Source organism: Tamandua tetradactyla, chromosome 10 (assembly GCF_023851605.1).
Source record: "Tamandua tetradactyla isolate mTamTet1 chromosome 10, mTamTet1.pri, whole genome shotgun sequence".
NCBI lineage: Eukaryota > Metazoa > Chordata > Mammalia > Pilosa > Myrmecophagidae > Tamandua > Tamandua tetradactyla.
This window is the reverse complement of record NC_135336.1, coordinates 23,471,999-23,593,292: the sequence shown is the minus strand read 5'-3', so window position 1 is coordinate 23,593,292 and position 121,294 is coordinate 23,471,999. Positions and strand designations below refer to the sequence as shown.

General features: G+C 39.9%; 1 protein-coding gene and 1 pseudogene across 6 annotated transcripts; one reads left to right on the top strand and one right to left on the bottom strand.

The window, feature by feature from the left end:
* The first annotated feature begins 13,758 nt into the window (after positions 1 to 13,758).
* On the top strand, positions 13,759 to 85,374 carry CD86 (CD86 molecule). Of its 6 annotated transcripts, XM_077118164.1 has the most exons (8): positions 13,775 to 13,881; positions 28,290 to 28,503; positions 51,651 to 51,700; positions 64,431 to 64,769; positions 67,041 to 67,349; positions 69,991 to 70,164; positions 77,740 to 77,785; positions 79,151 to 79,266. In XM_077118164.1, the coding sequence occupies exons 3-8, from the start codon at positions 51,655 to 51,657 to the stop codon at positions 79,200 to 79,202; spliced, it is 966 nt and encodes a 321-aa protein (XP_076974279.1). In that variant the 5' UTR covers positions 13,775 to 13,881; positions 28,290 to 28,503; positions 51,651 to 51,654; the 3' UTR covers positions 79,203 to 79,266. The 6 variants fall into 6 exon arrangements, with proteins under 6 accessions (XP_076974280.1, XP_076974281.1, XP_076974278.1 ...); XM_077118165.1 differs by lacking the exons at positions 28,290 to 28,503; positions 79,151 to 79,266 and adding an exon at positions 85,030 to 85,374 and having other exon boundaries at positions 13,759 to 13,881; XM_077118166.1 differs by lacking the exon at positions 28,290 to 28,503 and having other exon boundaries at positions 13,759 to 13,881; positions 79,156 to 79,266.
* Positions 85,375 to 113,137: 27,763 nt separating this feature from the next.
* LOC143647606 (elongation factor 1-alpha 1 pseudogene) overlaps positions 113,138 to 121,294 on the bottom strand; it is a 9,226-nt pseudogene continuing 1,069 nt past the window's right edge.

Below are 121,294 nucleotides of genomic sequence, written 5' to 3'. Positions count from 1 at the left end.
TATATTCCCACAATAATTGTATGACCTAGGTACTACTGTTATCGATCCCATTTTACAGATATGGTGGCTGAGGTACAAAAAGACAACTTGCCCAAGGTCACAAAGCTAGTAAGTGGTGGTGCTATGAGACCAATCGAGGCAGTCTGATTTCAGAACTTGTGCTTTTAGCTATTACACCATAGACCTTCATTTAGTTGTGTGTCAATCTGTATTTACATTGAGCTGACTCTATCAGTGTGTGCTAATGCAGTTTCTTTCCATATATGTCATTTAGCTCTACATAAAGGAAAGCTCCATTTCACAGCCATAAGCTCTCTCAGGCTATGACAGCATGTATCATTGGGTGAATAAAGATTAAATAAAAGGGTGTATATTAGGCCCAGAATAACAAACAGTTCTTTTCACTAGTAGATATTGAATTCGAAAAAATATCTTCATATGTAAAGTAACAATAATCACTACCATTTATTAAACATTTATATTGTGCCAGGCACTGTTCTAACTTTTTGATTAACTTCAATAATATTCTCAACAGCACTATGAGGCAAGGACTATTACTGTCTCCATTTTTTACAGATGAGGAACTTTGAGACACAAGTTCAGTAACTTATCCAAGGTCACCAAGGTTGTAAGTAGCAGGGCCAAGATGCAAACCTGGACAATCTGCAGTGAAAGCACATGCCCTTAATCACCACCATAGTCATGTTGTCCAGGCTCTGACCACAAAGTACTGAGCTCGTGATCTTATCATTTATAATCACACTTCCTAGTTGAAGCCAGGTCCATGAATGTACTTGAATACTGTGCCTGTATATATATGTGCATCTGTATTTGAAATCATGTAATATTTCTACATCCATTTGGGTATTTCTCAGGAATGGAGAGTTTTTGGAGCCACAGGAAAGAAAATGCAGAAACTTACACATAAAAATCATGCGCCAGGTAGTTAGAGCTAAAGGGAGTTAAGAAGTAAAAGTAGTAACTGATACTAGAAGATTTGGGTTGTATCTTGTTCATCTTTGTATACCCAGCATCTAGCATAACTCCTAGCACATAAAGCGTTCTCGATATTTGTTGAGCTCTTTTTTAATAATTCCTGGAGTAAATTACATTTGAGTGGGGTTTGAAAAATGATTAAGACTTTGCCAGAGCAATCCAAGCATAAAGACCAGCATGTCTAAAAAGCATGGCACCAGGAAATGGTATAGTTTATCCATGAGCACTTCAGTTTTGCTAGAATGTATAGGGCAAGTGTGGGGAGTGGTAGGAAAGAATGCTAGAGAGCTGGCCAGGGTTAACAAAGGGCCTTGTGTGACCAGTTGGAGAACTAAGACTTCACACAATGGACAGTGGGGCACAGTGAAGGGTGATAAGTGGAGAAGAGCCATGATCAGACTTGCATTTTAGAAAGATAAACTTGGCAACAGTGAGAGGAATGGTCGGTGGGAATTAAGATGAAAGACAGGAAGAGCAGTTAGGAAATGTTACAGTAGTCAAGGTGAGAGATACTGAAGGCCCAAGTCAATCAATGGTGTGGGAAATGAATAGGAGAAAATGCTTTGACAGATTTTTAGAACATAGAATTGACAAGATTAATGACTAATTATATGTGGGGACTAAGAGAAGAATATAGTTTCATACTATGGAGTCTGGGTAGACAATGATACCTTTAAAGAACACAGATATATAGAAAGGGTAACAGGTTTGAATCATTTCAGACACATTGCATATGAGGTAATAGTGGAACATTCAAATGAAACGCCCATGGATGGTTGTATGCCTTAATAAGTGGTTGAATGAGACTAGTTTGAATGAGACTGATAGGAGCTACTTACCTGTACTGGGAAGTGTGGGTCAGGACGGGCCAGGAGACCTCTTGGTTAGTGGAAGTAACCAATTGTACTTGGTTAGAAGTACAATTCATCTTGGAGTAGGGCTAAAAGCAGTAGGTGGAAGAACCTAAAGAAAAGAGTTGTGGAACAAGGATGTTCATTATCACTCCTATTCAATACTGTACTGGATATTCTAACCAGCACACTAAGAAAATAAAAATAAAAGGCTGAGAAGGAAGAACAAAGATGTATTATTCACAATGTTATGGTTATCTGCACATAATATGAAAGAGAATCTATACACTAAGTATAAGGATTAACAAAAAAGTTCACTGGAAACAAGATCAATATATAAATGTAACTGGCCTTTGTATATACCCAGTTAAATCTGGATGGCGTAAGATAGGTGTTATATTATTTTATGTACCTTCCTTTAGTTTTGGAATGGTTTATTATGTATATTACAATTATAAGTATTATAATTATAATATTAGAATTTATATTTAGTTAAATTAATTAATACAATTATGTTTGAGCTCAATTAACATTATAATTAATTTTTTGGTTAAAAATACTTTTAAAACCAAAAAGAGTATACACTGGATATAGAATCAAATTAAGTGTGTTTGTACTCTGGCATTTCCACTGGCATCCTGTGTGACTTCGTATAAGTCATTTTTGCTAAGAGTGTTTTTAATCTATAAAATGAGGAACTGGATTAGACAACCTCTTTGGATTATATTTCTGACATTCTACAGTTCAAAGGTGAGAAGGAACCAGGTTAGGGAGACGCAAGCCTCCCTTGGCAGAACAGAGGAATGCAGAACTAAACCATCTCTAAGGGTGACCTGCTTTAGAGAAGGGACTTACTGGACTCCACCCTTTCTTAGCAGAGGTGTAAACTCCATGCTCTGCCAAAGGCCATGTGTGAATTCAAGAAGTTAATTGTACTTACCATGTGGCACTGCAGAATCTGGTTCTCTCAACATTTTATTACAAGGAGAGAAACCAGAGATAAATGGAGGGCTGCATTCATGAGGCTGAAGCCACAGAGAAGAGGTGCAAGTACTCAGATCATTGCAACAAAGATGGAGAACCTGGAGCTTGTCACCATGAAGCTTTGATAGCATGAAGTTCATTGGGGAAAAACAAAAGAGGAAATCAATAATAGAGTGGAAAATGGAAACACTATTTACTCAAATATTTCTTTCACTCCTTGTTTTTGCTGATTGCTGTGATCTCTTCACATCCTCTTCTTGACCAAAATGCAAGAGGTTGTTTGGTGGGAATGAATTCCTTTTGCTGAATGTCACTACTTTCTGAAGTCAACCATAGATGGGTTGGGTTCAGTGGCTTTTCCTTCCATTATCTCTGTGAGTTCAGCCTCAGAACAAGGAAGTAAGGGGGATTTTTTTTTTCTAGTGTTTCTGCCACTCGGGCAAAATCCAGTTTGCTTTTAAGACTGGGAGCCCCTCTGAGATGAAATCATTTCATGAATATCTTAGTTGGACTCCGTAAGAGACAGAATATCCTGTTCTTTCCATCCAACCCCACATTCAATTATTCAATTATTCAATTATTCCTGGAAGGCCCGGGAAGCAGTAATTTTTTTTTAAAGTTCCCAGGTGGTTCTAATATGCAGAACTACTAGTTCAGAACTACTAGTTGAAGGGCAAGCTGAATGCGAGAATGCCATGCAGTGACCATACCGGGAATTCCCCAGGGCAGTCCCTAAATAGAACACTTTTCAACATATTTTTTCTTCTCAGCTTCTCTTGGGTAATTTTGCTTTGCTCTCACCTCGAATGACAGAATGGGAGAGTTTCTGCGCCGAGGAACGTGGCCCTAAGATCATATTTGCTAACTCTGCTCTAAAGCAGATATTTCAAATTCACAACTTATAGGCCAAATCCAACACACAGACCTGTTTCGTTTTTTCTGCAGAAGGTTTTTTTCTTTCTTTGATTTGTTTTAGAGTTGTTTTAAACTTAAAAATTGTAAAACAATTCCTAAATATGCACAAATCAAAGATATATGGCCCAATGAACTATCACAATGTAAATATACCTGAGTAACCACCACTCGGGGAAAGATATAAAACAAGTGTCTGTATTCCAGAAGCTCCTCCTCATGACCCCATTCAATCATTTCCTCCTTTCTCCTCCCCAAAGGTAACTATTATCTTGCTTTCTTACATTAGAGTTTGATTTTTGCCTCCTTAAAAAATTTATATACAGGAAATAATGTAGTAAATAATTGGGGGAGTTTGTCTCTTTTGCTCAATATTATGTTAGTAAGATTCAGTTATACTTTCATGTATTGTTATGTTTATTAATTTTCATTTGCTTAATAGTATTCCACTGTATGAATCTCCCTAAATATACCCCAATTTGTTTATCCAGTCTTTTTTTGACAGACATTTTATCTGCTTCTCCTATTTGGCTATTATTAATGATAATGCTATAAACATTCTTTTATATGTTGTGAGGTTTTTCTCTATAAAACCAACCCATCATTGCTTCTATAATCCTGGGGTGAAATTTTTTAGTTATAAAGTATGTGTGGTGGTTTTAAAATATGTTCACAAATTCTTTGACCCTCTTCCCTTCAAAAGGAAGAGCCTAAATCCATGACTCTCATGTGTGGACTGGACTTAGTGTCTTACTTCTAATGAGTAGAATGGCAGAAGTGAAGGTATGTTACCTTCAAGACTAGGTCGTAGAAGGCATTACAGCTTCTTCCTTCCCTACTCTGGGGGAAGCCAGCCACCATGTCATAGAACACTTAAGCAGTCCTATGGAGAGGTCCACACAGTAAGGAACTAAAGTCTTCTGCCAATCATCATGTGAGCAAGCCATCTTGGAAGAAAATTTTCCAGCTGCAGTCAAACTTTAGAAGTATTGATAACTTGAATCCAAACTCTGGAGAGACCTGAGATAAGTTGCTGCCAGACTCCTGGCCAGAGAAAACAGTGAGAGCATTATGTATTTATTGTTTTAAGCCACTAAGTTTTGGGGTAAAACATTATGCATCAAGAGATAACCAACACAGTATGCATATATTCAGCTTTAGTAGAAAATGCCTACGATTTTTCCACATTTACCTATACACCAGAGAGTTTTAGCATTCTGAATCATTGGAAACACAGTGTTTCAATTACATGTTTGCTGGTAAGTGGGTAATGGTATTGCATTGTGGTTTAATTTGCATTCTCCCAAAGACTAATGAAGTTAAGCACTTTTTCCATATGTTTATTGGCCTTTTAGATTTATGGATTTTTTTTTGGCCTCTGGTGTAGTCTTTTGCTTATTTTTCCATTCAGCTTTCTGTCTTTTCCTTATTGATTTGTAGAAGCTTCTTATATATCCTTGGTATAGCTCTTTTTGTAGTAAAATGGATTAAATATATATTCTCCCAATTTGTGACTTGCCTTTTTGTTCTCTTAATGATATAGTTTGATGAACAGAAATTTTTAAAATATTTATTTGAATGAAGTTCAATTTATCTGTCTTTTCCTATAAGTCCTTAAAGCTTTTGTGTCTTACTTCAGAAATGTTTGCCTTCTCCAAGATCATGAAGATATTATCCTTCCTTATCTTTTAGGGACATTATATTTTGCCTTTTACATTTAGACGTATAGCTCACCCAGAACTGAAGTGTGAGGTAGGGGGTTAAGTTTAATATTTCTCACATCAATACCCAAAGACTAAGCACATTTTTTTAAATTAAATTCTTTCCCAGCTGTGTAACAGTGTTACCTTTATCAAAAGTCATGTGTCAGGTGGGCCACGGTGGCTCAGCAGGCAAGAATGCTTGCTTGCCATGCCAGAGGACCCAGGTTTGGTTCCCGGTGCCTGCTCATTCAAAAAAAAAAAGGTCATGTGTCCATATATGTGTGAATTGAATTCTGGATTCTCTATTTCCTTCCTTTGGTCTATTTACTAATCCTTGTGCCAGTACCACAGTCTTAGTTATTATGGCTTTAAAATAAGCCTTGCTATCTTCTAGAACAAGTCCCTCCATCTCATTTTCTTCTTTGGGAATAGTTTGACTATTCTTGCCTCTTTGCGTTTCCACATACATTTTAGAGTCAGCTTATACATTTCCACAAAAACCTGCTAGGATTTTAATTGAGATCACATTAAATCAATTTAGAGAGAATGGTCATTTGTATATTATTAAGACCTCTAATTTATAAATTTAGCATATACTTTCATTTATTTTTATCTTCTTTAATTTCTCTGCATTTTGGGGGGGAGGGGTTACTGTGTAGAAATCCAACAGATCTTCATGAGGTTTATTTTTAGGAGCTGATGTAGTTTGATGGTAATGCTATAATTTTTAATTTTTATTTTTTATGATTTGTTGCTGACATATTATAGAAATGCAATTGACTTGTGTATATTGACCTTGTAGCCAGCAACCTCGTGTGCTTTGTTATTTTTTAAATTCTGGAAACTATATATGAAAAACTGTGGATATGAATTTTGGTCTCACCTGAGAGATGTACAGAGCTAAAAAAAAAAAAGAGATTTTTCTACCCATACAACAAGAAAATGTTGGACAATTGAAGATTAAAGTTTCTTGAACCTCTATCAGAACTGAAGTCATAGGGCAAAAGTTTAACCTCAAACCTGGGGAGACACAGGAACCTGCATGGAATAACAGGACCAAAGCATTTGACTAACTGGGAAAGATGCCATCATATACCATATAAGTCACTATCAAGAATCAGCTGGAAAATGTTAATACATTGCTAAAGGCTGAGTGTGGGTTAGTGTAAGACAGGGAAGCCCTTGGGGGTTCACAAATACCAGAAGTTCACAAGGAGGACTGGAGAAAATCCTGAGAAATCTTTCCTAGCTGGCTAGATGAGGGGAATAGCAGTCATTGCCAAAACTCTGCCCAGATCCATCTATTCTATCTCCCCTAGGCAACAAAAGCTTAATCTGCAGGAATAATGGAAACAAATACTACATCCTTGGGCACTGGTAGATTCCCGGTGTGGTTGGGGAGGAAAACAGGAAGAAAAAAAAAAGATCTACCCCTGGGAGAGAGGTAGGGAGAGGTTCTAGATACAACACTAGATCTAGAGAAAGGCAGGGACACTAATGAAAGCTACACCCCCCCATAAACCAAGTTCACAATGACTGATAAAAATTTAAACTTAATCAAAGAACATCAAAGAACTCCTCCCTACCCCCATAGCCACTATAATAAGAATTGACTAAAAATAAGAGTGGTACACAGCTAGGATGACTGCAAAAGACAGATTTTCTCTGGAAATCAGTGCAAAGGGAAAACCAAAAACCAAGCAGGGGAACCAAGTGGGGAGCAGTTGCTCAGAAGAACACTCTGTTTTACCCCCTTACCCTCAAGAAATTTGAAACCTGTGGTACACTGAAGTTGACTACGGCAACTACAAAATGAAAACCCAACTCAACTCCCAACTAAATTAACAAACCCCCACACTAAGGACCTAGTAGAAGGAAAGGTATACTTATATCTAAGCATAAAATATATTTACCTCAGTACCTGCTATCTTACATAACACATCTGACTTACAACAAAAAATTACAAGGTATACAAATGGCAAGAAAATTGAAAATATGAAGAAACAAAGCAATAATTAGAATCAGACACAGATATGACACAGATGTTGGAATCAACATCTTACTTGAAATTTCAAATAATTATGATTAATTTGTTGAAGAGTCTAAGGGAAAATATAGAAAAATTCTAAGATCGTATAGGTAATTTCAGCAAAGAAATGAAAACTAAAAGAAAGAATCAAATGGAAATGCTAGATATTTAAAATATAGTAAAAGAGATGAAGAATGCCTTGGACAGGCCTTTCAGTAAGATTTGATACAGAAAAGGAAGAATCAGTGAATTTGGAAATAGGTCAATAGAAATTATACAGAGACACAAAGAGAAAAAGAGTGAGAAGACAAACAAACAGAGAAATAAAGAGCTGTAGGAAAATACCAAATGCCATAACATATATGTAATTGGAGTCCCAGAGGGAGCAGAGAAAGAGAGAGAATATGGGATAGAATAAATATTTGAAGAAACAGTGACCAAAAATTTCCTAAAACTAATAGTATATGCCAAACTACAGATGTAAGAAGCACAGAGGATATCACTAGGATAAGTTAAAAACAAACAATAAAAGCAGAAAAACACTCTAAGGCATATCAAATTCAAAGCCCTGCAAACCAAAGACAAAGAGAAAATCTTGAAACTAGCCAGAAGGAAAAAAAAAAATCAAGGATAAGAATTACAGCAGACTTTTCCCAGAAGCCATGTAAGTAAGAGGATAATGGAGTGGTATATTTAAAATTTAAAGTGCTAAAAGAAAAAAGAAAAAAAAGGTCAACCCAAAATTCTTTACCCAAAGAAAATATTCTTCATAAATGATGGGAAAGTAGAAAGTTTTGGGGGGTTTTTTTTTGGAAAAATACTGGTGAAATTCATCACAGTTGACATATTCTACAAGAAATGTGACAAAAAGACCTTCCAGCCGGAATGATCATGATGTAGGTTAGAAACTTGGATCTATAGTTAAAAATGAGAGTGTTGGAAATGGAATAGTAGAGGTAGAAGAAAATATATTTTTCCTTAGATTTAAAAACCCTAAAAGAAAACTGATTAAGCAAAATAGAAGCAATGTGTTGTGTGTCTATAATATATGTAAAAGTATGACAACATATAAAAAATATGACAACAATGACACAATTATAAAATTTACTGATAGGTTTATAAAAGACACAACTAGATATTGACTCCATTTTAAAACACAACAAAATTATTCCAGAGTGTAAATATAAGGAATAATAACTGTGATTTTGAAGGAAATTTTGAAAGAAATAATGAAGAGATAACCTTAATAATACTAAAAGTACTTTAAAGTTATGTTAATTAAAGAGTATGGGACATAACTCCCAAACTGTACCTTACTTCACACACATAAAATTTTACTATATTATTAAGGAAACATCACAAATCAGTGGAGGAGTGAAGCAGAGTTAAACAAATGACATTGTAAAAATTGGTTCAAAATCTGGAAAGAGGCTTATTTGTATTCTCACCCAATATCAATTAAAAAGTCAGTTCTCTGGGGGAAAATTCAATCTCCCCAAGTTGAATTCTTGATATTCTCACAAGAAGTGGGGACAACAAAAGCAATAGGCTGAGCCCCCAAGAGAACCTCTTTTGTTACTCAGATGTGGCCTCTCTCTCGCCAGCCAGGACAACAAGCAAACTCACCACCCTCCCCCTGTCTACGTGGGACATGACTCCCAGGGGTGTGGACTTTCCTGGCAACGTGGGACAGAAATCCTAGAATGAGCTGGGACTCAACGTCAAGAGATTGAGAAAAACCCTAGAATGAGCTGAAAGCCAGCATCAAGGGATTGAGAAAACCCTGTCGACCAAAAGGGGGAAGAGTGAAATGAGACAAAGTGTCAATGGCTGAGAGATTCCAAACAGAGTTGAGAGGTTATCCTGGAGGTTATTCTTACACATTAAGTAGATATCACCTTGTTATCCAAGAGGAAATGGAGAGACTGAGGGAACTGCCTGAAAATGTAGAGCTGTGTTCCAGTAGCCATGTTTCTTGATGATGATTGTATAATGATATAGCTTTCACATACTGTGTGTGACTGTGTGATTGTGAAAGCCTTGTGTCTGATGCTCCTTTTATCTACCTTGTCAACAGATGAGTAGTACATATGGAATAAAAATAAATAATAGGGGGAACAAATGTTAAAATAAATTTAGTTTGAAATGCTAGTGATCAATGAAAGGGAGGAGTAAGGGGTATTGTATGTATAGTTTTTTTTTTCTGTTTTCGTTTTATTTTTCTGTTGTCTTTTTATTTCTTTTTCTGAATTGATGCAAATGTTCTAAGAAATGATCATGATGATGAATATGCAACTATGTGATGATATTGTGAATTATTGATTATATATGTAAAATGGAATGATCACATATTAAGAATGTTTGTGTCTCTTTCCTGTAATTTTTTTAATTAATTTAAAAAATTAAAAAAATAAAATGAAAAGTGAGTTCTCCGTGAATGGAGTTACGTGTAAAACTGCAATCTCATAAGCTAGAAAAAGAGAATAGAAAAGTTATATATCTAGTGGGAAATAGACTTTCTCAAATTAAGAAGGGTGGAGGAAATCACATAAAGAAATTTCCATCGTTTTTACTACAAAATTTGTCAAACATATGTTTTAGAAAAACTGTCTCTCATGCAAACATATGAGAAAAGAAAACACAAAAATTGATATTTAAATACGTAAAGACCATATAAAAATTAATAAGAAACACCAAGAGATGAAAAGTCCAGAACAGGCAATTCATGAAAGAGAAAATTTCACTGATTGCATTAAATTACTTCTTTTGCTTGGGAAAGCATACTTGATATAATGTTTTTGAATATTAGTTGTGAAAAATGTATGAAGCAGCTTAAATAAATTCATACCTATATTTCTTAGTAATTCTACTTTGAGAAATCTATCTTCTCTTGTGGTGGTATAAAATATATTCACACTGCATCAAAAGACATTATCAAGTAAAAGAAAAGACAGCCTACAGAATGGGAGACAATATTTGGAAAACATATATCAGATAAAGGTTTAATAGCTACAATATATAAATAATTCCTAAGAGTCAACATTAAAAACAAAAACAACCCAATTTAAAAATGGACCAAGAACTTGGAATGAAATTTCTCCTAAGAAGATATACAATTTGGACATGGGTAGTACAGATGGGGGGCACAATATTGTGAATATATTTAACACCACTGAATTGTATATTTGAAAGTGGTTAAAGTGGAAATTCCATTTTGTATGTTACCACAATAATTTTTTTTTTAAAAAAAAGGTATATAAATGGTCAATAGGAACATGAAAAGATGCTTAGCTTCATTCGCAATTAGGAAAATGCAAATCAAAACTGTAATGAGATACCACTTCACACCCAGTAGAATGGCTAACAGTAGTTTTATTAAAAAAAGGAAAATAAAAAGTGTTGGCAAGGATGAAGAGAAATAGAAATCCTCATGCATTTTTGGCAGAAATGTAAAATGGTCTAGCCACTGTGGGAAACAGTTTGGCAATTCCTCAGAAAGTTAAGTATAGAATTAGCATATGGCCCACTAATCCTACTTCTAGGTATATTCCCCAAAGAATTGAAAGCAGGGACTCAGACATCTGTATACTGTTCATAGCAGCATTATACACAATTGCCAAAAGGTGGAAGAAACCCAAGTGTCATCAACAGATGAATGGATAAGCAAAATATGGTCTATATATAACGGAATATTATTAAGCATAAAAAGAAATGTGGTTCTGATACATGCTATGTGTATATATATATAAATCCTTCTCCCTTAAAAAGATGAGCCTATTTCCCCTCACCTTGAGAATGTTCTGGACTTAATGACTTGATTCCTATTTGTAGGGTATGGTAGAATATGGAATGACCAGTATGTGACTTTTGAGAATAGATAATAAAAGGCATTGTAGCTTCCTCTTTACTCTCTTTCTTGGATTATTTTTAGGGGGAGAAGCGAGCTGCCATGTTGTGAGGAGAGGTGTACAGGTTGGGAAACTGAGGCTTCCTGAAAATTTTCAGAAAGAAACTATGGACTCCGGTCAACAGCCACACGAGTGGGCCATCTTGGAAGCAGGTCCTTCAGCCCCGGTCAAGCCTTGAGATGACTGCAGCTCCTGCTGCCATCCTAATTGCACCCTCATGACAGGCTGTGACCCAGAACCACCAGCTAATCCTCCCAGAATTCCTGATCCACAGAAAATATGAAATAATAAGTGTTTGTTGTTAAGTCACTGAGTTTTGGGATAATTTATTATGCAGCAGTGGCTAACTAATGAATATTAAAAATTCATGTTACAAAATATTAATTGCAAAGCTGTTTATAAAAGGAAATATTAAAACCTTCACCTAATACAACACCAGGAAAAAAATCTCTATATCTTCCTGATATACTGTTAGTGTACTATTTCATGACTATTAAAGTTTATAATGTGGGAAAATGCTTATGCTATCTCAACTACAAATTAGAGTTTACATCCATAGCAAGAAACTGAATAATGGCTTTATGCATCTTTGAAATTGACAACAAGTGAAGTTTACATTGATTTATTTTATTTTTTTAATTTTTATATGTTGTATGGCGGGGTCACATTTCATTATTTTTCTATGTGAGTATCCTGTTATTGTATCCCGTTATTCAACTATTTGTTGAATTTTTGTTTGTTTGTTTTGGGGTGGGGGGAGTCCATAGACCAGGATTCAAACCCGGGTCTCCCACATGACAGACGAGAATTCTACCACTGAACTACACTTGCACCCCACTACATGGATTTATTTTTGTTCTTGTTAACCACATTTTATTTCTGGTGTGTTGTTTAGTTATTAATTCTGTTTTATTTACTTTTGTATTTTTTATTTCTCTTTTATAATAATTCAGAAGGTAAAGAGTCTATTTTAAATTTTATTCTTGCTCATCTTTATGTTTTTCAGAAAACTATCTCATCTAGATGAAATTATCAAAGTTGAGAAAATAGTCATTCCTCCATCCTTTTATTGAAGATTAACAATTTTTTGCTTTTGCTTCCTTGTTCCAGTTAGCAGCGAGATCACCTGTTATTTTTAAACATCATTAAAAATAATACAAATATTTTACTCTTAATATTTTTTTCTTATTTAGCTCAGATATTTTAAATGAATTTACAACAGTTGTTTAGTCTTGTCCTTAAAATGCTTAACTGGTTTTAAATCAGCCCTGGTTCTTTCCAGCCATGGCTTTTCCATTCTTAGGCTTTTGATTTGAATTCATTTAGTACTATTCTGGAACATATCTTTAAGTAATTTATTTAGGAGAGGCATCTTTTTGGTAGTGTTTTTGGTGTGTTTTTTTCCACTTATCTGCTTGATAATATCTTTCTGTTAACTTCACACAACTGCCATCTTATTTGGGTAAAAAATGCTAGCTCTAAATTCTATACATATGATTGTGTTGTTTTCTGCCATTTAGGGTTAAATAAGAGTCCAAACTGGATTTGGGGGATTTTTTGGGGGGGGGGCATGTATCCCACTTTTTCATTTTATTTGTTTTTAGCTTCCTCTATTTTTGAAATTTCAAATGTTCATAATGATTGGTCCGGATGAGGATCCATTTTCATAAATTTTGCTTTGGCGTCCTGGACCCTTTTCTTTCTAAACTGGGCCTTTTTTTTTTTTTTTTCCAGTTAAGACAAGGAAATTTCTTTTCCTCAGTTATATGTTCTGCTCAGTGAATTCTATGTTTTTTCCTCAGCTGTATCAGTTAATTTCAGGATGCTGCTCTTTACCCAGGCCTCTCTTTCAGGAATATTCTCTTTCACCAGGTGAAACTGCCAGGTTAATCTTTGGCAGTGATAGGTGAAAAAATAGAAGCAGCAGATGGGGTTTGCCCCCCGTGTTGTGCAGCCCTCGCAGAGCATCCCGGCCGCCGCCCCCCAGCTCAGTGACCTCCTATGTCACCTCGGTGGTGGAAATCACAAAGGGGAGGCTTCTTACTCCCAGTCCACCCCCATGGCAAACCACACTTTTTATTGTCTTACCAAAATCTACAAAATATCCTTTCATTCTATTTTGTAGATTCAGAGATTTTTTTTTCAATCATTCATTTTTTAGGTTTTTGAGGGAATTTCAAGAAGGGGAGTTTTTAGACCACCTCTTCTTAATGTCATGTCTGGAACTAAAAACACTGGATTATTTTTTTTCTTTTTAATTTAGACTATGGTCCATGAATTACAAAGCATAAAAAGGGTTAAGCATCTTCCACAAGTGTGACAAAATCTGTAGACTGAAAGAGGAACAGCCTCTTTTCTGTTACAAGATATATAGTCAGTGGAAGACTTTCAGATACGTGGAAGGGTTACTTCTCCTTCCCTCTCTAACACGGGTGGACTAGCATAGCGTTCCCAGACATCAGGCCTCAGCGGGAGGCAGCCAAGATGGATCTCCAACAGTAAGTGGCCATTCTCATCATTCTTTGAAAGGCAGTTTTGAGATAATAGACCTCAGGAGTAGGCTGAGGTTGAGGATGATGCTGTGGTTTCTTTCCTTCCTGTCTAAAAACACATGTCTGGGCAAAGGCCCAAAGAGTGGCACCTGGGAGGGAGAAGGACCCATACTGAGAAAGATTAGCTGAGCTAACCTACACGAAGCCGTTCTCCTCTTCTTAGAGCAGCCACTCGAGGTTGATCCTACAGCTCCAAGTTGGGGAAGCTGGGGAATTTGTTTTACTTTCAAAAGATTCTTGCCTACCATGTGAAGGTAAGGTTTATCTGATGTGTCCCAAATAGTTTATTGGTTATTTTTTTTCAAGTACATAATTTTGGTTTGATAAGTTTGCTTTTGAAATATTAAATGTTGCAGTCATTGATTTTCAAATTAAGAATCAGGACATTTTAAAATGTCTGGAAAGTCTGACAAATGAGAGAGAATATAGAATGGCCAGTTTGGCCTGAGAGTGAGGGCCAGCAGAAACTGGGGAGATGAAATAGAGATGGTAGAGGGACAGACGCTTAGGAAGAGGAGGTATAAGGAGAGAATATAGAACCCCAACAATGATTCACCAACTGGTCATGGGTGATTCCGGGCAGGGTGTTACTTCATTTTAATTTTCACAATCACTATTAGGCACTGATATCATCATCATCCCGTTTTATAAGTGGTAAAAACTGTCACTTAAAGAGGATAAATAACTTGCCCAAGGACACACTGTCCTAAGGGGTAAAGCTAAAAGATAAAGCTCTGTCTTGTCCTTGCCTGCTTTCTTTGCACAAGGTTTCATGATTACGTGGCAGGTACCCGCGGCAGGGACTTATTGGAAGGAGTCACACTGTCCTTCTCTTGATGGTGGCTGCCGGACTCAGTCATCATGTGTTATTGTGGCTCTTTGCAAAGCTAAGTAAGCTTCTACCCAGCACTTTTGGGAAACAGCTTTGTAGCTTTTGTTTCAGAAGAGTCGAATTTAATTTCCAAATAATGGTTCCTTTTCCCTCCAGTGACATTTTGAAAGGTTACATATTGTGAAAAAAGAATTTCAGAATTAAAATTTACGTGGCTCTGTGGAGGTGCTGCTATTTAATTATGCTAGCACTGTCGGGAAAGGCCAATAGAACAACGTGCCGTCGTCTGTATCGTCTTGATTAAGATTCCCTTTGTTGCTCAGTGCTTGAAAATTGGTCATGAACAGGAAGTTTTAAAATATAAATGGTCAATAAATAATGCTTACTCTCCCCAGAAACAAAAGCAATGCAATTTAAAGCAGTGAAATATCATATTTCCTCTATCAAAGTGGCGAGTGTTAATTTTTTTTTTAAAGAAAGAAGGAATTCTCCACGTTGCTAAGGAAGGAGGACTGTTTATACACGTAACTGCTCATAGTAGCTCAGTCTTTCTGGAATAAACTGGTGGTACATATCAAAAGCCCTTAAAATATATATATATATATGCCCTTAAATCCAGCAGTTCAACTTTTAGGAATTTATTCCAAGGATATAATCAGACATATTTGTAAAGTTTTAAGTGACTTGGACATTTTTCTTGCTATTGTTTTCTAATAGAGAAAATCTGAGAAACAACTATCTAAAAATAGGCGATGGGTTGATTATGGTACCCCTATAATGGAACACCACGAATCATTAAAAATTCGGTTGTAGATCAATTTGCAGTGTTTAATTTCAGAAGAAAAGAAAAGCAGAATGCACAGTGCCACAACTTTTTATAAATGGTACATGTACACACACAATGTCAGTCAGAAATATAGGTGATTTTTATTTTCTTTGTGCTTTTGAACTTAAAATGTATCTGCAGGCAAAAAAAAATGAATAAATAAATAAACTAGATATTTGAGAGAAAGAAATCAATAACTTGCCTTTCTCAGAAAGGCTTGTTGTCATAGAATGTTAGGTTTGAAAGGGTGCTGGGTGTCCGTTTCCTTATTTTACAGATGGAAGTGACCAGCATATACGGCAAAAGGACAGTGCAGTGACTCAGAGGCTAGGCTTTGGAATCAGCCTGCTGCGCTTTGAACCCCAGTTTCCTTATTTTCTAGCTGCATAACCTTGGGCAAGTTGCTTAACTGTTTTAATCCTCAGTTTCTATCTGTAAAATGGGGACAATAGTGATACATCTTGAGGTGGCTGTGAGACTTTAATGAGATAATCCATGTAAAATGCTGAGAACCTTGCTCTAGTAAGCACTCAGTAGTTATTATTATTCGTTGGTTTTATAGCTATTACTATCAGGATTAAGAAACAGAGGGGAAACATTTTGCCCAAGATTACATAATTACTGAATGGCATTGCTGGGACTAGAATGCAGAAAGGTTGTTTCTGGCAGTGTCCAGTACTGTGAGCCTCATAGGACAACTCCAGAGTGGGATTCCAGGGGAGCTGACCTGAAACAAGCAGAGCCCAAGGGCAAGGCCAGCCACTTCCAGGGAGTGACTGATCACAAAGGGAAAGCACACTGGGAAGCAGGAGAAAGCTGAGAGCCAAGTTAGAGGCAGGGATGGAGAGAAAAGGTGGCTCAGAGACCCTGCTTATAGGCCACCTGCTATGTGCTTCAAGGGGAATTAACTGGTTTAAAGACCCAAGGCCTGGGCAGTTAAATAAACAAAAGGAGGTCTAGGTATATATGCAGGAATTGTAGGTATGGCTGTAAGAAGGTGCATGACAGGTAGTAATAATAGAAGATGAGGTGGAGCTGGTGCCCCAAGGAGTCCAGGCATCCAGCTGTGATTCTCCTAAAGGCACAGCCTAAGTCTAAGGAACTGTAAACAAGCACAGGCAATACTTTGAAATAAATACTGAGAGAGAATACTTGTGACAAGCAGATCATTTAGGAAACTATTGGAATAATCCAAGGAGAGGTGATGAGAACATGAAACCAAAGCAGTTACAGTGGGAACAGAGAGGAGAGTTGCCTTTTGGAGATGTTTCAGCAGTAGAATTAACAGGATTATTTTTGACAAATGTGGATTGTTGGGGAAAAGGAGAGCTACAAGTGCACAGTGACCATCCTTCACAAAATGGGGAATTTAAGAAGTGTATGAGTTTGGTGAAGGGGAAAAAGAGGACAGATGATGAATTTGTTTCCTAATATGTGGAATTCGAGGTGCTTGTGGAGCAACAGGATGGAGATGCCCAAGTAGACAGTTGGATATACAGGTACAAAGCCCAAGAAAGAGGTCAGGACTAGAGAGAGACATTTACAAGTTTTCAGCATCAGGACAGCTGATAATTGGGATTCTCAATGGGGTGAGACTGCTGGGGAGATGGGATGGTGGATTGAGAAGAAGCCACAGAAGGAAGCTGAAGAAACTTGACATGTAAGGAGGGGGGTGCGGACGAAGGGTCTACAATAGACACTGAGAAGGGGCTAGAGAGATTGGATCAAACCAGGTGGAAAGTAGCATCATAGAAACCAAGGGAGGAATGAGATGCAAGAATGAGACCATGTCCACAGAAAACCAATGCACATTTACCGAACTCCTGCATTCTGCAGAAAGATCATGTGAAATGTAATAGAAAAGAATTCTGTAATGACTAAGAGATCATTGATGACTTCAGTGAGATTGAACACCACCAGAGAAGGAAACTGTGAGTGACTGTATTTCAGGGAGATGAGAGGAAAACCAAAAAAGGATTAGGTCACTCAAGCCAAGAGGAAAAAAAATATTTCACGAAGCAGAGGATAGTCATGATGTCACATTCTGCAGAAAGGCGAAGTAGGAGAATGACTGAAAAGGTCAATCCAGAAGCCATCAGTGGGCTTTGCAGAGCACTCCTAGTTGAGCAGAGAGAGTGCATCTTAGGGAGCTGAGTGCATACAGACAGCTCATAATGCCCATTCTTGCAAAAAAGTTTGGTGATGAAAGGAAACCTCGCCACTGGATCAAACTCACTTCCTCTGTTCTTAAAGAGCCACATGGAAATAATCTTGAGTAAGTCAGACAGTCCTGGCCTCTTCCCTCCCTATTTTAATAGTGAAACAAAGAAGAGAAAAGCCAATATTTCTTTTTCTACACAAAACTGTTTTCGGAGGGAGTTTAGAAAGAAAAAGGATTTTTGCAAATGTAATTTTACATGTTGGGTTTTTTGTTACTGAAACAGATTCTGTCCTGTATTGCTATAATAGAAAAGGTGATATTTGAGGCTTCTCAGTAATGAAACCTCTGATGACTCTAGTGATGTAAACAAGAAAACAAACCCAAGTGGAATTTCAGGGATCACTTAGAATTTACAGCGGTGAGCAGAAAGACCATGGTGGAATTGGAATACGGAAGTATTAAAGCATTTTCTTAGAAAGCCTTAAAAGTCAAAATAAGTCTAAAATTGTCTTTCTGTAGTGACAGGGATATTATAAGTCAAAACAACCCAAACATCACAGTTCTAAATTATCAGTGATCAAATTAAACGAATTTAACTGTACTAACAAATCTAAAAGAAATAAAAAGGAACGGACATTCAGTTAAAGAAAAAAAACATTTACTCAATACCAGCTGAAGCTAGCCACTAGCTAAAGCCTGAAATTAACAGCTTCACTGAAGACAAACCTAAGTCGTCAACCTATCTTACAAATACTTTCAGCCCAACCAAAGAATAATCTTTATGAAGAGCCTGACTGTTTTAAGGTACTTCAGAGAATTCAGAAGAAACAGCTGACATGTTATTTTTATAATCTGACTGGGAATAAACACTAACAATTATGAATTGATAGAAAGCAATCAAATGCAGTTAACAATTAAGTGATTTTAAAAGAAGAAATATAAATTAAAAACTACAAACATCCATTCTTACTAAATAGTAAAGAAATGCCAATTCAAGCACTAATAAGATATTTTCATTTGTCGAATTAAACAGCAAAAATTCAAATAATCCAATTAGAGAATGGATAAAAGACAGTTCACCAACCAGGGTATATAGATGGCAAATGAGCACACAAGATGGTCAATATCATTAGCCATTATGGAAATGAATAGTAAACATCACAGTCAGATCTCACTACATATCTCTCAGGATAGACTAAAATAAAAAATAGCGATAGCATGAAATGCTAGCAGAAAGCAGAAAAACAGGACTGCTTACGCTGTTGGGAACGTAAAATGGTATAGCCACTCTGGAAAACAGTTTGGTAGTTTCTTATAAAACTAAACATGCACTTACCATTTAACTCAGCAATTGCATTCTTGGACATTTATCCCAAAGAAATGAAAACCTATGTTCACACAAAACCAGTATGTGAACGTTCAAGCAGTTTTATTTATAATTACCCCAAACTGGAAGAATCCTAAATGTTCTTCAGTGGGTAAATGGTTACGGTAATCGCATTTTCCACACATGAAATCTGAATCTTAGAGACAGATGTTAAGTAGCCTGCCCAGGTCACACAGCTAGTGACAAAGCCAGGATTCAAACCCCAATCTCATGCCAGACCCAAGCTTTGACAGCCATGCTACATATTAGGGGAGATGAAGGGCAGGGGAGAGATGAATTCCAGCAGTAAGAAAGATTTGTGAAAATAAGGATGTGAGCTTGGAGAGAATCGTGGGGCGGTCAGAGTCCAAAATAAGTTCTGATAACCAAATGATAAAGGTAAGAGCCAGAGAGCCAGTGACTGGGGGCAGAGGTTGAAAACTGAAGGCTGGTGGACCAAAAATGGTCCACGGATACCAATCTTTAAAAAAAAGGGAGAAACTAAATGATAATTTAGCTGCCAATATTTTAAAAATCTGGAGAATTCACCTAAGTTTGGATTTTTAGCTCTTCTGGAAAATCAGAATACCTGGTAACACTGGGGGCACATTCCCACATGACAACAACTGGTAGATCTAGCAGAGGTTGCCCAACTTCCGATGGAGTATAAACTCTCCTCTTCCCGTATCATCTCATGTGGCTGTTTGTTTGTCTTTTTTCTTTTCTTTCTTTCTTTTTTTTTTTTTTTTTTTTGCATGGGCAGGCACCGGGAAATGAACCTGGGTCTCTAGCACGGCAGGTGAGAACTCTGCCTACTTAGCCACTGTGGCTCGCTCTGTTTGTTTGTCTTTCAGTTAGAGATGTTGTAGGTTTACAGAAAAATCATGCAGAAAATACAGTTTCCATACACCCCTTCCCCGCCCCTCCCCATACATGCAGTTTTCCCTATGTTAGCACTCTGCATTAGTGTGGCACCTTTGTTACAATTGTTACAATACAACCTTCCTTACACCTTTGGTCTAGGAAATGAGGCCTCAGCAGGTGGGAAGAAACAACTCCAATGAAACAAGGCCTATGAGAGCTAGGAGCCTGGAAACTAAGGTTGTTTGAAAGGCTAGATGCTGCAATCCCTGGGGAAGCCAGATTCAAGGCAAAGACCCTCTGCCTTCTCCCATCCTGACTGGATTGGAAATGACCCCAAGATCTCTGCTTGGGAATTGGAAGGAAGTGTATTGAGAAGAAAAGGGGGATGGCTTGATTGAGAGCTCAGAAGAGAAGGTGGAAATTTAAAGGACGCAGAGAATTTACATAGGAGGGGGGTAGAGATCTGATGTGCAGTGGCAGCCCAAGGTTCTATTTTCAAGAGAATTCTGTAAGTGGCTTGTAAGTTTTCTTGGTTGCTAGAAACGAAGGAAAAGCAACCCAAAATGCAACCTGTTGAATGCCTGTAGTTGCGTGCTCTCACATGTACGGGCAGACTAGTCCCTTTAGACACCACTCAGGTTGTGATGTGAGGGACCTGTTCAGTTCTGAAAGACCTGAATAAAGGAAGCTTGGGCAGGTTATTAACTTCTCTGCGCCTCAGTTTCTTCAACTGTTAGACTTAATAGTTCTAACCTTTCAGATGGTAAAGACTAACTGAGCAAATGAAGGCATGTGAAGTGCAAGGCAGAGCAGGAAGGAATAAATGGTTATTGTTTTGGCCAGGCCAGGAACTTGACATGGATGTTTCTTGAATCCTCACAATAACCATGTGGGTTAGGTATCATTTTCCCCTTGAAGAAAATGAGGAAATTGAGGTTCAGAGAAGTTTACAAACTTACTCAAGTCACATAATTAGTAAGGGGTAGGGTAGGGAGACTTACAAAGTGTCAAACCACACCACACCTTCAGACTAGAAAAAGTACGCTGACATCTGACATGCTGATGTACGCATAATGTTAGCAGCTGGAAATTGAAATACTCAATTCTATCCCCTGCTAAAATCTTGAAGTCACTAACTGTGTGCCTAACCTCTCTGAAACTCAGCTTTCTCATCTGTTAAATCCTGTATGTTTATTGTGAAGGTCAAATGAAGTAATGCATTTAAAGTGCTTAGCAGAATGCCTAGCTTGTAGGGATCGGTTAACAGATATTAACTTTAATTAACAGACATTTACTGGGCTCCCACTCTGGACCTGTTAGCCATGTGAAGCACCAGAAATGCCAAGGGGGGGTGAAACATGATCCCTGCTCTTGTGGAGCTGAGGTCAGAAAAGCCGTAGGAGCAGTGAAGTTTTAACACAATAAGGAAACTATTGTAATGGAAGAATGCATTATGTGATTTGGGAGTGAGAAAGATACAGACACAGTGAAGAGAGGAGAGAATGGATCAGGGAAGGCTTTGAGTGCAGTTTTACAGTCAAAGAAGGCAGGAAAGGCATCACAGGCAGAGGCAACAGCTTACGCAAAGGTAAAGAAGGCAAAGGTCTTAAAAGTGCCTGTTGGGTTCAGGAAATAATAAAAGGTTCAAATGTGGCTAGAGGGTGAGTTGTACGGGTGAGTGATAAAAGCAGGAGTTAAAAGCTGGCTTCAAGCCATGAAAGGCACTATGGGTCTTGCTAAGAAATGTGACCACCAGCCTGAGTGAAACAAGGAGGAAGAGTACAGGCAAGGAATTTTCATAATCAGATGGTGTTCAGTGAAAGGATAAGGTGAAGGATCCTGAGAGGGAACCAGCTGGGAGCCTGTTGCAACAGTCTAGATGAGAGTCGACAAAGACCCCCAAAGAAGCTAGTTAATTGGAAGTGGATGGTGAGAAAGAGAGGGACTGGAGGGCAACATAAACACAATGTATGAAATTCAAGGTATGAAAATGGCTTGGTCCTTTCTTCCTTACCACCGTGGTCCCAAGGGACCACAACAAAAACACAGAAAACCCTTTTTAAAAATAATCTCTTTTGTTTGTATGCAAATAGGCCGTGCTCAGTGAAAGTACCATTCAAGTGTGATGACAAATGCAATATTTTGTTTCCAATCAATGACACAAAACATCAAATTGATTTATCAATGCTCTCCTTCTTTAAAATCCCAACTCCTTACACTAGAACAGTAGCCAAGCAGTGTAAGGCTTATTTAAGATTGTTTTTAATCTTAAACCATATTTGAGTAAAGCCATTTAAGGCACTTTTCAAAGAAGTCATTCCTTACTCACATTGCTAAATAGCAGGAAAAGCAACATAGCTTTTTCTGGAAATTTTCTCTCTCAATTAGCAATACCTCTGTGTCATGGTGGACCTTTAGAATCTTCCAGATAAAGATGTGTGAAGGGAGCAGAAGGGAGCCGCAAAAGCTATACCTCTATGGCTCTGCCTCACTAGCTTGAAGATTTCAAATCCAAGTTGATAAATGCACATTTTAAGCAACCGCAGAAATCTTATGTGCATTGCTTTAATAAAGATAGCCACAGGGAAGTGAGCCTTTGAGTATGTAATGCTCCCCTACCCTGTTGTGAAACAGAAGCTTTAAAAAAATCCAATTTTTTTTCTATAAGCTTAGTCATATTGGCTGTGTTCGACAACCTATTTTATCTTACTTTGTAGTGCACATTTTATTTATATTCTTATATAAATATTTTGCATTAAAAGGTACTTTCACAGATTCATGCTTCTCTGACTTATTTATTAAAAGGTGTTAGTTTTGTTTTGTATTACATCCCCACCTCTGCACACATAGGGGGAAAAAACATATCAATTTAACTCTGCAGGCAACTTTTACATTTAGAATATAATGTTTTAATATTTTATTAGGAAAAAAATATTTATTCTAACTGAGACTGTGAAAGAAATAACAAATACCAGATGCTTTTGGAAAGAAATGAGTTTCTCAGAATGCTTACCCATAAGCAAATGGGGTCCTTTAAATGCACAATCTTCTAAATTTTGGTTTAGTATTCCCAGGTAACACTAAAGAATGAAAGGATAGTAAGTTTGGTATCAGATATTTCTTTGTTGAATTTTGCAGCACAGTGCCTCAGATGTTGATAACCTATTGATATCAATTTTGCAAACTTGCATCTCTATGTATTTCATTCATCTTGTAAGGATTTTATTTCATTTTGTTACATGTTGAATAATAGGTCATCTTTTGTGCAGGCTATCAGAGGAAATCTGAGATTGAAGATTGTAAGTCCTACTGAATAGCTAGAATCATAGAATTATTCACTTGGAAGGGAAGTTAAGAGACTCTTAGTCCACGCATCCCCTGAATGGGTTCTCCCTACCACGCCACCGTGACCGATGGCCACATGGTCACCACGGCCACTGAACACGTGAAGTGAAGGAGAAATAATATCTCCTGAAGCAGAGGGCCTGGACACCTTTGTCTCAGTCAGGACCTGCACAACATGGGCTCTTAAGAGAGTATTTAAGCGTAAAGACGTCATACATAAGTGAGGTTGTGAAGGAAAATCACTTGATGCCAAGACCTCAAGATTGTTCGGTCAGTGTGGGTTTCCTCCACCCAGGCTCCCTGGGGGCAGGGACGGCACAACTGCCTTTGCTCACCTGGGGATCCCAGGGCTAGTCTGGGGACTGCGCTTAGCTGGAGCTAGGATAAACATTTGTTGAATGAATGAAGGCACATTAAAAAGCAGAAATTCCAGAGGGTGGAAGTATATCTGTGCATTTTCAAATATTACTGGGAAATGGAAATATTACGGAGGTACCAAGATGGGTAGGACCAAAGGTAACGTAAAAATGTATGTATTTGTTTGTTACTGGGACCTATAGTTAACTCCCAGTACCCGTGGATGCCCAGGCATTGCCCCAAGCTCTGCCCAGACTGAAGCATTTGTATATGCTGCTTGGCAGCAAGCCAGGAGAGGAGCTCTGAGCACGGTTTTGTAGCTATAACTGTGCTTTCTGGTGTTCACGGGTGAGTCACGAGCTCCAACAGCTCCCTGAACCACAGTCCTTCTATGGCTTGATCTTGTTTTCCTGACCTGTGTCCGTCCTCATGATGATGGACTGAGACCCATTGTTCGAAAAGCATAGATGATTCAAATATCTGCCCCCACCACACATAGCATGCTTTGCAGAAACCTCTGTTTCTGTGTGTGTCCTTGTACATCCCCGCCCCAACTCTGCAAAGTTTCTACCAGACCTGGCTCCCCAGACGCTGCGGTTGACGTCTCTCACCTCCGCTTCACCTTGCTTTATCTTCCCCACCTGGCCATATCACTCAGGTAACAGCACATCTCAAGCCTGTACCCATCCCCAGTACAGTGGTACTTTTTGTAAAAAATGCATGCACCCTGATGCTTGCCCTTTTGACATTTCTTTCCTTAACCTGTTTTTTATTATATGGAAACATAATTTTCATTCCCAATAAATTTATTTTTCTACTGAAGTTTGGGTTTTATTAAGCCACCATATGCTTTGGAGAGAAAATGCGGACAGATCTTCTGCATTTGTCCATTCTATCCATTTGATGGAATCCTGAAAATGCGTGTGTCCCTCGCCTTTCTGACTTCCCCCTTTGAATAGACAAATGCAACACTTATTGCGAAGGGGCATCATGCAGTTCTAGTTTTTGCATTCAGAAATCGATCAAATATGTTAATGAACACTATGCTTTGCCTCTTTCTTAGCATGCATGAATGATGGGTGTGAATTTGCATCATGAGAAAGCGAATAAAAGAAGATACACCAACCAGGGCAGCTAGGGAGACAGAAAAAGCTAACTTAGGACAAAGAGTGGCGCCTATACTAGAGGTTTTGCCAGGGTGAGGCTGCTCCCCGCACCATCACTCACTTCTGTGATATAAATACTGAGGCTGCAGACTTCTGGCTCAGACAAAGAAAAGACTCTACCTCGAATGCTTAACAATATGAAATTTTCTCTTAAGTGTAAGTCAAAAATGTGTCCCTCCCTCAAAGATAAAAGAACTCTCCATTTCTAAGAATGTTCCTCTTGAAACATGGAACTGAAAACTTTCTTTAAATTGATCTGGCCCTTAGAAAATGGTGGGACTTTTTCTTTACTTTACCTAAGGAATTGTCATAAAAATCTATTATTCCGCACCAGAAAGATGAAGAGAACGTCAAAACGGAGGGCAAAAATGCAAATTGGAAATTTTTCACAGTAATGTTGTAGATATGGCATTTGATTACAAGTGTGAAACATGAGGAAGTGAACTTTCGGACTGTGAAATAGATGCTAATTTTCTTTCCCACTAGTCTAGAAGTTCTCTAATGTCACCTCATGAATTTATATGCTTTACCGGTAATCAGTGCACATGATTAGTGGGTATGTGGTGTGGTTTTAATTAATAGACTTCATTTTTTAGAACAGTTTTAGATTTACAGAAAAATTGAGCAGATAGTAGCGTTCCCAAATACCCTCTCTCCTGCACACAATCTCTCTTATTAACATCTTGTGTTAGGGTGACACATTTGTTGCAACTAATGAACCAATATTGATATATTGTCTTAGTTTGCTAGGCTGCTACGACAAGTTCCACACCAAAGGTGGTTTAAACAGCAAGCACTCATCGGCTCACAATTTCAGAGGCCAGAAGTCCAACATCAAGATATTGGCAAGGCTTGCTTTCTCCCCGAAAGCTGTAGTGTTCCAGTACTGGCGAGACATAGCAATGTCCTCTCCTTTCTTTTCCTCCTCCAGTTTTCTGCTGACTTCTGGCTTTTTTGGCTCTTAAAGCCTCTGGTAATCTGGATTAAGACCCGCTCTCATTTGGTTGGGCCACACCTTGACTAAAAATAACATCTTCAAGAGGTCCTATTTACACTGGGTTCAAAACCACAGGCATGTCTAAATTGAGGTACATTACTTAATCCATCACAATGTAAATAACTAAAGTCCATAGTTTACATTAAGAGTCACTCTTTGTGTTGTACATACAGTTCTATGGATTTGGACAAATGCATGTCAAATATCTACCATTATAGTATACAAAATAGTTTTACCACCTTAAAAATCCCCTGTGCTTCAACTGTATAGTCCTTCCCTCTCCTCCTTTGATCTTTTACTATTCCAAAATGTCATATAGTTGGAATCATGCAGTGTACAACCTTTTCAGACTGACTTCTTTAATCTAGCAATATGCATTTAAGGTTCTCCCATGTCTTTTCTTGGCTTGATAGCGCATTGCTTTTTATTGCTGAATGATGTTTCATTGCACGAATGTACCATGGTTTCTCTATCCATTCACCTATTGAAGAACACCTTAGCAGCTTCCATTTTTGGGCAATTATGATACAGTTGCTTATAAATATTAGTGTGCACGTAAGTTTTCAATTCAGTTGGGTAAATACCTAGGAGTGCAATTGCCAGATCATATGGTAAGACTATATTTAGCTTTGTAGGAAATTGCCAAGTGTCTCTACCAATTTGCCTTCCTACTGGCAATGAATGAAAGTGACTGTTGTTCTTGTCAGCATTTGGTATTGTCATTTTCTTGAATTTTAGGCATTGTAATAACTGTGTAGTTGGTATCTTATTGTAGTTTTAATTCGCAATTCCCTCATGATACATGGCATTGCACATCATTTCATATGTCTATTTGCCATCTGTATATCTCCTTTGGTGAGGTCTCTGTTCAGATCTTTTGCTCATTTTTTTTTTTTAACTGGGTTGCTTTTTTGCTTATTGTTGAGTTTTAAGAGTCCTTTGCATATCTTAGATATAAGTCCTTCATCAGATATGTGTTCTGAAAATATTTTCTCCCAATCTGTGGCTTGTCTTTTCAATTTTGTAATAGCTATTGCGGTTTTATGCTTTAAGGAAGGAGGGTTCTATAAATACACTTATCATAGCAACACCAAAAAAAAAAAAAATTTGCAGCAGATGTCTTATGCTCTCTCCTAGGAGGTGTCAGGGAATTGTCTTTGGACCCAGCATGGTTTCATTTAAAGGGGTGTGTCACTGCCCAGGGCCACAAGGGTGCTCTACAAGGCACTGTTGGAGGCTGCGTGGGCCTGGGGGCGGGGGGGAGGTTCTGGGAATAAAAGCAAGACCCAGCCCTGAGGAACGGCACTTCTGCAGAGGGGAGACATGGTCTCTTCTTCCATGGTCACCGGTCCATGAGGTCTACCTAGGCCGGCCTCCTTCACTTCCACTGTCAAACATTTTCCCAGGAAAGGTTTCAACTAAATTAATACCAATTCAGGAATTGTGTTTCCAGTCAAATTCTGGGCACTCTTGCATTAATTATGTTATGCATAAGATATGAATTTCTTTCCATGTATCCAGATACGTAACAGAGTCACTTTCTGTATTTCCTTTACCTCAACCTAATCCCACCTCTGAACCATCATTCTGCCAACTGGACGAGAGCCTGTGTCCTAGTCAGATAGGGATCCTTTTCCCTACTGCTGTGCAGTCAGAACTCGGGAATCTGACCTAGTGCCTGGAAAGTCTCTCAAGCCCCAAGTCTTTCCTGGTTGCCATTGGCAAGTCACTGATTCACCCCACAGTGGTCTCCTGAAGCCCAATAGCTCTGTGCTCCCACGCCACAGTGGGAAAGGAGAATATTTGCTGAGGTTGGGCCCTGGAGCCAGCCGCACACCCTCTAGGCATGAGCCATCACCCCTGAGGATGCCATGCCCTTGGGAGCACTAAAGGAGGGGTGCTTGGGTTCCCATAGCTCACACAACCCTAGATGTCTCCCCTTCCCTCTCTCCTTGCATCTCAAGAGCACTCTCTCTCTCCTCTCACCCTTTAGGACACATGTATCATCTCTTCCATGGGCTCTTACAAAAAACACAGAAGGGCCTCTGACTTTAGATCACTTCTGCTTTCTCAAGAAAGTAACCCTGATTAACATTGCAATAAACAAGGCTGCTACAATCATTCATGGAAACTATTTTATCCTGTATCAAAACTGCCATCACCACCTGGAACACTTTTAGACTCCCTCTTGACCATAGTCACAAGAAGCCACTTATATAGAGCAACAAACATACGGTGGAAAATTGGAAAATTCAGCTAAATATTTGGATGTTTCCAAATACCCACAGGCTTCTGGCTTTGCCACTGTAGAGTAGACCCTATATGATCCCCAGGGGAATACTTCTTAAGCAGGCTGGGTGAGGGCATTAGGAAAGTATCTGTTTCCCCACCCCATGGGTTCCCTCCATAGCCACTCCCTTCCTGCTGCTTCATCTTTCAGCCTTGGCTTCCTCAGACCTGAGGACATCCGGGAGTGGGGCAGCGAAGGAAGCAGCCCTACACAGAAAGCAGCTTTCTGAAGTCACCAGCAACTTCCTCCTGACCAAACACAAGGGACTGCTCTTCCTCATTCTGCTCAACTTCTTCTCAGCATTTGACACTGTTGGTCTCCATCACTCTTGAGCCCTCCCCTCCTTGGGCTCTGATGACCTTGGGTAAGGCCTCTTGATCAGATGTGGGAGGGGTACAAGATGTGGGAGGATGGCATATGTGGGATTCAAAGCGATTTTGATTGGCTGCATGTGAACTCCAAACTCAGACCCAGAAAACAGGATAGGAGCAGGAGACCGTGATCTGACTTAACATGTGAAAAAAAAAATCATGGTCAGCCAACCTCTCAGTGCAGTCTCCTGAAGGCTGATTTGATCTTTGGCTCATTAACAAAAGCGATCTTGCCACTGCTAGATCAGCGATCTTGCCACTGCTAGATCAGCGATCTTGCCACTTGCCCTCAAGCTATTCTGCAAGCCCTTTCTTCTAAGAGGGCTGGCACCTCACTCAGTTGGGAGAGCCACCAATTTGTCTCAGGTCCTAGAACCATGTCATGTGAGGAACGGTTGAGGGTGCTGACAATGTTCAGCTGAGAGAAGACATTATTAAAGAAATTAATAATAGGCTGTTTATAAAAGGATAAATTTTACATACTGTATTTAGAATATCTGTGTGCTGGTAGTTCTAAAAAAAAGAACAGGAACAACTAGATAATGCTTATGAGACTGGGGAGTAAGGCATGGGAAATTTGAGATTATTGTAAAGAAAACTCTCTTTCTTCTAACTGCCTTAACATGAGAAGTAAGAAAGCAGAGGCTGTAAACATGCATCCACCAGAGATGTTATCAAGAGGGTTCGTACTTGAGTGAGAGACTGAATGATGACTTCTGAGGTTCCTTACAACCTTGAGATTCGAAATATATCATAGAGTAAGAGGATTCCAGGACACTCTATTGTTCCTTATTTCTGCTGCCTGCCGCGCCACTCAGCTTCCTCTACTTCCATTTTATAGCTTTGGAGGAGGCAGCTCTAAGCAAGGGCTGAAATGAAAGAAAGAATCCAGCAAGGTGAAAACAGTAACACTGTGAAGGGTTAATTCTTTACTATCTGAGAGGGGCACGGCCAAGCTGGACGTGTCAAAAGAAGGACCACCAGAATGGTGTGGGTGACAAATATCTAGAAAGCATCGATTTTGCAATATTTAAGCCAGAGCTCAATAGAGCACAGTACAGGGTGAGGGTGCTCCAGGAACCTGGGCAGAAAGGTTTCTCCAAGAACTGAACAGACTGGGTTGTGCTTAAAAAACCAGGCATCTGTGTTAAGCTGGAAACTGTGCTATGTTGACCCCTTTGCCATCCAGACACAATCTAGCTGGTTTTTATTCCAGGTGGATGACAGAGATTGTAACTGGCTGGGAGCTGAATGTGGGGCATGTGAGGTGGAGAGAGCAAGGTGAAATCAGATGAAGGGCTACACAGTTTTCTTCTGCCTGGATCTAGTGGTGCATTGGCTTGTACTTTATAAATCATTATTATTATATGGCATCTTTGAAAGCCCAGGACAGTGACATTTTCCAGCCTCCTAAAGATTGATTTTACGAGAGACTACAGTATTCAATTGGCATTAGAGAATCCACTTTCTTGATTTTACTTGACCCTGTGCTTACTGGTTTTCCTTCCACTTTTAAGTTAGAAGCTTTCATATTGGCCTAAAAAAAAGACAGGGTAACCTGGTAAGAGTCCTCAGAAAGGGATATATTTGGAGCTATATCCTCTGCAGATTCAGGACCAAAAAAATAGTCTTGTAGCCTTGTAGGTCTTGTCTCGGTTCTGTCTAGCTCCCTCCTGACACATCCTTGGAGGGGTTGCATTTGCGGCTGTGTGGGAGAGGCCTCATGATCTGTGAACTGCAGTAGACACACGGACACCCTTTACCCCTGCCCTCAGTTGCTCTCATGGCTCCCAGACAGGAAAAGACACAAATATACTTCCTGGCTTCAAAGGCTTCAAATGATTCATGAAATTCAGAGTGGTTGATCAGTTGTGCTTTCTGACACTTACCCTCACATGGAATGGATGGTATATTAGCTTTCAGGGTTTCACTGACCTTGCTTTTTCAAATCATGTGCTTACATAGACCTTCATTTTCTCCTTTAAGGATATCAGGGGAAACATGATCAAATTTAGCAGACATCCTGGGTTCTATGCCTGTCCCAAGAGGAGAGTGGGTCTGTGGCCCAGTGCTTCTGTGATACATCTTGGTCTGTTCTGTCCCATGTGGATCAGATATCACAATCACATGGGTCTACCTTTTCTAAAGCTACCAGAATATTAACAGTTGTTTCAGGCAAGGTCCACATCATTATCTATGCTTAGAGGGGTCTCTACTTCAGACTTCATGAACATAACACACAAAAGTTAAACCCTACAGTTTGTTGTGCATAGCAACACAACCATCTACCATAAAGGAGAAAAAAACCCAGAATTCTGATTTACCTGGTCCAGTCTGGCTTTCTCTTGGTACTTTTTATAGGTTTTCAGTGGTTGTTATTGGCGTTGTGATTTTTGGTCATAGACTAGCTTAAAGTTTCCTTTAAACACCGTATCGTTATTACAAAATTGTTAAGAGGGTTTTACTGGTTGCCTATCTGACTAAATGCCTCAAGGAAAACTTCTCTGATTAAGGCTGCAACCCTGTATTTGTGGGGACTGGGAAAGGGTGTTTATGCAACTCCCTGCGGCAGGAAGAGTAATTTTCTGATTTTGTTCTGAGCAGATAATGAATCACCCCATGAACCAGAGACATGGGGACAATAACCTTCTTGTTTTACCCCTTTTATACCGTCGAGATCTGGCTCTTGCGGTAGCCACTATGGAGGACGTTCCAGGTATGGGCCTCAGAACTTGGCTGATTGTGCCTTAATTTATACCTGTCCTCTAGGGTCAGGGTGACTGGAACACAGTGATGGCCATTGACAGAATTTATTGAGCATGTTTTACACGTCAGGCACTGGTCTATATGCCTCATGCGTGTTAGCTCATTTCACCTTCACAGCGGCACCGATGCTGAGCTAGCTGTCATTTCACAAGTTTTATCAAAGAGAAGACTAAGGCACAGAGGGCCTAAAGTTGTTCCCAGGTCCCTACAGCTAGTACCTGACACAGCAATGAATTGAACTAGAGTCCCTGCTCTTAGCCACTCAGGGCAAAATCTCCTCCTCGGACAATCATTCCCTGGGGCAGACAATCCCGTCTGTCTTCCGATAAGAGAGTAATGCAACACTGCCAAGCAAGTTGGGAGCCATTTCAGTCTTCAGCTTTTATGTTCTGAAGAGGAAATAGATATCAAGTCCCCATTTAAAAAAAAAAGTTCCCGCCACCCAGTAGGGGCCCAGCTGGTGTCATCTATTACTCCAGGTGAAGAAGATTGCAAGAAAGGGACCAGGAAAAACAAGCAGAAAGAAAAACAGGGGGACATGCCCATCCCCCATAAATGAGATGATACTTTGTTCGAATCAGATGAAAACTTCAGCTGAATTTCTGACGGTTTAGGAATTACTCATGTTTCCATGGCAACAGGGTGTAGCCGAGCAAACTAAACGGTCATTTCACAAGGTTTTCTCACACGCTGCCCTTATTTTTACTTTCTGTCCTGCCATTAATAATAATTCAAGTTTTCTCTAGTGACTTGTCATGTTGCCATGAAAAGTCGATTTCTTTCAAATTTATGACCTTTAAATTGTCATTGCCCCCCTTGAGCATAATATTTTTTACATTAAAGGTAGATGCAAATTTTTAGCACTCCTTTCATTTTTCAGTATTCATTAAGAGAAAATTAGCTGCACAGAAAGCTCTCCTGGAGCTCACGTACTAGGCGAAGCAAGGGGCAGCTACACTGTAGCTGGGAATTGATATTGTATATTATGCAATGTACATCCAATCTGAAAGAGGAAGCATTTGAAGGGCTCAATCATCACTGCATGTAAACTTGTAGGAAAACCTGATTACCGGGAAGAGAAGTGAAAGGCAAACACTTGACTTTGTAAAGTAATATGATTCATAGAATATTTTGATAAAAGTGGTTTTATATTTGAATATACATGTAAACCATGTACCTGGATAAGTTATCACAAAAGTCTCCCTCTGTAGGTGTTAGCTGTCCTTGTTATGTGACTAGTGAGTGTCCTAGTCTTTAAGAATTCATGATTAAATAGTGGGGAAGGAGTCTTCGTGGACGATGCAGAGACAGAGAAAAAGGAAAACATGCTTTTAATTCTCCCTCGGGTTTTTTTGGATACCCAAGACCCGCTTTTTGGGCAGGCATAGGAGCACAGCCTGGACTGGAAGCGGTGGAGGGTTACAGGAGATCAGACAGCCTTGTGGAAAAGGGAAGGGGAAAGGTGCATAGAGTAGTAAGGAGAATAAAGCAGATGGAGGCAGGTAAATACGACCTCACCTCATCACCTCAGGGTCTGCCCCAGCATGGTACCTGGCACAGAGATCGATGCTCACTCAGTCTGTTTAGTTGAATAAATGAGTGAATGGGGAACTTGGATAAATTGCCAAGGCTTTCCTCATCCTAAAATGGAGATACAATAATATTTATTTTACGGTATTATTGTGAAGATCAAAAATGGATGAGATATGCAAAAGTATTTTTAATTAATCTGGTTTCATGGAAGCATAGACAGGCTGGACTTGGGCGTGTAGGGAGAGAGGCCCTGTCTGAGCAGTCCCCAGGGGATATCACCTCCAAAGTCATGCTGAAGCCTAATCTGTGCCCTATGACCCACAGCTCACAACCTTTCTCTTTGGCTAAGATTCTTCCTTTCATTCTCAGCAATTATTCATGAAATGAGACGATTTCATAAAAAAAATGATTTCTAAAAGCCTTTTAAGTTCTAGTGACATATTATTTTCCTTGCCATGCAATTCTTTCTGTATTCACCCATAATCACATTTCTATTGCTAAGCTATTCATATGATTTTATTGAGGCGTGTGTAACATGTCAGATAACTGACCCATTTCAAACATGCAATTCAGTGATTTTTTTAAGTAAATTTAATGAGTTGTGCAACCATCACCACAAATCAATTTGGGGGCATTTTCATCACCCCGATAAGATCCATAGTTGCCCATTTACTGTAAATCCCTGTTCCCACCTTCTGCCCCAGGCAATCACTATTCCACTCTCTGCCTCTATGGATTTGTGTTTTCTGGATATTTCATATCATGGGGACATACAATATGTGGTCTCTTGTATCTGGCATCTTTCACTTAGCGTAATGTGTCAGGTTTTTTTTGTTTGTTTTTTTTTTTTTTTAGTTTCACCCATGTCATAGTATATATCTAAAGTATTTACTTTTGTTTACTTCTTTTTAGTGAAAAAAAATGAAGCACCATATTTTCTTCTTACTGAAATTCAAGAGGTTTCTTACTGAACTTGTGGGACCATTGGCTGGAGATTCAAAAATCGTATTGTTAATATTTATTTGTTCATTGATCGATCCACTCACATAGTCCTTCAAGGAGCATTTATCATGACCCAGGCAGTAGCACACACTTTGAAAATGTAAAAAATGAATAAGATGCATTCTACTTGACAGAAGCCTTTGTCTTAAGGGGGTGCCAGATAGAGATAGAGATAATAATGAGTCAGTGTGAGACGTGCCATCCCTGAGGCTGATACAGAATCTTCTGGAAGCACCAAGGATGGACTGACAAGCTGCCTGCAGGAGGGTAGAAAGAGGAAAGGCACTGGAATTGGGTCTTGGAGAATGAATTAGATCTCTCCAGGTTGGCCAAGTTCTACCAGTGGTGCTGGAAATAGTTTCAGGGGAGTCTGTGAAGATTTGGCATGAGACACAGGTAAGGTATGCATTAACACTGAGTCACATAGTGAGAAAGCGATTCCGATTTTAATTTTTTATTCAATTTTTTTTATTTTATTAAGTAGTTTAGCACCAATATCTGTATCATCTGGCATTTACTAATCTCTCTTTTTCACAAAGAGGAAACAGATACCTGTCTTCAGTCACTGTCTGGCTCAAATTTAATAAGACTGTATATATTTTTACTCATCTCTTATTTGTGGCAAATGTTGCTACTTTATACAAATTTTAGTAGTGGCATAAAGATTTGTTTAAAAATAAATTTACTTAAAATGAGTTAAGAGAAAAATACCACTTAAAAAATTGCAGTATTATTACAGTATACATTTTACATGGATGTGAGGTAGTACTAGACTGAAGTTTGGAAAATACTGCTCCAAACATTTTGAAAGCAGGACTTTTCCATTTAGGCTATCTCATATTTCAAGTGCTGAGTATGAGGGAAAAAGAAAATTAAGTGGAATCTGAATTTTCCTGCTGTGCTCTGATAGGTGGGTAATTTTATGTGTTGCAATAAAGAAACCAGGCGGACCCTTTCAAACAACAACAGAAAACTATGTGATTGTAAAATCCAGAGGAAAACCCCATGTGGCCTGTCTTTATAAAAGATGAAGTTTCTAAGCTATGCACAGAGAGTTGGCTGAGGGGAAGTAATGACCCCGTGAGTCAGGACCCAGGACCCCGCCAGGAACCTTGTGGGTTTAAGAGACCCTGGATGGAAGGTGAAGAGGTTTACAGATCAGTTTGAGGAAGAATGATCATCACCTCACCAGTAACAGAAGGAAGGGTCTTTGTGGAAAGGTCAAAGTAAGAAGTGGGGAAAGTCTGCAGGGAAGATAGGAAAGTAATAATGAAAAGAAGACTGTGTGGCATACTCTGAACCAGGTGGTTTACAAGCAAGCTTTTAGTTGATTTTTTTTTCCTTGCTACAATATGGCAAGGAAGCTATTATTAGTCACATTTCACAGATGAGAAGACGGAGGCCCAAAGATGTTCAGTAACTTGTCCAGGATCCAGCGGTCAAGCCAGGAGTTGACTTCAGACCCCCGGTTCCAAACCCACGCTCCTCCCCCTGCACCGTGTATCCTTGCTTAGGGAACCTCCTCGATTGGGTCAACAATAAACAGCTTTCACTTTGTTGCTTTCACATTTCTCCAGTCCTGCTGGGCACAGCTAACCTTGAAGAGGGCAAGAGAGGCATGCTCAAATGGGGGCTGCCTTTGTCTTTCTGAGCTCAAATGCTCCAGGACTCAAAGGCATAAATATTCCCCACATTGGTGCAAGGGTTTCCACAGGGCCTGACTGGGTCAGAAGAAGGAGCCAGGCATCTGCAGCAGGATTATATAAACATAACCTGTCCCCACCAAAACACGAGCTTTGGAGAAATCCACTCGGAGTTCACAGACCTTTCACACTTCTGCTTGCAACTTGTTCCCAGACTTGAGTATCACCCAGTTCCAGGAATAGTCGACCAAGATGATGGAAACATTCTAGATTAGGAAAATCTGAAAATGGAGGCTGTGTGTGCTGATTGCCTTTGGGTAGAAGCCATAGAAGGGTCTTGAATGAATGATTTAGGGGGAAGGTGAGAGGTGATGCATCCAGACTCTCTGCTCTTTGAGGTTAAGCACTGACACCAGTCACAGTGTCTGGCATATGGTCCCCCAGTTAAGTATTTACTGAGCTGAGCTGAGTCTCTAGCTAGGGACCTCAAAGGCTGCACCCCTGGATCTCTGTGAATCTGTGAGGAAAAAGGCTGTATCCCTAGATCTCTGTGAATCTGTGAGGGAAAAGGCTGCATCCTGGATCTCTGTGAATCTGTGAGGGAGAGGGCTGTACCCCTGGATCTCTGTGAATCTGTGAGGGAAAGGGCTGTACCCCTGGATCTCTGTGAATCTGTGAGGGAAAAGGCTGCATCCTGGATCTCTGTGAATCTGTGAGGGAGAGGGCTGTACCCCTGGATCTCTGTGAATCTGTGAGGGAAAGGGCTGCATCCCTGGATCTCTGTGAGGGAAAGGGCTGCACCCCTGGATCTCTGTGAATCTGTGAGGGAAAGGGCTGTACCCCTGGATCTCTGTGAATCTGTGAGGGAAAGGGCTGCACCCCTGGATCTCTGTGAATCTGTGAGGGAAAGGGCTGTACCCCTGGATCTCTGTGAATCTGTGAGGGAAAAGGCTGTATCCCTAGATCTCTGTGAATCTGTGAGGGAAAGGGCTGCATCCTGGATCTCTGTGAATCTGTGAGGGAAAAGGCTGCATCCTGGATCTCTGTGAATCTGTGAGGGAGAGGGCTGTACCCCTGGATCTCTGTGAATCTGTGAGGGAAAGGGCTGCACCCCTGGATCTCTGTTAATCTGTGAGGGAAAGGGCTGTACCCCTGGATCTCTGTGAATCTGTGAGGGAAAAGGCTGCATCCTGGATCTCTGAATCTGTGAGGGAGAGGGCTGCACCCCTGGATCTCTGTGAATCTGTGAGGGAAAGGGCCGCACCCCTGGATCTCTGTGAATCTGTGAGGGAAAAAGCTGCACCCCTGGATCTCTGTGAATCTGTGAGGGAAAAGGCTGCATCCTGGATCTCTGTGAATCTGTGAGGGAGAGGGCTGTACCCCTGGATCTCTGTGAATCTGTGAGGGAAAGGGCTGCATCCCTGGATCTCTGTGAGGGAAAGGGCTGCACCCCTGGATCTCTGTGAATCTGTGAGGGAAAGGGCTGTACCCCTGGATCTCTGTGAATCTGTGAGGGAAAGGGCTGCACCCCTGGATCTCTGTGAATCTGTGAGGGAAAGGGCTGTACCCCTGGATCTCTGTGAATCTGTGAGGGAAAAGGCTGTATCCCTAGATCTCTGTGAATCTGTGAGGGAAAGGGCTGCATCCTGGATCTCTGTGAATCTGTGAGGGAAAGGGCTGCATCCCTGGATCTCTGTGAATCTGTGAGGGAAAGGGCTGCATCCTGGATCTCTGTGAATCTGTGAGGGAAAAGGCTGCATCCTGGATCTCTGTGAATCTGTGAGGGAGAGGGCTGTACCCCTGGATCTCTGTGAATCTGTGAGGGAAAGGGCTGCACCCCTGGATCTCTGTGAATCTGTGAGGGAAAGGGCTGTACCCCTGGATCTCTGTGAATCTGTGAGGGAAAAGGCTGCATCCTGGATCTCTGAATCTGTGAGGGAGAGGGCTGCACCCCTGGATCTCTGTGAATCTGTGAGGGAAAGGGCCGCACCCCTGGATCTCTGTGAATCTGTGAGGGAAAAAGCTGCACCCCTGGATCTCTGTGAATCTGTGAGGGAAAAAGCTGCACCCCTGGATCTCTGTGAATCTGTGAGGGAAAAGGCTGCATCCTGGATCTCTGTGAATCTGTGAGGGAAAAGGCTGTATCCTGGATCTCTGAATCTGTGAGGGAAAGGGCTGCATCCCTGGATCTCTGTGAATCTGTGAGGGAAAAGGCTGCATCCTGGATCTCTGAATCTGTGAGGGAGAGGGCTGCATCCCTGGATCTCTGTGAATCTGTGAGGGAAAGGGCTGCATCCCTGGATCTCTGTTAATCTGTGAGGGAAAAGGCTGTACCCCTGGATCTCTGTGAATCTGTGAGGGAAAGGGCTGCATCCTGGATCTCTGTGAATCTGTGAGGGAAAAGGCTGCACCCCTGGATCTCTGTGAATCTGTGAGGGAAAGGGCTGTACCCCTGGATCTCTGTGAATCTGTGAGGGAAAGGGCTGCACCCCTGGATCTCTGTGAATCTGTGAGGGAAAAGGCTGCATCCTGGATCTCTGTGAATCTGTGAGGGAAAGGGCTGCATCCCTGGATCTCTGTGAGGGAAAGGGCTGCACACCTGGATCTCTGTGAATCTGTGAGGGAAAGGGCTGCATCCTGGATCTCTGAATCTGTGAGGGAGAGGGCTGCACACCTGGATCTCTGTGAATCTGTGAGGGAAAGGGCTGTATCCCTAGATCTCTGTGAATCTGTGAGGGAAAGGGCTGCATCCTGGATCTCTGTGAATCTGTGAGGGAAAGGGCTGTACCCCTGGATCTCTGTGAATCTGTGAGGGAAAGGGCTGCACACCTGGATCTCTGTGAATCTGTGAGGGAAAAGGCTGCATCCTGTATCTCTGTGAATCTGTGAGGGAAAGGGCTGCATCCCTGGATCTCTGTGAGGGAAAAGGCTGCATCCTGTATCTCTGTGAATCTGTGAGGGAAAGGGCTGCATCCCTGGATCTCTGTGAGGGAAAAGGCTGCATCCTGGATCTCTGTGAATCTGTGAGGGAAAAGGCTGCATCCTGTATCTCTGTGAATCTGTGAGGGAAAGGGCTGCATCCCTGGATCTCTGTGAGGGAAAAGGCTGCATCCTGGATCTCTGTGAATCTGTGAGGGAAAAGGCTGTACCCCTGGATCACTGTGAATCTGTGAGGGAAAGGGCTGCATCCTGGATCTCTGTGAATCTGTGAGGGAAAGGGCTGCATCCTGGATCTCTGAATCTGTGAGGGAAAAGGCTGCATCCTGTATCTCTGTGAATCTGTGAGGGAAAAGGCTGCATCCTGGATCTCTGTGAATCTGTGAGGGAAAGGGCTGTACCCCTGGATCTCTGTGAATCTGTGAGGGAAAAGGCTGCATCCTGGATCTCTGTGAATCTGTGAGGGAAAGGGCTGCACCCCTGGATCTCTGTGAATCTGTGAGGGAAAGGGCTGCATCCTGGATCTCTGAATCTGTGAGGGAGAGGGCTGTACCCCTGGATCTCTGTGAATCTGTGAGGGAAAGGGCTGTACCCCTGGATCTCTGTGAATCTGTGAGGGAAAGGGCTTTTATAATTAATGTTTGTGATGGGGGTTTCCTCAGGGCTTTACACTCCCTCTCTGAGGTGCATTTGTAGTCATTCTCATCAGTGGAAATGCCCACCTGTCAGAAGTTATCTGGAGCTAAGCAAAAACTCAACCCTAGTCTGCGGTGCTGCTTCTCTCTAGTCAGTTCCCCTTTCTCTGAGTCCTTGTCTCAGTCCTGAGATAAACTCTCTCTCTACAAGGAGCCTGAGGCGGTATGGGGAGCTCTCAACGGCTGCTCCTGGTTTATTCTTAGCACCTTGCTGTTGTGTGCCTTGGGAATGCCACTGGGCTTAGGTGCCTGGTCTCTGGGAGCTGCGGTGGATGGGCATTTGTGACAGGTATGTCCTTATGAAGCTCGTAAGCCTGGGGAGTGTGTCCTGGGGGGGTGTTCAGAACGGGGCCTGATGACCAGCAAAGGTAAGGGGGTATGGAGTGCATGTTTAAAACCCTTGAACATCAGGCTTGATTCTCAGACTGGCTAAGTTGCAGGTGGGACATTACAAAAATGGGTCTCTTCCAGCCAGATCTCTTCATCTGCTGGGATAAGCTAAGGGACAGGGCAGTCAAGAAATAGGAGGTGCTACTTACCAACCACAGGCGGTTGCTTTGGCCTGGGTGCTGGGGACTCTGAGCAACTCTGCTCCAGGAGAAGCTGTCCAAGGATTCCACCCTGCCTGAGCCCCTTGTGCCAGGGGGAGGTCCAGAGGATGGGGGCACGACACGAAGGCTCCCTGCAATGTCCTCTGCTGTGCTGTTTGCCTTTCCCCATCCCTTCTTCCCACCTAAATGCCCCTGCCCAAAAGGCTTAGTCGCTTTTAGCACCCGAGATCAATAGCTCATTTGGAAAGTAGTCTTAGATTCAAAAAGAGCCTAACGGTGATTTCGTGTGTTCTACATGTGGTGAGCACATTTGCATTTTGCAAATAAACTTAAAATAGTGCCTCCATTAATAGTAATTTAAGGTCTGGAGAGACAGGTGAAAATATTTTGTGGCTAAGGGACCTTCCCACTCCTCTCAAATTGTAGTAACTAAGGACATGGCCTGATCCTCTTACATGCAGTGTCAATCTTGGGACTAGGCTCTGGACTAAAATGAATCAAATTATGTTCTCAAGACCACACACACACACATATATGAAAGTGAATTTTATGTCTGCTGTTTACTGATGAAGATGCCATTAATGCTATTTGTGTGAATTATCTTGTGTATGATGGAAGGTTTTATGTATCCTGAATATACTTATTGAGTGCTTACTATATCCAGGTCCTGGATTCTTAATGGAGAACATAAAAGACATGGCCCCTGTACTCTTGAAGCTTCTGGTCTCATGGGGAAACAATATTATTTGAATAATCACACTAAACAATGGTCATATAGCAAGAGTGCTCTGAAGGAAGGAAAATGGTTTTATGTGGCTGTGCTAACCCGTTTAATAACTGTGCCTTTAAGTTTTACATTTTGGTTTCTCCGTTGTCCCTGGTTGTCTGGTGTCCCTTCCTGCATGGAGCTGGGCACGTGGAGGATTGGATTTTATGGGGGCTGGGAGGGGGACGGGTAAGAGGGAAAAGATAACGAAAGCTGAAAAGGTGGGTCAAGTGCCAGATTCTTTAGGAGAAAATCAAGGTTCAAATAAGTGCCAGATTCTTCAGGAGAAAATCAAGGTTCAAATACCACATTTCCAATACTGGACAGAGGTGGGGGTTATGGTTAAAGGAATTAAAGCTATGAGGAGCCAGAACTAGAGCAATGTCAGGTCTGAAACAATGGAGAAGTTCCCGGGCAGTTTAACAGAACCCAGGCAAGTGTTAACCCCCCGCCTTTCACAGCCAGGCAGGCCTGGAGAGGAAGAGTATGTGCGTAGAGCAGAAGGGCCAGAGGCTGGGAATGCTACCCTTTTCTGAACCCATATCTTCTTCCCTAACCTGACATAGAGACCTGTTTCCGGACTGTATGTTGTTGGACTCTCTGGCTGAGATTCAGGGGATAGATGCCATCTTGGATATGTGTAGAGGAAGAGATGTGTGACCTCCATACTTTTCATATCTATCAAGGCCCTGAGACCTTCCCACTGGGAAGGATCTCATTCCCTATCTTTTTCCCTCCTTTCGTAGGCATGATTCCTTCCTGCTTTCCATTTCCTATTTAGATAAATAAACTTGAAGTTAACTCTTGATGGCTCAAAACAAAATATATATATTCTCCCTTCCTACTAGCATTTGCATTTCAACAGGGGTTTTCAAAAAAAAAAAAAATGTCTTGACCCATGCAGTGAGTAATGTGGGAATCCCAAGCACCAGGGCAGGGCCAGTGTGCGGGACTGGGGGAGGGGAACGTCCCTCCAAGGGTGCCCTTGCAACACTGGCTTTGTTCTCTTTGATCATGACTCTGGTTCTGAGAGGACAGGGAAGAGGTTCCGTGGGGGGGCCGGTATGGGCATGACTGCCTATTAATGAGTTCTACGGGCCTCACTTCTTGTGGACAGAGTTCTTGCACAGGCTCAGAGAGACACCTACTTCTAAGCCCTGTAAAACAGTATGTTGCACACCCTGAAGTATTTTTTTGGCCAAAAAAAAAGGGAAAATTAGTTTCCAAACCCATTGATATGTTGTAAAGAGGTGTTCCTTGACTCAGGAAGATCTAATCTTAGACATAACTAAGAGAACTAGCTGTTTGTCTTGTACACAATCTTACTTTTAAAGGACTGAAAAGGCTGAATGCTGTCCCTAGGCTAAGCTCTGTCTTCCTAGCCATTGAAAAAAAAGGACTCTTCATTTTTGTACTTTAGCTACCTACAATGTTAGAGGGTGAATAAAAACATCCTTTTGTTCCCCATGAATCCACATAGACATTTCTTCTTTGTATGTATGCATCTTTGATGCTGCTCTTCTCGTATCTGCGCAGAAATCCCATGCTTCCAATTGGGTGAGAGATAGGACAGCTAATGAAAGGAAGCCAAGGTTTGGGTAAGAAAATTCTCTACAACCTGGGGCTAAGGGGTATTTATTTCATGGAGGGACTGGAAACCAATTAGACGTGTGGTCCAGCCTGGACTAAAAAAAGACATGGCTGGTAAAGGAACCTCAAAGATAACAGAGCTTGGAATGGGTGACTCATATCCAAAGCCAATTCTCTCCTTTGTCAACTCAGTCACCAGGGAGTGCTAATCTTTTTTGTCAAGACATCACTCATGTTCGCTTCTTCCTTGTCTTTTCCCCTGCCTTCCGCCCGCACTGGTCCAGCCTCCTTACCTCAGGTCTGTGACCCTTCAGCATTGGCTTTCGTGGCCACCCATAAACCAGCCCTCACCTTCACTGACAGGCTTATTTTCTCTAAACTTTCATTACGTCATTTTTCTGCTCCTAAACTATTAATCCAAATTTCCCTATTTTCTATCAAATCAAACACAAACTCCTTATCTGACTTCCTAGGCCCCATTAAGCTATTTCACTCCACAGAAATTAATTTGCCATTATTTGTCCAAAGTCAGACTCTCCTCCAGTCCAGTCAGGTTCTCTTGTTCTATAAAGAAGCCATGGTCATTCCATTTTTCCCACAAATCTTTTTATGCTTGATTGTGGCCCAGAAAGTTGTCAAAGGATATTATACCAATAAGAAACATTGAAGGAAGGAAATCCAGGATGACGCCTGTGTTCTCGTGGATCTGATTGTACATGAGTGTGTATCAAGATGATGGCTAAAATATTTATCCAATTAAATTCATTTAAATACTATTCATTAGGACGCAATAGTTCTTTGAGACACATTAAATGGATGCCAAGGATGCAGGGTTGTACCTTATCTCTTTGTATCTATGTGTGGCACCATCATGGGAAGGATTGTTCGAGCAGGCACAGCTGTTCAAGGACAAAGGCAGTTGGCCACCACATCAAGTTCTAGGAAACCAGTGATTGCTAATGTGAAAGGAAGACAGTGGTTCTCTGAGGAAGAATCCGTTAATCAATACAGTGGTCCAGGCTGACAGCTCTCATGTGTGGGAGTATCAAAATTAGTGTACTTACTTAGGGCCCACACTGGGTAGAGCCTCGTCCTCTCTAACAGAAATTGGCTTTCTCGTGCAAGCCCGGGGAGCTGCTCTTGTCATCAGGGTATGGCTCTGAGACCATCCAAGTTTGACCCACCTTTTCTAGATCTAGTTCAAGCCTTACAGCCTCCACACAGACCTTCGGGACTATAACATTGTTTGCTGTTCTCTATCTCTTCTGAAACCCTGGATCACTTGCTGTCAGCACAGAAAACCCTCCGCAAACAAGGAAACCCCTAAATGCACAAACAGAAACATATTGCAACTACCATACCGTATATCCTGCTGAAAATAAGGTGAATCTACTGGAGGAGCAGGGGAAGGTAGTTGTCCAGGTTTCCTCCTTTATTTTGTTCCCTTCCTGGGAATGTAATAAGAATCTGAGAGGAGAACTTAAAACTTACATTTGTCAACATTCTTTCCAGTTCAGTTACCCCTCCTAAAATGTCTCCTCTGCATTATTACCCCACTTTTGTTTGAACTGTTCTGATGATGGGGAGTTCATTTCCTCACAAGAAAGTTCAGTCCATGTTTCAAGTGCTCTGTTAAAAGTTCTTCATCATCTGCAGCTGAAATCTGGCTTCTTCTAAGTTCCAATTATTGGAATTACTTGCCCTTCAGCAACAGTGCAAGTGTCCTTGCATGGGGAGGGCCTTTACATATTTGCAGATGACATGGTATACTCACAGCCTTCTCTTCTCCAGGTTCCTTACCCCAGTCCTTTTAACTGCTCCTCATTTGACGTAATGTCATTATTACCTAGTGAATTTTGCTGCTTCTTTTCTTGATAAAATCTAATTTGTCAGTGTCATTCAAGTATAACTGACCTCAGTGAACGTGATACTAACTACGAGATTGGTCTGATGAGCAGAGTGGCCAAATTCTTCATTTGTACCTAAGACTGCATTCATTTTTTTGATTAACCACATCACACTAAGTGATCATTGATTTCTACATATAGTGTGGATGAAGCTATTTCTCTACTCTCTACTTACTCCACCTACAGAGTTGTTATTTTAAAATTTGAATACAGACTTTCACACTTAACCTCATGAGATTTACTGTGTTGGTTTTATTCCCTTTTTTCAGGCTTTATGAATAACAATTCAGCTGACCAGCTTATAACTGGCTGATTTTTATGTGATTTATACATTTGTAAACAGAAATATGCTTTCTATCTTGTGTCTGATGCTCCTTTTATCTAGGGTTTGGACAGATGAATAAAAGAATAAATAAATAATGAGGACAAAGGGTCAAAAAAATTGGGTAGATGGAAATACTAGTGGTCAATGAGAGGGAGGAGTTAAGGTACATGGTATGTATGTGCTTTTTCTTTTTTCTTTTTATTTCTTTTTCTAGAGTGATGCAAATGTTCTAAAATGATCATGGTGATGAATATACAACTATATGATGATACCGTGAGCCACTGATTGTGCATCATGTGTGAAATGTATGTGTGTGAAGATTTCTCAATAAAAATATAAAAAAAGAAATATGTTTTCTGAGCTTTCAATAATAATTTCACTAAATATGTGAACTAGAAAAAAAGTTAAAAACAAAACAGCCCTGTCGTACTTTCTGTGGCATCAATCTGTTAAGCAAGAATGATCCCCAGCACTCAGTTGTTAAATGAATGAATGAATGAATACTTTATCTTCAGTCCTCACATTTAATCCATCACCATGACCTTTTGATTTTAATCCCAGATTTCTGGAATCTATCTACTTCTCTCTACTTCTGCTGCTACTACCCTAGACATAATAGCCATCTCTCATTTAGAACTACTGCAGCAGTCAACTGATTGGCAGCCATTCTGTCTTCCACACTACCCACTGCTACACAGTAGTCGTAGTCACCTTTTCAAAGTATAAAGCTGATTATATCACTCTTCTGCTTTCACTCCTTCGGGGGCTCACACTGCTATCAGAATAAAGGCCAAAAACCTTAAGTGGCTTATACAGCAAGCATGGCCTGGAGCCTCTGACCTCTCCAGCTGTGTCTCCCCCCTCTCTCTGCGCTCCACCGACATTGACCATCTTGCACTCTCTTTCATGCACGCTCCTGCCTCAGTGCCTTTGCACATACTCTTCCCTTTGCCTGAAATCTTTCCTAGCCACCCTCAACCCTGTACTCAGTTAACTCCTCCTCAATCAGGTCTGTGTATCTATTGGTGCATAACAAACTGCCCCCAAATTTAGCAGCTTAAAACAACAAGTATTTCATTCTACCTTACAATGTGGTGGGCCAGAAATTTGGGTAGTGATCTGGATGTCCTTGTGTTCCTCATGAGGACATCAGCTAAGGTCACCTGGTGGCATTAAGCTGGTGCATAAGCTCATCTAGAGCTGTGGTGTCCATCCAGCTCAGTAGCCACTAGCCACATGTGAGCCCTTGAAATATAGCTAATCTGAATTGAGACATGCTATAATTGTAAAATACCCATCAGATTTTTAAGGATTTAATACAAAAAAAAATGTAAAATATCTCCATAATTTTTATTTTGATCATACATTGAGATGACGTTTTATATATAGTGGGCCAAATAAAATATATTATTAAAATTGATTTCACCTGTTTTTTAGCATTTTTATTTGGTATTAGAAATTTTCAAATTACATATGTGGCTTGCATTGATTGTATTTCTGTTGGACAGTGCTGATCTACAGTAGGAGTTGGCATCTCTTTCTATACAGGGCCAGGTAGAAAATATTTTTGTCCTTATGAGCTGTGTGGGATCTTTCACATGCACTCAACTCTGCCTTGTGTGAGTCATAGACAATGATTACACAAATGGGTGTGGCTGAGCGCCAATAAAACTTCATTTAGAAGAACAGGCAGTGGGCCAGATTTGGTCAGCAGGCTGTAGTTTGCTAACCCCTGACCTAGAAGATCCAGGATTTCATTCATACGCCTGGTGTCTTGGCACAGATGACTGGAAGGCTGAACTCCATTGAGACTGTTGACTCAAACACCTACACATGGCATCTCTGGCAAGATGGTCTTAGAGCCCCAGAAGCTGCAAAGCTGCTTATGACTTAGGCTCAATGTCCTAGAGTATCACTTCTACTACGTTCTATTGGTCAAACAAGTCACTAGGGTCAGCCCAAATTTAAGGAGAGGAGAATTAGACTCAACCTTTATATGAAAGGAGCAGCAAAGAATCAGTGGCTATCATTAACCTACATCATTCTTCAAATTTCAGTTTAGGCTACATCTGTTACAGGCTTTCAAAGTACCACAAACCTCTCCTTTTAGCATTAATCATAGTTATAATTTCACATTTATTTGATCATTACCTTCCTCTTTCACTAAATTTTAAGCAGCCGCATAAAGAGGAATTAATTCTGGTTTTGCCCATTATTACATCCCCAGCACCTAGCACAACTGATATTTGTAAAACGAATGAACAAACACCATTAAGGTACAGTTTTTCAGTCAAGTTAACTGAACTAATAATGACCCCATATTTTTCCATATGACAGGAGACACTCTGTCAGAAGAAACCTTGTGAAAATTCAGATACATAATCAACCTTCATATTTTGCAATTCAGAAGCCTTTGAAAAAGGAAATGAGCATACCCCATTTTAACCAGTACCTCAAGGGTAATAATAGCTGCTCTAAAGATAAAGCTGCAGGTTCTAGTGCTCAGAGAAGTAATTTAGTGCACGATGTCGCTCCCAGGCAGGCAGCTTAGGCTCCTCCTAGACCTCAAGTGTTGCCTCACCCAGCTGAGAACAACCACCGTGCAAGCATGGACACAAGTGTGAGCTGGCAGAAGGCATTGGGCTGAGACCGAGTGCTGGGCTGAGGCAGCCCCAGCCCTTCCTTCACGGACATTGTGGTTTCTCCTGCTTTGCTTGGAGCCTTTTTTTTTTTTTCACTGCCTTTCACAATGGTCCTGGAACTTACAGTTATTTGTAGACCCTCACACTTTAGCACTGGGTAAGGGACCAAGACCTACCATCTTTATATCCCTGACCACTTCTAGAACAAGCCTGACACTTTGTAAATTCAGTAAATGTTTGCCTGAAAAAACTTTTAATAAATCACCTTCCCTCATTTCCAGTCTGCACTCAGATCTGTACTCCCCTCTCCTTCCCCATCTCTGGCCTCCTGCACACCCCTTTATACTACCTTTTACCTGCAGTACATCCCAAATGCTCTTCAGATCTGCCACTCAAATAATGCCCTTTATTTCCCACCCACCCCCTTCTTTTTTCCACAATACTCCTATTTTTTTGCATGGGTAGGCACTGGGAATTGAACCTGGGTCTCCAGCATGACAGGTGAGAAATCTGCCACTGAGCCACTGTGGCCTGCCCAATACTCCTATTTTCCAGAGCTCGCCTAAGTGTGGTTGAGATGAATTCCTCCTGTGTGCCTGAGGCTAAGCCCACTCTGAAAACGGATACTGCCCTGCATTAGGCAGAGAAGCACTCTCTCTGCCTGACACATAGGAAGTGCTCATTGTAGAATGAAATACATTCTCAGGAATGATATTCTTCCCAGAGACAGGGCCATGTGTGGGCCTCTCCCACACCCATCCCACCCTATCTCCCTGAATCCCACTCTGATTCTAGGAGCTCCCATCACACCTGGCCCAGAGGATGTGCTGCTCTCCTCTTAATTTTGAGAGAAGGTAGAATTAGAATCATTTTCTTCTTGTTCCTGCATGAACCAGGCTGGAATTTTTTAAGGAGCTATACTAAAACGTTAAAGAGAACACAGTGAGAATGCATGGATTTAAATCTCAACTCTATCATTTGCTGGCTAGGTGGCCTGGGGGCAAGTTCCTTAAACCCTGAGACTCCATTTCTTGATCTGTAACATGGGGGAGACCATCCCACCATGGTGTGAGGAGCCACATTCTGCTGGTTCTTACTCATGTCCTATGATTTTCCAGGCAGAGAAGGTAAGAGTGGAGAATAAAGCCCCATCCATGACTGTAATTCTTCTTGGGTTTCCAACCCACTGAGAGGTCTCCAGTTCACCCACCTCACAGCTCCCAGATGACGGAAATCTCCTCTCAGAGAATCCCCCCCAAAATTTTTAGGTTCTTTCCTCTCCCATTCCCCTTTTTGTTCTCTCCCTGCAAGCACAAAGAGTTTCCACTTGATGGACTTTCTAGAGAGAGCAATGTCCTGCTTTCATGGCTGGAGGTTCATTCCTGAGGGAGCAGTGCCATTCCTGCTTCTCTTCAGAGCCAGCGACATTGAAGAAGCCTCCTCACCATCTCCACCCCTACTACACACTCATGGCATGAGAGGAATTCCTCACATGGGGTATTTATATTTTAGAGAAAAGGATCTTGTCATTCTTGGGTATTTTGTACACCATATTTTAAGAGGAGCATTGACAAGCTAGAAGTATCCAAAGTAATGTCCAGGATGGTGTGCTGTGAAGTTTACTAAAAGGACTGGAGCTGCTCGGTCAGAATGTTCAGGAGAGATGTGACTGCTATCCTTAAATCCTCAGGGGCATTTCCAGAAAGAGGTAACACTTACTTGGTAGTTCCAGAGAAAAAAAACAGTACCAATGACAAGAAATTAAGGTGAGGTGGCTTCTAACACAAGGATAGAGGTGGTTGATCATCTATCAGGGATGTTAACAATACCACATGCCAGGAATCAGGCTATGTTGACCTCACAAGAATCCAAAGTAGGTAAGTTTTGTTATCCCCATTTTACAGATGAGGAGAGTGAGGCACAGGGAAGTTAGGTAATTTGACCAAGGTTTCGCAGCTACTAAGTGCAGAGCTGGGATTTGAACCAGCATTCTCAAACACTGCATGAAATTAAAGGGTTCAAGGGCCATATTAATTTCATATGGTTATTGAATCAAAGGTGATTTGTTAACTCTATAGCAAAATACAATTTGATTATGTGTCTCTCTTTGACACATTGCCCAAAAATGCAAGGCAGAAAAAAGTATTATCTTTGGTTGGGTCAAGCACACTGATTTCTGGTTTGTAAACAATAGGAGATTTCTACATTAGTGGGAGTTTGCACTCAAGAAGCTCCCAGTCCTCAGATTGCACGACAAATAGGATATTTCTGGTGATTTACAATGAGAATGCACACAGCAATCCAGTGGAAAGCTCTGTTCCTAGGCTCTGTACTTTAATGTGATTAGTTTTGGCTCAACTGATGATACTTAAGCTCTGAATCCTATTTAAATTTTCTACTGAAATATGTTACTGGATATATTTGCAACTCATCACAAAGTGCTAATTTCTTCTCTCTTTCTCTCCTACAAATCAATAAAAAAATAAGAAAAGATCAACATTCCAAATTAAAAATGAACAAATGAAATGTATAGAATGTATATAGAACAAGAAATATTATGTCTTATATACGTGTATATATTTTTTTTCTTTTTTTTTTTTTTTTTGCGTGGGCAGGCATCGACAATCGAACCCAGGTCTCCAGCATGGCAGGCGAGAACTCTGCCTGCTGAGCCACTGTGGCCCACCCTATCTTTTATATTTTAAAAGATTCTTATGCTCATTCATAATAAGAGAAATTTATTTTTTAATTTTATTGAGATGCCATTTTCATATTTCCTGGTGGCAAAGATCACAAATTTGGTAACAAACCATGTTGGCAAAAGGTGGCAAAATAAGCATTCTCATGTTTTATTGGTGGAGTGTAAACTGATATGATCTTAGGGGGAGCAATTTGTCGATACCTGTGAAGGTAAAAATTGCAAATACCCTTTGACTCATTAGTCAAGCAGTTTTACTTCTAGGAATACTGCCTACTCAAACACATGCTATGGCATATATTCAGGATTATTCATGTCAGCAAAAGACTGGAAACAACCTAAATGTCCATCAACCTGTGGTAAAATAAATTATTGCTGTCCATACAATAGAATAATATGCAGCTTTTAGAATGCGTATACTCAGTATGTGCTGATACTGAGCTATCACCAAGATGGTGGTAAGTATGCAAAACAGTGTCTACAGTATGCTCCATCTGAGTTTAAAAATAAAAAGAATATGGGTGCATTTTAAATTTTATTTGTCTTTTTTTGTTTTTGCTTTACCTAGAATAACTGCAAGTAGAGGCAAGAAACTGGTGACAGATAACAAGGCTCATGTCTAGTTATGTCTGTGAAGGAGAATTAGATGACTAGGGAAGAGCTGGGAGACTTGCTTTCCAGTATTCATCACTTTCACCTTTTAAATTTAGTGCCATGAGCGCGTAGATCTATTAAAAATGTAATTTAGAAGGGGAGAAACATGACAGGCGTATTTGGCCCGACACCCTGTGCTGAGTCTTATAGAGCGTAGAAGAAGGATGTCTAAGTACATCCCAAAGGGCTGAGACATGGCTACTAGAGAAACCATTCCCCCAAACCCCAAATGAAGAATTTCCTTTCTGCTCTCAGAAATAGTTGTGCACCTTCTCCTGAGCATTGCTTTGTCTGTATCATATGGACAGATCTATAAATTAATTCACCGATCAGATTCCCTTTTCATATTTGGCTGCTGGCCAAACTGGTGACCAGCCTTGGGCCAGATGAGCAGATTTCTATGTTAAGCCTTAAGTATTGGTGTTGGACTCGGCTTCATTTTTTTTGCATGCCTTTGACTGGCTTTTTCACCCATTGCCAACATTGATCATCTTTCTTTAATTAATGCTTTCCCTGTAAGTAGCTCTACATCATTTTGTTCCAAGTTAGAGTGAGTGGGTAGAGAAGGAGGGAGGGAGGGCGAGAGAGGAGGAGAGAGAGGATAGAGATTATGACGCTATGCATGTCATTTTTCTTGGCTTCATCATGTAGATTAAGGGAATACTCGAGTGCAGCGGTTCTTGATGAATGGTCCTTGAACTAGCGACAGGAGCAGCAGCAACTGTCAGCTTTTTAGAAAGGAAAATTCCATCCCAACCTTCTAAATCAGGATGTCTGGGGATGGGGACTGGGGAACATTTACCATGCCACCCAGGTGACTCTTAGGCCCATTAAAGTTTGAGAACCAAAACTATAAGAGGCAAATCAAAGGATGGTTGGTTTCTAAGCATACACACTCCATTAGCCCTCTCATACGTAGTGTGTGGGTCAAGATAAGTAATGGCAACACCCAAAAAAGGCAATCCTCCAAATCGCAATAGGTGAACACAACAAAAGTGTACTTTTTCCTCAGGTTGCAATCCTATATGGATCAGTAGGGGGGTAGAGGAGTCTGTTTTATCAATTTATTCAGCGAACCAGCTGCCATCTCCTAGGCTCTTAGACAGCTCTGGATCCTCTGCATCCAAGAAAGCAAGGGAGGAAGGAGAGGGAGGAATTTTTCTGGGCCTGGTCAGGAAGTAACCTCCTTCTCTCCACTCCCATCCCATTGGTGGGAACCCTGTTACATGGCCTGCCTAAATACAGAGAAGACTAGAAAATAAAGTCCATCTGTGGGGCTGGGAGGAAAAGGAAATGGGTTTGATGACGATGGAGTACTGTCTGCCACATCCATAACCTAAGTGAATCCCAAATTCCTCACATCACGCTGGTGAAGACTGTTTTCCAGTTTCATCTTCTAATCAAGTTTTATCTTTTCTTTCTTACCTCTAGCACAATGGGACTGTATAGCACTCTCCTTGTGATGGCCCTCCTTCTCTCTGGTAAGAACCGTTTGGCTTTGCAAAGCCCCAGAATCCTTCCACTGACTCCTGGGTGAGTCCGAACACTACACATCCAGGCCTGAGACTTGGTGGATTTTAGTCACTTTCTACCAGGGTGGCACAATACCGCATGTAAGAAGACTTTCTTGGAGAAGAAGGAAGCATTGTGACTGAGCCCAGGAGTCTCAGCGGACAGCAGGCAGGGCCAGCCCGAAACAGAGACCTACCCTTTGTGTACCTTCTCCTCCTCAGCCTTCTCACCCCTGTGGGTGCTAGATGTGCACAGAGCAGGCTAGGGAGGGGTCTGTCCGGCAGTGTCCAGAGAGCCAGGGGAAACTTCTTGGGCTGGCACCGCTGAGGCTTAACCCTTTTGCTCCTGGTATATACTCCCTTCTGGTCTTCTCTGTCCTCATTTCTTTGGAAACAGTGGCCGGGCTTCCAAAGATCTCTTTCCATTAGGAGCGTCGTCTGCATGTCCCCTGTCTTTCCTCTCTGTCTCTGCTCCCTTCTCTACCAACTCATGCTCACAAACTGTAATTGCCACAGCTAACTGGGAGGAGCAAGAAATCCAGCCCTTCCACTACCTACTTCAGCTAGTTATGCCATCAGGTTGACTGAGAAGCTGAAACTTCAGGGCCCCTCATTTGCACAAGCCCCTTTAAAATCCCCTTCCATGACCCCTTGAGCAGTCCTAGCAGTGCACATCATCTGTTTTGGTAAAATTTGCATAATTAAAACATTTTAACCGCAATAAGTTAAGCCTACTGACCTCTCTCCACGGGGACTTCCCCCACCATCACACTCCTGGCAGCGGCTTTGTTGTAGCCTTACCATTTTGTATTTGTAGCTTTGTATCCTTTTTCTTAAAGTTTCCCCCAAATTTTATAAGCTTCGGGCCTTACAGAACTTGGATCTTCCCTGTTTGCTGCTCTTCTCTGAGTTTCAGTTTCATCCGTCTGTAAAATGGCAATGACCGATGTCCCAGCCATACATCCCGTGACTCTGCGCCTTTCAGTTTCCCTGCCCGTCCCTTCCTGATGTCCCGCCTTTGCTCACTCCCAGCATGGAGAGGAAGCTGTCCCAGTCATGGTGAGAGGCAGACAGTGAGGGTCTACTGAGCCTGCAGTTTGGCTACAGCAGCCCACAGGTCATCCCAACTAACCGAGCCAGCTACGGGACACAACTCCAGATCACCAGACAGAGGCCTTTGTCACACCCTGTCGTCGGTGATGGGGAGTCAGGGGAAGAGGGGGAGATGCTGCCTCAGATCAGCACTGGCTGGGACAAGCCTTTTTGCTTAGAACCTAGGAACTTGTTGAATCCACAACTGTGAGGTCTATAGACGTGTCCCATAACCTGAGAGTGAAGAAAGGAAAATGCCCTGGGAGCAAATTTTCAGATAAGTCTGAATTGAGACACCATCTTCCCCAAAACTCCCCAGCCCTGAACACTGGAAATGAGAAAGTAGAGCTGAGAAATTCTATCAAAACTACGTTCAGAGGATGCACGGGTCGTTCAGTGGTAGAATTCTCACCTGCCATGTGGGAGACCTGGGTTCGATTCCCAGCCCATGAACCCCCACCAAAAAATAACAAAATCGTGAACAAAAATTCCCCATGATATACATATCACATATCTGCCTCTGTGTGTGTGTATGTTTAAATACAGAAATATATATAGGTAGAGGAACACATTAAAAAGAAAATTGTCCATGTGTCACTTTTGCCCTTGCCTTGCCTTTGAAACTGCTTGGTAAGTTTTTAGTTCCTATAAAGAGAGTTATCAAGATTGAAACCTTGAAAAGAAATCCACTAAATGGTGGCTATTTATGTTTTATGCTGGTGGAAGAACAAATTATTATATTTTTGGCAGTGCAAATTAAAGCTAGGATAAGAAGATGGTGACACCTGAGTACAAAAACATTGCCAATATGCCATACACTATTTAAACATACACACACAAGCACAGGTCTGCTTACCAGGCTAGAGACTAGTAAACTGGCCATAGAGCAGGCATCCAAAGGGAGAAAGGAAATACAATTGGCCTAGATAATCCACAGCAAAAATTCAAGACTGAACGATTCACTCGATGGCAAAGATAAAACAGTAGAGTGAAACAAGTCTGTTTTCCCTGTTCTTCCCACATTTTTGTGTCCTCGCCTTAGTCATCGTAGCTGCCTGTCCCAGCCTTTGAGTCTAAAATTGGATAATCGCTTAAGACCGAGAAGAGTGAGAGGGCAACTGTGGCCTTGCAGAATTAGGTTATGATTATGCTTTTATTTACAAAACTAAAGGAATTCTCCTGAGTGCCACTTGCAGAAGCACCTCTAACTGTCAAGCTAAATTTGCCGCCATTCTGGTGCTTCCATCATGGGTAAGACTGGAGTGATTCTTGGGCGATGAGTGGCTCACACACCGGGAAGAGGTATCCATCTAGTTTGACTTTTGAACGTTGTTCTCCTTTTTGCCTGAGGGTTCTCTGGGTCCTAGGGCTTCTCATTCCTCTCAACAGTACCTCTGGTTCAATAGCATACATGGAACAGAAGTTGGGGTCTTTCTTCACCTTAAGATTTTCATGAGGCCTATGTTTCTATAATTAACTTTGAATTGCATTTCCTGCTGTATATAGTAATGACTAAACTCACAGGTCTGCTTACCCAGATGTAAATGAACAGTTCAGATCCATTGTTCCCCCCAAATTGTCATGGAGCCTGATAGTTCTGTATTGGAGTATTGCTTTGTGTTAAACCAGTTTCTGGGTCTTTTTGACGTACATGTACTCAGCAGAGAGTATGGTGCCGGTTTGAATCTGTGGTGTACCCCAGAAAAGTCAAGTTCTTTAATCCTCACTCAATATTGCTGGTTGGGAGCTCTTTTATTGTTTCCATGGAGACGTGACCCACCCAATTGTGGGTGGTGACTTTTGATTAGGTGGTTTCTGTGGAGATGCGTCTCCACCCATTCAAGGTGGGATTGCTTACTGGAGTCCTTTAAGAGGGAACCATTTTGGAAAAAACTACAGAGCCACTGGAGCCAATAGAACAACAGAGCCAACAGAGCAGACAGATCCCCAGGGAAGCCGCTGAAGAGAAAGCTAGCAGATCTCACCATGTGCCTTCCAGGGGCTAGAGAAACCCTGAATGTCATCGGCCTCTTGAACCAAAGTATCTTTCTCTGGATGCCTTAGATTGGACATTTTTATAGCTTGCTTTAATTTGGAGGTGGGGTTTTTTTCTTTCTTCTTTTTTTTTTTTTTAACATGGGCATGCACCGGGAAATGAACCTGGGTCTCCAGCACGGCAGGAGAGAATTCTGCCACTGACCCCCATCGCACCGCCCTAATTTGGACATTTTCATGACATCAGAACTGTAAGCTTTCAACTTAATAAATTCCCCTTTTTAAAAGCCATTCTGTTTCAGGTAAATCACATTCTGGATGCACATTCTGCATGCAAACTAGAGCAAGCATCTTACCCCCAAATTAGGTGATAATTTTCATGGAATGGAAGTTCCAGAGGGAATGGACTATCAGATAAGTGAATTTAATGGAAGATGGTTGTTAATTAGGATGATACAGGGTTGTTTGGGAGCAAGAGTGAAATTGGGAGGGAATAGAGAGTCTCTAATGGCAGGAGGACACCTCTGGGGAGGAGCAAGAATTTGAGAAGCTGTGGTTTACTTTCCCTTTGTAGGAGAGTGTTTTAATACCATTTCCTGAATATGAAACCTTGGATTTTGGTCCCCTCGTTACTGTTGAAATTGTACTAGTAGCCCTTTCTCTATAGCCAAGAGCATACTCTAGAGCTGAGCTGTTCCACAGAGGTGAGTGCTCTACCACTGCCAGGACATAGGACCAGGTTTCAGGACATTAGAATTAGAAAAACACTGGTAACACCCTCCAAGATTATTTACCCATTCTTGGTTTCATTTTCACTATTTCTTTTACTCCCTCTCACTCCAGATGTTTCTATTAAAAAGTTTTCAACTCCGTCTCCCTACCCTTAAAAGTTTTTTTTTTTTTTTGGTTCAAAGAAACAGAGAAGAGACTAAAATAGTTTATATATAGTTGTGATAAAAAAATCAATACAAATCTCTTAGACTTTCTACTCAATATTGTTTTATAATACTTCTCCATGTTTCTAAATGCTCTTCATTTTTATGCTAGTCCATTTAGTCAAAATTCTATAATTGGTTTTATTTCTCTTTTTTGCATCTTATTCATTTGGAATATATTATCTTATTGTCTCCTTTGGTTTATGACTGCTGGTATCAGTGTGATTATCACTATTTTATAGGTAATCTTTTTTTTCTGATGAGTTTTTGTATTGGTTTGTTAAGCTGCTGGAATGTAATATACCAGAAATGGAATGACCTTTAAAAAGGGAATTTAATAAGTTACAAGTTTACAGTTCTAAAGCCATATATGTGTCTCAACTAAGGTATTCAGAGAAAAATACCTTGGTTCAGGGAAGACCCATCTGGAAAGGTATGTGGCTGACATCTGCTGGTCCTTATTCCCTGTTACATTGTTTCCAGCATCTGATACCAGTGGCTTCTTCTCTAAGTGTCTGTGGGCCTCCGCTTAGCTTTTCAAGGACACAATTCTGGGTTCTGGTTTGCTTAGCATCTCATGGGAAGGCACATGGCAATGTCTGCCAGGCTCTGCCCTTGTCTAAGCATTTGCTGTATGTCTTGGCACGCCAAGCATCTCCAAACATCTGTGTCTCTGTCAGCTCTGAAGCGACTGATCTCCAAGCATCTATAGCTGAGGTTTCTTCAAAATGTTTCCTTTTTTAATGGATCCAGTAAATTAATCAAGACCCACCTTGAATGGGTGGTGTCACATCTCCGTCTAATCAAAAGATCACACCCACAATTGGGCACATCACATCCCCATGGAGATAATCTAATCAAAAGTTTTCACCTACAATGTTGAATCAGGATTAAAAGAAATGAGTGCCCCCTCAAGATTGGATCAGGATTAAAACATGGCTTTTATGGGGTACATATGGTTTCAAACTGGCACAGTTTGTATAAAGCATTTTTTTATACTTTGTTTAGCTGGGTAACCACAATGTTTCTGAATATGGATTTGTTTTCATTTATCTTGTTTGGCACTTAAAATGAACTTTTGATCCCAGTACTCATGCCTTTCTTCAATTCTGGAGATTCTTCACCATTATCTTTTCAAATATTGCTTATCCACCATTCCCTCCATTCATTTATAGAAATTGCTAGAACCTCTTAGGCTAATTCTTTGTGACTTTTAATCTGCCCTTTCACATTTTTATTTCTTTCTCTTTCAGTGCTGCCTTCCATAAGAATTTCTCGGTATTACCTTCCAATTGATAATTCTCTCTTTGTGTTCATTCTAGACTTTATTCTACCTGTTTGGAGTTATTTTAATCATTGTTTTTAATTTCCATAATTTAAAACACATTCATAAACATATTATTGTTGCATTTTCTCTATTTTTATATTTTATTATTTTAAAATGCTTATATATTCAATAGATTTGAAATAAGTATTTCTTCAAATACCTTTTTGAGGATCCCATGTACACTTATTTTATAAATCTTTTATGGTGGGGCAGAGTAAATTTATCTACAAATTATTGAATTTCTTGCCTAGTTTTCATGTGCCTGGTATTTTGTTTTGCAACTCATTTTGAATGTTTTCTCTGCTTCTCCACCTCTAGTTTTCTCTACCCCTCCCTGTCTGATAGTTTTATGGTTGCCTCTACGTAGCCTTTCAAGCTTCTGCATCAAAACCAGCTCTTCTTTTAGTGATATATGTGGTAGATAGAGTCACCAGGCTAGTGGGTACTTTGTCTCATTTCTAGTCACTGGGCTACAATGGTGTCCTCTTGTGTTTGGGCAAGCAATTGCATATACATCATAGGCCAGGCAGATGTTGGCTGTGGTTTTTCTGTTTTCAGTATTTTTTTATTAATGGAAGCATCATATCCCAGCCCCTGGTTTTAGGTATTATTCTTTTATCCTATTTTGCAGGAGGCACTTTTCATTCTCATCCTTCCCTACTTCCCGCCCCTGCTGGAGCTAAGCTTTTCATTACCTCTGCCTGTTTTCAGATCTGAAGGCCTTGCGTGTTGCTACATATGCCTGGTTTCGGTTTGCAAAAGCTGCCAAATGCAATATACCAGAAATGGATTGGCTTATTCAATAAGATTGTATTAGATTACAAATGTACAGTCCTAAAGGCATGAAAATGTCCAAATTAAGGCATTATGAGTATGATACCTTCTCTGAGAAAAGGCTGCTAGCATCCAGGGTTCCTGGGTCACATGGGAAGGCACATGGTAACATGCACTGGTCTTTCTCTCCTGGTTCTGGCTTTAGTGGCTGCCTCCAAATGTCTCTGGGTGTTCATCTCTCAGCTCCTCTGAGCTCACTGAGTTTCATCTGTCTTATAGCCTCTCCTAAAGGACTCCAGCTAGGGAATTCAGAGCCACCTTGAATGGGCTGGGTCACATCTCCATAGAAACAATCTATTCAAAAGGCCCCACCCACAATTGGTCTGTATCCACAAGAACGGATTAAAAGAACATAGTCTTTTCTGGGGATACATAACAGATTCAAACCAGCACAGCTATATTCAGTCGCCCAGCCCAGAAAATGAGGTAGAACCTATAATGGCAGTCTATCATAGAGTGACAGACAATATGAGCATGCTGTATTCTGACTGTAATCTGACTCATTCAAGCCCAGGAAGCCTGGCCCTTACAGATATTATCACCCATAGTTAGTAATATTTGCCAATCTGATGGACAAAAAAAAAAAAAAAAAAAAAAATTGGCATCTCATTGATGCTTTAATTTACATCTGTCTGATTATTAAGATTCTTTGATTCATTTCTTTCACAAGTGTACACAGAGCAATTAAATATTTCAGGGACAATTGTAGGACCGGGAATGCTGCAGTGAAGAAAAGAGACAAAGTCCCTACTCTCATGGCTCTTATAGTCTAGTGGGAGAGACAGATAATAACCAAGCACATCTCATAATGTGAGGTCATGATAATTACTATGATCAAAACTAAGTTAGGAGAAGGGATGAAGGGTGATGAGTATGCTACCTTGAATAGGGTGGTCAGGGAACTCTCCCTGGGAAGTAGCGTTTGATCAGGGAACTACAAGAAGTGAAGAAGCAATCATAAGAATATCTTAAGGAAGAGCCTTCCAAGCAGAAAAAAAAACAACACAAGAAAAGGCCTTGAGATAGAATGCACCTGCCCCAGTAGAGGAACAGAAAGCCACAGTGCTGACTGAGCAGAGGTGAAGGAAGAAGTCTGAAAGCACCAGGGACAAGATTACATGAGGCATTGTAGACCATGGAAGTACTTTGGATATAGTTTTCAGTGTGATGGGGATGAATTTGCATATAAATGTCAGTGTGGCGGGAAGAATCAGGGGCTTTGGAGCAGGGGAAATAATATAGATATATATGCACTCATAGTGGTTTGCTTATAAACCAAGCAGTTTTGTCATCCTTGTTTCAAGATCAACAATAAACAGGAAGACAGACTTATTTTTTTTTTATGATTGAACTGGGCAGAGAGTTCAAGACCTGTGTTAAAGGCCCACTGAAACTGCACTTGTGATTTTATAGGATTATTTTGGTTATTGAGGAACTAGACTGGTGGCAAGGATGAAAGCAGGGAGCTCAATTAGGAGGCAGTTTTAAATGTCCAATCAATAGGGAAAGGTGGCTTGCCTAGGGTGATACCTGCAGATATGGTAAGAAATGCTGAGATTCAGAATCTATCCCAGTGAGGCAGAAGGATTGATAGAGTGGTGGTAACTGAAGGAATGAAATGAACAGGCAGGAGATGGTGGCCACAATGCTTGAAATTGAAATTTTGAGGCAGGTGTTATGGTAGCAATAGGGTTTGGGATCTGGTCCAGGGAGAAGATGGCTGGGGCAGAGTAAATGACAAGGTCACTGGAGAGGAAGGGGACAAGAGAGTGAGTGGCCAGCCACTGTGTACGGGAATGTTGAAATCACCTAGAAATATGACAAGGGCAGTGATGGAAAAGATGACAGCAGCAAGCCAGATGCTGAAATTTTCAGTAAAAAGGAGGTCATCTAGGAGGAGGAGGATTAACAACAGCAATGTGAGTTAGTGGGCGGTATAGTCTGATGGCATGTACTCCAAAGAAACTGCATTTTAAATATATTATGAGGTGCTTTATGTAATATAATATGCTTTATATATTTTAGAGCATATTTCATGTAGATTAGTGTTTTACAAAATATATGCAGATATTACATATCTGCAAAATATAAATATACATTATATATATGTATAGCAGATATGTATAATAGTATGCAAATTGAGCATGGAATCGAAGCAAAGCTAGTCTTAGCAGAAATATCCAGGCCATCAAAACTCCTGGAGAACCGTCTGTCTTGTAATAGAGAATCCATCTTTAGTATCCTAAAAGATAAAAGCCTCAAGATTTCTGGATAAATATGAAATTCTTTTTCTCTTATTGCCATTTTTCTTTGCTTTATGCTGACCCTGACCTTAACATACCATTCAGCCCTGGTTGTAGTAATTATAGATGGCCTCAGTCACACCTGTGTAGACCTTCTTGGGTCTGTAGAAAGGTCTGTAGGTAAGGCAGATGATAATGGATAGCCATACATACAGGAACCATTCGTTGAGATAGAGGAGAGGACAGTTTAAAGGAGAGGAAGAGAGTATCTATTGCATGTCTAGATAGAGGCATCCAGCAGGCAGTTGGATATGGGTGTCTGGAGCTCTATGGAAAATTATGGGCTGGAGATTAGCATCTGTGAATTATTAGCTCATACTTGACAATTGAATCCATAGGGTAGAGGAAAACACCCAGGGAGAGTGTGGAGCAGGTGGAAAGCGAGAGGACCAAGAACAGACACAATGGTGGGAAGTCGCTGGCATCCTATGCCAGAGAGTTTTATTAGAGAGGTGTGAGTGGAAGGCTAGGAGTGGAGGTGGCAGTTTAAGAGAAAGAGAAATTAAAAGCAGTAGCAGAAGGAATGAGTTTTAAGTTAACAGTTGTAAGGTAGGAAAAGGGCAGTGAGCAGGGACTGAGACCAAATTCAGTGAGGTTGGAGACTAAGATTTGTAATGTCACCAGTCTGCACAATTGAATCATTTCCTCTAGGATTGCTCAACCATTCAGCTATAAGAACAGATATGTAGATTGAAGGTAGATATTGAAGGATGAATTCTGCAGAGAAACAAAAGGGCAAGTTGTTTTTTTTTAAATTGCTTGCAATAGAATGATCTAAATAACTACATTTCAAATGCTCAATAGCCAGAGAATTCTATTAGAAAGTGCAATACTATAGGTCTAGAATGGTTAAGGATGAGGTCTTGAAGTCGAAGAACAGACATAGAAAAGTAAGAAGTGTGAAATCTGTAGAAACAGGAGGTTGTGGACAGAGATAGGTACAATGGGGTTTAGAGTCTAGGAGTGGAGCTGTTCTTGGTGGTAGTGTTTAGGCTTTGTTATGAGAGGCAGACTGCTAAAATAGCATGTGAATGAAGATCTTTGGAATTGGAGAGCTCAAAGAATTTTGAAGCAAGGTTGTCAGTGAACTCATCCATGATGAAATCACCAAAATTGATGGCAATAATTGGTTGAAAAAAAAGACATGGTATCTAATGCCAAAATCCTCAGTAAGCAAGGGGTAGTGATGACTGATTAGTAGCTAACGGCAGCAAGAGTGGGGGCAACTCAAAAGACAGGTGATGTTGCTCAAGGGCCCTTGAAGCATGAAACCAAGCAGTGGCTGGAGAGTAAATGGCTTCCTTTGGGTAGGAATAGATTTCAATTAAAGTAAGACCTTGGAGGAAATATCTGATAAAGAGGTGGAGGACGTGGAAGAGTTCATTACAATTACCAGAAACCTGATAAAGCTTTGGAGGAAGCTTAGGAAAAGTCATGAGGAAAGATGAACATGGTAACAGGAGCAAGAAATGACCCTTGAATATATGACATATGTTCGAAATAGCGGCCAGAGAAGTCCCAGGTAGGGTCAGAGTCCTGACAAAATTAGCAGACCAAAGCTTTTGCATGGCATTCCATTTTTTGAGGAAGTTCTTGAGTACCCTTTGAAACAAACTCTCCTAGCTGATGAGGGGTGTTATCGAGCTGGATTCTGGAGCACCCAGCTCCTGACATCACAATGGCCATTCATGAGGAGACCCAGACCATTTCTCTTAGCCAAGTGCTGGCAAGGGAGAGATTCTCTCTGCTTACCCACCAAAGTGGGTCCTGAAACCGTTTGGACAAAACAGACCTTATCTTCCCCTTTGTGTTCAGAGAGGGCACTCACAGGATCCCCCATGCTAAGCTCTGAGTCACGTCATGGAAGCCAGTGGTTGGTGAGAAGCTACAGAATATCGGTTGTGAAATACTTTCAGTTCTATTTGTGATGGCCTTCAGAGTGATTTCCACTCAGTGTGGGAAGAGGAAGTTTGGGGAGGAGTGGATTGACACAAATTTTTCCTGTCATTATCTCCTCCATCCCACTCGGGAGACAGGAGCAGAGGAGTCCTAGAGTGGTATCCTCAAATTTTATGTGCACGTGGAGCTTTGGTTAAAATGCAGATTCTGAGTCAGTGGTTCTGGGATGGAGCCTGAGTCTTCATTTCTAATCAGCCCCCAAGTGATGGCCAGGCTGTGGGTTTGCAGACCACATGTTCGCTTGGTAGGCGAGGAGGGGTGCAGTAGGACGGGTGGAGGAGAAAGCCCTCTTAATCTTTTGGGATAAAGGCCTGGGTCAGAGAGGATGGACTGGTCTGTGAGCAGAGAGAGTAGGTGGGAAGGAGAAAAATTGCCATGAGGCTCTCCAGAGAAACAGCTGTTAAACAAGAAGCCAAAGGCAAAATCATTTCTAGGTCTAGAAGGCATGGAGCACAACATTGACCATTAACCAGCAGGATTTTCCACCCTGTGTTTGGTTTCTCCATTATGTTATCATAAGGTAAATTAGGGATAAAATCAGAATAGTTTCCTCAAAGAAAGTTGCTAGAAGCTTTAACAGCAGGTGGCACTCTTGCAACAGCATTAAGCGCTTAGGATCCCCAGGTTTGCCTTGTAAGATAATTGCTAAATCCAGGTGACTCTTCTTTAGGTCCCCCTTTCACTTCTCTGGGCACCCAGGTAGATTTTCTCTCCTTCCTCCTTCCTGTACAGATGCTACATTTTTTCATGTGCTTCACAATGTTCTAGTGAATGTAATGCAATAAGATAGGGATTCAACTTTCTGTCCGGAGTGCCTTTCTCTAAGAGATTAAGGCCACCATCAATCACCCTGCTTGTGAGTTCTCACAAGGCCGGTCTGCACACAATCCAATTTAACAAAGTGAATATCGCTGGTACTTATCCTTCTGTTCCCTTTTAGAGGAAATGGGTCAGATCAATTTAACTTCTCACCTCCCCCCAAAGAACACCTGAAATGAAATCCTCCATCTCTCTCACCATCCCCCACTTTCTTCCTTAATGTCAACATCCCTTCATTGAGATCCTGAATGATGAAGCTTTATATAGAATCTACCCTAACTGCCTCCCCAAAGAGTTATTCAACTTCATATTGATGAAGAAAGTGCGTTTCCCCCTCACCCTGTACTTTTCACTTACCACTACTTAATTTCTTGGCTAAGTCTCAAGCAATTCTGTGACCCAGTAAAGGTCCCTCACAAACCCCATAATTACTTTTAAGGAGTTGATGGCCCAAATGCCTCCCACAACCCCCAATTATGTATGACCTCAGGGAATAAAGTCTTTCTCTGAATTATTCCAGCATGTTCCCTGTGGGTTGTCAAAATTTTCCAGGGAGAATGCATACTGTGAAGACCAAGTTTGTAGCTCTTGGGGTTTCCCCAGCACTCCCAAAGCTCATCCTCACCTTCCCTTCTATGTTTCATTTCCAGCATTTCATTCATGTGCCTTAAAGGACTCTGACCACCACAATCTCAAAACAACCATTGTACTTGCCCAGTTCTCTTTCTGATCCCTAAAAGAGAAGGGGCTTAGAAAGGTCACTGAGAATAGAGGCTTAGGTTGACTTTTGGGTCATTTCCAAATCTTCTTATATTCTTTGGCAAGTTGGTCATGGGAGTAGTAGCCCTGGGGAGGAATAGTAGCTCTCAAAGAGAGCTATTTGAATTTCAAAAATATTATCAATATGACCCCCAAATAATGAGGCATAATGACAGGAGTATATCAAATTTATTATCATTATCAACAGTCTCTTCACCACAGTAAGGCCAAGGAATAAGGGGCTAGGAGAGGGGTGGGGAGGGAAAGGGCCTTAATGATGTCAGAGAAGTAATGGAAACTGAAACAGCTATAGCGATGAGAACAAATTTCAGGTTGTAGGAAGATAATAAGTGAGTGAATGAGTTGTCTAACACTGCCTATTTCTCCTGTCTTGGGGCTTAAGTTCACAGAACTATAGTTCACCCCTTCATTAAACAGATGAGGAACACTGAGGCCAGAGAGGTTGCGATTTGTACAAGTCCACACATTTGCTAAGCAGTGGAACCAGTACAAAAATGCCAATCATGTATGCATAGTTCCAGAGCTTGATATCTAGTTCATTTGGTATCATTACTGATAAGATAGCATCTAGGGTATTATATACACAGAACACAGAGGCTGGTTTTTTTTTTCCTTCCTCTACTTCATCTTCCCAATCTCCACCTTTCCCTTTTCAGGTACTACTGCTACGGTGAAGAGACGGGCTCACTTCAACGACACTGCCGACCTGCCATGTCAATTTACAAACCCTCAAAATATAAGCCTGAGTGAACTGGTAGTGTTTTGGCAGGACCAGGAAAAGTTGGTTCTGTATGAGCAATACTTAGGCAAAGAGAAACCTGACAACGTTGATGCCAAATATGTGAGCCGTACCAGCTTTGACCGGGAGAACTGGGTCCTGCACCTCCACCGCGTTCAGATCAAAGACCAGGGCTTGTACCAATGTTTCATCCATCATAAAAGACCCAAAGGACTAGTTCACATCCACCAGAAGAATTGTGACCTCTCCGTATTTGGTATGTGCTCAATGGCATGTCCATTCAGATCCCTGACCTTCTCAGAAGATACTGCAAATGAGTAGAGAAACTGGGTGGGACCTTTGGAGAGACAGCAGAGAACAGCCATTTCTAGGAAGTCCATTTGAAGGGAATGCAGGGTCTGGGAGTAGGGAACTGAAAGTCCTTTGTACTTTTTATAGTTTGCTTCTGAAGAATCAGTAAGAATCTGCTTTGGGAGCAAAATCGAGTCAACTTGAATGAAGGTAAAGTGGCTAAGTGGAAACCACAGGTAATTTGGGCATTACTAAATTTATATAACCCTAAAGGCCTCAGATCTCTTTTACAGGCATGTTCTCTGTGGGTCCAAAATTTCTCAGAGCTCCTAGAAAGGATTGCAGTTGACCGATTTGGGTTTTCCCTCCAACCTCCTGTAGGTTGCTTATGAGTTGTTTGCTGCCCCAACCATATATCATAGACAGAAGGGAAATAACTCAACCAACAGAATCCAGAAACAGAGAAAACAGTCTTCTTTGCTTTGCGAGGCTTTTAAGAGACACTACAGATTTTTTTTTAATTATCATACAATAAAATTAACTATTTTTCTTTTGATGCACAGGTCCATGAATTTTAACACATGTAAAGATTTATGTAACCACCACTGTAAAGAAAATACAAAATTTCCATCACCCTAAAACTTCTCATGCTAACCCTTTATAATTTCACCCTTTCTGCCCCCAAAATCCCTGTTCTCCATTCTATAGTTTTGTCTCTTGGAGAATGCCATACAAATGAAGTCATGTAGTATGGAACTTTTTTAAAATTGGCTTCTTTTACTCAACATAACGCCTTTAAAATTCATCCAAGTTGTTGCATGAATCAAAAACTTGTTTCTTTTTGTTGCTGAGTTGCATTCTGTTGTTTATCCATTCATCCCCTGAAGGACATTTGGGTTGTTTACATTTTGGGGCTATAATGAATAGAACTGCTATAAACATTCATGTATAGGTTTTTTCATATGAGCATAAGCTTTTATTTCTCTAGGTTAAATAACCAGGAGTGGAATATTTAGTTTTGTTGAAAATGGAAAAAGCAGATCAATACCCATCCTGACAATACAGAGTAAAGCAGAGGCAAAAACAAAAATAGAATGAAAAGTTTCTCCCCTTGAGCCCTGATCACACCACAGACTTTTGGAACATTTAACCAAGTGTTCAGTCAGTTTTCAAAGGTAAGGCCAGGTACCATTGGAAGAAGCTGACATGTTTTAGGTGAGACACAGGAAAGCAGCTTTAAAAGAAAATTTTAGCAATTTTGTCATTATTTTAATGCATATTAGGAAAAGCATAACTCATCTAACCTGTGGTTTCACAAATACTGTTTAAGATGTTGCTGAAGTAGTTACACCATGGCACGCCACCTTCTCCAGAACACATGAAGTTGCCAGCAGAGTGCCTAAGCAGTAAACTGATAGATCAAAATATGTCTAGATGGTATGTAAATGACTGAAGTTTTAAGAATCAATGAACTAAATTATAGAATTGTCAAATTATCTGGTAACTATGGAAGGAGAGCAAGGGATTTGGCTGGCAGAAGATAAATAAGAAAAGTCTAGAGGGCAGATGCCAGTGATCCCCAACAGCCATGAAAACCTGAATGGTAAAGCCAAAAGAAGGACTGTGTTCATCAGGTTCATGCATTTTCCCTAAAAAAAGGCTGGATTTGGTCTTCTTCTTATAGTATGTGATGAAGACACTTTGATATTAATGCCAAAAACAAAAGTATTCTGAATGTCTAAATTCAAAAGCCCCAATTACTCACCACCATCATGCTTGGGTTTCTGGAAAGTAAGGCCCAGACATGCCAGCCCATAACTCTGTTCATTCCTCATGGGACTTTAGCTTCAATCTGCTTTTTATTTGGTGAACTGGAATGGGACACTTGGGTCCTAAGTCAGACCATTTTCCTTCCAAAGACTTCACCCCCCTGGAATAATGATCCAGTTATGAATCTTTGGCGACTCAGTTTCAACCCTGCCGTCTCTCGAACAGAATCCCCTTGGTTTGGATAGGCAGGAAGTATGTATGGCCCAAAACTCCATTCTTGGAAAATAAATGTGGGGTCATTATGTGGCTCTCACCAGAGGTTGAGGCTCCACTTTAGGACAATCTGGGGCTCCCAAATTTGCCCCTAATGAATTCCCAGATCAGGTACCTAGTTATTTGTTAGATCTGTTAGAGCTACATCTAAATTTAGACTGATTATTTTTTTATATCTCTGTTCTGCTTTCAGCTAACTTCAGTCAACCTGAAATAAAGCAAATTTCTAATATGACAGGAAGATCTGACATAAATTTGACTTGCTCTTCTATACGAGGTTACCCAGAACCTAAGGAGATGTATTTTTTGTATAAAACTGAGAATGCAACTACCAAGCCTGGTGTTTTCATGGAGAAATCTCAAGATAATGGCACAGAACTGTACAACGTTTCCATCAGCTTGTCTTTTTTGGTCCCTCATGAAACAAACAACGTGAGCCTGATCTGTGTCTTGCAACCTGAGCCACCTGAGACAGAGCTTCACTCCGAGCCTTTCTCTATAGGTAAAACTGCTTCCCAAGATGATTTCTTTCATTATGTATTATACACAAATGATGAAGACAGAACATTCACAGTGTCCCCTGCTTGCTAGGAAACCTTCAATTTGGCCATTTAATGGTGCTATCAGGAAGGATCCAGATGGGGTACTTTTGCTTCATCTGAGTAACACAGGGTCCAAGTAATTACGAACCTGTGCTGCACTCAGGGAAATGTGTTCTTGGCCCTGATAACTGACCTGGTATTTTGGGCTACTGTTGGATGGAAGATTCAGAAGTTTAAGTCAGAAAATCCAGGATTCCATCAAGCTACAATTCTTCCATTTATTGAAACACATGCACAAACACGCACATACATATCATACATATATACGCATATATATGTGAACTTCCTATAACTAGAGAGCCATTGTAGACTTTGTTGGTTGTCGGGGTAAAAACTAAATGGTATTCCACAGGGTCTCTGCTCTTGAGAAACTTCCAATGGAATCAGAAAACCAAAGTGTGTACATATAAAAAACTGGAATTTAGAAAGGTTGAATCAGAATCTAAATGATATCCCATGGAAATACGTGACTATAGTTGTAACAAGATGGGCTAATAATTAGTCTCATAAGCATTCAGAAACAGGCAAGACCCTTAAAGCTCAGGGAAGGCTTCCCTGAGGGAAGTGGGACCTGATAACACCATAAAAGAAATAGGTGGGCTTAATAAGTGTGGTGAAGAGAGGGGAGGGCATTTTAGATTCCAGGTACTCAAAATGGCAGTGGTTCCCTGAGCAGAAGAATTCTGAGATGGCATCCAGGCTCAGAGGGTGAAAGAAGCACACTGGATTAGCAGTATCTAACATGGGCAGGGGTGGGCATCACTGACATGTGGCAAGGAGAGACTCAAGGGTAGAAAGGCTTTGGGTATGTTCATATTATAGTACAAGGATCATTCCAGCTGGAGGAAACATATCCACTAAAAAAGAGTCTGCCACTTTAAAATCCCAACTTTACCCTGGAGGGAATCTTTGTCCACATCAGAAACCCCACTTTTGAGGGGCATTAGCTGCAACATTCTCTCCTGGAATCAAGGCACTCTGCACCCATATAGCCCACATCTCTGCTTGTTCTGATCCTGACCTTTCCCCACCCATCTGGCCTTCTGTTTGCCTTGGTCTTCCTATGGCATCCATCTAGTTCCTCTCTCCACCCCCTCACTTTGCTTGCCTCCTTTCTCCTGGTGTCTCATTCTTCAGACATAATTTGTCCTATGGACAAACTCTACGGACAGCCCCTGGGGCCAACCCCCCACTAGCCAAGCCCTATAGCTGGGCCAAGCCTCGCTCCTGGTTCTGAGTTCCTTCCTCTCTCTGACACTCAGCCTCTTGAGGGTCTGATAAATGGTGAAGCTGCCCAGCCTTTCCTAATTGCTTCTGCTACAGTTTCTCCTGGCCTGATAGAAGACTCTCCCAAACTATCCCTGAAATTGACACCTTCTTGGAGCCACCAACATCACACATGATATGCCCTGTGGCCCTCTGCCATGGCTCCCACCATCTGTAACTTCATTGTGGCTCACCTTTCTGTTACTTCTCAACTACTGCCCTAACTACCCCAGCTAGCCATCAATGGTCAGAAATATTTCAGTGCTGGCTGCCGCAGGAAGAAGGGACTTGCTTCTCAGTGTCCATAGTTTATGGGTTGATCAGAGATAGATTAGATGCTGAGTCAGGGCACAGTTTTGGTTGTCAGAAGGTAGCAGACTTCATGTTAACAAGGAGAACTTTCTTTTCTGGGAATGCCAAGCAGGCTCAGGTAGGCTCACGGACAGACTCAAAAGGTGGAGAATATGGCCTTGCAATGCCCAGGAAAAAGACCAGTGTCAAGAAACTGCAGCTAATCTGAGGTCAACTGATCTTGTTTTCCTGTAATTTGGTATTAACTACCAGAACCATTCCCATATATGTCTATAAAGTGAAGCACTCAGTTCTAAGTTTTCCCCCCAAAGCCTGTATTTAGCTTCATAGAAACTTAGGTGTCCCTGTGCCAAAGAGCAAGACCTGACTTCCTGGAAGCCTCTGAGACAGGAGGGCTGGGATGATTCAGACCCTGTTTCTCAGTATATGAAGAGCTATCAGGGTTTTCTAGTAGTGAGGATAAGCTGCAAATCATGTGTTTGGGGAGCTTTAGTGGCAAAGTGTCCAGAAGTGGTGGGCTTATTAGGAGGCATTACATTTGTCCAGGTGAGATATGTCTGTGGCCTGATCTAGAGATTGATGATGGATGGAAGAGTCATTTTAAGGAAAACTTCAGGCCCTGGGGAGTGACTAGATATGGAGCTGGAGAAGCAGGAGGTTGCACAGATAACAGTACATTGAGCGCTTCAGCATGAATACCTTACCCAGATGCCAGAACCCAGGGCCCACCTAGATTGACCCTCTTCTTCCAGAACATGGCCAGTATCATCCCAGGCTCAGGGACGGGAAAACAGCCCAGCACAGGCATTTTCCCAGAAGCACTTGCTTGGTTCTTAGTTAGCTGCTGAGGGTTTCAGGCTCTTCTGGCCTTGAGCCTGGCTGCTCAATAAAGAGAACAGCAGCAAAGATAAACCTTTTATAAACAACCTTCCTGGCTGATTGAAACCTTGTGGTCATTTCTAGGTCCAAAGCCAATTGATAGTCCCAGGACTGATAGAAACCACATCCTCCAGATTGCTGGATTTACACTTCTATCGTTGGTCATTGTATGTTGGGCAGTGCTCCTTCTAAAAAAGCTAATAAGACTGATGAGAGAGAAGCAGCAGCCGGACCGCTCTCATGAAGGTCATGAATGTGGTGAGTCAGTCCTTGTCCTCTCTGCAGTTGCCACCCTGTAGCTACTTGTTCATTGGCTGCCTCTAGAGCTAGTTGACTACCGAGTCAGGAGCCCAGCCTGGCAAAAAGTCAGCAAGTTAATGGAGGAAAAGGTTTTCCCTCAGCCTTCAGAACCCATGTAGATTGGACCCAGCAGCTCTGGACTTGTAGGGAAGGCAATGTTTCTAATCTGAGGTTCCAAGTGTACTTCTGGTTTCCAGACAAAGCAAAGTTATTACTTGCTTTACTCACTTTATTTCATGAGGTTATTGTGAGAATCCAATAAAGCAAAATAGTGAAAACATTTCTAGGTGCTATGTGGTCAAGCAGAGATGATTGGGGGCAGTGTAGGTTTCCTGTGAAATTGTTTTCCACTGCCGTTCTTTTTTGGCATGGGGAGGCACCAGGAATTGAACCTGGGTCTCCGGCATGGCAGACAAGAGCTCTGCCTGCTGAGCCACCATGGTCCACCCTCCACTGTCTTCTAAAAAATAATATTAACTTCTACTAGTTACAAAGCCATACATATTCATCATTGAATATACAATAAATAAAAATCACCTATAATTCCATCAGTAAGAAAAAATGATTATGCAGACAGCATTTTGGTTGCATAACAGTTGGTATATTTTCCATATATATATTCTATTTTCCATAATTGGGACAATATCATAACGACTGTTTGTTTTCCACAATTTGAATAATATCATATATACTGTTTTATAATTCAGCAAGAAAATTTTCAAAATCATTAAACAACATTCTACAGTATTATTTTAAATGGCAGCAAGATATTCCATGATGAGGATATGCCTTAATTTATTTAACCAACCTTATATCGTTGGACACTTAGGTTGTTCCCATGGTTTTGTTATCGTGAGCAGCATTGCCCTGAACACCTCCTTGCTGGCTTCTGTTGTACAAGAGGCACATATGTAGTGAGGGGGAAAAGTAGTTCCTGACTTCATAATAATCCCATGCCTGTTTGTGTTTGGGGCTGGTTTGGGTTAGATTCTAAAATAAGTTCAGACTTTGTGTCGATAATTGCCTCCAGTAGTAGTTGGTTTGGTTGGTGTTAATAATTAAGGTAAACCACTGTATTAGTTTCCTAGGGCTGTTGTAACAAAGTACCACAGACTTGGTGACTTTAAAGCAAAAATTTATTGTCTCGCAGTTCTGGGGGCTAGAAATCAAAAATCAAGGCGTCAGCAGCTTTGAAACTTGTAGAGGAGGAATTGGTTCATGTGATCTTTGGGTTAGCAAGTCTGAATTCCACATGGATGGCAGAGGTGAGGCTAGAAATTCAGGGAGGAGTGAAGTTGAAGTCTGTAGGGGAGGAGGTCAGGAGAGAGTGGAGGGTGGTGTCTTGAGGCAGAGTTCTTTCTCATTCCTGAAACCCTCTCCCTTTTAAGACCTCAACTGATTGGATGAGGCCTGACTGTATTGCTTAGGATAATCTCCTTTACTTAAAGTCAATCGCTCATAGATGCTATTCCCATATGCGGAATTCCTCCACAGGAAAAACTAGGCCCCAGTGTTTGACAAGGAAAAACTGGACACCATAACCTGGCCAAGTTGACGTATGAAATTAAACATCACATGACATTTGCTGGCAATCTTCAGCATTCCTTGTCTTGTAGATGCATCACTACAATCTCTGCCTCCATCTTCACATGGTCTTCTTCTCTCTATGTCTGTCTCTGTGTCCAAATTTCCCTCTCCATATAAGGACACTAGTTATATTGGATTAGGGCCCAAACTAATCCATTTTGGCCTCATCATAACTGATTACATCTTCAAGGGCCCTATTTCTAAATAAGGTCATATTCATATGATTGGAGGTTAGACTTGACAAGTCTTTCTGGGGAACACAATTCAACCCATAACACCTTCTTACTCACTCGTGGTAAAAAGCACAAGATGTTCAGTATCTTACTTAAGGATTTACTGTACTGATTTTACAATCAGTCCACAAAATAGATGGACTTTAGCAGTCTTTCATTTCATCCTGCTGCATTTTAAGAATAGGGACTAGGGGGATGATTAACAAATTTCAATAAATTAATACAAAGCACATTGCAGAGTCATTGAAACTGCCAAACTACAGGGTATGCTGAGAAATTTCTATGCTATAAAAGCATAAAATTCAGAGCACAAGGTCAGATGTACATACATACATATCATGCATGTCCAAGCTTGGCTTCTCAAGGCAAGAATTTTGAGCTTCTCTTTCTTTCAAATTCATGCCATTTAGAATGAGCCAAATGTGCAAAAGCAACCTTCAGCTTGTGAATAACCTGTATCCTAAATTGCTTGAAATAAACAGTTTACACAGGAAACTAAGAAGAAGGGATGGAGAAGAGAATAAGCATATTTCTTCCCTCATGAGGCAATCAGAAAATTTTAGGAGACTAGATAAAGGAATTAAATGGCATATATGTATGCACATGAGAAATGTGGGCAGAGGGTTAAAGAAGCTGTGTGTGCAAATGAGATGGTCAGAATGGCCTGTGAGTGGCAGAAGGCAGAAGATAATAGCAGAGAGCATAGCACATATATGACTTCCAAGAATATGATAAAGAATTTTGGTAGGAAAAATTTCTTTGGTCAGACAGTACCAATGATTTTGGTCAAAGAGAGGATCTTTGGTATCACTAAAGCAAGGGAGATGAACCATGTAACCATCCCACATAGATGTGAGGTTGTAAATTTGGGATCTGTAACTTCAGCAATATCTGCACTGGTTTTGGGGACACTTCTGGCATGAGCTTTGTGGCAGGCAGAGTAATGACTCTCCCCTCCAAAGATGACCATGTCCCAATCCTCAAAAGCTGTGGATATATTATTCTATGTGGTAAAAGGGACTTTGAAGATGAAAGTAAGGGTATGACTTCGAGATGCTGATTAGCCAGGTAGGCCCAGTTTAATCACATGAGTTAGAGAACTTTATCCAGGTGGGTTATAGAGATGAGGCAGAAGAAGGAGGAGAATTCTAAAGCTTGAGAGAGACTCAACCCCACCATTTCTGGCTTTGAAGATGGAGGAAGGGGGCCAGGAGCCAGGGAATATGAGCAGCCCCTGGAAGCTGGGAATGGCCTTCAGCCAACAGTCAGCAAGGAAGCAAGGATCTCAGTCTGACTTACATCCTCAAGGAACTGGATTCTGCCAACAGATAGACATGGAAACAGTCATAATCGGTCCGCAGAGATACAAGCGACCAATAACCAGAAGAATTTCTCAAAAAACTGGGGCTTCCTGTTAATCCACCTGCCCTCAAACTAGGCTGGCACCAAATGTCCTTTCCTGTGTTTGTTAATTAATTACAGCTTTTCTATGCCTAAATCATATAGAGTTACTTCACTTTGTCTGTTAGCATGAATAAAAGGGAAATGCCATGGTTTTTCTAGCTGGCTTCTAATCTCTCTTCTCTTTTTTGTTTTGCCAAATAGGGCAGATAAGACATGAGAAATTGTAAATATGAATTACTGTCTTTTACCCATCAGAAGTTACCCTATCAGTTTACCCAGTGGGGAGAAAGACTAAAATAACCATCTCCTGAAATTTTACTTCCCCTTTTGGGTCTTGTGTGACTGAAATCTGTATGTATTAGGGCCCTAGCAACCAACAATTTTCAAAAACTTACCTCCCTGGAACAAACCCTAGAAGGGTCTCAGCCTTTCTCAGGAATGATTCCTAAAAGGGCAGCATCCTTTCCAGAATAAATCAACATTTAAACAGAAACCTTCACAGGGTTTAAAAACTGAAAGTTGGTGATATCATCAAACTGCCCTTCAGTGTGCTAAATTTGGAATCCAAAAGTTTAGAATCTTTTTATGGTTTGCTTTCATTACTTAATAGAGGCTTTTTTTTTAAATAGTGATGATTTTGTCACAAATGTGAAAGGATAATTTAATTATTCTGTGTTAGACTACAGACATCTGAAATACTATATTCAGCTATAAACACCAAACATTAAAAGAAACTTTGACAAATTAGAAACTTTGTACAAAGTCTCTGAAATCTCAGTCAAATGAGAAACAGCTTATGTAATTGAGGGTGCTTAGCCTAAAAAGAAGCCTTGGGGAGGACACAAACTTTTTATCTTCAAATATTAGAAGAGTGGCCACAGGGTACAAAGATTATGTTTAACCAGTGTGGCACCAAAGAGCATATCAGTGGATGAAGGTTACAAGAAGTTCTAAGGAAATGAGAAAGAATTCTCTAGCAATTAAAGCTCTTTTAATATATAGAAGAAATAGACTTCTGCTTCTACCCATGAGGGATTAACTACTATGGGAATCACCTTCCTGCCATAAGCAACTAGAAACAAGACAAAATACATGAAACAACTGTAGACATTGGACAGCGGATAGCAGAAGGACTGCGGTCCCTGACAGAAGGGAAAATATGGGTGAACCCTGTAATTCCTCCCCATCTTACTTCCTGGAGTCAGCTCCCAAGCTACTCTGCAGGCAGAGGGAGCCCTGATACCAAATTTAGTAAAAGGCATTACAAGAAAACTATAAACATCCATTGTCAGCATAGACGCCAAAATCTTTAACAAACTCTAGGAGTAAGTTAAAAGTATGTAATACATCAGGATCAAGCAGGTTTTCTCCCGGGAAATTAAGGTAGAGCCTACATTCAAAAATCAACCAATAAAATTCACCATATTGACAGACTAAAAAAACATAAACCATGTGATCATTTCAATGGTTACAGAAAAAGCACTTGACAAAATGAATGCCCACAATAAACAAAGAAAGAAAAGCTCTTCGAGAACTAGGAATACAGGGGACTTCCTCAGCTTTATAAAAGATATCTAAAAAATTCTATAGTTACTACCATAATTAGTAATAAAAAGGCCAAATGCTTTTCCCCCGGGCTCAAAAATAAGGCGAGGATGTCCACTCAACTTTTGTTCAATATTGTACTGGAGGTCCCAGCCAGTTTAACAAGGCTAGAAAAAGAAATAAAAGGTGGACAGATTAGAAAGGAAGAAAAAAAACCTGTTTTTTTTTCACAGATGATATGATCATGTTTATAGAAAAACCTAAGGAATCTATAACAGACCTGTTAGAACTAATGAGTAAGTAGCAAAATCACAGGATACAAGGTCAAAAGAAAAATAAAAATCAATCGTATTTCTATATCCTAGCAACAAACGATTGGACAGTGAAAAAAATTGAAATTCTACTTATAATAGCATCAAATTGAAGCCTTAAGAATAAATTTAACAAAATAAGCACAAAATCCTCTATACCAAAACCAACAAAACGTTGCTGATGGAAATTAAAGTAGATCTCAGCAAATGGAAATATATGTTATGTTCATGGATGAAGAGACTCGATATTATCAAGATGTAAATCCTCTCCAAACTGATCTATAAATTCAGTGCAATCCCAATTGAAATCCTCACAGGTTTTTTAGTATAAATTAAAAAGATGATTCTAAAAGTTCTATGGAGATGCAAAGGACCTAAAATTGTCAGAACGATTCTGAAAAGAAAGAACAAAGATGGAGGATTTACATTACCTAATTTCAAGAATTACCATAAAGTTACAATAATCAAGAGAATGTGATATGGTGAAAGGACAGACATATAGATCAATGGAACAAAATAGATACTCAAAAACTAAACTCACATGTATATTGGTAATTGATTTTCAACAACGATGCCAAGGTAATTCCATGCAGAAAAGATAGTCTTTCGACAAATGGTGATGGGACGATTAGATATCACATGGAAAAAGATAAACATATACCCTTACTTTACCCACAAAACATAATTTGAAGAGGATAGTAAACCTGAATATGAATTAAAATTAGAAGACTTCTGAAAGAAAACATAGGAGAAAACATTTGTAACATTAAGCAAAAACTTCTTAGCTAGAACACAAAATAAACAAACCATAAAAAAGATAAAATTGATAATTTGGACTTCTTCAAAATTGAAAATGTTATTTCTTCAAAAGACTTTCTTAAGAAAATGGAAAGTCAAACCACAGACTAGGAGAAAAATTTTGCAAATCAAATATCTGATGAAAGGCTTGTGTGTAGAATATATAAAGAACTCTTACTAGTCTCATAAAAAGACAATCCATTTAACAGAAGATAAAAAATTTGAACAGATACTTCACAAAGGAAGAGCTGCAAATGGCAAATAAGCAGAGTTGCAATGTAAATAGTAATTAGAGAGATGCAAATTAAAATCACAGTGAGCTATCACTGTATACCCACTACAATGGCTAAAATTAAAGACATGATATCAAGTATTGGCAAGGATGTGAAGCAATTGAAACTGTCGTGAACTGCTATACAATCCAGGAATCTTAGGCATTTACCCAAGAGAAGCAAAAACATATCTACACAAGTTTTCAGAGCAACTTTTTTCAACCAAAAAATAGCAAACTAAAGTTTCACCTTTTCACCATGGTGAATGTATAAACACACAGTGGTATATGCATACAGTGAAATTCTACTGAAAGGAATGAACTGCAGGTAACATGCAACATGGGTGAACCTCAAAGCATTATACTGAGTGAAAGAAGCCAGCCTTAAAAAGACTATATACTATATGGTTACATTCATGTGAAATTCTAGAATAGACAAAACTATTGTGATATTAAGCAGATCAGCAGTTTCCAGGGGACTGGATGGGGGAAAGGGATTGTTTGAAAGGGACAGAAAGGAATTTGGGGTGTGTGTGATATAAATAATCTGCATCTCGAGTTTGTTGGTGGTTATATGACTGTATACACACGCATCAAACACGATGCTGAAAATGATTGAATTATATTGTACATTGATTACGCCTCAACACATATGTATGTATGTATGTATGTATGTACGTACACACACACACACACACAAATCACCAATGATTAAAAGTGTTCACAAAGATTCTATTTAGTAAACACTGAATCACAAAACTATCGGGGGATTTTGCTGAGATGATTTCTACAGTCCCTGCATTCCTCCCTGGACACTCAGGTTGACAACTCCTACTATGAGACAGTAGCACCATCACAATGTCAACCTAGAGGAATTTATACCCCAAGCCGCATTAGTAGTAAATTCATACCACCAGCAACTCAGACCTTGGGAGGTCTAGCCAGCTAAAGATTTCCCACCCGGACCTGAACCATGCCACATTGTACAGGACATGGTAGCACCAGCTGGCCAATCTGTTAAGGCATCAGGGGTCTTCGAGACATTTTCTTCCTCCTTCTAAGCCTTGCTTTCAGAAAAGCATGTTTGCTAAAGCTAAAAGTGTGGTCCCTCCCAGTGGTATTTTATTTTAGGAAATATAAAGCTTTAAGTGAAAAACTTATTTCCAGCATTAGAACTTAAGTCACAATGAGCAGAGGAAGGCATTTATTTTTTGGAAGCAACAGATTCCTTCCCAGTTCTCCTGAAATCGCATCCTTTAAGTAACCACCTGGTCCACAAATAAGGCCACAATGACTTTTCTCTCCAGTGCTAGGACTTTGGCATCTCTTTAAACTTAGCAATACGGGCAATACGTTTTCTGAGGTTGTTTTTGTTCATTTTCAGAAACTATCAGAGTGGAGGAAGAAGAGAGCCAAAAGACTGAGGAAAGGTGAGTTCTGCAATGTTGTTGACAGAGGTATGATCCCCAGAGGGTGTATAATTTGGATAGCTTTAAGCCCGAGGCATGCTGAAACCTTAGCAAACATGGTCTAGTGAAGAAGGGCAAAAAGTGAGACTAGTTTGGACCTGAAGAGAAATGTCCTGTCTATAAATGGAGGGCAGGATGTCCCATACACGATGTGCAAGGGACATAGCAAGTAGTTCTAGTCAAGTAAAATGCAATACTGAGGGGATCTGATGTGGTCAACCTGGGCTCAGCTATGCCAGGCTCCAGGCTCCAGGGAGTTCCTGGAGGTCAATGGCTGCATCTTATTCACCATAGTAATCCCTATAACTAGTACAGTTCTCGGACTAGTGGATATCTTATGTATGCATAACAATATATGAAAGAGTAAGGAGTGATAACATGCTCCCTCCAGCTTCATGTCTTTGTATCTGCTGTGCCCTCTGCTTAGGATGCTCTTCTGCCACCTCTTCACCTAGTTAATTCCTTCTCATCCTTCAGATCCCAGCTTAAGCAGCACTTTCTTAAAAACTCTTCCCAAAATAGATCATGTCCCTGTTTCAGTATTACGTGGTTCCCTGTGCTTTTTCTGCATAACACTAAGAGGTCATATATTACACATTTATGTAATTATTTTATTAAACTCCATAGAGGGTAGAGACCATATCAGTTTAGTTTATTGTTGTGCTGCCAACACCTCACACAATTCCTGACATATAGTAGGTGCTCAATAAATATTTGTTGAAAGAATAAATGCATGCATGAAAGAGTAAGTGAAGGGTGCTGGTGGTCGTCCTTTTACATCATGTTGTGAACAGATGGTCTGTACCTCCGTCCCATCTGAGGAATTGGGCTCTCAAAAATATCAAGACTCTGGTTGCATGATCAAGGGGTCAGAGCAATCCAGTCCAGATGGTGATGTCAGGGTGCAGAGACACGAGCAGGTCCAGCACTCGTCTGGATACACCAGCCTCTGTGGCTCTAGCATCAAGGCTGACTCTAGGTGTCCTTGAGGGTGAGCCGGGATGCTGTGAGCCTACCTGCCCTGAGCAGATTCAGCTTAGAAATGGTTTGGGACATTCTGCAGAGGGAAGACAGCAAGGAATTAGCTTAGATCAGACGGGCAAGGCCAGATCCCCCCCAACAAGGTAGTTGTTAAAGGAAACATGGAAGACAGTGTGGACCAGGATGCTTTTCTTCTGCCTTCTCCACCTCTCTCTGCAATAGCTTCGTTCTCACCTTTGCTATTGCAGTCGCTCCCCTCCATTCTGCCCTATCATTGGAAACTTGAAAAAGGAAGTGGTGAATGTGGAATCTCACTTGATTGTTTTTTCTAAACTATTTTTCCAGAGTAGAAGGCCAGGCACCTGAAAGATCTGATGAAGAACACAGTGCACTTTGAAGACACCCTCAGGAGACAAAAATGCTATACATTTTTTTAATTACAATATAATTATCAATTTTTATACTCTTTTCTTAGCAACTTTTTAGCCAACTTTTTGTTGTCTTTCTAACTCTTCCCAAAAGGCGAGAAAATATTATTGTTCATAAGAATGTGGGCTCTGGGACTCTCTCCAAGTAAAATAGCCTCTCTATTATGCCAGTTCTCCCTATGCCAGGAGAACATTTTAATTCTCTAACTGCTTCTTTCCCATTTCAGAGTACATTTGTGGGCTTGAATTCTAAAGTAGTGTCTAACTTCATCTTGTAACTGAACCAGTAACTGAACAACTACCTCTTCAGTCTGGTTGGAATGTATATATTTTATGTCTTTGTAGTTTTAATGTTAATATTTTTTAATATAAAGAAATATAGCTATAATAATGTAATTACTGTTCCTTGGGGTAAAACCTGCCCCTTGCTAAAGAGTGCTCACTCCTCACTCAGGTTCAGTAACAAAAATAGTGGCCTAGTGTGCTAGCCACAGTGAGCTGGCTAAAAAATATGAGAAATCAGAAGAGACAGAGATGGAACCGCTTCTGGACCCTGAAGCCGTTTCCATGTGGGCTATTGCCCACATCCAGGGGGATATGCCAGAGCAGCGAGGACTGAATAACACAGGAAGGGGCTATGAACCCTGTTTCTCTTCTTGAAGAAATGACTGATTTGATGACTTGGGACAACTGTGCAAGAGCCAACAGAGAGATAACGATACTCGGTAGAAGCAGAGAGAGAGAGAGAGAGGAAAAAGAAAGGAAGATCTCGACCAACAGAGATGTCACCGAGATGGCCAGTCCTCTGACCAGACTTGGAACAGGCAACAGATGGACAGTGTGTGCAAATGGACTTAAGCCTGGCTGAAGTTTTTGAGGGCCCCCAAATGATTGTGATGTGTCATCTGGCCAGGAGCAGAGCTGAGTGGAGAGTGATGACCTTGATGATGGGATGAATTGGGGGGGCTTATAAATCTGTCAGCTCATGGCTGAGAAAGTTGTGGAGTATTACCCAGCAGCTTGCTTGTCCTACGAGGATATCAGCTGGCCCAGAGTAGGGCTAGTGAACTTGTGTCTGAGCACTGTTTCTGCTCAAGGCAATGGCAGTAAAACTGGCCACGGGAGAGGAATAAACTAGCCCAATAGAAAGGTGTCCAGAAACCCTGGCTCTAAGGAGGCATCGCTAAAGGGTGGAACAGCTTTAGTCCAAACCTAAAGAGAACTTTGGGAGGCTCAAGCTCCCGTGATCCGTTCAAGCGGGGAACACCCCATAATCCTGCACATTCCAGGCTTCAAGAAACAGAGAAATCTGTTATGTTCCAGGAAAACTAGAGCAAAATAAAGACATGTCTTAGAATATGGGGACCCCAAAACACAGAGAGGGAGGACAGATGGATGGGGAGGAGGTATTCTGAAAGAGGCATCTTCTCCCCTTTCTAAGAGAGAGAAATGAAGGACTTTTGTTCAAAATATAGAAAGGGGGAGAGAAACCGTTTGTTTCCCAGGGAAAAGGGCCTTGAATTAGGGTTCCATTAAAAGCTTCAGCAGATTCCCTGGGAACTTGGCATGGATAAAACTGACCATCCTACTTGATTGACAGGTGGGGAGAAAAACACTTTGGGCTGAGAATTTGGCCTAGAAAGAAAATACCATTCAGCCTCAGAGATTTGGGAAACTTCATTTGAACGACACATATAGAAAACCTAAATCAAAACTTATAAGGTTAAAAACAAGGAGCATTATGAGCTGGGCCTTGATTTCTATCCAATATTCAAGTCCTACATGAAAAAGTTTCTCTTCCACAAAGTCTTCTGTGTTCACCCCAATAGAAGTGATAATTCTTTCCTTCTTCTGAATTTATGGAAAAAGGAAAGACCAATTAAGTAAGAAATTTTATAAATATTCTGCATAGAAGACCCTAAAGTGTTGTAAACTGCTTTGCCACCCAAGCTTATCCTTGTAATATCACCATTTTTTGTGCCCTGCACCTGCTTTCATTGGCATCTAAGCTTCTTGAGTCTGTTTCATATGGAAAGTTCTCAATAAATTTTTATTAAAATGATTTAAAAGCCTACATTTTCTGCTTCCACTTCAATAGTACTCCTCAACCTTATAGTTTGATGCTAACCTCTCTATCCTCATATTACATCTTTCAGTACTCCAGGCTTGAAGCCCCTGCATTATCCCAAATCTCTCCACCTTCCTCTCTCCCTTAATAGTCATATAACAAAGGGGGACTTATACACTTCTGTATATTTATCTCAGTAATGAGACTTTTTTTAAAAATCAGATAAGAATGGTTGTTTCTTAGGAAAACTGGGAAGTTCCGACTTAAGGAAGGAATGTTTGCTTTTTAGTTTGTTACATTTTGTATGATTCAATATTAAACTAAGTACATATATTAGTTTTCCCAAAGCCTATTGTGAAAATATTCTTTGAAAATATCCTTTATAAAGAAATTTAGAATCTCACAGCTTTATTGAGTGATTCATGAATTTCCAAGAGAGTGGAAAGGAGAAGCTCAGGTAGGGTGAATATGGAAGCAAGGGAAGAAATATTCTGATTGGCTGATATTTTACATGGGGTGGGGTTGGGGGTGTCGTGTGAAATGGAGAGCAGAAATACATTGATTAGAATGGTGTGCTTGTCCATCTGGCAAGCTGTCTCTACTGGACCAAAACCAGCTTATTACCTGGTATTGCTTTTCTGCAGTTTTGTAGGGTGTATTTCAATTTCTCAATTTCAGTTGTTTTCGTCTTCTGGAAAAGCCCTTCTCAGAAAGGTGTCTGTCCTGGCAATGCCTAATGCAGGCAGTCATTTTATTTTGCTTACCTGGATTATAAAATAATTGCATATGTGAATTTATAATGTATACAGCATGTGGGGTTATAGAGAACAATTCTGAAAAATAAAGTTTGGACTCTGCGAAGGCAGAGGTTTGTCTGACTTCACCAATGAAACCCATATTATGCCTCAAACATATTCAAACACAAAGTCTGAATGAAACATCAACATTTCTTCTGTGAAAACATCCCTCCCTTAGTCTATTAAATTCTTTAGACCTGCTATTTTCAAAGTTTTAGAGAAAGAAAGCAAAAAAAGATTAAAAGAGGTCATTAAGTATACTACTACTATTACTACTAGCCAACGTGTACTGTACATTTGCCCTGTACCAGGAACTCTTCTAAACAAATGTTTAAACTCTTTATGCCATTTAATCATCACAGCTACCCTGTGATATAGGTAATGGGACATCATGCCCATTTTGCTGACAGTAGGCACAGAGAGGTTAAGTGATTTACCCAGGGTCACCAACTTAGTAAGTGGCAGAGTTGGGGAAAATAATATGCAGTGTCACTCCCTCACACACAAGACTCTTCCCAGTCTTGTGTTTTCTGACTATAGGAGAGAGTGCATTATGATTGGTTGTGGGTCGACTGCCTATGCTGAATCTTTCTCAGCTCCCAAGTTTGTGACCTCTTGAGGACCTGCCACTAAATTTTCCATGGGCCATTCCATCATCTTATAGGACCAAAAGCTGTGGATGATAAGGCATATGATAAAGCCAATGTAAATGAGCTTTCAGATAAAGGGAAAATGAACCATACTCACTATCTCCAACCCTCCCTCTCTGTCCCTGCTACTCATTATTCTTTTGCAATTGACTCTCTTTCCCTCTGTCATACTGAAATCAGTTTCATCTACTCAATGTCCTGACATTTGTTAAACCAGGCTTGACAGCAGAGAGTCATCTCTGACTACCTCCCTCTCTCCTTTCCTTCTGCACCCACTGCCCACCTCCACCTTCCTGTCCCATTTGCTCATCACCAGGCCAGGCAAGTATTCCTCCAGCTCTACCGTCTACCCTTCATTTCGCATTCAAGCTGTGTTTCACTCATTCCAAAAAATGAGAGTCACCACTCAACTAATCCCATTCCCCCATCTCCTACTTGGGATACTATCCAAAACACTAGAAGGAATAGTGAGATAAATAGTGAAAAGACTGTTCCCTCATGTTCCTTTTCCCTAGACACCCATTTCCTCTCCCCAGACACAACTCTTATCTCCAGCTTCTTATGTATCCTTCTGTAAATACACTGTCCCTATATGTAAGCATATATTTATACACATATATAAACACACACATATATATTCACCCTATTCTGGTAAATTTGGGTTTATTCTGCACCATAGTCTAAGGGGATCAGGAGACCCTTGCTAAGATGATAAAGACATCAGTCTTCAGTGTAACCCTTCGTATTAGAAATATATTTATTTGTGTCTCAGTCTTCAGTCTTACCCAATATGCCAGCATCATTGTGAATCTGGTAAGTTAAGGTGCCACTGGCTTTCATGATGCTTACCTGTTCACTACAGAAGGAAAGATACTTGCAAATATGGACTCCTACACTGTCCTTAGACACAAAGTTTCAAACCTGCCCCAAGCAAAATGAGTTAAAACCCTGTCTTTTATACAACAGTTATCTGAGCCAGATTTCCTATTTCCTGTGTCCCATGTATGTGTCTTTTTTGATTTACTCCCTCATTTTGGTGGCACCTATTCTCACATAACTTTGTGAGAAGGGATATGTGGGAAGTAAATTTAGTGAGATTTTATGTATCTCAGAATGTCTTTATCTTATTATCCCACTTTATTGATAATTTGGCTTGGTATGGAATTTTTGGGTTGGAAATAATTTTCCATTGTCTCTGGCTTCCAGCGTTGCTTTTCAGAAATCTATAAGTATTCTTACTCCTTGTCTTTTATATGTGACCTATTTGTTTTCCCTCTTTGGAAGCTCTTTATATCCAGTATTCTGAAATTTTGTAATGAAATGCCTATTCATCCATTGCAATTATCCCTCAGATGAACCTTTCTATCTGGAATCATACCATTCACTCCAGGGAAATTTTCTACAATACTTATTGGGTTTTTTTCCTCCTCTACTTCTCTAATCTTTCTTTCTAGGAGGTTGGGTTCCCAGTGTTGGATCTTCTAGTCTGACCCTTCTATTTTCTTGTCTTTCTCTCCCATTTTCTATCTCTTTTTCTTTAGTTCCATTTCTTAAAGATTTCCTCAACTTTATCTTCCAGCCTTTCTAAAGTATTTTTCATTGCTGCTATCATGTTTTTAACTTTCAATAGCTGATTTTTGTGCTCTGAATGTTTCTTTTTTGCAAGGAGTCTATTTCACTTCTCTTCTGAGGTTACTAATGACAGGATGTTTGTGTGTTTGTTCTTAAGTTATTTTTCCTGTATTGTCTCTGAATCCTCCAAGTTATTTTTTTCTAGTTTGTTTGCTTTGGTTTCTGTCATTCATTTTGGAGAATTTCCTCAGATGACTGGTGATCCTTGATTGTCTTTTCATGATTAAAGTGAAAAATAATATTTTTTGGAGGTTCAGTGGTTTGTCTATGGGTCATCAAGTTTAGTGTTATGATAAAAGAATCCGGGCAGGCCTTTGTTGGGAAACCATCCTTAAGTCTTCCTTTGGGCTGGTAGTTTTCTAGTATCTTGCTTGGAAGGTAGACATCTAGCTGCCAGCATTTGGGGGGTCAAGGGAGAGAAGCGAATTGGGTGTTGTATTAGTCAGTGTTCTCTAGAGAAACAGAACCCACAGGAGGTATCTGTAAATATAAGATTTATAAAAAAGTATCTCACACAACCATAGGAATGCAAGAGTCCCAAATCCATAGGATAAGTTCGCTGGCTGAAGAAGTGAAAATTCTCTCTTCTCCCTTAAAAATCTTCCATTGATTGGCTCAAATTTAACTGATTGGATTATATGGTTTGCAGGAGACATGTCCTTAGATGATCACAGATGTAACCAGCCACAAATGCAATCAACTCACTGATGATTTAATATACCAGCCTTCTCGTTTATCAACCAACCATGAAATAATCTTGTAGCAACAGTCTTGACCAGACAAATGGGCCTCATCACCTGGCCAACTTGACACCTGAACCTATCCGTCACAGCTGTATATGTGGAGGAGGAGGGGTGGCGTCTACAGTCTCTACTCAGTATGTGTTAAATTTATTTAATCCGTGTATTTTCTTATACATTTCTTTAAAAACTTTTCTTCAAACAGTGTAACACACACTAAGGATAAAAGGCATGGGTAATGAATAGAAAAGAGATGAGAATTAGCAATTTTCAAATCTTATGAAGTGCATATCTCACTTGTTATGTTCCCTATTAATTTGTACCTAAATGTACAGTGATTAATGCATTCCCTTTCATGGATGAGGAAAGGGAACATATCTCAATATTTGTAGAAACACATCTCAGAGTCACAGAGTTGGGGAAACTGCAGACACCGTGTTTTGGGTCAAGGCTGTCCACTAGTAACGTTGCAGAAAAAAGTGAGAACCCTCATCTTCCTTATCCTGTCACCGCTTATATTGTTCTCTATTCATACTATGCAAAGTGAGGTTGTTTTTATAAAGACATGCAACTTGACAAAGACTACAGTGCTCAGAATTTTTTTTTTTTTTTTTTTGCTGTCTTTATTGTGGAAAAAAGATGCCTTTTAAAAATATTCATGATCTTACTCAGAAAGTGACTGTCCTCCCTGGCAGCTGTGCCAGCTCAGCACTACTCACAGCACATGGCAGAGTGGTTTCTCTTCCCAGGTACCCCATGATCTGGTTGTGTGTCATTGTTTCTGAGATTAAACCCTGTGAACTCATGGGTTTCCTAAAGATGTAAAGTACAGAGTAAAAAGAATCACCAGGTTATCCCAACAGTCTATAAGAAATGGAAGAGATGTAGAAAGCATCAAGTAGAGTCCTCCCATTGTAGGTGGCAGATGAGAGCAGAGATGAGAGGGAGACACTGGACATCAGAGAGGCAGGACCACAAGTCAGGTCCCCGACTCAGTACAGGGTACCTCTCAGCTACTTGTAGCCCTCCATGCTTCCTGTTAGTTGGCAGAGCTGCAAAAGGGGCATCAACAGAGTGGTGCAGCAGCAAGAGCACAGACTTTGGGTCAGCTAGGCCTGACACGACTACATGTGGCTCTGTGACCTTCAGCAAATTAATCTCTCCTTATATGTAAAGTCATGCCTACCTACCTCGTGGGATCAAGGGGACTCCAAGTGATATAAAGATTAAGCAGTTAAAAACAGAAAAGCAAAAGGAAAAAAAAAACCCTAGTAAGCAAGGAATTAGGCAGCTTCTTGCAGCAGGGTGAGTAGCCAGGGAGCATTATAATGGAGAAAAAGGAACAGGAAGCCACCAGGGAATAATAGAGGTGTGTGTGGACTCTTTCACCTAACACTTGGCCCAGAAATACCCCTACATCTGCCCAAAGCAAGAAATACTCCTAAAACCCCTGCATGACTGCCTCACGTGAAGAAGTCCCTCTCTCAGCATCTCAAACCAGGACCTGAGATTGATTCAAGCACTCACTTTATGTAGGTCGTCTCCATCATTGCTGTCTTCCTAAGACCTCCTTTCTTTTCCCTTTGCCAAGGTCATTCCCAAATATTCTATAATATCTACTTTCCTGCCAAGGTGGCAGGAAGCTCTGTCCTTACTAGTATAACAAGATATTTTAAGCTGTTGTTCTGGGAGGAAAAGAGGACAGCCAGGGCTCTTGATCAAGAATTCAGAAGACATCTGTCTTAGAGACAAGCTATGCAGAGGGTGGTTTTGAGGGGAGCAAAACTGGAGGCAAGGAAGCCAGTTGAGAAACTGGTACACTTAGCCCCAACACGTTTGAGGATTTTCAAGAGCTGAACTGGATGAAGCCTCCTGACATTTTCCAATCTGGATCCCACGCTCATCAAACAGAACCAAAGTCAAGTGGACTCCACTACAGAAGCAAACTTAAATGAGAGGACAACAGAAACATAAGGAGCCGGCTTAAGGGTCAAGGGGGCTTTCTGCACTTAATCAGAATGGGAAAGGAGACTTAAAATATGTTAGAAAGGCTGGATTATCCAGGCACAGCTAGCAGACTGGAAATAGGACGAGAAAAAATAAATAAATAAAAGTCTTGGATTTAATCACCGTGACTGGATCCTTTTCAATAACATAGACCTTTCACCAGGTCAGGGCAGAGGTTGATTTCAGGAATGACAGATAAGAGAATAGGGTATGGAGCAGAAAGCAAGGGTTCTTTGCCTTCAAATCACTGCTTGCTAAATAATGAACACCCTTTCTTAAATTCATATTTTGCAACCCAGAGCATATTCCTGAAGCTGACTATGAGAACAGCCAGGGTAGAGTGACAGCGCTGACTGGTGACACAAACTAGTTACATGCTGTTTCCACCGGTCCACCTGCCGCTTTTTAACTGCTTACATCAAGTATTTGCCCTCGGGCTTCAGGTCTCACACCCTCTCTAAGAGCAGTTGAGCTGTATCCACTTGATGTAGAAACACCAAGTTCCTTCTGTTAAAAAAAAAAAAAAAAAAAAAGGCAGCCCAAACAATCAAATCAGTTCCTCATAAATATTTTTTACTGATTTGCTAATCGTTTTCCTCCCTTTTCATTTGATTTGTTGAACTCTCTTGGAGTCAAACTCTTTGAGTTATACTTGAGAGTCTCATTGCCAATTGAAAAAAAAGAAAGGAAAAAGGAATGCTTTTTTTTTTAGTGTTAAAAATAAATTCTGTCCCTGTGTCCAAACCAGCCATGCATATTAACATGTGTGAATGACCTCAGGGTTTAAAGAGTCATTGGAAAAAATATATATTTTTTTGGAATAAAATATATTATAGCAAGACTTAAATAAACAAGATGGCCAATCAATGAGCATTCTAATTTTAAGCATTCTCATTCTCCCTGAGTAATTATTTATATCCAGACCTTCCTAGAAATGTTTATTTGCAGCAGGAAATATAGGTAATATACGAGGAACATTTTGATCAGCAAGGAGTTAAAAATGAGAAATAATTATCAAATCTTCCCCAGCCTATGTAGGGAGCAGTGCTATGCTGGTGTCATCATTGGTACTATTTATTGAGTACATGGGGCCAAGAACTGTGTTAAGCACTTGCATACATTATCTTGGAGTAAAGGAAAAAAGACTGCATGCAGCATCTTGCAAATGTTTAGAATGTTGTTTTAAGAAGAGAAGTAAGAGCCCAAAGTAAAGCATAATGAAGTAAGAGATTATGAGAATTTAAAGATGAATGAAAAATTATGAGAGGAGCAAACCCAAACCATGAGTGAGGATTTTGCTATATCGGGGTAGGTGGGGAATTTGAGCCCATGCTGTCCTACACTAAGACTCAGCTATAAGTTTGTTTTCGTTTCCTTAGCTGCTCAAGCAAATATCAGGCAATGGATCAGTGCAGACAATGGGAATTTATTTGCTCACAGTTTGAGGCTAAGAGAAAGTCCAAATCAAGATTACACTTTCTTCCCAAAGACCAGCATTCTGGGGCAGGCTGCTGGTGACACTTGGTCCTTAACTTGTCACATGGCAAGGCACATGTTGGCATCTCCTTTCTCTTCTGGCTCTGTTGATGTTCAGCTTCTTGCTGCTACTTCTGCGGCCTTCTCTCCCTCTGTCTGTAAAGGACTCCAGTAATAGGATTAAGACCCATGCTGATTGAGGTGGGTCACACCTTAACTGAAGCCACCTCATCCAAAGGTTGCACTTACAATGGGTTCACACCACAGGACTGGATTAGGTTTAAGAACGTGTTTTTCTGGGGGTACATACAGGTCTGAACCAACACAATGATCATAAGAGAGAACTGATGGGGAAAAGGAGGGTACTAGGAAATAATTTATCCCAAAGAAAGAGAGATTACAAGGATCATTGCAGCACTGTCCAAAAGGATAAGTAGATTTTGAGGAAACCAGGGTATCTGTACTCAGCTTCTCTTCTGAGTCATGTTTAACCTGAAGGTGGAGCCAAAGATAGATCCCGGTCACATCATGCCTGTCTGCAACCACATCTGAAACAAATCTACTCCTGAACTCTTCAGTTTGTGAGACAATTTTTTTTTCTTTCCTTCTCCTCTCCCCTCACCCACTTTCTATTCCTTAAGTTAGACTTTCTATTCCATACAACAGAAATAATCATAACTGATATATGATAGAGCTGAAAAGTTTTGGCATGGCTACATCCACAGACAAATCAATATCTTCAGGCTCTCTCTCTAGTTTGGTTTCTTGGCTCTGGTTCTATTTGTGTGTCTACTTCCCTCTCCCCTATTATAGGCAAATTCCTCCATGCACCTGGGAAAAATGGCCATGAGAACTTCAACTTATGGTTTCCAGATAGCTCCAGCAGAAAATGGATAAATAAAATGTGGTATATATATATACATACATATACTATGGAATATTATTCAGCAGTAAGAAGGGATGAAGTCCTGAAGGACGCGACGACATGGATGAACCTTGAGGACATTATGTTGCATGAGATAAGTCAGACCCAAAAAGACAAATATTGTATGATCTAAAGGTTTGAAAATGAATAAAGGTGATGGTAGCGCATTATTTTAAGTATAATTAGAAGTGCTGATTTACACATGAATATGATTGATAGGGGAAGTTTAGAGTCACATATGTCACTAGAAGGAAAGCTAGAGGATAAAATATGGGACTGTATCACACAGTGAATCTGGTATGATGATAACTGTGATTAGTAGTACAAATATAAAAAAGTTCATGAACTAGAATGAACGTTCAGCACTATTATAAGTAAATAATAGAGTAGTATATGGAGAAAAATGTACCTATTGAAAACTATGGGTGATAGTTAACAAATAATATCTAAATATCAAACCCAGTTCTCCTGCGTGGAAGGTGAGTTTTCTACCACTGAACCACACGTACACCCAGAACAGCTTTTTAAAAAGAGAATATATTAAGTTGAAAGTTTAAAAATGTCCAAACTAAGACATGCAGAGAAAGATACCTTAACTTCAAAGAAAAGGCCAGAAAAGTTCAGGGTTTTTTGTCTCAGCTGGGAAGGCACATTGTGACATTTGCTAGCTTTCTCTCCTCATTTCATAAGGCTTCCCCAGGGGTGTTTTCCTTCCGCATCTCCAAAGGTCCCTGGCTGTGTGGACTCTGTTAGCACTTTCCAAAATGATCCCTCTATTTTTTTGCTTACAATATAAAACACATATTAAAGGCAAAATTAGCATAAAGATATATGTATCAGTCAGGGTTCCTGGATTTTACCTAATAATAGAGTCAGTCCTCTTTGTAAACTCAAACTGATAATAAATATACAATATAAAACATGTATTAAAGGCAGAATTAGTATAAAGGTATATGTATTTAGTCAGGATTCTCTAGAGAAATTGAATCAACAGGAGATATCTGTAAATATGAGATTTATCAAGGTGTCTCACGCAACTATGGGGATGGAAGAGTCAAAAATCTGTAGGGCAGGCTGTGAAGCTGGCAGCTCTGATCAACGATCTCAACAAACTCCCCAGGAGAGGCTCGCTGGCTAAGGAAGCAGTGAAAAAAATCTCTGTTTTTCCTTAAAAGTGTTCAACTGATCGGATCATTTCATTAGTGGGAGACACACCTTAGTTGACCGTGGATGTAATAAACCACAGATGCAATCAACTGACTCATGATTTAATACACCAGCCTTCTTGTTTATCAATCAACTACAAAATATCCTTGTAGCAACAGTCAGGCCAGTGCTTGCCTGACCAGACAACTGGGCACAATCACTTGGCCAAGTTGACACCAGAACCTAATCATCATAGTATAGAGCATGTATATTGTTCTAAAGCAGTTCTTTTTTTAATTATTATTAAGTTGTAGGTTCACAGAAAAATCATGCAGACAATACAGAGCTCCTTCTCCCTATTATTAACACTTTATATTAGTGTGGTCCTTTGTTACAACTGATGAATGAATATTATAATTACACTATTAACTATAGTCTGTGGTAAACAATAGGGTTCACAATGTTAAAGCAGTTCAATGGATTAAAAAAAGTTTATTCTAGTAATAAATATACAACCAAAAATTTCCTCTTTTTACTACATTCAGATTATAATGCAGTGCTATTAATTACATTCATAATGATGTTAGATTAAATTGAAAAAAATCTGAATTGTATTTTGAAATCCACTTGGTAATGAAAGAAAATTGGGTTAGAAGTTATTGGTCAGTTCCGTTCCGAAGGAAGACTTGAAGATCTCTTAGGACCACAAAGTAGAAATTACCCTGCTTCATAACTAAGGTGACAATGAAGATGACAGCTGGAGACCTTCTCTGGATGTCTTGGAGAATGTAATCAGTCTTAGTTATCCATATTAAGGAGGACACTAACAGATACTCTCTGTTCTAGTTTGCAAGTTGCTGGAATGCGATATATCAGAAACAAAATGGCTTGCAAAAAGGAGGATTTATTAAGTGACAAGTTCACAGTTCTAAGGCCATGAAAATGTCCAAATTGAGGGGTTACCTTCATTCAAGAAAGGTTGATGAAGTTCAGGATTTCTCTCTTAGCTGGAAAGGCACGTGGTGACCTCTGCTAGTTTTCTCTCCCAGCTTCTTGTTTCATGAAGCTCCCCCAGGGGCATTTTCTTTCTTCCTCTCCAAAGGTCTCTGGCTGTGTGGGCTCTGTTGGTTCTGGTGGCTCTGTCAGTTCTGGTGGCTCTAAGCTTTTCCCAAAATGGTTCCCTCTTAAAAGAATCCAGTAAGCAACTCCACCTTGAATGGGAGAATTCCATCTCCATAGCAGCCATCTAATCCAAAATTACCACCCACAATTGAGTAGGTCACAACTCCATGGAAACAATCAAAAAGCTTCCACCCAGCAATATTGAATGAGGATTAAAGAACTTGGCTTTCTGGGGCACACACCAGCATACCCACCTTGAACAAAAAAGATTGAAGATCTTTTACTTTCCTCTACCAAATGGGTTCTTGAATTCCTGAACCTTTTGATTTTGAATTCTTTGTTACTGCTATTATGAAAGAATAATGATAGAAATGTGTTCTCTTTTTTGTGTTCAGCATTTCAGTTTATAAATACACCTTCCTTTCCCTTTTTCATTATTGTCAAGTAAGCTTTAATTGTAACATTGAAAGCTCTAGACTTCACCTTAGATATTAGTTACATTTGTTCATTTATAATTGCCAACACTTAAACAGTGAATCACAACACAAATCCAAGGAGGAGCTGACAATCAGCTGGATCCAGTCTTTTCTTTTTTAAAACTTTTTTATTGTATAGTATAACATATGCACAAAGCAAAGAAATAAAAAAGCAGTAGTTTTCAAAGTACTCTTTAACAGGTAGTTACAGGACAGATCCTAGAGTTTGTCATGGGCTACCATATGATCCTTACAGGTTTTTTTCCTTCTAGCTGCTCCAGGATATAGGACATATATTTTTATCATCACAATCAACTTTTATTCCTTCTTTTTTTTTTTGAAAAATAAGACATATGCAAAAAAGCAATAAATTTCAAAAGCATAGAACCACAATTAGTTGTAAAACATATTTCAGAGTTTGACATGGGCTACAATTCCACCATTTTAGGTTTTTATTTCTATCTTCCCTAAGATACTGAAGACCAAAAGAGACATCAATTTAATGATTCAGCATTCATATTCATTTTTTAAATCCTATATTCACTGTACAACTCCACCATCACCTTTGATCTTTCCATCCCTCTCTTTCAGGGTGTTTGAACTAAGGCCATTCTAAGTTTTTCATGTTGGAAGGGTCTGTCAATAATACAGTGTAGGGAGATGGAACTATTGATATTCTGGAGAGGTTCGGCCCTCTAGGTTTCAGAACTTATCAGGACCAGGGACCCATTTGGAGGTTGCAGGTTTCTGGAAAGTTACTCCAGTGCATGAAAACCTCGTGGAATCTTATATATTGCCCTAGGTGTTCTTCAGGATTGGCTGGAATGGTTCTGATTGGGGGTTGGCAGGTTATGATAGGTAGCAAGGTCTAACTGAAGCTTGCATAAGAGCAACCTCCAGAGTAGCCTCTTGATTCTATTTGAACTCTCCCTGCCACTGATACTTTATTAGTTACACTTTCCCCCCCTTTAGTCAACATGGAATTGTTGATCCCATGGTGCCAGGTCTGGATTCATCCCTTGGACTCATCTCCCACATTACCATGGAGATTTTCACCCCTGGATGTCATGTGCCATGTAGAAAAGAGGGCAATGATTTCACTTGCAGAGTTGGGCTTAGAGAGACTGAGGCCACAAATGAGCAACAAAAGAGGTCCTCCAGAAGTAACCCTTAGACATGCCTATAGGTAGTCTAAGCTTCTCTGCCACCTACATAAGCTTCACAAGAGTAAGCCTCAGGATCGAGGGCATGGCCTATTGATTTCAGTGTCCCTAAAATTTGACACAGTATTAGGGGATTCCCTGCTGGTAGGGTTAATATTTCCATATTCTTTCTCCCATCCCTCAAGGGACTTTGCCAACACTTTTTGATTATCTACTTAATATGCCCTAGGATGTATCAAAGCATTACAATAATCTATACAGGATTAAAGGACCTCTTTCTTATTCTAGACTCCCTGTGTTTTACTTGCTCAAATGAGCTATACAGATAGGTTGAGTTAGATTATGCTCTACAGGAAATTTCAGTTCCAGACCAAATAAAAAATTTTTCTTCCTTTGGTCTCAAAGAGTATATGTGTTTCTAAAATATAATCACTGTCTTCCTTACCCCTGTGTTCTGAATTACTTTAACCCCAACCTGATTGGCTTCATTCTTCTCTTTAAATATCAGGATATGTATATATATATCCTGATATTTATACATATGTACATGTTGGTATTGTATTGAATCTGTACATCAATTTGGGGAGAATTAACATCTTAAATATATTTAGCCTTCCTATCTATGAGCAGGGAATGTTTTCCCACCTATTTAGATCACCTTTGATTTCTTTTAGCAATGTTTTGTAGTTTTCTGTGTACAAGTCCTTTATGTCCCTAGTTAAGTTCATTCCTAAGAACTTGATTCTTTTAGTTGCTATTTTGAATGGAATTTCTTCCTTAACTGACTCCTCAGCTAGGTCATTACTTGTGTATAGAAATGTTACTGCTTTTTGCACATTAATTTTATATCCTGCCACCTTGCTGAATTTGTTTATTAGCTTAAGTAACTTTGCTGCAGATTTCTCAGGATCTTCCAAGTACAGTGCCATGTCATCTGCAAATAATGAGAGTTTTACTTCTTTCTTTCCAATTTGGATGCCTTTTATTTTTTTGTCCTGCCTGATTGCTGTAGCTTGAACTTGTAGCACAATGTTGAATAATAGTGGTGACGGTGGGCATCTTTTTCTTGTTCCTGATCTTAGGGGGAAAGCTTTCAGTCTCTCTCCATTGAGTATGATACTGGCTATTGGTTTTTCATATATTCCCTTTATCATTATGAGATTTAGTGACCTTTGATTCCTATCTTTTGGAGTGTTTTTATCAGAAAAGAATGTTGAATTTTGTCGAAGGCTTTTTCAGCATCGATTGAGATGATCGTGTGGATTTATTAATGTGCTGTATTACATTAATTGATTTTCTTGTGTTGAACCATCCTTGCATTCCCGGCACAAACCCCACTTGGTCCTGGTGTATAATTCTTTTAATGTTCTGTTGGATTCGATTTGCTAATATTTTGTTGATAAATTCTGCATACATGTTCATTAGGGACATTGGCCTTTGGTTTTCCTTTCTTAGAGCATCTTTACCCAGTTTGGGTATTAAAATATTAGCTTCATAAATTGAGTTAGGTAGAGTTCCTTTTCCCTCAATTTTTGGGAGAAATTTGAGCAGGATTGGTGTTAGTTCTTTTGGAATGTTTGATAAAATTCCCCTGTGAAGCCATCTGGCCCTGGGCTTTTTTTTTTTTTTTTTTTTTTTTTTTTGGTAGGAAGATTTTTGATGAATGATTGAATCTCTTTACTTGTGATTGGTTTGTTGAGATATTCTATTTCTTCCTGAGTCAATGTAGCTTGTTTGTGTGTTTCCAGGAATTTGTCCATTTCATCTAAGTAATCTAGTTTGTTGGCATAAGCTGTCCATAGTATCCTCTTATGATTTCTTTTATTTCTTCAGGGTCTGTGGTTATGCAACCCTTCTCATTTCTGATTTTGTTTATTTGCATCCTCTTTTATCTTTGTCAGCCTTTTTAGGGGTCCATGGATCTTATTAATTTCTCAAAGAACAAACTTTTGGTTTTATTGATTCTTTCTATTGTTCTTTTGGTCTCCCATTCATTTATCCCTGCTTTAATCTTTGTTATTTCTCTTCTTCTATTTGCTTTGGTGATAGTTTGCTGTTCTTTCTCAAATTCCTCCAGGTGTGCTGTTAAGTCCTCAATTTTTACTCTTTCTTGTTTTTTAATATAGACATTTAGGGCAATAAATTTTTCTCTCAGCACAGCCTTTGCCACATCCCATAAGTTCTGAAAAGCTGTATTCTCATTTTCATTCGCCTCCAGATGCTATGATTTCTCTAGCAATTTCTCCTTTGACTCACTGGTTGTTTAAGAGTGTGTTATTTAATCTCTGTATACTTGTGAATGCTCTTGTTCTTTGGTGAGTATTGAGATCCAGCTTCAACCCATTGTGATCAGAGGAAGTGCTTTAAATTTATAAAGACATGTTTTGTGCCCCAGCCTATAATCTATTCTGGAGACTATTCCATGAGCTCTAGAGAAGAATGCATATCCTAGTGTTTTTGGGTGTAATGACCTATATATATCTGTTAGGTCTAACTCATTTATCAAGTTTCTTAATTTCTCTATTTCCTTTCTGATCTTCTATCTGGTTGTTCTATTTATAGAGGAGAATGGTGTTTTGAAGTCTTCTACTATTATTATTGAAACATTTATTGCTCCCTTCAATTTTGCCAATGTCTGTCTCATGTACTTTGGAGTTCCTCAATTAGAAGCATAAACATTTGTGATTTTATATCTTCTTGGTAAATTGACCCTTTAATTAGTATATAGTGTCCTTCTTTGTCTGTTATGAAGTCTTTACATTTAAAGTCTATTTTGTCTGATATTAATATAGCTACTCTTGCTTTCTTTTGGTTACAACTTGCATGGAGAATCTTTTTCCATCCTTTCATTTTCAATCTATTTGTATCCTTGTGTCTAAGATGAGTCTTTTGTAAGCAGCACATAGCTGGATTATGTTTCTTAATCCATTCTGCCAATCTGTATCTTTTAATTAGCAATTTTAGTCCATTAACATTCAATGTTATTACTGAAAAGACATTTCTTGAGTCCACCATCTTGTCTTTTTTATTTTATTTGTCAGATCAATATATTCCTTTCCCTCTTTCTCTTTTTTTTTCCCTTTAAATTACCCTTAGTGGTACTCTTCAGTTCTGTGTCCTCCTCCAGATCTCCCTCTCCTGTCTTTATTTTCAGCTTGCAGAACTCCTTTTAGTATTTCTTTTAGGGCCAGTCTTTTGCTGACAAATTCTTTCAGGACTTGTTTGTCTGTGAAAACTTTAATCTCTCTCTCAGTTTTGAAGGACAATTTGGCTGGGTACAGAATTCTTGGCTGGAAGTCTTTCTCTTTCAGAATCTTAAATATATCATACCACTGCCTTTTTGCCTCCATAGTGCTAGTTGAGTAGTCTGAACTCAATCATATGTTGTTTCCTTTGTATGTAGTAGATTGTTTTTCTCTTGCTGCTTTCAGAATTTTCTGCTTCTCTTCAACATTTGGCAGACTAATTTGTGTCTTGGGGAAGACCTATTTGGATTTATTCTGTTTGGAATTCTTTGGGCTTCTTTGACTTACATATTTATGTCCTTTATAAGGGTTGGGAAGTTTTCCCCCATTATAACCTCAACTACTCTTCTCAGCCCTTTACGCCTCTCTTCTCCTTCTGGGACACCAATGATTTTTATATTTGCGTGCTTTGTTTTGTCTATCAATTTCCTGAGATCCAACTCAAATTTTTCCATCTTTTTTGTCATTTGCTGTTTTGCCATTTGTTTTGAAGTCAATTATCCTGTCCTCTATATTGCTTATTCTTTCTTCTGTCTCTTCAAATCTGGTGTTGTGTGTCTCTAGTGTGTTTTTTATTTGGTCAACAGAGTCTTTAATCTCTGTGGTAGGTGCTATTTTTCTATTTATTCTTTCAAATTCTTCTTTATGATCTTCTACAGTCTTTTTGATCTCCTTTATGTCATTTGCCATCCCACTTATTTTATTAAGTAGAGTTATAGGAACATCTTTGATTAGCTGTTCCGATGTCTGTGTCTACTCTGATGTTTTAATTTGGTCATTAGGCAAGGCTATATCTGTCTGCTTAGTGATCTTCTGTTGTTTTTGTTGCACATAAATATCTTGATTGATTTACTTTGGGAGTTGATTTCTTTCAGTAGTCTAAGGCCTTGTGTTTGTGGGATGGATGTACAGCAGGAAGCAGGGTACAGGGTGGGGCACAACTGTGCAGTGATTTGTTTCAGGGCAGGTATAGGCACAGGTTGGGGAAGTTATACTGGTGCTTGTAAACATGGGCACCCAGAGACCAGGGAGGATGTAGCTGTGTGGTGCACCAGTCTGGGGGACATAACCCTGGTGTGCACTGGCCTAGGGCATGGGGCCCTTTGTGCACATATGTAGAGCTGTGGCAGCAGGTCAGTGTTATGTCTTCATTTGTTGGGGCAAATGTGACCTGGCTGCACTTTCTCAGAGCTAGGAAGTGTGACTGAGGGCTGTGTGCATGCGAGGTTCTAGGACTACCATAAACTGACATTCCCAGAACTGAATGACATGATTGGGGGCACATGCATGAGCCTAACAGTGCCATAAACTGAGGTTCCCAGAACTGAAGGGCATGATTGGGACCTGTGCCCATGCGCGGGGCCTAGGCATGCTGTAAACTGAAATTCCCAGAACTGAAGGATGTGATTGGGGGCCTGTGTACATGTGTGGGTCTAGGAGTGCAATAAACTGATGTGAAGAGCTCAGGGCAAGCAGGGTGAAGCTGTGCAACACTATGGGTGGCGGATGGGGGAGCCTGGGTATGGAGATTAGCACCCATTGCCTTTATGCACTGACAGCAGCCTGCAGGGAACAGGGAGGGGGAGGTAGGAGAGGTGGGTTGGGCTGCACTTGGGGTGAGGGTGTGGGGCAGGTACACATGCTGGGATTGTTGAAGGGTGTTTGAAGCACAAGGAATGGGAGTGGGTGATGGGGTTCAGGTACGTTTGGTATGGGGTGAGCCATGGTCACACGGCTGCACTGGTGAGGGTAGTATGTTCAAGGAATGTGGCCTAGCTTACTTTCTAGTCCCTGGCTCCATTCATGCACTCCTGTGGGCTCTGTGCCTCCATGTCAGGCTCCAGCTTTCTGCTTCTCAGCTCCTTGGCCTCTACAACCAGGGCCACTCTATATGGTGCAGAAGGCTCTCTCAGGTCAGTTGCACTCTCGAATTGCTGTCTCAGCTACCCTCCTGTCCCTTCTCTAATTTTTCCGTGGAGTAGGGCTGTATTAGACCTACTCTATTCAGCCATCTTCCCAGAAGTTCAAAATGGTTACCACTTAAAGGGCTCCAATATGCAACCCCACCCTGAATGGGTGGGGGCACATCTCCATGGAAACCATCTAATCAAAAGTTACCACCCACAACTGGGTGGGTCATATCTGCATGGAAACAAAAAATCTCACCACCCAGCCATATTGAATGAGGATTAAAGAACATGGTTTTGTAGGTTACACAACAGTTTCAAACTGGCACAGTGGGTGAAAGCCTTGGCTCCACTGAGTCACCCCAAATGCACCATGGTGATGCTAACCTGGGGCAGGGACAGCCTCCACCATACCTCACCTGTGGGGTGGGGTGTTTATACCACAATCCTGATCTTATCTACACCCTTTCCCAGTCCCCCATGGAGTGTAGGGTGGCAGTGGTTGCCAAACAGGGCAAAGAAGGGGAGTCAGGGGTGTGAGGAGCAGGGAGTATTTGCCTCAGAACTTGTCCTGGGGAGGTGGTAGGATGTGAGATCACTGGTGAGCTGAACTCCAAACTCTCAGCACCTGCCACATTGTTCCATCAGACCTCATTTACAAAATACAAATACGAAGATGAAATTATTAAACTGAGCATGGGCCATTCTGAGCATGGGGCTCTGTATAACTGCCCTGGTCTCATGCCCATGAAACTGGCCCCGTATAGGATTTTCATACAATCATACTCCTGTAGGGCAAAGGAAATGAAGACGCTGTAGGCACAGACAACAATGTGAATAAATTTCACTAACATAGTATTGAGTAAAAGAAATCAGTCACTAAAGAAAGCATATGGTAACTTCTATTTGTACAGAAGTTGGAAACTGGGACAAATTATATTGTTTGGGGTACACACATAGGTTGTAAAACAGTAAATCAAACAAGGAAAGGATTATTATAAAAGTCAGGCTAAAGATTACCTCTGAGGGTGGGGCATGGTGAGTTCAGGGCCTTATCCTTGAGAGGGTGCTGATTGGTCTTACTTGGGTCACAAATTCATCCCTGAAGCAAAAAGCAATGACTCTGTCTCAGGTAGTTAAGGATTTGAGACCGTAATAAATGTAAGGAAGGTCTATGGAATAAGACGACTGTTGCTAATCACAATTCTTTGCAGAGGAAAGTCACAGACACAGATCTATTACTAAACAAATTTAAACAGTGTGAGAGAGTACCCCGTTGAGAGTATTTAAAGAAGTCTCATTTCCTGCAGTCAGAGGCAGGCACAGCTGAAGATCAGACAGGATTTAATGAGATCCTTGACTCCCCTGAGCTCTGAGTCTGCTAAAGTGACCAACACTGGTTTGTTGGAAGTTAGAGACCTTTTGTTGCATGAAGCCTATTAAAAAGTCTTGCATGAAATAGTACTTTAGAAGTATGGTTGCCAGATAAAACACTGGATGCCATTAAATTTGAATGTCAGATAATTTCTGAAAAAAATTTAGAATAAGTATGTCCTAAATCCTACTACTAGGTCTTGAAGCTGTTTTCTACATTTTCTTCTAGGACTTTTGTGGTACTGGTTCTTATATTTAGGTGTTGCATCAACTTTGTGTTAATTTTTGTATAGTTTGTAAGATAAGTGTCCTCTTTCTTTAGCTATTGATACCCATTTCTCTCATGACCATTTATTGAAAAGACTATTTTGTCCCAGTTCAGTGGATTTGGGACCTTGTCAAAGATCAGTTGGTCATAGACTTGGTGATCTATATCTGCACTCTTGATTCAATTCCATTGGTTGATATGTCTATCTTTGTGCCAGTACCACATTGTTTTGACCACTGTGGCTTTATAATACATTTTAAAATCAGGAAGTGTTAATCCTCCCATTTTGTTCTTTTTTTAGGATGCCTTTAGCTATTTAGGGTCTCTTTCCCTTCCAGATGAATTTGGTAACTAGTTTATCTAAGCCTTCAAAGTAGGTTGGTGGAATTTTTATTGGTACTGCATAGAATCTATAGATCAATTTGGGTAGAATTTACATCTTAACTACATCCAACCTTCCTATCCATGTGCAGGGAATGTCCTTCCATCTATTTAGATCTTCTTTAATTTCTTATAGCAATTGTAGTGTAGTTTTCTGTGTACGTCTTTTACGTCTCTAGTTAAGTTCATTCCTAGATGCTTGATTCTTTTAGTTGCTATTTTGAATGGATTTTTTTCTTTAATTGACTCCTCAGTTAGGTCATTGTATGGAAACAATGCTGATTTTTGCACATTAATTTTATAACCTGCCACCCTGCTGAATTTGTTTATTAGCTCAAGTGACTTTGCTGTAGATTTCTCAGGATTTTCCAAGTATAGTGTCATATCATTGGCAAATAATGAAAGTTTTACTTCTTATTTTTCCTGTCTGGTTGCTCTAGCTAGATCTCCTAGAGTTCTAGAATGTCGAATTTTTAAGATGTTGAATTTATTAATAGTTGTAACAGAGGGCATCCTTGTCTCATTCCCGATCATAGGGGGAAAGCTTCCAGTCTCTCATCATTGTGTACAATGCTGGCTATCAGTTTTTCATATATACCCTTTATCATATTGAGGAAGTTACCTTTGAATCCTACCTTTTGGAGTGTTTTTACCAGAAAAGGATGCTGAATTTTGTCAAATGCTTTTCCATCATCAATTGAGATGATCATATGATTTTTCCCTTTCAATTTAATGTGCTATATTACATTAATTGATTTTCTTGTGTTGAATCATACTTGTATTCCTGATATAAACCCCACTTGGTCATGGTATATAATTCTTTTAATGTGTTGTTGAATTTGACTTGCTAGTATTTTCTTGAGAATATTTGCATCTATACTCATTAGGGAGATAGGCCTGTAATTCTCTTTTCTTACAGCGTCTTTACCCAGTTTGGGTATTAAAATGATGTTAACTTCATAAAATGAGTTAGGTAGGGTTTCTGTTTTCTCAATTTTTTGGAAAAGTTTGAGCAGAATTGGTGTTAGTTGTTTCTGGAATGTTTGCCAAAATTCCCCTGTTATGTCATCTGGCCCTGGGCTTTTCTTTGTAAGAAGATTTTTGATGACTGATTGGATCTCTTTACTTGTAATTTGTTTGTTGAGATCTTCTATTTCTTCTTGAGTCAGTGTAGCTTGTTCATGCATTTCCAGGAATTTGTCCATTTTACCTAAGTTGTCTAGTTTGTTGATGTACTGTTGTTCATAGTATCCTCTTATGATTTTTATTTCTTCAGGATCTGTGGTAATGACCACCCTCTCATTTCTAATTTTGTTTATTTGCATCCTCTTTCTTTTTTCCTTTGTCAGCCTTAATAGGGATCCACAAATTTTATTGATTTTCTAAGAGGCAATTTTTGGTTCTATTGATTCTTTCTATTGCTCTTTTGTTCTCCCATTCAGTTAACTCTGCTTTAATCTTGGTTATTTCACTTCTTCTATTGGCTTTGGGATTAGTTTGCTGTTCTTTCTCAAGTTCCCCCAGGTGAGCAGTTAAGTCTTTAATTTTTGCTCTTTCATCATTCTTAATATAGACATTTATGGCAATAAATTTTCCTCTCAACACAGCCTTTGCCATATCCCGTAAGTTCTGATATGTTGTATTCTCATTTTCATTCATCTCCAGATAGCTGTTTAAGTGTGTTATTTAATCCCCACATATTTGTGAAAGTTCTCATTCTTTGGTGGTTATTGAGATCCAACTTCATTCCATTGTGATCAGAGAAAGTGCTTTAAATAATTTCATTGTTTTTAAACTTATAAAGACCTATTTTGTGCCCCAGAATATGATCTATACTAAGTAATGTTCCATTAGTACTAGAGAAGAATGCATATCCTGGTGTTTTGGGATGTAATGACCTATGTATGTCTGTTAGGTTTAATTCATTTACCAAACTGTTTAAGTTTCCTATTTCCTTGTCAATCCTCTCACCGATTGTTCTATCTGTAGAAGGGAGTAGTGTAGTGAAGTCTCCTACTATTATAGTTGAAATGTCTATCACTCCCTTCAGTTTTGCCAATATTTGCTCCATTTAATTTGGAGCTCCTTGATTGGACATTTATAATTCTTTTATCTTCTTGGTGAATTATCCCTTTTATTAAATTATGTCTTATGATATCTTTATGTTTAAAGTCTATTTTGCCTGATATTAGCATAGTTACTCCTATTTTCTTTTGGTTATAGCTTGCATGGAACATCTTTTTCCATCCTTTCACTTTCAATCTATTTGTATCCTTGTGTCTAAGATGAGTCTCTTGTAAACAGCATATAACTGGATTATATTTCTTAATCCATTCTGACAATCTATGTCTTTTAATTAGTGAATATTACTGTAAAGGCATTTCTCAAATCCACCATCTAATCCTTTGGATTTTACTTGTCGGAGCTATATATTCTTTTCCCTCTTTCTCTTTTTATCTTTAATGTTATTCTTACTGATACTCTTCAATTCTGTGCCCTCCACCAGACCTCCCTCCTCTGTCTTTTTTTTTTCCAACCAGCAGAAACCCCTTTAGTATTCCTTGTAAGGCTGGTTTCTTGTTGACAAATTCTCCCAACATTTGTTTGTGAAAATTTTAATCTCTCCCTCAGTTTTGAAGGACAATAATGGCTGGGTACAGAATTCTTGGCTGGAAGTCTTTCTCTTTCAGGGTCTTAAATATATCTACCACTGTCTTCTTGCCTCCATAGTACCAGTATGCAGTCCAAACTCAGTCTTATGGGGTTGTATGTAACAGATTGTTTTTCATTTGCCGCTTTCAGGATTTTCTGCTTCTCTTCAACATTTGACAAACTGTCTTGGAGTAAGCCTATTTGGATTTATTCTATTTGGAGTTCATTGGGCTTCTTTGATTTGTATATTTATGTCTTTTGTAAAGGTTGGGAAGTTTTCCCCCACTATATCCTCTATTAACCTTCCTGGCTCTTTACTCTTCTGTTCTCCTTCTGGGACACCAATGATTCTTATATTTGTGGACTTTGTTTTGTCCATCATTTCCCTGAGATTCAATTCAAATTTTTCCATCTTTTTTTTTTTTGCCATTTTCTCTTTTGTGTGCTTCAAATCCGTTGTCCTGTCTTCTAGCTCACTTATTCTTTCTTCTACCTCTTGTGTCTTTAGTATATTTTTAATTTGGCCTACAGCATCTTTAGTTTCTATGACAGCTTCTATTTTTCTATTTATTCTTTCAAATTCCTCTTAATGCTCTCTTAGTGTCTTCTTGATCTCTTTTATGCCCTTAGCCATTGCACTGATTTTATTACATAGAGTTATATGAACATGTTTGATTAGTTTTTTCCAAAGTTTGTTTTTCCTCTGGTGTTTTAATTTTGTCATTAGCCTGGGCTGTTATCTGTTTGCATTTTCATATGCTTAGCGATTTTCTGTAACCTTTGAGGTATGTAAATATCTTGATAGGGTTACTTTGGAAGTTGATTTCCTTCAGTAGTGTAAAGCTTTGTATTTGAAGGATGGTTCCTTGTTCCTGTCTCCCTATCCATGCACTGCTGAGGACTCCAGGCTTCCATTTGGAAAGGGACACATTAGGTTGTTTGCACTAGTTGGATGGTCTCCTGTTCTCTGCATCTCAATTCTTCAGCTTTTGCAACCAGGGCTTCCCCTTATGCTCTTTCTGCTCCCACATGGTGATGATGGGCTATGAGTGCTTGCAATGGTGTATGGGCCACAGGGACAAGGTCTGAACACTCTGTGGTGAGTTGCTCGACTGTGACAGCTTCTTCTCCAGTGCTGCCTCAGAAAAGGCAGACATCCCTCCAACAACACATTCATGCCATCCTACATGCTGGGGCCACAAGGAGGAGAATTTCACTGCCCTCATCATGGCCTTGCCCTCTTACCCCACCCTTCCCCACTCCCTCACCACTGCTGCCTCCATATCCAAGTCCAGCTCCAAACCAGAAATATGGCATCTTTAATCCTCATTCCATGTGATGGGTGTGATCTTTTTTATTGTGTCCATGGAAATGTGACCCACCCAATTGTGGGTGGTAACTTTTGATTAGATGATTTTCATGGAGATGTGTCTCCACCCATTCAAGGTAAAGTTGCTTAAACCCTTTTAAAAGGAACCATTTTGGAAAAAACTTTAGAGCTGAAAGAGACCATACAAATGGAGATTTTTGGAGATGCAGAAGGCCAACGCCCCCAGGAAAGTCTTATGGAATGAGAAGCCAGGAGAGAAAACTAGTAGGAATTACCACGTGTCTTTCCAGCTGACAGAGGTGATCTGGACCCATCGGCCTTTCTTGAATCAAGGTGTTTTTTCCTGGATGCCTTAGTTCAGACATTTTATGGCCTTAGAACTGCAAACTTGCAATTTAATAAATTCCTTTTTGTAAAAGCCATTCCATTTCTGGTTTATGGCATTCTGGCAACTTTAGCAAACTAAAGCACTCCCCATCCTCATAAACACTTATTTTCCTTTTTTTTTTTTTTTTCCATAGCTGTCTTAGTGGGTGTGAAGTGATATGTCTTGTCAAACTCATTGACAAATGAGTTTGAGCATCATTTCATGTGCTTATTGGCCATTCGCATATCTTCTGTGGTGAAATGTATATTTAAATCTATGGTGGTTTGGAGTGATGTAGCCCAGAAAAATATGTTCTTAAACTTAATCCATTCCTTTGAATGTCAACCCATTGTAAGTAGGACCTTTTGGTGAAGATTCTTCAGTTCAGATGAGGCTCAGCTTGATCAGGATGGGCCTTAATCCAATAATTGGAGTCCTTTGTAAGCACAATGAAAGTCAGACAGAGAGAGAGAGAGAGAAAGCCATGGGAAGCAAGATGCCAAAGGTCAATGGAACGTGGAAGAAGAGGCATCCATGTGCACTACCATGTGACAGAAGAGCCCAAGACCAAGAAGCGCCACCAGCCAACCCCAGAATACCAGTGTTTGGAAAGAAAAGCTTGATTTAGACTTTTCTCAACATTGTGAGCTAATAAATTCCCATTGTTTAAGCCAATCCCCACATTCAAAGCCAACTGATTTTTAAAAAATAGTTTTATTGTGAAATATAACACATATACAGAAAAGTGAAAATTTTCAAAGTACAGTCTAACAAATAGTTATAGAGCAAACTTCAAAGTTTGGTATGTGTTACATTTCAGGTATTTACCACCATTTTATGAATTTCCTTCTAGCTGTTCTAAAACAGTCAAGACTAAATAGAAATATCTATATGATTCAATAGTCATAATCACTTGTTAAATCCTTTCTACTCTGTTACAACTCCTCCCTCTCATTTAATCCTTCTCTCAACCTTCAGGGACATTTGGGCAATCATCATTCTAACTTCTTCATGTTGAAAAAGGGGCATGCAACTAGTTGATGTTCTTAGAGAGATTGTACCTCTGGGTTTCAAGGCTTATCTGATATAGGAACAATATGGAGGTTTTAAGTTTCTGAAAAATAAATTTAGTGAGTGAAAATTTTATAGTATCTCAGATAGAGCTCTGGGTATTCTTTAGGATTTTTGGAAATATTGTTGGTAGGGGCTTGGCATACCATGGCAATTTGCAGTATCTATCTTAAGATTGCATAAGAGTAAACTCCAGAATGCCTCTCAACTCTATTTTAAATCTCTTAGCTACAGAAAACTTTTGCTACATTTCCTTTCCTCCTCTTGGCCAAGAAGGTATTGTCAATCCCACAATACCAGGGCCAGGCTCATCTGTGAGATTCATGGCCCATGTTTCCAAGGAGCCTAACACCACTGGAGCTTGTCCCATGTAGTAGGGAAGGTAATGAGTTTATTTGCAGAATTGGGCTTAGAGAGACAGAAGCCACACCTGAACAACAAAAGAAGTTCTCTGGAAGTGACTCTTAGGCATAATTCTAAGTAGGCTTAGTCTCCCCATTACAGAAATAAGTTTTAAAAGAGCAAGCCTCAATATTGTGAGTCCTTAATGTTTGAGAGAGTATCAGGAATTTCCCAGGTGAGGAAGTTCAATAGTTCCATATCTTTTCTTTAGTTCCCCAAGATACTTTGAAAATTCTATTTTGTTATCTGCCCAACATACTCTGAAATGTATGAGGGTATTACATTAAATTATACAGAATTTCAAGATCTCATACTCTATTCTAGGCTCCAAGTGTTTAGGTGGCTTAAATGAACTGGCCAGGTAGGTTAAGTTAGATGGTATGCTACAGAAAATTTAACTTTTGGACAAAATAAACATTCTTCCTTTGATCTTATACCAAAGATGAAGTTCTAAAATACAGAAAATACCATCCTTTACCCTGTATTCTGATTTACCTTAGTCCCATCAAGAGCAGCTTTGTTCTATTTGAAGTCTGATCTCTTTTTCATCTTATTTAACAGTTACTGTATGGAGTACTACTGACTTTCAGAATTGCAGAACTCTAATTCTGAGTCTTAGATGTCACGCAGATACCCACTGATCCAGGCATCTTCCTGGCTATTCAGAAAGAGCAGAGCATCTCAAAATTTAGAAATAACACATTGTGCCTGTTTGAAAGTATTATGTACCCTAGAAAAGTCATGTTTAAATCTTGATCCAGTTGTGTGGAATAAAAATTTCCACACGAAATAAATAAAAATTTAATTGAGTGGTTGAAGACATTTGCATGAAATTGCAGCTATTGCAAATAAATATATGATATTTGTAACTCCCCCTTACAACTGTTTTATTGCATTTTTTCCTTTTCTGGCACTTCTTTAAAAATGTCCTGAGGTCTGATTTTTGGCCCATTGCAGCTATGGGACTTTTTTCATATTATTATGTAAAGTAAAGTGTTACTGTTTATAAATTGCAATTGTAAATAAACCAGTACAGTTTGCTCAAAAAGATGTCTCTTTTAATCTTAATTCAATAATGTAGGTTGGAAACTTTAGATTAGATTATCTCCAAGATGTGACATACCCAATTGTGGGTGTGATCCTTTGATTAGATGGAGATGTGACCCCGCCCATTCTGGGTGGCTCTTGAGTAACTTATTCAAGTCCTTTAAAAGAGAAAGTATTTTGGAGACAGCTCAAAGCAAACAGAACCTTCAAAAAAAGCAGAAGCAAATGATGAATATGCATCTATGTGATGATATTAAGAATTACTGATTGTATATGTAGAATGGAATGATTTCTAAATGTTGTGTTAGTTAATTTTTTTAATTAATAAAAAAAAAAAGGCAGAAGCCTCAGAGCTGACAAACAGTTCAGATGTAGATGCTTGGAAAACAGTAGCTTCAGAGAACAGAGACATGAATGTTTGGAGATCCTAAGCAAGCCAGAACCTGAAGAGAGCCAAGGGAAGCCAAGAGATAAAAGCCAGCCCCAGAAAAGCAAAGTGAGGAACAGATAGAGACTGAAAGCAACAGAACTCAGGAGCAAGGGACCAGCAGATGCCAGCCACATGACTATCCAACTGACAGAGGTGTTCCTGACCCATTGGCCTTTCTTGAGCGAAGGTAAACTCTTGGTGCCTTAATTTGGGTACCTTCACTTCCTGAGAACTGTAAACTTGTAACTTATTAAATCCCACTTTTGAAAAGCGGTTCCAGTTCTGGTATATCACATTCTGGCAAGCTAGCAAACTAACACACACATAAAACTCAGTAATAAATGTGACTGCTGCAAAAGCTTACAATCTAGGCCCCAATTTTCTTAACAGTATTTTCTAAATGAGACCATACAATATTTGCCCTTTTGTTTCCAGCTTATTTTGCTCAACATAATTTCCTCAAGTTTCATTCAGTTCATTGCATGCCTCATGACTTCATTCCTTTCTGTAGCCACTCAATATTTCCATTGTATGTACACACAAAGTTTGTCTTTCCATCCTCAGTCGATGTACCCTTCAGCCATCTCCATCTATTGGCTATCATGAATAATGCTGCCATAAACATCAATGTGCACATGTCTATTCGAGTACCTGCTTTCATCTCTTCTGAGTATATTTTTAGTAATGGGATTGCCTAATCATATGACAATCCTATATCTAGCTTCCTGTAGATATGCTACATTACCTTCCAGAGGGGCTGCACCATATCGCTCCCTTATCAATATTGAATAAGTACACCTCTCTCTCTACATTTTCTCTAACACTTGAATCATCGTTTGTTTGTTTGGAATCTGCAGATTTTGTTGAGATATATTCACATTGCATATATTTTATCCAAAATAAACAATCAGCTTCTCGCAGTATCCCCACTTAGAATTGATTGATCCTCAATCATCACTCTCAATTTTAGACAATTTTCATTGCTGCAAAGAGAAAAATAACAGATAGATATACTCACATCTAGGAGAAAAATCCAAACACCCCATAACTCTTACCCCCCATAATTATTTATCTTAGTATTGGTGTGGTACTACAAAGGTATTTCTGTTAAATATAGTCCATAGCATACATTAGGTAGTTTTTTCCCATATAGAACTCTATTATTAAGTCTTTGTACAAGTGCCAAACCTTTGAAGTAGTTCATGAAAAAACTTACCTATATTTATAGTGCTAATCAGTGAGATAAATTACTTTAAACAACTTTTTTCAATCATATTCATCTTCAGTACTGCACTTGTAATCTCACTAATGAACTACCGTCATGTCAATCAAATCCCATACATTAAAGTTCAACCTCATTAACAAGTCTGAACATATTAGGCAACCTCACCCCCTTCTGTGGCTTCTATCTCTAGGTTCCCTATATTCTACATTTTAAGACTGTGAGTTTACATTTTCTAGAGAGTTCTAGAAATCATATGAATATCTTGTGTCTGACTTATTTCACTCAGCTTTATGTCCTCAAGGTTCATCCATGTTGTCACATGCATCAGGACCTCACTCCTTCTTACAACTGCATAATATTCATCATACATATATATACCACATTTTGTTTATCCATTCGTCTTTTGATGGACACTTGGATACTTTTTGTCTTTTGGCAATTATGCATAATGATGCTATGAACATCGATGTGCAAATATCTGTTCATGTCACTGCTTTCAGATCTTCTGGGTATATACCAAGCAGCAGAATTTCTTGTCATAGGGCAACTTGATATTTAGTTTCCTGAAGAACCACCAAACTGTGTTCCACAGCAGCTGTACCATTGTACATTCCTACCAGCAGTGAATAAATATTCCAATTTCTCCACGTTCTCTCCAACATTGGTAGTTTCCTGTTTGTTTAATAGCAGCCATTCTTATAGGTGTGAGATGATATTTCATTGTGGTTTTGATTCTGCTTTTCCCTAATAGCTAATGAAGATGAACATCTCTTCATGTGCTTTTTAGACATTTGTATTCTTTTTTTTGGAAAGATGTCTATTAATATATTTTGCCTGTTTTATAATTGGGTTGTTTGTTCTTTTGTTGTTGAGTTTTAGAATTTCTTTATATGTACTTGATATCAAACACTTATCAGATATATTATTTCAAAATAGTTTCTCCCATTGAGTCAGCTGCCACTTCACCTTTTTAACAACGTCCTCTAAGGCACAGAAGCATTTGATTTTGAGGAGTTCCCATTTATCTATTTTTTTTTTTACATTGTTTGTGCTTTGGGTGTAAGGTCTAAAAAGCTACCTCCTATCACTAGGTCTTGAAGATGTTTCCCTCTATTTCCTTCTAGAACTATTGGCTCTTTTATTTAGGTCTTTGACCTACTTTAAGTTAATTTTTGTATAGGGTGTGAGGTAGGGGTTGTCTTTCATTCTTTTGGATATGGGTATTCAATTCTCCCAGCACCCTTTGTTGAAGAGATTATTCTGTCCAAGTTCAGTGGATTTGGGGGCCTTGTCAAAAGTCAATTGACTGTAGATCCAGTGGTCTATTGCCAAACTCTCAATTTGACTCCACCAGTCAACGTCTTTATCCCTGTGCCAATGCCATGCTGCCCTGACCACGGGGACCTTATAACAAGTCTTAAAGTAGAAAGTGTACATCCTCCCACCTCACCTCTCCCCTTTAGGATATTTTTTGGCAATTCAAGGCCTCTTTCCCTTCCAAATACATTTGATAACTAGCTTTTCCAAATCTGCAAAGTGGGTTGTTGGAATTTTGATTGGTATTGTGTTAAATCTGTAGGTCAATTTGGGTAGAATTGACATCTTAACAACATTTAGCCTTTCTATCCATGAACAAATAATTCTTTCCACGTATTTAGTTCTTGTTTGATTTCTTTTAGCGAGGTTTTGTTGTTTTCTGTGTAGAGGTCCTTTACATACTTGGTTAAATTTAGTCTTAGATACTTAATTCTCTTATAGTTGTTATTATGAATGGAATTTTTTTCTTAATTGCCTCCTCCATTAGGTTATTACTAGTATATAGAAACATTATTGATTCTTGCACATTAATCTTGAATTGCATCATTTTGCTGAAATTATTTATTAGCTCAAGTAGCTTTGTAGTAGATTTCTCAGGATTTTCCAAATATAAGGTCATGTCTTCTGCAAATAATCAGTGTTCTACTTCTTCCTCTCTGATTTGGATGCTGTACCAGTTTGAATCTATTATGTACCCCAGAAAAGCCATATTTCAATCCTGATCCTATCTTATGGCAGCAGCCACTACTTTTAATATTGATTCAATACTATAGGGTGGAAACTTTTGATTAGATTGTCTTCATGAAGATGTAGCATACCTAATTGTGGGTATGACCTTTTGATTAGATGGAGATGTGACTCCATCCATTGAAATTGGGTCTTGATTAATTTACTGGAATCCTTTAAAAGAGGGAACATTTTGGAGAAAATTCAGAGACTACAGAGAGGCTTGGAGATACAGATGTGACAGAGCCCACACAGTCAGAGACCTTTGTAGATGAAGAAAATAACAGCCCCCTGCCCCAAGGAAACTGTTTGAAACCAGAAGCCAAAGACCCTAGCAGATACCAGCCATGTGCTTTCCTAGCTGACAGAGGTGTTCCACACCCATCAGCCTTTCTTGAATTAAAGTATCTTTCCCTGGATGCTTTAGTTTGGACATTTTTATAGGTTTAGTACCATAAACTTGCAACTAAATAAATTGCTTTTATAAAAGTGGGTCCATTTCTAGTATGTTGCATTTCAGGAGCTAAACAAACCAATAAGGAAGGTTTTATTTTTTTCTTGCCTAATTGCTCTGGCTAGAACTTCTAACACAATGCTGAATCATAGTGATAACAGTGGGCATCCTTGTCTCATTCCTGATCTTAGGGGGAAGGCTTTCATTTTCTTACCATTGAGTATGATGCCGGTTGTGGGTTTTTTCATAAATGACATTTATTATGTTGAGGAAGTTTCCTTTGATTCCTACTTTTTGAAGTTTTGGTTTGTTTTTTTTTTTTCAGAAAAGGATGCTGAATTTTGTCAAATATTTTCAAGATCAATTGAGATGTTCATGTGCTTTTCCCTTTCAATTGGTTAATGATTGATTTTCTTGTGGTGAGCCTTGCATGCCTGGAATGAAACTCACTTGGTCAGGGTGTATAATTCTTTTAATGTGCCTTTGAATTTGATTTGCAAATATTTTGTTGAGAATTTTTGCATCTATATTCATTAGGAAGATTAGCCTGTAGCTTTCCTTTCTTGTAGCATCTTTATCTGGTTTTGGCATTAGAGTGCTTTTAGCTTCATAAAATGAGTTAAGCAGTATGACTTTTTCTTTCATTCTTTCTAAAAGTTTGAGCAGAAATGGAATTAGTTCTTTTGGGAATATTTGATAAAATTCCCCTGCAAAGCCATCTAGCCCTGGGCTTTTTTTTGTAGAAAGGTTTTTGATGATTGATTGAATCTCTTTACTTGTGGTTGGATTGATGAGGTCTTCTATTTCTTGAGTCAGTATAGGTTGTTCATGTGTTTCTAGAAATTGTCCATTTCTTCTAAGTTGTCTAGTTTGTTGTTCATAGTATCCTCTTATGATTTTTTTAATTCCATATGCAACACATAGCCTTTATAACAGAAGTTGGCCTACAGAAGTTTATAAACATCACAAATTACCCTCTGCTTTTCCATACTAACCAAGGCTGCAACCAATAAACCACTGTATTTTAGTAAGTACTTAAGACAACTTAAGTTATGATCCCTTCCCTTAGAGGTGAAAAAAATTAATTTCTGTCCTAACAAAACTTTACCCTGACCTATCAAATTTCAGTAGATAGAACACCAGAAGTAGGTTAAGTTTTAACTAAAAGATGTAACTCAAGTCTTTTGCCTGAGCAATTCAAGGCTGACCTTTCAAAAGAAGACATATGTTTCTCATTTAACTGTTTTAATGGGTCTCAAAATTCTGTGACAGATTTTTGGTTATTGTTTCCATTTAAAAAGTACTGATTTTAAAAACTAATAACTTAAAACTGCCACACAAAAACAAATGGTCCACAAAACAATCCTTTCCCTCTGAAGGTTTTATGATGCATTGTTATCATTAACTAGTCTTTTACTATTAGACTTAAATGGCCAATTGAGACAGTTTTGAGACCATTCTTCCTCCACTGATTAAGACTGGGATGGCAGGTGTTATGGATAATATTCATTGAGCTTTCTGAGCTTTCTGGGCAGACTTGGTGAGCTTGCCAGCTCCAACAGTCTTCTTGTCCACTGCTTTGATGATGCCCACAGCAACTGACTATCTCATATCATGGACAGCAAAACAATCCAGACAAGGATAGTCAGAGAAGCTCTCAACACACATGGGCTTGCCAGGAACCATATCAACGATGGCAGGATCACCAGACTTCAGGAATTTGGGGCCAGCTTCCAGTTTCTTGCCAAAATGGTGATCAATCATCTCCTTCAGCTCAGCAAACTTGCAAGCAATATGAGGTGTGTGATAAACCAGCATAGGTGCATAGCCAGCACCGGTTTGGTCTGGACGGTTCAGGAAAATCACTTGAACAGTGAAGCCAGCTGCTTCCATTGGTGGGTCATTTTTGCTGTTACCAGCCACAATGCCACAACAAACATATTTTACATACATGTTCTTGACATTGAAGCCCATATTGTCCCCAGGGAGAGGTTCACTCAAAGCTTTATGGTGCATTTCAACAGAGTTTACTTCAGTTGTAACATTGACTGGAGCAAATATGACCACCATGCCCACTCTGGAACACCAGTCTCCACTCAGCACATAGGCAAAATACCAATTCCACTAATTTTGTAGACATCCTGAAGAGGCAGAACAATGGCTTGTCAGTTGGATGAGTAGGTGGCAGGATACAATCCAGAGCTTCAAGCAGCATGATTCCACTCACATTGCCATTCTTACAGGTGACTTCCCATCCCTTGAATCAAGGCATGTTAGCACTTGGCTCCAGCATGTTGCCACCATTCCAATCAGAAATTGGTACAAATGCTACTGTGTCAGGATTGTGGTCAATTTTCTTAATATAGGTGCTGACTTGCTTAATTTCCTCATGTCTCTTCTAACTGTAAGGTGGTTCATTGGAATCCATTTTGTTAACACCAACTATTAGTTGTTTCATGCCCAGTGTTTAGGCCAGGAGGGCATGCTCTCGGATCTGTCCATTTTTGGATATCCCAGCTTCAAATTCACTAACACCAGCAGCAACAATGAGGACAGCACAGTCAGCATGAGTTGTGCCTGTATCATGTTTTTAATAAAGTCTCCGTGTCTTGGGATTCAATGATGGTCACATAATACTTGCTAGTCTCAAATTTCCACAGGGAGATATCAATGGTGATATCAGGCTCACATTCAGCTTTTAGTTTATCCAAGACCCAGGCATACTTAAAGGGCCCCTTTCTCAAATTTTTCAATGGTTCTTTTGTCAATTCCACCACATTTGTAGATCAGATAGCCAGGAGTGGGAGACTTGCCCAAATCTATGTGTCCAATAATGACCATGTTGATATGAGTTGTATTATTAGGGTTTTCTAGAGAAACAGAATCAACAGGGAACACTCGCAAATATAAAATTTGTGAAAGTGTCTCACGTGACCACGAGAATGCAGATCCAAAATTCACAGGGCAGGCTGTGAAGCCAATGACTCTGATGGAGAGTCTGGACAAACTCCACAGGAAAGTCTCGCCAGCTGAAGCAGGAATAGAATCTGTCTCTTCTGAATCTTCCTTAAAAGGCTTCCCATGATTAGATTAAGCATGACTCATTGCAGAAGACACTCCCCTTTGGCTGATTACAAATCGAATCAGCTATGGATGTAGCTGACATGATTATGATTTAATTCTATGAAATGTCATAGCAACAGACAAGCCAGCACTTGCCCAACCAGACAAACAGGTATCACCACTTGGCCAAGTTGACACATGAACTTAACAATGACAGTCCACTCCTTGTCAACTTGGCAGCTATACATACCACCTTAAACCATACTTAATTTCTAAACAAAAAACAATAAAATACACACTTTTTTCTTTCACCAAACAATACTCAACTGTCCTGCATATAACTGTAAACACATTAAATTTCTCCAGAATAGGATGCAAATCCTTGGGTAATATTCAATCTTAAACTTGATATATTACAACTTAAATAGTATAACATGAACAAAACAGCATTACAGTCCTTGTTTCTGTAACTGATCATGTGGTCGAAGTTCATATTTATCACTACCTTCTTCCACTACCCATTCCATGTTCCCTTTACCCTCAGCAAGCACTTCAGCTGGATGTGGTTCAAGGTTTTGCTCCAAAATTCTAAGGGTCTGCATTGTGATTCTCCTATAGGGGCCTGCCAAAGGCTCTGGACAGCATCTCTATTTGTCACTGACACTTCCAGCACCATTGGATCTGTTGGACCATACGGCCCAAGTGGCAGAGCAGCTTGTACAGCAGCCTGGACCTGTTGCAGAGCCTTCTCTTGTTCAGGTACCCACTCAGAACTAGCAGCTTTTCTGGCCACTCAATAAATGGGACAGAATAGCACACCCAAATGAGGAATATGTTGTTGCCAAATCCAAAAAGTCCAACCAGGCATTGTGCCTCTTTTTTGGTCATAGAAGGGGCCAGATGCAGCAACTTATTCTTCATCTTAGAAGGAATATCTTGACATGCCCCACACCACTGGACACCTAGAAATTTCACTGAGGTGGAAGGCCCCTGTATTTTTGTTGGATTTATCTCCCATCCTCTGACATGCAAATGCCTTACCAGTAAATCTAGAGTAGTTACTACTTCTTGCTCACTAGGTCCAATCAACATGATATCATCAATATAAAATGGACCAGTGTGATATCTTGTGGGAGGGAGAAGCAATCAAGGCCTCTGCAGATAAGATTATGACATAGGGCTGGAGAGTTGATATACTCCTGAGGTAGGACAGTAAAAGCATATTGCTGACCTTACCAGCTGAAAACAAACTGTTTCTGGTGGTCCCTACTAATAGCTATTGAGAAAAAAGCATTTGCCAGATCAATAGCTGCATACAAGGTACCAGGGCATGTACTGATTTGCTCAAGCAATGATACCACATTTGGAACAGCAGCTGCAATTGGAGTTACCACCTGGTTGAGCTTATGATAATTCACTGTCATCCTCCAAGATCCATCTGTTTTCTGCACAGGCCAAAGGAGAGTTGAATGGGGATGTGGTGGGAAGCACCACCCTTGCATCTTTCAAGTCCTTAAAAGTGGCAGTAATATCTGCAATCCCTGCAGGAATCTGGTATTGCTTCTGATTTACTATTTTGCTTGTTAGGGGCAGTTCTAGTGGCTTCCATTTGGCCTTTCCTACCATAATAGCCCTCACTGCACCAGTTAGAGAGCCAATGTGGGGATTCTGCCAGTTGCTCAGTATGTCTATACCAATTATACATTCTGGAACTGGGGAAATAACTACAGGATGGGTCCAGGGACCCACTGGACCCACTGTGAGATGAACCTGAGCAAAAACTTCATTGATCACCTGGCCTCCATAAGCCCCCACTCTGACTGGTGGACCAGAGTGACGTTTTGGGTCCCCTGGAATTAATGTCACTTCTGAACCAGTGTCTAATAATCCCCAAAATATCATTTCCTTTTCCCCAATGCACAGTTACCATGGTAAAAGGCCGTCGGTCTCCTTGGGGAAGGCTTGGAGGAAGATTAACAGTATAAATTTGTGGCAGTGTAACAGGGTTCTCCCCCAAAGGAACCTGGCCTCCCCTTCATTCAAGCAGCTCTGGGTCTGTAAACTGTTTCAAGTCTGGAAATTGATTAAGGGGCCATGACTCTGTATTTTTGTAATTCAGGTTAGACTTTTGTTCACTTGACCTAGAACTGTTTTGTTTATACAGCTCAAACAATAATTTAGTAAACTTCCCTTCTATTGTATTTCTAGGTACCCCATGATTTACTAGCCAATACCACAAATCTCCAATGTCATATAATTTTGACACCTGCTTTGAATTTGCTGTCTATTATAGCCACATCTACCCTGTCTTTGGTGATTAAGTGCAGCCACCTGGCTTCTGTCAACTCAGGATCCCAGCATCCCCATTGTGTTTAAGGATTCCAGCTCAGTGACAGCAGTTCCTGCAGTAATATCTGACCTACAGAGAAATGCAACCACAGAGCTCTTTAGGGATGATGGTGCTAGTCTCACAAATTTATTTCTCACTGTTCTGGTAAAAGGTGCATCCTCCGGACATTCCTGGGGTGTAAGAGCAGGCTTTGCATGATAAATCCACTCTAACATCCCAATCTCTCTAAGCCTCTGGGTCCCCTCATCTACATTATATCAGGGCAGTTCTGGCATTTCAACCTCAGGTAATGTTGGCCACCTTTTGATCCATGTTTCAACCAACCATCCAAACAAACTGTTAATATCTTTTCTAACTGCCCAAGCTGTAACACTGAATGCAGAATCTCTGCTTAGTGGGCCTATATCAATAAATTCAGCCTGATCCAGCCTTATATTCCTCCCACCATTATCCCACACCCTTAAATCCATTGCCACACATATTCCCCTGATTTCTGTCTATATAAATTGGAAAACTCACACAGTTCTTTTGGAGTATAACGTACCTCCTCATGTGTGATACTTTGTACCTCACCTTTAGGGGCCTGTTGGGACTTTAGTCTAGTTATAGGTCTGGAACAAATGAGGGGTGGTGGGGGTGGGTCATGAAAAGAATTAGAAATATCTTCCAAGCCATTTGCTTCAGGGCCTTCATTTGCAGTTTCATCTGGTGAAACAGGATTAATCACTCAAGGGCTAATCCCTTCAGGAGGAGGTTGGGTGGTCAACTCCTCAAAGCAGGCTGGAGGTGGGGCAGTTATGTCCTCAGGGCAAACTGTTACAGGGTTATCTAGAGAAGACTCAGCATGATCTAGGGTTTCAACCTCACCCCCAACATCATTATCAATCCATATGTCACCATCCCACTTTCCAGGGTCCCACTCCTTTCCAATTAATGCCCTCACTTTAACAGCAGACACCATGCAAGATTGAGATTTCAGTTTATGTTGTAAAGTTGCTACTCTAACAATAAGATTCTGAGTCTGATTTTCAGAGATCTCAAGTCTACGGCTTCAGGAAATAAGATTTTCCTTCAGGATACTCATAGAAACATCTACATCTGTCAGGCAGCACTTAAACTTCTTGTTTGAAGACTTAAGCCCATCCCTTTCATTCCTTAATGTAGCCAGTGTATCTAACAACAACCAACCAACGTCTCTATACCTCTTATTTCTACAAAACTCTGTAAAGGTGTCAAAAACATTATCCCCCAGCCTGGCTTCATACAAGCGAAGCATTAGGAGAATCGAATGGTGATATTTTGACTATCTCTTTTGCCAACTCACTCCATGGATTGGGAGTGTCATTCTGATTATGGGAATCAGAGTCCTTAGTGTCTTTGAGTCCAGTCAGAGTAGAAAACCATTCATAAAAACCCATTTTTAAGATTCTCTTTCTTAAGAACCACTCCTGGTACCAAGATGTATTAGTTAGGGTTCTCTAGAGAAACAGAATCAACAGGGAACACTCGCAAATATGAAATTTATAACTGACAATGGGTCAATTCTCATTGACCGTGGGAATGCAGATCCAAAATCCACAGGGCAGACTGTGAAGCCGATGACTCCAATGGAGGGTCTGGATGAACTCCATAGGAGAGGCTCACCAGCCAAAGCAGGAATAGAATCTGCCTCTTCTGAATCTTCCTTAAAAGGCTTCCTGTGATTAGATTAAGCATCACTAATTGCAGAAGACGCTCCCCTTTGGCTGATTACAAATGGAATCAGCTGTGTATGCAGTTGACATGATCGTGATCTAATTTTATGAAATGTCATCCTTGCAACAGACAGGCCAGCACTTGTCCAACCAGACAAACAGGTACCACAACTTGGCCAAGTTGACACATGAACCCGACCATGACATGAGTCTTTACCTTTCCTATTTTGGCTTAAATACAGTGATATTAAGATATCATGACACTTGTGTTCTGGTGGCAAAGCCACTGTGAAAAAGCTTATGATTTTTTTTTCAGGATCCATGGTGATGGCTCTCCTCTCATTTCTGATTTTGTTTATTTGTATCTTCTCTCTTTGTGACTTTGTCAGTCCAGTTAATGGTTTGTCAATCTTGTTGATCTTCTCAAAGAATCAACTTTCTGTTTTATTACTTCTCCATGTTTTTTTAATTTTGTTGCTCCTCTCCGGTTCATTTATTTCTGCTTTAACCTCTGATATTTCCTTTCTTTTACTTGCATTAGGGTTATTTTTCTGTTTTTGTTTTAGCTCTCTAACTTCTTCAGTTGTTCATTTAGGTCTTTAGTTTTACCTCTTTCTTCCTCTTTAATGTATGCATTTAGAGGCATAAATGTCCCCTCACCACTGCCTCCACTGTATCCCATAGGTTTTTATATGCTGTGTTCCTGTTTTCATTCACCTCCAAATATTCACAAATTTCTCAGGCAATTTCTTCTTTGACCACTGGTTGTTTAAGAGTATGCAGTTAATCTTCATATATTTGTGACAATTCTGGTACTTTGTTGGTTATTGATTTCCAGCTTCATTCCATTATGGTCAGGGTAAGTGCCTTGAAAAAATTCAATCTCCTTAAATTTGTTGAGACCTGTTTTGTGCATATGATCTATACTAGAGAACGTTCCAGGAGCACTAGAGAAGAATGTATATCCTGGTATTTCAGGATGCAACAATCTATATATGTCTACAAGATCTAACTTATTTATCACATTGTTTAGGTTCTATGTTTCCTTATTGATCCTCTATCTGTTTGTTCTATCTACAGAAAAGAGTGGTGTATTGAAGTCTCCCACTATTATTGTAGAAATTTCTAATGCCTTCTACAATATTGTCAATGTTTGCCTCATGTACTCTGGAGTTCCTTGATTGGATTAAGTAAACATTTATGATTGTTATTTCATCTTAGTGAAATATCCCTTTTAATAATATACAGTGTCATTCTTTATCTCTTATGACATCTTTACATTTAAAGTCTATTTTGTCTGATATTTGTATAGCTAGCCCTGCTTTATTTTGGTTACACCTTGCATGGAATATCTTTTTCCATCCTTTTACTTTCAATCTATTTGTATCCTTGGGTCTAGACTAAATCTCTTATAAGCAGCATATGGTTGGATCACACTTTTTAATTCATTCTGCTTATCTGTATCTTTTAATTAGGGAATTTAATCATTTACATTCAAAGATTTTACTGTAAAGGCAGTATGTGAACAAACCATTTTATCCCTGATTTTTATTTATCAGATCTGTTTTTTCACTCTCTCTTTTCTTCCTTTTAGTTACCCCTATTAACACTCTTCAATAATTTGCCTTTCTCCAGACCTCTCTCTTCTGTCTTTTTTTTTTTCTTCTTCAGCTGACAGAACTCTCTTTAATATTTCTTGCAGGGCTGGTCTTCTGTTAACAAATTCTCTCAGCATTTGTTTGTCTGTGAAAATTTTAAACTCTCTCTCACTTTTGAAGGATAGCTTTGCTGAATAATGTATTCTTGGCTGGCAATTTTTCTCTTTTAGAATCTCAAATATGTCATACCATTGCCTTCTTGTCTCCATGGTGCCCATTGAGTAGTAAGTACTTGGTCTTACATGGCTTTCTTTTTATGTGGTAGATTGTTTTTCTGTTGTTGCTTTCAGGGCTTTTTCCTTCTCTTCAGCATTTGAATATCTAATTAGTATGGTGTCATGGAGTTGGTCTATTTGGAGTTTGTTGGACTTCTTTAATTTACATGTCTTTTATAAAGGTTGGGAAGTTTCCCTCAATTATCTCCTCAAGTAATCTTCCTAGCCCTTTACTCTACTCTTCTCTTTCTGAGACATCAATGATACTTATATTTGTGCACTTCATATGGTCCATCATTTCCCTGAGATCCAATTCAATTTTTTCCATCTTCTTCACCATTTGTTCTTTTGTGCATTCATATTCAATTGTCCTGTCTTCTAGTTCACTTAATTCTTTCTCCTGCCTCTTCAAATCTGCTGTTGCATGTCTCTAACATATTTTTAAGTTGATTTACAGTATCTTTTATTTCCATAAGAGCTTCTATTTTCCTATTTATTCTTTCAAATTCTTCTATTTGCTCCTCTAGAATCTTCTTGATATTCTTCATGTCTTTAGACAACCCATTGAGTTTATTTTGGAGATTTGTATGTATGTCTTTAATTAGTTGTTCCAAATTCTGTGTCTCCTCTGGTTTTTATATTTGGTCATTTGGCTTGCCCATATCTTTTTGCATCTTTATGTG

Excerpts from the sequence above, each read along its gene's own strand:
- CD86 (XM_077118163.1), top strand. Across the intron at positions 67,350-69,990 it reads CTCCGAGCCTTTCTCTATAG|GTCCAAAGCCAATTGATAGT; the intron begins GTAAAACTGCTT and ends GGTCATTTCTAG. Across the intron at positions 77,786-79,150 it reads AGCCAAAAGACTGAGGAAAG|AGTAGAAGGCCAGGCACCTG; the intron begins GTGAGTTCTGCA and ends CTATTTTTCCAG.